Source organism: Phacochoerus africanus, chromosome X (assembly GCF_016906955.1).
Source record: "Phacochoerus africanus isolate WHEZ1 chromosome X, ROS_Pafr_v1, whole genome shotgun sequence".
NCBI lineage: Eukaryota > Metazoa > Chordata > Mammalia > Artiodactyla > Suidae > Phacochoerus > Phacochoerus africanus.
The window spans coordinates 88,153,004-88,297,182 of record NC_062560.1 but is presented as its reverse complement, the minus strand read 5'-3'; the positions used below and the strand labels follow the sequence as shown (position 1 = coordinate 88,297,182).

At 40.9% G+C, this 144,179-nt stretch overlaps 5 protein-coding genes across 7 annotated transcripts; 3 read left to right on the top strand and 2 right to left on the bottom strand.

Annotated features, from left to right (window-relative positions):
* Positions 1–12,308: 12,308 nt before the first annotated feature.
* TCEAL5 (transcription elongation factor A like 5) lies at positions 12,309–12,842 on the top strand. The gene is given in 4 exon segments (XM_053743479.1): positions 12,309–12,671; positions 12,673–12,734; positions 12,736–12,811; positions 12,813–12,842. Coding segments are annotated over 4 exon segments (531 nt in total).
* Positions 12,843–25,299: 12,457 nt separating this feature from the next.
* On the top strand, positions 25,300–27,514 carry TCEAL8 (transcription elongation factor A like 8). Its single transcript, XM_047764595.1, has 3 exons — positions 25,300–25,415; positions 25,812–25,885; positions 26,491–27,514. The coding sequence occupies exon 3, from the start codon at positions 26,531–26,533 to the stop codon at positions 26,882–26,884; it is 354 nt and encodes a 117-aa protein (XP_047620551.1). The 5' UTR covers positions 25,300–25,415; positions 25,812–25,885; positions 26,491–26,530; the 3' UTR covers positions 26,885–27,514.
* Positions 27,515–53,453: 25,939 nt separating this feature from the next.
* BEX4 (brain expressed X-linked 4) lies at positions 53,454–134,220 on the bottom strand. Of its 3 annotated transcripts, none has more exons than XM_047764592.1 (3): positions 54,838–54,983; positions 54,388–54,497; positions 53,454–54,051 (listed from the first exon to the last, which is right to left on the bottom strand). In XM_047764592.1, the coding sequence occupies exon 3, from the start codon at positions 54,044–54,046 to the stop codon at positions 53,681–53,683; it is 366 nt and encodes a 121-aa protein (XP_047620548.1). In that variant the 5' UTR covers positions 54,047–54,051; positions 54,388–54,497; positions 54,838–54,983; the 3' UTR covers positions 53,454–53,680. The 3 variants fall into 3 exon arrangements, with proteins under 3 accessions (XP_047620548.1, XP_047620547.1, XP_047620549.1); XM_047764591.1 differs by having other exon boundaries at positions 54,388–54,465; XM_047764593.1 differs by lacking the exons at positions 54,388–54,497; positions 54,838–54,983 and adding an exon at positions 134,203–134,220.
* NXF3 (nuclear RNA export factor 3) lies at positions 85,613–91,739 on the top strand. The gene is made up of 18 exons (XM_047764234.1): positions 85,613–85,755; positions 85,976–86,129; positions 86,749–86,832; positions 86,940–87,044; positions 87,169–87,249; positions 87,356–87,425; positions 87,581–87,669; positions 87,789–87,896; positions 88,059–88,168; positions 89,066–89,102; positions 89,464–89,532; positions 89,616–89,671; positions 89,811–89,918; positions 90,049–90,107; positions 90,221–90,336; positions 90,426–90,468; positions 91,007–91,079; positions 91,613–91,739. The coding sequence occupies exons 1-18, from the start codon at positions 85,613–85,615 to the stop codon at positions 91,737–91,739; spliced, it is 1,632 nt and encodes a 543-aa protein (XP_047620190.1).
* LOC125118302 (protein BEX1-like) lies at positions 133,219–134,770 on the bottom strand. Its single transcript, XM_047764594.1, has 3 exons — positions 134,635–134,770; positions 134,203–134,290; positions 133,219–133,850 (listed from the first exon to the last, which is right to left on the bottom strand). The coding sequence occupies exon 3, from the start codon at positions 133,843–133,845 to the stop codon at positions 133,462–133,464; it is 384 nt and encodes a 127-aa protein (XP_047620550.1). The 5' UTR covers positions 133,846–133,850; positions 134,203–134,290; positions 134,635–134,770; the 3' UTR covers positions 133,219–133,461.
* Between the last annotated feature and the right edge of the window lie 9,409 nt (positions 134,771–144,179).

Genomic DNA, 144,179 nt, shown 5'->3' with positions numbered 1-144,179 from the left:
CACTCATACCAAGAGAGGAGACGGGAAAAGCCAGGTGTGGATTAGTTCCACCTTCCACTTCTTTGAATGATTCTTTGACGCCAGGTGTCAGCTCCCCACTAGATCCTGTTGAACTGAGATGAAACCTAGTGGTGACTATCCTCATCTTGCACAGCCTTTTTAAAGTTAAGTCTTGTTGCTGTTAGGTAGGAGTAGAGGCTCAGCTTGCCGCTGGACCTATCTGACTCTACTGTGAAGAGGTAGTCAGAACACTGCCTCGCATCCTCCAGGTGGAGATGGATGAGCTCCCTTTTGGTCCTGCCAACAGTATCTGGGCTGGAGAATCAGGAAGCCAACCAGCTTCTTTCAAATGGTCGTGAGTGGAATGAAGTGAAAGGTCAGCTCCCTCTTGCCCCACCCTGTGAATGGTGGGATTTGGAAAGAGTTTTCCCTTTGGCGTTCTTCTAGTATATGGTAGTTGTTGCAAAAGAAAATGTTTTCTCTTCTCTTAGATAACCATTTTCTCAGTCCTTGGTGGGGGGAACAGATTTTCTTGGAGCTTTTCTTGTCCATGACTGTTGGATGCTCCTGAGTGGGGGCTTCTGCAGTGCCCAGTCCAGGCTATATAGGAGACAATAAGGATATTCACACACCTATATTCATAGCAGCATTACTTACAATATGCAAAAAGATGGAGGAGAAGGTATACAAATGGTCAACAGTTATATGAAAAGATGTTCAACATGATTAGTTATTTGGGAAATGTAAATCAAAAGTACAATGAGGTATCCCCTTATGCCTGTTAAAATAGTTATCATAAAAACGATAAGAGATAGAAAAATGTCGGAGTGGATGTGGGGAAAAGGGAAGCTTTGCACACTTGTTGGCGGGATTGTAAATTGGTATAGTCAGTATGGAAAATAGTATGGAGATTCTGCAAAAAATTAAAAATGGGACTATCATATGATCCAGCAACTCCACTTGTGGGAATACATCCAAAAGAAATGAAAACACTAGCTCAAAGAGATATCTGCATCTCCATGTTCATAACAGCATTATTTACCATAGACATGGAAACTACATAAGTGTCCACTGATGGATGAGTGGATAAAAAGTTGCAATATATATGTGAATATTATTCATCCATAAAAAAATGAGGGAATCCTACCATTTTTGACAACTTGGATGGACCTTGAATGCAGTATGTTAAGTGAAATAAATCAGAAGTATGAAGACAAATATTGCATAAATTCACTTATACTTGGATTCTAAAAAAAACCAAAAAAACCCCAAACCACTCTTCCCCACACCCGCCCACAAACAAACCCCACCAAACTCATAGAAAAAGAGATCAGATTTGTGGTTACCAGAGATGGGAGGAGAATTGGAAGAAGGTGGTTAAAAAGTACAAAGTTGGAGTTCCCATCATGGCTCAGTGGTTAAGGAACCTGACTGGTATCCATGAGGACACGGGTTCAATCCCTGGCCTTGCTCAGTGGGTTAAGGATCCAGCATTGCCATGAGCTGTGGTGTAGGTTGCAGATGTGGATCAGATGGGATCCAGCATTGCTGTGGCTGTGATGTAAGCTGGCAATTACAGCTCCCATCTGACCCTTAGCCTGGGAACCTCCATATGCCGCCAGTGCGGCCCTAAAAAGACCAAAAAAAAAAAAAAGGTACAAACTTGCAATTATAAAATAAAAAGTTAGGAGATGTAATGTACAGCATGTGACCATACTTAACACTCTGGTAATGATATATAGGAAAATTGTTAAGACAGTAGATCCTTACAGTTCTCATTACAAGGAAATTTTTTTTTCTCTTTCTCTTTCTTTTTTTAATTTAATTTTATCTTTATTTGTTTATTTTTTCCTTTTTAGGGCCTCACCCCAGCATATGGACATTCCCAGACTAGGGGTCGAATTGGAGCTATAACTGCCGGCCTATGCCACAGCCACAGCAACTCAGGATCCGATCTAATCCACGTCTGCAACCTACACCACAGCTCACAGCAATACCGGATCCTTAACCCACTGAACAAGGCCAGGGAGCGAATCCATACTAGTCGGGTTCATTACCACTGAGCCACAACAGGAACTCCACCTCCCTTTTTATTGTATCTAAATGAGATGATGGATGTTAACTAAACCTACTGTGGTTATCATTTCACAATGCATATAAACCAAGCCATCATGCTGTATATCTTAAACTTGTACAGTGATCAATTATGTTACATAATTTACATTATGTGTATATATACACTAATCTGTATTACATACAGTAACCAGTTAGGACTAGTACATCAATTATTTCTCAATAAGACTGGAAAAAAAGTGGAAACAACCCAAGTGCCCAACTGACAGAGAAATGGATAAATACAATGTAGTATATACATAAATGAAACATTATTCAGCCTTAAAAGGGAATGAATTTCTGACACATGTGGCAATATAGATGAATCTTGAAAACATTATGCAAAGTGAAGTAACACAGACAAAAAACCCCAAATATTATATGATTTTATTTATACAAAATACCTAGAATAGTCAAACTCCTAAGGACAGAAAGTAGAATGGTGTTTGCTGGGAACTGCAGAAAATGGGGACTAGGACTTATTGTTTAATGTGTACAGATGTTCAGTTTGGGAGAATGAAGAAAGCTCTGGAGATGGGTGATGATGGTTTCACAGCAATGTGAATGTACTTAAGGCCACTGAAATGGATACATTATTTATTTATTTATTTTTGTCTTTTTGCTATTTCTTGGGCCGCTCCTGTGACATAGGGAGGTTCCCAGGCTAGGGGTCGAATTGGAGCTGTAGCCACCGGCCTACGCCAGAGCCACAGCAATGCCAGATCTGAGCCACGTCTGCGACCTACACCACAGCTCAGGGCAACGTCGGATCCTTAACCCACTGAGCAAGGCCAGGGATCGAACCTGCAACCTCATGGTTCCTAGTCAGATTAATTAACCACTGAGCCACAACAGGAACTCCTGAAACGGATATTTTAAATACCAGCTAAAAGGGTAGTTTTATGTTATGATTTACTACAATTAAAAAAAATCTGCAAGTCAAACTCCCAGACCCAACACTGCCTTCAAATTCTACAAGCATCTCAGCCTCCTTACAATATCAAAAAGCCACAAAAACATGAATGACATCAACCCTAGTGGATATCTACTTGGAAAGGATACCCCAATCTCACATTCCAAATGACATAGCCCCAACCCGGAAGCTCACCACTGGAGATGATGTTGCTTCAGATGATATTGTCCCCATCCAAGACCTCACTAATAGAAATGCCTTTGCGGGAGTTCCATTGTGGTGCAGTGGTAACGAACCCAACTAGTATCTATGAGTCCCTCTCAATGGGTTAGGGATCCTGCATTGCCGTGAGCTCTGGTGTAATGGCTATGGTGCCGGCCAGTGGCTACAGCTCTTATTCAACCCCTAGCCTGGGAACTTCAGTATTCTGTGGGTGTGGCCCTAAAAAGGCAAAGAAAAAGAAAAAGAAAAGAAAAGAAATAATTTTGTTTCCTACATAGGGGAAAACTTCACACCAGCCACTAAGACCAGAGTCCCAGCAATACCCATGTGCTACCTTTCCTAAGACTGACAAATTGGACACAATACATTTATTTTCTTCCTTTGAATTCAGCGATTTTTATGACATGTCCTGAATTATCATTTACTTAGACCATGATCCTGTTATATGTGCTCTCTGCCAAAAGGTATACACCTCTATAGTCCTATGCCTAAAGGGAAATCTTATAGATGTTATATCTATTAACACCATTCTAAAAATTAAGGCAACTACCTCCTAGACCACCTTCAACCACCTGGGAAGAGGACTTCCCACTCTGCAACACCTTATCCTCCTCTCCCACTCCAACTTTCCACCATTACCTCTTGTCTTAATGTTTCTGACCATGAACACAACCACACCTTCTCCTTGGCTATAAATACCACTAACTTCTTTTTCTGTATAGTTTACTAAATTATCAGTTCATACCCTCAAACAACATAACTACTGGGCTTGTCAATGAGATATTTTTGTCATAAAATATATAATTCATACTTATAATTATTTACAAGTCTACCACAAATATTGTTAGAGACCTTGAAAATTTAAGATCTATTTTCTTGGCTAATGCCACATAAGTGAGGAATTTGTTTATGGTTGGCCTCCTTATGCTTCTGTTTATTTTCTTCCTTTTAATTCACACAATAAAGTGGTCAACAAATGCCCACTTTCTGCAATTTTTCTCTACTATTTGGGCCACTCAAATATCCCAGATAATCTAGCTTAAAACAAATGTCAAGACATCAAGGGGTCGATTGTAATATTTTTGGAAAAATGCCTTTTATCCATTTGAGTGATAGTATGTTGTGCTCTGCCATCAAAAGATGGGCAAAGGACGTGAACAGATATTTCTCTAAAGATATATAAATACCCAATAAGCACATAAAAAGATGCTCAATATCATTAGTCATTAGGAAAATTCAAGTCAAATAAACTTCTCACCCACAAGGATTACAAAAATTAAAAACAGAAATTAACAACCTATTTGCAGATGACCTGATACTATACCTAGAAAATCCTAGGGGAGTTCCCATCGTGGCACAGTGGTTAACGAATCTGACTAGTAACCATGAGGTTGCAGGTCGATCCCTGGCCTTGCTCAGTGGGTTAAGGATCTGGCGTTGCTGTGAGCTGTGGTGTAGGTTGCAGACGCAGCTCGGATCCCAAGTTGCTGTGGCTCTGGTGTAGTCCAGTGGCTACAGCTCCGATTCGACCCCTAGCCTGGGAACCTCCATATGCCATGGGGGCAGCCCTAGAAAAGACAAAAGAAAAAAAAAATCCTAAAGACACTACCAGAAAACTGTTAGAGCTTATCAATGAATTTGACAACGTCACAGGAAACAAAATTAATACACAGAAATTTACTGCATTTCTATATACTAACAATTAAAGATCAGAAAGAGAAATCAGAGAGACAATCCCATTTACCATCATATCAAAAAGAATAAAATACTTAGGAATAAACCTACCTAAAGAGGAGAAAGATCTGTACTCTGAAAACTATAAGATGCTGATGAAAGAATTCAAAGATGACACAAAGAGATGGAAAGACATATCATGCTCTTGGATTGGAAGAATCAATATCATCAAAATGACTATACTACCCAAGGCGATCTACAGATTCAATGCAATCCCTATCAGATTACCGAGGACATTTTTCACAGAACTCGAACAAAATATTTTAAAGTTTGTTTGGAAGAACAAAAGACCCAGAATAGCCAAAGCCATCCTGAGAAAGAAAAATGGAGCTGGAGAAATCAGGCTCCCTGACTTCAGACTATACTACAAAGCAACAATCATCAAAACCACATGGTACTGTCACAAAGACAGAAATATAAATCAGTGGAACAGGATAGAAAGCCCATAAATAATCCCAAACACTTACAGCCAACTAATAAATGACAAAGAAGGTGAGAATATATGATGGAGAAAAGACAGCCCCTTCAATAAATGGTGCTGGGAAAACTGGACTGCCACATGTAAAAGAATGAAATTAGATCACTTCCTAACACCATACACAAAAATAAACTCCAAATGGATTAAAGGCCTAAATATAAGACCAGATACTATAAAAATTTTAGAGGAAAACATATGCCAAACACTCTCTGACATAAACCATAGCAATATCTTCTCAGATTCACCTCCTAGAGTAATGACAATAAAAACAAAAATAAACAAATGGGACTTAAAAGTTTCTGCACAACAAAGGAAAACCTAAATGAAATGAAAAGACAACACACAGAATGGTAGAAAATATTTGCAAATGAATCAACTGCCAAGAGATTAATCTCCAAAATTTATAAACACCTTCTGCAGCTCAATACCAAAAAAACAAACAACCCCATTAAAAAATGGGCAGAAGATCTAAACAGACAGTTCTCCAAAGAAGACATACAGATGGCCAAATAACACATGAAAAGATGTTCAACATCACTCATTAGTAGAGAGATGCAAATCAAAACCACTCTGAGGTATCACCTTACACCAGCCAGAATGGCCATCATCCAAAAATCTACAAACAATAAATGCTGGAGAGGGTGTGGAGAAAAGGAAACCCTCATACACTGTTGGTGGGAAAGTAATTTGGTGCAATGAGTGTGGAAAACAGTATGGAGATTCCTCAGAAAACTAAAAATAGAATTACCATTTGATCCAGCAATCCCACTACTGGGTATCTATCCAGAGAAAACCATGACTTGAAAAGACACATGTACTCCAATGTTCACTGCAGCACTATATACAATAGCCAAGTCATGGAAACAACCTAAATGTCCATTGACAGAGGAGTGGCTAAAGAAGACGTGGTACCTGTACATGATGGCATATTACTCAGCCATTAAAAGGGACAAAATAAGGGCATTTTTAGCAACATGGATGGACCTAGAAATTATCATGCCAAGTGAAGTCAATCAGTGAGACACAAACATCAAATGCTATCACTTACATGTGGAATCTTAAAAAAGGACAAAATGAACTCCTTTGCAGAACAGATACTGCTGACTCACAGACTTTGAAAAACTTATGGTTTCCAAATGAGACAGATTGGGGGCTGGGAGGACGCGTTGGGGGTTTGGGATGGAAATGCTATAAAATTGGGTTGTGATGATCATTGTACAACTATAAATGTAATTGAGTAATTAAAAATGCTGTAAAAATGAAATAAAGGAAGCTGCCCTCACAATAAGAAAAAGAAGGGAAAAAAAAAAAGGGATCTGGCATTGCCACAGCTGCAACATGGATTTGATCTCTGGTTTGGGAACTTCCATATGCCATGGGTGTGGCTGAAAAAGGAAAAAAAAATTCCTAAAAAAAAAAGGAATAGATCCTATCCTAGGCAAATGTACACACCGAGTAAAAATGTACAAATCCTAACCCCCCCAACACACATGAACATCATTTTGAACATAATTCCAGGGGTTTCTTTAGTTAAGAATGCCTGAACCTCCCTGGCCATCTTGGTGGCTGCTCTTGGTTGGGAGCATCCTCATTGTGAAAAGTGGAAAGTATGTTCTGGGGTACAAGCAGACTCTGAAAATGATCAGACAAGGCAAGGAAAAACCGGTCATCCTCGCCAACAACTGCCCAGTCTTGAAGAAATCTGAAACAGAATATCATGCCGTGTTGGCCAAAACTGGTGTCCGTCACTACAGTGGCGTTACATTGATTTGAGCACAGTGAGTGGAAAATACCACAGAGTGTGTGCGCTGGCTATCATTGATCCAGATGATTCTGCTATCATTAGAAGCATGCCAGAACAGACTGGTGAAAAGTAAATCATGCACAATTTTTCTTTAATAAAACCAGGCAGAGCTGGTTTAAAAAAATAAAAAAGGGAGCAGGTCCCCAGAGCTCTCGAAGAGACTGCTCCCCAGGCTGTCGTCCATAGGAAGGTTCCCAAATACAACTTGCATTTTTCTTTAGTCAACAATCTATATATTCTTTGCCATTTTTTTTCTTGTATTTCAAATCACTTCAGGGATAATTTCCCTTCTTCCAGAAGTACGTTCTTTAAAAATTCCTTTGCTGAGGGTCTCTTTAAGGTAAACTTTGTTGCTGTTTGTCTGAAAATATGTATCTTTATTTTGCCTTTTTTTTTTTTTTTTTTTAGGGCCACACTTAAGGCATATGGAAGTTCCCAAGCTAGGGCTCAAATCAGAGCTGTAGCTGCCAGCCTACACCACAGATCCAAGCTGGGTCTCCAACCTACACCACAGCTCATGGCAGTGCTGGATCCTTAACCCACTGAGCAAGACCAGGGATCGAACCCACGTCCTCATGGATACTAGTCAGGTTCATTACTGCTGAGCCATGACAGGAACTTCCAGTAGCCCTTTTAGATAAAATAACAATCCCATACTCTGTAGATTAACTGTACAGAGAAATCAAACCATGTCTTCCTTTGTCGAAGAGCCCTCCAGATTTTTTCACTTAGCTGGCTCCACTCAGTTTGTTGAATCGCTTGAAAAACATTACATTTAGTTGCTTTTGTGAGATTCTCTAGTGTCCTGGTAGAATAAATAAATCCTTGTCAAGGATTTCTCCAGTGAATTTTCTTCAAAATATCTAAGTTAGGGCACATCTAAGACCATATTCTGACTTTCACAGGCCCTGAGTACTTTTTCCTTTGTGAACCCCTTCCACCAACAAAACAATGTTTTAAATTGTCTTTTATAGAAAACATAAATAAAAAGGATGCTTGAACCCAAAGAGTAAATGCTTCCCTTTTAACATAGCTCAGCTGCTATTTGTCTCTTCCTTCCTGTCTCATTACCAACTAAGCTTCTTCCCCTTCTCCTCTTTGTCATTTCTCTACCTCATAGATTGTGCTTCTTCATGATGTCAACCTGCTCATATATCAGGGTTTCTGAGATTCCTAGGGTACAGATCTTTTCATAAGTGCACATACTCTACTAGCTTCCAAACACATGCAACCTTGCATATCATTTCAGGTGTTTTCCACAGATTTCCTCAGTTAAAGACACCTGGTCCAGGTCAATCAGTATGGTCAGCCTGTCACAGTTCCTTAGACACTGGTTTCAGCCTGGCTGAGAATGCACCAGTGTGGGTAGGCACTTGCAGGCAGCAACCCTGCAGGGTGGCTAGGCTCCTCCTAGGTGCCCTGGAGGGAAAGATAAGAGAGTTAAAAGACCCCAGCAGGCTGCATCTTCTCAGTTAGGTGGTGGGCAACAGAAAGGGTCGAGGGAGTTTCCACCTGGGCACTGGGAATAAGGGCAGAGAGCAGGCAGGTCTGGAGCCCCACCCCTGGCAATTGCTTCTCCAGGCTTTATGGAAGCTCATGGCCCCAGGGATCTAGAAGGCATTTGTTTTGGTCTCCCATTGTCAGAAACAGCATTCCCATCTCTGCTGGAGTTGAGAAACCTCTGTGGGAATTTAGGGGATAGAGGGAAGGAGCCATAAAGCCTTTACTGAAGTTACCACCTTGGTTACATCTCCATGTGTATTTTTGGAGCAAGCAGCAGTCAGATGCCTGAATGCAAAGGATGAAAGGTTCTGGAAGGTGAGACGGAGTCAGGACAGCATATTTCTCCCCCTCTTGATAGGGAAGGGAAGATCAAACCATGCCGCCCCCCCCCCCCCACCCGTCATATCCTCAGCTGCCTTTGCCCACAGCTAAACCTCTGAATGACAATAGCCAGGGGCCAAATTTTCAAGACTGATATTTTTATTAGCCATGAGATTTCAGCAAGTGTACTAAGCATTCAGCACTCAGCGACTGTCTGGGAACATTAAATACATGTATTTTGAATCGAACATGACAGAACCAGCTATTTAGGAAAACTTAAAGTCTTTTGTATGTTGCCAATCCAATCCATTTTCTATGCTGTAAAAATTAATATTAGGAACTTCATTTGCTCTCAGAATTTGGGGATCTTGGTTTCTCCCTCTATCTTCAACATGTTCTTTTTCCCAGATGAAAAGAGCTTTATTTAACTTTTTGTGTATAGGACTAGCCTGTGCTGAGGGGAACACAATAAACACAACTGAAAAAAAAATATTTAGAAGAAAATGAAATCCCTATTTCAACTACCTGCTTCCCTCCCCACCAGTCCACTCTGTACTTATTATGTGAAGGACTGGAAGACAGGAGTGAGCAGCAGTGACCAGGTGGAGAAATAGATGGAGGGGGGTAGGTGCTTTGAGATCAAAGGAGAGAAAGAAAAAAACAATCCTCAGACATGTACCAATGGGGCCAGTAGCCCTGGGAGAAGATGCAGCCCCTGATAAGGCAGAAGAACAAATACATACCATTGGGCGACCTGGGCCACTTTTGACCTCTGGGATTAGCCAAGACCAAAATGAATGACAGGGCCTCAAGTGGTGAGGGGAGGGGTCAGAAGGGGGGGCGAGGCTGAAAGGGGCTAATGAAGGGAAGGCGTGGGCTGGTTCCTGATGCATTTTCTGCTGGTGGGAGGAGAACTAGGGACCCAAGGCCACTGGTGACGTTTCCTTCACTGGATCAGGAGCTGACCGCATGCAGAGGTCCTTCTCCTCGAGGTATGAGCCCTTATTTCCTTGGAGAAAGATAGATTTCAGACTGAGGGGACCAAGGGGGCTGAAAACTGCCCTATAGCAGGTCGCAGGTTAGTTACCAGCCTGAGCTGGGAAGGGGACACCTGAGGTAGGGGTGGTAACAGACAGAGGCTACCTGGGATCTGGTCTGCTTTCCAGATCCCACTCTCCTCCCAACCCCCATTCATTTTGGTGCTGAAGATTGTGGGAGTTTGTGGGGAGATGTCCGGGTACCATCTATCTCTTATTTCCCTGGGTAAGTACTGGCTTGGGGCAGCAAGAAATGTGAGAAGGGGTTATGCTCCTGAGATGGCCAGAAAGCCACTGCTGTCTGCTGACCGCTGGGGTGGGGGTGGCAGAGGGCAAAGACCAGAGCAGGTCCGAGACTGGATTCTATCTACCCCTTCCCTGATATCCATCTTTTTGGTACAAGAAATGGAGGGCTTTGTGGGAGGAGATGGAGAAGGGCCAGGGGTTGAGAATGGGGATGAGTTGGGATCTCATAGGAAGCAGGTTATCAGCAATGTCTGATCAAAGCCTGTGAGCCCAGGATGAAGAGGGCAGAGACCCCTTCGAAAAGGGGCCAGGTCTGTGTTTCTCTATCTCTTCTCCACCTTAGGTCCATTTTGGAGCTGGAAATGGTTGGAAGAGGGGATGAGGGGAGGGAGAGAGGTGCTACAGAGAAAGGGGACAACAAGAGGTTCAGTCTGGAGACCAGCTTCCTATAGCAGAGGGGCAGCTTATGACATAGGGAGAGTCGAGAGGAGGTGACATGGACCAAACTTTTTACTGTGTTTGGAAATAATTTCTCTTGCATGGTGGGAAAATGTGGTCTTTCTACGCATGTGGAGAGGGAGGAGGTGGCCAAAATGCTCTGGACATTTCTGCCCTGTTTCTTGACTCTACCGCCTGCTCCTTGACTCTGTGATCACCATTTTCAGAATAAGTGGTGGGCACGTTGCTATCTGGGTGTCCTAGGGAGGGGGATTGAAAGGCAGAGACCTGAGCACAGCTGGATCGGCCTTCTGAACATCACTGTCCCGAACCTTACAAGAAAAAGTGAGATAGAAATGTGGACGGAGGATCTGGAAGTGTAGAAACATGCTGGAAATAAGCCTTCTCTGCCATTGGAGAAAAATGCAGGTTGTTAGGGAGACACTGTAGAGGGGGATCAGAGCAGCAAGGGCAAGAGAATGGTGCGAGTTAGGAAAGTTTTGACAACTAGAATCTAAGAAGATGCGGTGTCCCTTCCAGCTGCCAGTCATTCACTTCTCAATCCCCTACTCACCCTCTGTCTCCTGTCTCTCTACAGGTCTTTGGGTCCGTGCTTATAGGCACCAACTCAGACAAGAAAAGGACCTGCATTGTCAGTGAAGGTCAGTGGGAGAGGGCAGGACCCCTGGGAGTAGGAGTGACTTAAGCCTGAACAGAAGCTGGGAAGGTCGCTCCCTGCCACCCCTCCTCCAAGCCTCCCTGTTCCTATCTCAGAATATATGGCCTCTGTCAGGACCCCAAAGGAACAGGAAGTTTTATGGCTGGTGAGGACAGAGGGGAGACACAAGGAAATGAGAAAAGGGAGGCATGAAATCTGGGAAGCCCCTTGAAGATATCAGAGCATCCCCGACATCTGAGAACCGGCCATTGTTCTGTTGTGTCTGCAGTTCTATAAGTCTTACCATTGTATACAAAGGGGAAAAGAAACTGGCCAGGATTCTTGAGGGTCAGTCTAAGTTAGGAATATCCAGTTAAAATTGTTATGGGGGGAGGGATGGGATGGGCTTTGGGATGGAAATGCTGTAAAATTGGGTTGTGATGATTGTTGTACAACTATAAATATAATAAAATTCATTGAATTAAAAACCCCCCTCCCAAAGAAAAAAAAAAAGACACTGGCAGCCTGAATTCAGAAAAAAAAAATGTTATGGGTATGGCCAAGGACAAAGCAAAGTTTAGGGACAAACCTCTTTAGGGACACTTGTCAGCACAGCCCACTTAAACATAGGAAGAAGCACCCATGAAAGTGTCTGCAAGGTTAGCTCATGTAACCCAGAGTGAAGTGGGAAGGAAAGGAGAAAATGTATGGGCGGGAGTGCACCCAGAAGTTGGAAAATCCTAAATCATAGAGGCGAGTACCTGTATTTTGCCACCCACATCCTCAGTCTCCTTTGTCTCCATTTTGTCTCCTAGGACAAGCAAAGGAGGGCAAATCTCAACATGGAGAAGGTCTACAGAGAAAATGAGGGAAAGCCAGAAAATGAAAGCAACCTAGACAAGGTGGGAAGGTCAGAAGATGTGGTGGATACAGAAGATGAAGGAAATTCAGATGAGGAAGAAAAGCCAGAACATGAGCAAAAGCTCCAGAGTGAGGGGCACTCAGAAGATGAGGGGAAACCAGAAGACGAGGGGAAGCAAGAGAAGCAGGGCAAGTCCGCAGATGAGGGAAAACCACCTGGCGAGGGCACGATGGAGTCCCAGGCAAAGCCAGAGAGGGAGCCACGGGCTGCCGAAAAGCGCCCTGCTGAAGATTACGTACCCCGGAAAGCCAAAAGGAAAACAGACAGGGGGACGGAGGATTCCCCCCAAGGACAATGAGGAGAACTTACAGGAAAGGCATTTGGGTGGTGAGCAGGTGATGAGAGAAGGTGGAAGAGCTAAGGAAAAGACAGAAAATGGGTGGTTTTCATAGGATGCAAAGAGGTGTACAGGATCCATTCACCCCAAGGGGGCAACGGAGTGTCAGGGGAATGAGGGGCGGAGGTAGGAGCCAAAGGGGCTTACATGATATCCCCTATCTTTAATGCCTTTGGCCTTCAATTCTGATTCTTTGATGAGAATGTCACTGACCCTGCTTTCCCTGGCAGGCATTTGCCAGGCTGTGTGCTTTAACTGTAAGCTGATACTTTGCTTTAGGTGTCACTTGTTACCAGCAGCCTTTCGGTCCAACTACAGTGCTGTCTGTGTTTCAGTAGGGGTTTTTCACCCGTGTGCATGAAAGAGATGTCCATGGTACACTGTAAGATAACAATAAAGAAAAAAATAGTTTTCAGAACCGAATATATAGTGTCAGCCCGTTTTTGAAAAAAAAAAAAAAATTACATACCTGTGTAGGGAAAACTGAAACTGAGTAGACCAAAGGGGAAATACTGTGTTTCTGTCATCAGTGAATTGGGGCTAGAACTTGCCTTCCAGGGCTGCGGTGAAGATCCGATGAGACCCTGAGTGTGTGAGCTGTGTTGGGCTGGCTTCTGCCCTCTCTCCTGCAGGAGCAGGACCAGAGCCCCATCAAATGGGAGAGGGATGTGGGAGGTCTCGCATGTGTCCATAAATAAGTCCAGACAGCTGAGAGGTAGGGGCCATTCTCCCCTGGGAAATGCCAGGACTCTTGGGCACCATGCCTCTTCTAATGGGTCCTGTACTCTCCTAAGGGCCTCTCTGCTACTCAGGAGCCAGAGTCCTCAAAGTAACAAAGCCCCTTTGATTTTCCCAGAGTTCCTAGTCAGTTCCACCCCCATTACATTCCCTTTTAAACTATGGAGAAGGTCCCTCTTCTCATGTTGTTTTATTAATCCTGACATGAACTGTGAAAAAAAATGCCTTGGACAATCCTAATTAATGCATTTTTCAGAACTTATAATTAGCCCACTAGACTTGCCGTTTTCAAAGCAAAGAATTTATCTTAATCTGTTTTGGTACCCACAACACATAATAGAAGCTTTGAAAAAATCAATACAGAGAGTTCCCCTTGTGGCTAAGCGGAAATGAAACTGATTAGTATCCATGAGGATTCGGATTTGGTCCCTTGCCTTGCTCAGTGGGTTAAGGATCTGGTGTTGTGGTGAGCTGTGGTGTAGGTCGCAAATGCAGCTTGGGTCTGGCACTGTTGTGGGGGTGGCATAGTCTGGCAGCTGTGGCTCGGATTCCACCCCTAGCCTGGGAACTTCCATATGCCACAAGCGCGGCCCTAAAAAAAAAAATTAATGATTGAGTCGGAAAGCCTCAGTTCTTTGCCCAGTTTTGTCCTTGATTGAATACATAGGCTTGAGCATGTATTTTCATTCTTTAGCAGTTGAAACTTGCCACTCCAAAAGAAATACAGCAAGAGAGGGATTATACCACCATCCACTCTAAATGATTTTATCCAGTGTATCAGAATCTCTTATGACTTGTCCTCAAAATGTCTCTGTGTAGTAGGTGTCTTTTGTTTTTAGGTCATTTTTATGGATACGTGTATCAAATTTAAAAATCTGATAGTGTAAAAGGGTTTATTATTAAAAATTGCAATCAGCTTCATCCTTCCACATTCCCACTCTCCAGAGGCAATTAACATAAACATTTTTGGTTTCTTCTGGCACTTACCTCCACATTTCTGAAGAATATGTTTACTCTGCTGTTTCTTTTTTTAATACCATTATTGAAATGTAATTCACATATCACAAAACTCAGCCTCTTTACATAAAAATTCACCATTAAATTAAATTAATTAACTAATTTTACTTTTTAGGGCCACACCCAAGGTATATGGAAGTTCCCAGGCAAGGGGTCAAATGGGAGCTGCAGCTGCTGACCTATGCTGAAGCCATAGCAATTCATGATCTGAGTCTTATCTTTGACCTACACCAAAGCTCAGGGCAACACTGGATCCTTAACCCACTGAGTGAGGCCAGGGATCAAACTGCACGCTCATAGGTACTAGTCGGATTCGATATTGCCGTGCCACAATGGGAACTCCCCAGAATTCACCATTTTAGAAAGAATTTTTTTTTTTTTTGGCCTTTTCTCTAGAGCTGCTCTTGCAGCATATGGAGGTTCCCAGGCTAGGGGTCTAATCGGAGCTGTAGCCGCCAGCCCACACCACAGCCACAGCAACGTGGGATCCAAGCCACGTCTGCAACCTACACCACAGCTCACGGCAACGCTGGATCCTCAACCCACTGAGCAAGGGCAGGGATCGAACCTGCAACCCCATGGTTCCCAGTCAGATTTGTTAACCACTGAGCCACGACAGGAATTCCAGAATTCACCATTTTAAAGTACATAACTCAGGAGTTTCTGTTGTGGCTCAGTGGCTTAAGATCCTGACATGGTGTCCATGACGATATGGGTTGGAATCCTGGCCTCGCTCAGTGGGTTAAGGATTAAGCATTGCCACAAGCTTCAGCATAGTCTCAGATGCAGCTCGGGTTGGGTGTTGCCCTGGATGTGGCGTAGGCTAGCAGCTGCAGCTCCAATTTGACCCTTAGCCTGGGAACTTTCATATGCTGCAGGTGCACTCATAAAAAGAAAATAAATAAAGTGCACAATTCAGCAGTTTTAAATATACTAACAGAGTTCTGAAACCATCACCATCATTTAGTTATAGGACATTTCCATCACCTTAAAAAGAAACCTCATACCCATTAGCACATAATGGTGTTCAGATTCCCCCTCTCCCTGGCACCTGGCAAAACTGATCTGATCTGCTTTCTGTCTCTATAGATTTGCCCATTCTAAATGTTTCATAGAAATGGAATCATACAGTACATGGCCTCTGGCATCTGGTTTCATTCATGTAGCATGTTTTCTTTTTTTCTTTCTTTTTTTTTTTTTGTCTTTTTGCTATTTCTTTGGGCCACTCCCGTGGCATATTGAGGTTCCCAGGCTAGGAGTCCAATCGGAGCTGTAGCCACTGGCCTACGCCAGAGCCACAGCAACACAAGATCCGAGCCGCGTCTGCAACCTACACCACAGCTCACGGCAATGCCGGATCGTCAACCCACTGAGCAAGGGCAGGGACTGAACCTGCAACCTCATGGTTCCTAGTCGGATTCGTTAACCACTGCGCCACGACGGGAACTCCGCATGTAGCATGTTTTCAAAGTTTATCCACATTGTAGCATATATCAGTACAGAAATTTGCATACTTTTTTTCACCTTTTAAAATAAACCCTTTTGGGAGTTCTCATCATGGCTCAGCAGAAACGAATCTGACTAGCATCCATGAGGACACCAGTTTGATCTCTGGCCTTGCTCAGTGGGTTAAGGATCCAGCATTGCTGTGAGCTGCTGTGTAGGTCACAGATGCAGCTCGGATCCTGTGTTACTGTGGCTGTGGTATAGGACAACAGCTACAGCTCCAATTCGACTCCTAGCCTGGGAAACTCCATATATCTCGGGTGCGGCCCTAAAAAAAAAAAAAGACACACACACAAAAAGATAGGGAAACTGCAAAGTCGAATCGGAGCTGTAGCCACCGGCCTACGCCAGAGCCACAGCAGCGCGGGATGCTACACCACAGCAATCAACCAGGCAAGTGTGTTCAGGGAAGGAGACAGTAAAGGGAGGTCTGCCAAAACCACTGTCATCCCAGAATGACTTACTGTGGGCATGCAGGATACTGTGCCCTTAGAATCAACATAGAGGCTCCACACAGAAGGGGGGAAAGAGACATGACTGAAACTATTCAGCCAGTCACTAAACAAACAGGCAAATAACAACCATAATAAGCCCCAGAGGGAGAGGATCAGTACTCAAAGTTGCTGAAATTTATTATCTAAAAAAATTGTAAGACATGCAGAGAAACAAGAAAATATGACCCATATGTGAGGAACAAAGTAGGCAGTAGAAAATGCTTGTGAGAGTGACCAGATGTAGAATTTAACAAATATTTCAATTGCCCAATATAAATATGCTCAGAGAAGAAAAAAAATACTATGATTAAAGAGGTAAAGGCAGATATGATGACAATATTACAGCATATAGAAAAACAATCAATAAAAGATATTATAAAAAGAAACAAAGGGAGGAGTTCCCATCGTGGCTCAGTGGTTAGCAACCCAACTAGCATCCATGAGGATGCGGGTTCAATCCCTGGCCTTGCTCAGTGGGTTAAGGATCCAGAGTTGCCCTGAGAGCTGTGGTGTAGGTTGTAGACGCAGCTCAGATCCCACGTTGCTATAGCTGTGGTGTAGGCTGGCAGCTGTAGCTCTGATTGGACCCCTAGCCTGGGAACCTCCATATGCCACGGGTGTGGCACTAAAAAGACAAAAAATGACCAAAAAAAGAAAAAGAAAAAGAAAAAAAAACAAGTGGAAACTCTGAAAAGCACAAAGACTGAAATGAAAAATTCACTAGAGGAGCTCATTTGAGTCAGCAGGAGAAAAAAAATGGTGAACTCTAAGATTCATAGATTTTATACAATCTGAAAAAGAGAGAGAAAAAATACTGAAGAAAAATGAATAGAGTTTCAGAGGAATGTGGGATACTATTAATTGCACCAACATATACATAATGAGAACATCAAAAGGTGAGAAAAGGGAGAGAAAGGGGCAGAAAAAAATTCAAAGAAATAATGTATGGAAACCTCCCAATTTTGATGACATTCATCTGCATATCCAGGAAGTCAATGGATCTCAAATAGCATAAAAGTAAGAGACTGACAGATGCAACACTGTAAAAATGCTGAAAGCCTAAAACAAAGAGAAAATGTTGAAAGCAGCAAGAAAAAATTGCCTCCTAACTTACAAGAGAACCCAGTAAGACCAGTAGCTAATTTATCATCAAAAAAATAGATACCAAAAGGAAGTAGGATTATATATTCAAACTGGTCAAAGATACGAAGTGTCGACCAAGAATCCTGTATTCATCAAAGCTACCTTTCAGAAATGAAGGCAAAATAAAGACATTCCCAGATTTTTAAAAAATGAGAGAATCTTTCACCAGTAGACCCACCTTACAAGATTTACTTACTAAAAGAAGTTCTCAAAGTTCCTATTGTAGTGCGGTGGAAACAAATCTGGACTAGGAATCATGAGGTTGTGGGTTTGATCCCTGGCCTTGCTCAGTGGGTTAAGGATCCAGCGTTGCTGTGATCTGTGGTGTAGGCCAGCGGCTACAGTTCCCATTGGACCCGTATCCTGGGACGCTCCATATGCTGCGGGTGCAACCCTAGAAAGACAAAAAGACAAAAATAAATAAATAAATAAATAAATAAATAAATAAATAAATAAAAGAAGTTCTCTAGTTCTGAAAGCAAATGACCATAGATAATAATAAGAATCCACAGGGAAGAAAACAAAAACACACATACATGTGATTATGTAATTATAAAACACAGTTCAAATGCATATTTATTCCCCTTCCGTCTCTTAACTGATTTTAAAAAGCAACTGGTTAAAACAATACATTTATAATGTATTATTGGGCCTATAACAGAGAAAAAAAATACATTTGCCAATACAAAAACAAAGGAGATAGGTGGAAGCAAAGCTGCTTTGGGCTAGGGAAATAAATCCAGTGAATAACTATACTCCTCTGGAAGGAATGAAAAAAACCAGAAGTGATGTCTAAGAAGGGTAACAGTAACTTCTATAAATATATACTTGCTATCTTTCATCTTTCGTTAAAGACAAAGTTATATAAAGTAATAATGATAAGAATGGATGGGTTTATAACATTTTTGTTGTAACATGTTTGACAGTACTACCACAGAAAGTGGATAAATGGAATAGAACTATATAGGAATGATGTTTCTATATCTCCTGGAATTAAGTTAGTATAAATCTGAAGCAGATCCTCATAAGTTAACATATATATGCCAAGTCCTAGGGCAACCACAAAGGAAATAACTCTAAAATTTATAGTGAAAAAGTCATTAAAGAAATTCAAATCCGGAGTTCCCATTGTGTCTTAGCAGAAATGAACCTGACTAGTATACATGAGGACGCAGATTCGATCCCTGGCCTCGCTCAGTGGGTTAAGGATCTGGCATTGCAGTGAGCTGTGGTGTAGTTTGCAGCTGCGGCTCGGATCTGGCGTTGCCATGGCTGTGGCATAGGGCAGAAGCTGCAGATCCAATTTGACCCCTAACCTAGGAACTCCACATGCCTCAGGACTAAAAAGACAAAAAAAAAAAAAAAGAAAGAAAGAAATTAAAATCCTTCATTAGAATATATTTGATTAATGTAAGAAAAAAGGAGAAAAAGAAGAGGGGAACAAAAACTACATGGGATATATGACAGACAAAAAATAAGTTGGCAGAAATAAATTCAATCATATTAACAATATTATATGTGATCAGATGTAACAATTCAGAGATTGTCACATTAGATTTTTTTAAAAGACTCAACTATATGCTGTTTACAGGAGGCATGCTTTAGGTTTAAAAATATAAAGGATGAAAACAAAAGTATGAATAAAAGGAAAGAAAATATGTTTCGCAAAAAAAAAAGGATGAAAACATATTGTGAAAACAATAACCGTAAGAAAGCTGGAATAGCAATAATATTATCAGACAAAATAGAATTTAAAATAAAAAGGTTACTTGAGGATCTCCTGCTGCAGTGCAGTGGGTTAAGGATCCAATGTTGCGATAGCTGTGACCTAGGATGAAGCTGTGGCTTGGATTCGATCCCTGGCCCAGGAACTTCCATATGCCACAGGTGAAGCACAAAAAAACAAACAACAACAACAAAAAAAAATGGAGAAACGAAGCAGACATCACCTTAAGGAAATGATCAAAGTTAACATCACCAGTGATCAGTCATGTTGATATCAAGTAACCCTGACATTGAGATGAAAAGGGCACTTTGATGTCACATAACCCTGACATTGGGATGAAAAGGGCACTTCACCTCCACAGTGTTCTTCTCCAAATCAATAACCCCAATGTAATTCTAAGAAAACATAAGACAAACTCAAACTGTGGAACATTTTACAAAATACCTCACTCTTTAAATGTGTCAAAGTTATGAAAAACAAGGAAAGACTGAGAAACTGTCATAAAGAGACATGTTTACTAAATGCAACATTGTATCCTGGATTGAATCCTCGAACAGGAAAAGGACAATAGTGAAAAACCTGGAGAAATCTGAATAAAGTCTGTAATTTAGTTAATAGCATGGCACAAATGTTAATTTCTTTGTTTTTATAAATATACCAAAATTATTCGGCAAAGCTGGGTGTAGGGTATACAGTAAACACTTTGTATTATCTTTAAAACACTGCTTTAGAGCTAAAATTATTTCCAAAAAAAGTTTAAAAAGATAAACCAGACTTGAGTTTCAAGAATCCAAAATAAAACTCTCTTAATGAATGAAAGTGACTGCAGAGTCGAGGAAACAAACTGAAATGCTGTTAATTCATTACTCAGTGAATTGAAGGGAAAATTTGACAGACCACAGTTGACAGAAATTACTGGAAAAAATAAAATTATTCCATGTTTATTCCAGAAAATTAGGATTATTTAGTAAACTACTCACATGCATATTTGTGTATGCATTGTGCGTATCTGTGTAGAGCAGTATTTTCTAAATACTGTCCTGCCACTTTTTTCACTCAAAAATATAACTTGATATCACCATATGTGAATTACTTTATTCCTTTTTATAGCTGTACCATTTTCCTAGTATGGATAATTTATTTAACCATTCCCATATTAAGTGAAAATTTAATTTTTTTCCACCAACTTGAACTTTCAACATTGGAGTGGTTACAAAATTGAACCAGATAAGGTTTTTGTCCTTATGGCACTTACAGATAAGTAAAGAATACAAAGTAGAAAGTCAACAAAACAGGATGAAAGTGTTAGGATGGGTAAATAGAGTGTCTCAAGGATAACAAAGCGCAGGCCACTAAAGTGGAATCAAGAGGTCAGCAAAGATTTTCCATTATAAATTTAATCTTTAAAAGCGCCCAGCCAACAGCAACAGCACTCTCTCTCCAACAGCTGAAGTGTGCCTGCCTGCAACCCAGCAAGATCCTCTACATAAATGTAAACTTCAAGGCTTAAGCAAAGCAATTCCAAGAATCTAGCTGGGGTGCATCTTGAACATTTTGACACGTATTAAAAGTCTAAGCAGACCAACTCTACGATTCCTATTACTGGGGTCAACATAGACACCATGGAGAAAATGGCAGTGGTTATGACACAGCATTTCAGGTGCACAGCAATTCGTAGGCATCATGGTCTCGATATAAGCAGAATAACTAGAGACTCTGCCACAGCAATCCACAATGTGTGTGGCATTTAGCTCTGAGTTCAGGAAGTGGGTAGAATTATCTGGAAGAGATGAGAAGTTGGGCTTGAAGTTAAGTTCATTTGCTTGGACGTGGCCAATGGCTATTCTGAAGAGTTTGTGGAACTTTTGAAACTCGTCCATGCCAAATTTCCAAATGTCAGGGAGTATAGTGACAGGAGGGATGGTAGAAGAGTTTATTTTCTGAAGCAGAAACATACAATCTAAGTGGAAATCAGCCTGGGCTCTGTGTGTACCACTCACATCAGAACATGAGTGGACTACCCTCAGTTGAGCAAAGGTGAAATGTGTTGGGTCTGCTTGCATTCTAGACAGGAAGGTCATCTCAGATACCAGCCCCTTGAGCCCTGGCTATGCAGCCAAACCTTTGGACCTGGAGCAGATTTTGACATGCTGAGAGGAATGTTTATGAGCCACAGATAGCATGCTAGAGAAGTGTGGGAGATCAAGCCTGAGCTCTTCTATGGAATGAGCTTTGAAACAGCAATAAGAAATCCGTAGGAGGAGTTGCTGAATACAGAGTCTCAGAACATAAGGCAATGGAAATGACTCCTAAAGGGAACATAGAAAACAATATTCTGGATATCATAGTCTTGTATAAGGGTTCTTTTCTCTTCCCCTCACACCACCTGAAAGACTTTGGACTTTGGAGCTACCCCTAGCCGTCTTGGTGCACAAAAACAGAACACTGATAGGGTCAGAGACTCAGGGTGTCTACTTTCCAGAATTCATGTCTTCATTGTTTAAATTAATTTGTGCCCCCTTTTCATACTTTTTTTCAGCTGCCTTGACACAGCTTTTACTTTTTTTGGTTAGTTTTTGTTTTTCTTTTTTGCTTGTTTTGTTACGGCATTCGGAAATTCCCAGGCCAGGGATTGAACCTGTGCCAGAGCAGCGACCCGAACCACAGCAGTGACAGTGCCAGATTCTTCTTTAACCCTCAGTGCCACTGGGGAACTCCGTCATTCCTTTCTAAAAATAGTTTTTAACCAGTGAGCTGACTGATTTCTCTCTCATGACTATTTAGGAAAACAGGGCAATATCTTCTGACACTAGCTCCATAAAAATGGTGTTAGGGTTGCTCTGACTTCCTATAAGCAGAATAAGCAGAGAAGGGGACAATGAAACTTCTGCTGCAACATTTGTATAAGCAGAAAGAAGGTTCATCTAGGAGCCAATTGGCAGACAGCTCCTTCTTACTCTCTGAGATTTCTGGGAGACACACTATTTAAAATCACAAGAGCCACGCAAGCAGCAGGAGACCTGGAGCCTGACCCTCACACCCCCTCTGCAAGCCACATCTGATCATCTGCCTGATTAGATAACCCACACCCACCACACACACACACACACACACATACACAGGAAAGGGGAAAGGAACAAGGCAAAGTTTGCAAAGGGCAACACGAGGGGTGCAGACCCTGTGTGCAGTGTCTTTGACGGGGGAGGTAGAGACCGCTTCCAGCTGGGGTGGCTTCAGAGGCTGGATGATGAAGGCTAGATTCCTATGAAAGAACAGGATAAGGATCTAGAAGGAAGAGGAGTGCAATCTGAAAGAAGAAAACGGCATGTTAGGACAAAGAGAGAGAAGGCAGGCTGGGGCACAGTGAATGACAGTTCCATTTGGATGGGACAGAGAAGTAGATGACAAGTGTGGCTCAATTCTGATCAACACTGAATGTCAGGATAAGGAAAGTAGGATTTACTTCGAGGATGGGGTTGCCATCCAGGGCTGAGTAGAAGAATGGCAAGTTGAAAATAAGGAAGAGTGAAGTTTAATTTGATGATAATGCACAAGAAAAATTGAAGAGGGAGAGGGAGGCACAAAGGTAGATCAGAGAAGGGGTTACCATAATAGTCCGGTTTGAAGCAATTAGAGCTTTAACCCGTACGCAGATGTTCATAGCAACTGTTTTCATTATTACTCAAAACTAGGAACAACACAAATGTTCTGCTGAAGGTACATGGACACATAAACTGGAACATCTGTATAATGGAATACTACTTAACAAAAAGAAAAGAATGAGCTACTGATGCATAAAACAGCCTAAATGATGAATCTCCAGTGCATTATGCTAAGTGAATGAAGCCTGTCTCTAAATGTGACATATTGTAGATTTCATTTTATAGCATTCTGAAAAAAACAAAATAATAGGAGTTGGGAATATATCAGAGGTTGCCAGAGTTCTGCGGAGAGGGTAAGGTATGACTGTAAAGGGGTAGCCTGACAGAGATCCTGGGGAGTGATTGAACTGCATCTTTTTTTTTCCTTTTTTTTGTCATTTTCTGGGCTGCTCCCGTGGCATATGGAGGTTCCCAGGCTAGGGGTTTAATCGGAGCTGTAGCTGCCAGCCTACGCCAGAGCCACAGCAACGCGGGATCCGAGCCGCGTCTGCAACCTACACCACAGCTCACGGCAATGCCGGATTGTTAACCCACTGAGCAAGGGCAGGGATTGAACCTGAAACCTCATGGTTCCTAGTCGGATTCGTTAACCACTGCGCCACGACGGGAACTCCCTGAACTGCGTCTTGATTGCTGTGGTAGATCCACAAATCTATACATTTCTCTCATAGAACTGTACACCCCAAAAAAGGTCGATTTCACTATATGATAATTAAAAAAAAATCAGAGTTGTCCCCTGTTAAATACAACATCTGAAAGAATGGAAATATTTTGTGGTAGTTACAAGTCACATCTTTGTAATTTAGTAGCTATATGTTAAAAACTCTTCCTCCAATAATAAAAATTGTATCCCTCAACCAAGGAATAAATTCTTCATGCTTAAATTATAAAACATTAAGCCAGCAAAAGTATCTATTTTTTCCAACCCTTCCTCCTCTACAATGGGCTCTGTTGTTAGCTACTGCATCCCTCATCCCACCGTGAGCATCCTAGATAAGAGACCCCCTCTCTGCCTCCTTCCCCTGACTCTCCAGCAGGCTTCATTGGCCAGATTGCCATTCCAGGCACCAACATACTTCCAAGTAACAGTGGGTTCTGAGTTGCTGGGATATCAGTTTCCTCTTTTAACTAATATTTTTACAGCAATGATGTTCTCTCTGCTCTCTGATCATCACAATTATGCACGTTGATAATTCTCTTTTTTTTAATGGAACAAAGTAAATGATACCAGACTATCTCGAGAGGCATGCGTGAACGACAACTCCACCTGCTAATAAGCCTCACACCAAATGATGAGATACAGGGAATTCTCTCCTTTCCGTGTATTTCAAGAGTGTTTCTTTCCAGTGTTCTTTTTTTTTGGGGGGGGGGAGTTCTAAAATAAAGTTGACTCCACGTAGGGGATGCTCTTCTACAGACTCATCTGATTAGCAAGGCACTGGATTCTACAGGGGACGGGGAAAGAGGAAGTCTGCCTGAACCCTCCATTTAAATCTTAAGAGGAAGCCATGCAGCAGTTGTCAGGAAAAGGTAAGACACCTAACCCCTGATAACTTAAGTTCAGTCAGACAGAGAAAAAATTGTGGATTGCTTACTAATATAAAATTGCTAACAGGAAACTGGGCCTCTTTCCACAGATAAATTGGAGATCAGTTTTTTAAAGGTGCTGCTTTAATAAGATTTAAAACACCTTTTCTAACACATCGATATGTTGTGAAAACTGCCTTTTCATTTGCAGCCATTACAAAACTTTTCCAGAATCTTATAAATTGATAGAATTAATTTGTCCTTCATATTGTGTCAAATCTTGCTTATGTGTCATCTTTTTAAATCTAATTTAAAAAAGTATGCTGATTGTTAAATACATAAACAAAACAGAAAGCTATTTAAGAGAACCAGTTAAAAAAAAAAATTCCACGCCTCACTCGGAGATTCTTTTCCAGATGCCCTCCCGCCCCCATCTACCACCTCTGCCCATTTCAAAGCTAGACAGGACTCCAAGGGAAATGGTGGATTGTAGGGCCTTGGGGGATGGGGAGGGGGGCGAACTGGAAGCAGGAGAAAGAGATGATTTCCCAAAGAAGCAGAAATGGTCGATTCACCCCCAGGGGCTGATCCTCTCGGGTAACCTGAGAAAGACAAATAGAAACTGCTGGGAGAAGGTACCAGTTTTATTGTCTCTGATTGGCAAATACGAAAAAAGATTGACAGTATCAAGTGGAGGGAATGCAAGGGGCGGGCTGCAGTGTTAAATGGGAGGGGTAACCGAGGACTAGAGCTCATTGATGACGCGACCCTCACGTGACCAAGAGTCGACGTGTGCAGAAGTCCTTATAGTCCAGGGCCTGTTTCCCTGTAGCTGCTCCCTATTGCCGGAGGAGAGGAGTACCCCGGATCCTTTCAGGTCGGTATAAAGGTGGGCGCTGCCTTCGGGACCCTGGGGTCTAGCAGAGAGCGGAAACCAAGCGTGGCCGGTACTGCTTTCCCAACACTACGGTTCCGCCAAACTCCCATTTTTGTGCAGGGAATTTGGGGCTGTTTGGGGGGGGGGTGGAGAGGGAGAAGGGTAGCCAACTGAGGGTCCCGCGAGAGAGACATAGAAACAATTTGGAAATAACTTGTCTCCTACTCCGTACTTGCAGGACACCGGTGGGCACCGGGGAGGGAGGGCGGGGTTGCCTCAAAAAGAGGGAGAGGATGAGGACGTGGGGAAACTTTAGACGAACGAGGCCTAGAATCTTGAAAGGGACCCGTGATTCAGGTACTGACCTGCTCACCGAGCACTCCTGTCGCTCTGCAGGACTCTTGGTCTTTTGGGAGCGACCCAAATCGAGTGAGGGAAGAGGGAGGAAACACCCCCCCGGATCCCTGCAGGTCAGTGTAAAGGTGCAATTGCCTTAGGTCCCTGGGGGTGGGGGTGGGAGGTTGTGTGTGCGGATGACACCAAAGCCCATCCCCGGGGTCGCTGCAGCCTCTCCCCCTCCGGCTGAAGCGCCAGAGGCCTGCGCCGAGCCTGCAGCGGAAATGGGGCGGGGGCGGGGGCGGGGGGGGGGGGCTGGGGAGACGTGGAAGGGGGAGGGGAAACCAGAGACTGGAGCAGCCGGTCTCAGGTGAGAGGCAGGAGGTTGGGATGGCTTGAGAAAGCCCAAAAGGGCGGGAGTGTTGGAGACCGGGGGCGAGGGAGGGGTTAATTGCTTCCGCGCTGCTCCCGTTTCGGTGCTAGGAGAGGCCTGTGGCAGGGCCTGCTGGGAAATGGTGGGCTGGAGCGGGAGGAGAGAAGATGGAGCTGGAGAGGGAGGGGGAGGAAGGGGCGGAGCCAGGGGAGTTCTGAGCCTCAGGATCTGTGTAGCCTTCTCTACTTGGAAAACTTTGACAGTTTAGGGGTCTGAACCAGAAAAGGCCAGTCTCTCTGGAAACCCAGAGTCTGGCTGCCGGTCTGTTTGCCTGGCATCTAGTCGTTTTGTTTCCTTGTTTTCCAGGATTAATTTATTCAAAAAGGAGAATAGAAAAATACTCAATATGCAAAAGTCTTGTGAAGAAAATGAAGGAAAATCACAGAACATGCCAAAGGCCGAGGAAGACCGCCCTTTGGAAGATGTACCACAGGAGGCAGAAAGAAATCCTCAACCTTCTGAAGAAGGTGTAAGCCGGGAAGCTGAAGGAAACCTTGGCACAGGGCTGACTCAGCCTAGCCAGGGATATAAAGAGGACACTCCAGTTAGGCATTTGGACCCTGAAGAAATGATAAGAGGAGTAGATGAGTTGGAAAGGCTTAGGGAAGAGATAAGAAGAGTAAGAAACAAGTTCGTGATGATGCATTGGAAGCAAAGACATTCACGCAGCCGCCCTTATCCTGTGTGCTTTAGGCCTTGAATTTTTTTTTTTTTGGTCCGATATTAAAATCTGGCCCCTGCTTTCTTTCTGTTAGCGTTTTCTGATGTATCTTTGACTTTCTTTTTATTCCTAATCATCTAGTGGAGTTTCGTTTTAGGTAGTTTCCCTGTTACCGGCAACTGGATTTTGTATTTTGACACATTTTCCAGGTCTGTTTTCCAATTGGGAAGTTTCACACATGTGCATGAAAATATTTTCATTCCATATTGTAAAGAAAAACATAACAGGTTACAGAGCAGCATATTTAGTATCAGCTCACATATGTAGGGGAAATTCTCAAATTTGTGTGTGTGTGTGTGTGTGTGTTCTAGCGCGTGCGTGTGTGTGTGTGGGTGTGTATACATACATGCATATATTGAGAATTTGTGCTTATTTCTTGTGTGGTGTGAGTTTTCTTTTTGCTTATACGTATTTTTTAATGAACACGTCACTCAAAAAGAATTAAAGTTTTTTTTATATAATTAAGAGTCAATCATGTAATTGGCAACCAGCTTATAAGGGCAATGGGGGCACCTAAACTGATAGAGAACTATTAACAAAAAATGTAAACCTCAAGTTTACCTCTGGATCTCTTAGCCAGGGGAATAAAACTGGCAATTATTACCGATACACTTGCTTAAGACTCCATCTTTTCATGTTGAAAACGTTTGCCTAACAGGGCTGCTGTGGGGAAGAAGTGAGGTGACTGTGCTTGGTGCACCCTTGTTCCCACCTATGCATACAGAACCCCAACCCACTACAGAACATCAGCTAGTTGAGGGAGGGCCCTGGCATGACCAGTGCTCAGGAACAAGTCCAATAGGCTGGGGAGGGTAGTGGTGCTTCCCTGCCAGGCCTCTGCTGTTGAGCCCCACTGCTGGCGTTCCTGGGTCCTGCCATGCCTGCTGGGCACTGCTGCCTTTTCTGCTGTGTCCTTTGCTTTCTGCTGGCTCCCACTGCTGCTGGTGCGCTGGAGTCCTTGTGTGTCAAGACTCCACTGACTTTCCTGGAGTCCCCAGCAGGCTGAATCCCCGCTCTTCTAAAGCTTCTTTCTCTGCTTTATAATGACGTGTAACACAAATGGAGACTGTCCCAGGATTGCTTGGGCAACAATGTCTAGCAGGGCTCTTGGTTGAATAGCCCCTTCCATTTTCAATCACAGGACATCTCCATAGGAGCCAGACATGCCAAGTCCATTTGGGAAGTTGGACCAGGGTACAAGTTTGAGTGAAAAACATGCTATAGCTGGAGTTGCCCTAGATCTGACTGAGATCTCTTCTTTTTTCCTTCTCTTGTGAGATTATCTGTGCCTGAAGGCTCCTGGCAAGCCTGCCCTGCTGGTTCAGAAGACTCAGAATATGCATAAATTGCACAGTGTAATTCAGGAAGCAGATATAAGGGAACAGTTCACTTTACCCCCATCCCATACCCAGATGATAGGTTAAAAAAAAAAAAAAACACTTGAAAATGTAAAAACTTTAAATTACTTTGAGAGTGTCAATACTCTTATTTAAGTCGATTGGCTACTATGTAAATGTGAGGAATTCTATTTTCCCTGCAGAACAAAGACTATCTTTTCCTCCCCATATCCCCACATGTTTTTGTGTCACTGACACATCATGTTTCAGTATTTACTTGATTTCTTGATTGATTATTACTGAGGAGCCAGTAGGTTTGTCCAGATTCTGCTATGGACGCAATAATCTCCCACAAGTCTTTTTATTTTTCTGGTATTATGACAAGCAGTTTCAGAAAAAAACGGTTTCAGTGTTCCTGTCGTGGCTCCGTGGAAACAAATCTCACTAGCATCCCCTCATGAGGACGCAGGTTCGATCCCTGGCCTCAGTGGGTTAAAGATCTGGCATTGCCATGAGCTGTGGTGTAGGTTGCAGACGTGGATCAGATCTGGGATTGCTGTGGCTGTGGTGTAGGCCAGTGGCTACAGCTCCAATTCGACCCCTAGTCTGAACCTCCATATGCTGGAGCTGCGGCCCTAAAAAGATTAAAAAAGAAAGAAAGAAAGAGTTTCTTGGAATGGATTGCACTACAAATGTTTTATCAAAGTATAGCATAACCACCTGCATCAGAATCCCTGGGGAGCATCTTTAAAATACTGATTTCTGAGTTGGCTGAAATAGCTCAGTTGGGAGAGCGTTAGATCAAAGATCTAAAAATACTGATTTCTGGGCCCCACCTAAGACGGCCTGGAGTTGGGCTGTTAGAAGTACCTGTTAACAAACTCCTCCAGGTAATTATGCTACACATCGAAGCATGAGGACAACTGGTGTATACAGTATAGTTTCATTATTACAAATATGAACATAAGTAATTAAAAGGAGATACTGGTGAATATTAACTGAAATTCAGAAAGTAGAAACCTACAACAGAATTTATTTTTTTAAGTGTGAACTTTTAAAGGCAACATTGATGGATTTATACATAAAATAGTCAAGAGTCCTTTTAACAAGATAAAAAGTCAAAGAAGGGAATTAATATGAGATGCATTTTTTATTTTATTGAAGTATAGTTGATTTGCAAAGTTGTGTTAGCTTCAGGTGTACAGCAAAGTGATTCAGTTTTATATATATATATATATATATATTCATTCTCATATTCTTTTCAATTATGGTTTATCACAGGATATCGAGTTTAGTTCCCTGTGCTATACAGTAAGACCTTGTTTATCCAGTCTACATTATATGTTTGTAAGATGCATTTTTTTCTTCACTGAACACCATGTTTGGCCATGTGATCACTCCTTCCAATATGAGTAAAGTATATTCAGGTTCTCTTTTTGCGATCAGCTCACAAAACAGTGAGCCAGTCCCATGCTCTTTGGTTTTGTTTTTATTTTTTCACTGTGTGATGCCATTTGGAGAGAATCTTCCTGTCACCAGACCATTCTTCCAAGTTTATGGTAGCCTAACGGATGCGGATCAGGCTGCATTCCTGCAGGAGTAAGATGAAGGTCCAGGGACTCACTGTGCCATTTTTACAAGATGGGATGAATACAGCTTCCTGGGTGCTCTCAGGGGTGCTGCTGGGGCAGGATGGAGAAGGGCTCCCCCAAGCCAAACTCCTCTCCAGGGTGGTCTGACTTTGGTTCCTCTGCTCCAGTCTACAGTAGGCACCAGACGCTTCCAGGCTGATGGCTGGGCTGTCCTGCACATACATACCTGGGGGACAGCCACTGTCCCATTGCAGCTCAGAGCACTAGACTTCCTTTCCTCCTTTTTTCCTTCACTAGGGGATTTGATGGGAACTTTTTTTTTTAAGTTCAAAACTTCAACATTTCAAATACAAAACTTCAAATACAAGACTTCAAAATGTCACTTACTGAAAACATTGGTTGTGATTGTCTGTCTTTGGCCAAGCAGTTGTCTGAACTGGATCGGACCAGGTAACTTAGAGGTAAAGCAGAAAAGGCTGACCCTTCTCTCAGAGTCCAGTGAAGTAGTTCCCAAAACAATTGGAGTGAAATAGAGATACATCTCAGACAAGACCTCCTTCATGCCTCTCCCACCCACCTTGCTTAGATTCCCAGAAGGGCCTCTCTAGTGTCTGGGCCTGTTTGGGTGATTCTGCGGTGACTTTAGCTTTGTGTGTGTTTCTGATGTCTGCATCAGCCCAGGCTCAGAGGTGTAGGAGAGGCCAGATAGAGGAATCTTGCAAAGATATGTGGACCTTCAGCTCAGGAGGAAAGTAGAGTCACCTCCTGTTTGAATGACCCCATGTACCCGCAGTCCTAGTTCACAATTTGGGGGCCAGGGCAGTCAAGCTATGAATTGGTATGAAGATGCTTTTGCAGGCATTGGTGGTGGAGGAAGCTATATCATTATGATCCTTGCTCTTTAGGTCTGTCATCTGAGAAATCATTTCCACTTTTTCTGGTTGGGCAACAAAGTAAAGATGAAATTCAAATTCTTGGGTTTAAGAAGGGAAAGTGGTTAAGTATATGACTTAGAGCCAGGTAAACTTAGGTTCCAATCTGGGTTCTTCCTTTTACAGCGTGTCACCTTGCATAAATCCTTTCTCAGAGAATAGGCCCATGGGGTCCATGGACATAAAACTCTTGGATTAAAATTAAAAGTTCCTCTGTACTGCCATTATTGCTGTTACATCACAATCATCATCATCATCACCATCATGATCAAGCGATAGTATTGAGTGAATTCCTGTTGGTTACAAATTTCATACTGTGAAGAAGGTTTGTAGCGATCGGTAACCAAGCCTTGGAAATCCATCATCTGAAAGGGTGGACCCAGTAGAATCAGAAAGCACTGGCTAGAATTGGATTCTCTGCTTATAAGTGTGAGGCCAGATTAGTTTGTTCATCTGCAAAATGAGTATAACCCATTTTTGTGGGAAGATAGTTGTGGGAAGTAAATGCAGAAAACTACGGCATTCCTGGCATATAATAGACCTTCAAAAAATGTTAGATCTTTGATCATCATTATTATAAGTGTTGTCATTGTCATTGTCATCATCATTTGACGTCAGGTGATGTTGAGATAGTACTCAAATAGGAACCCATTAAACCTGTGCTTCCTTGACTCCGCACCACCTTTTTTCTAAAGGAAGTCTATGCTTTTTCCTTTCATTCAAACTTTTCTCTTGCCTAAAAGAAACAAATAGTACATAAACTAAATTGATAACTGTCATTCATTTGAAATTACAAAAGAAATAATTGAATTTTATATACATCATTTTTGGACTCTGGTGCCATTTCTGTATTGTAGGATGAGAAAAAAATCTCCTTCTACATTTCCATTTTGTTTAATTATTTGCCAGAAAACTTGGAGTCATTGGTCATGAATTAAAAAAATATAATCTAGAAATATATATTGACATGGAAAGCTGTTCCTTACATACTATTTCATGAAAAAGCCAGCTGTGACACACACACACACACACACACACACACACATACACACACACACTGGTTAAGGATAAATATCAAAATATTTGAAGTGAATATTTCCAGATGGTGTTATTATGGAAATTTATAACTTCATCTTTATTCTTCTCTGTACTTCCAATTTTAACTTTTTTCAATGAACATGTATAGTTTTACAATTAGAAAAAAAACTCATAAAGGTGAAGATAGTATAATTCGGTTTCTTCTTTCTCTTTAGGTGAGATAGGGGCTGTTGGCTCTTGCAGTTCCTCATTTGCTTTCTGTTCCCTCTTAATTCTGAGGAGAACCTGGTATAAGAGTCAAACCTCCATGTGTCCTGGCTGAGAAGCTTCCCCTCTCAATGCTACCTCCTTGACACTCTTCCTTGTCAGCTAAATTTATGCTGTATTTCTGTCTTTGGTCACAAGGTGGCATTTCACAATTACTTTCTAAATATTCTCTCATGAAGTAAACCTTAATTTTTCAAAAATAAAATAGCAACAAACATAACTTTCAAAAAATATTATGAAAATGTTCCCTATTTCTGCTTTTAAAAATGCACAGGTATAGAAAAAGGATATACCCTTTGTTGAATTTGCTACAGACTCCCAAATTTACATTTCATTTATTTATTCATTCAGTAAATATTTAGTGAATGCCTAATATCAGCAGGTAGTTGAATATGGAATCCCAGGAGAAAAGTCTAAATTGAATGAATTGATTTTTCCTAACACACAGTAGGCATACAAACACTTTGATATAAGCTTTCCTATTTCTCTTGGGTAAATACTCAGGAGTAAAGTTGCTGGGGTATAGAAATGGTGACTGTTTGATTTTATGTGAAATTACCAGTTTTCCAAATTGGATGTATCATTTTGCACTCATATCAGCAATGTATGAGAATTTCAGTTGCTCCACATTCTCACCAAAATGTCAATGCCGTGAAAGAAGGTTAGAGAAGTGTTCTAGATTAAATGACATAGCAACTAAATTTTTGTTTGAATAAGGACTTTAATTTAGATAATAGTATTGTATCAATGCTAAATTTCCTGAATGTAATCATTGCATTGTGGTTGTTTAGGAGAGTGTTCTTGTTAGGAGACAAAATGCTGAAGTATCATGATGTCCGTGATTAACTTAAAATAGTTCAGCATTGAAAAAAAGAGAAAAATACATATAGCAAGGGGGAGAAAGCAACTGGCAAAATATGAATAGGCGAATCCATTCTAGATGAAGGGATTGAGAGTATATGGGCATTCACTCTATTTTTCTGGAACAATTTTGTGGGTTTGAATTTTTTCAAAATAAAAAGTTGATGGTAGTGGTGGCGGGGGGAAAAGCAGAGATAACTGGTCAGTCCTCCAGAAGAAAAAGTGACTGACTGAGAACCTAGAATCAAGATTAACAAATTTGGTTACGTCAAGCATGAGGCGTGTTGACTAAAGAAAAACACGCAGCCTAAAAGTTGCAAGTTATCTTTTATTCGAGGACCTTACTGAAGACTATAACCTCAGAGACACCCTTCCAGATAGCTCTGAGGAACCATTCAGAAGAAATAAGGGAGAAGCCAGGATTTATAGGAATTTCTGCTGGAAAAAAAAAAAGAAAAAACCCATGTAGTTGAAAATCAAAAGATTACTGCTAAACACACACACACACACACACACACACCCCAAAACAAAAAACCCACCGGACATCTCAACTTAATGATTTTAGTACTTTCCTCTGTATGGGAAAATGCAAGAATCTGGGCTCATTGAAACGATGCCTTAGATATGCATCTTAGTTATCTAGGGCGAGTACTGCATTCCACCCCACCCCTCATCCTGAATTCCCCTAGGGGCACACTGTTAGGGGGTGGCTGCAGATGGTTTGCTGAAGGCAACATTCTTGTTTACTGAAAAGGCAGGTGACATTCTTTGTCTACAAGTGACAGGTAATACAAACAACTTTAGAGGAAAACAAAGATAGAGACAGCAGGCTGAACTCTGCTTCTGCAATAGTGCAAGAAATCGCTCCATAGGCCAGCTTGATGAGACGGACCACCACATGTCACCAAGACTTTGTGTGAGAGTTAAAATAGCAATATCTATACACCATGGAAGAAAGTTAAGGAATTGAGCAGATTTAAATATCCAATTAAAGTGCACTAGGAGCAACCTTAGGGAGTTAAGACAAAAAGAAGAATGCAGTTTAATAAGAAAAACCTATAGGGATCCCGTCGTGGCTCAGTGGTTAGCAAATCTGACTAGCATCCATGAGAATGCAAGTTTGATCCCTGGCTTGCTCAGTGGGTTAAAGATCTGTTGTTGCCATGAGCTTTGGTGTAGGTCGCAGATGTGGCTCGGATCTGGGGTTGCTCTGGCTGTGGCATCGGCCAGCAGCTACAGCTCCAATTCAACCCCTAGTCTAGGAACTTCCATATGCCACATGTGTGGCCCTAAAAGGCAAAAAAGAAAAAGAAAAAGAAAAACCTATAGTGTTGTATCAGATCTTGATGTGGAAAAACTGTGAGCTGCTTTGCCAGCAATAAAAAGTATTTGTATTTATTATTATTATTATTTGTATTTTTTAGGGCCACCCCCGAGGCATACAGAAGTTCCCAGGCTGGGGTCAAATTAGACCTACGCCACAGCCACAGCAACAACAGATCCAAGCAGTCTGCAACCTACACCACAGCACACGGCAATGCTGGATGCCCAACCCACTGAGCAAGGCCAGGGATCGAACCCACATCCTCCTGGATCATAGTTGAGTTCGTTAACCGCTGAGCCATGAAGGGAACGCCAATAAAAAGTATTTTTAAAAGTATCAAAAAACAGGAGTTCCCGTCGGTTGCAGACGCGGCTCGGATCCCGCGTTGCTATGGCTCTGGCGTAGGCCGGTGGCTACAGCTCCGATTTGACCCCTAGCCTGGGAATCTCCATATGCCGCGGGAGCGGCCCAAGAAATGGCTAAAAGACAAAATAAATAAATAAAAATAAAAATAAAAGTATCAAATAACAAAAGTCATAGAGAAAGTTCCTTTGTGGCCCAACGGGTTAAGCATCCAGCATTACCCCAGCTGTGGCACAGATGGCTATTGCAGCACTGGTTCGATCCCTGGCCTGGGAAATTCCACATGTGGAGGGTTTGGCCAAAAAAAAAGTCACAGGGATCAATGTTGACTTTTCCTCATTCAATCACCCATCCAGTGCAGGATGAAAGCAGAGATCAGCAACCCCCAGAGTAAGTGATCAGAGAGTAAGTGGAAGGAAACAAGAAAGTTGGGAATGGAGTAACAGGTGTGAAGATAGAGCAAGGATGGGAGTAGCACAAAAGAATACAAAACCAGAGTGATGTATTCTGTATTCACAAGGGCCAGAGGTGAAACTGGATTCAGACTGGAAATATACCAGAGCCATAGTAAAGTGGTCTCTCAGGACATTATGTTGCCCTCCCCCCAAGAGCCACATTTTACTCTTATCATCTAAGCATTACACAAGTGGGGTTCATCTCCAATAACAGCTAGAAGCTGATATGAGAACACATGAAGGTCTTCTCTACATGTCAGGTTCTTCTTGTCTTTGAGAATTCTGCGAAAGCAGAATGAGGATTTCCCAAAGATATGCTGTCCTCATAGGGCTGTTTTAAAGATAATTCAATGTGCCATCTTCCTATACGGAATTCTGGAATCATCCTTTTATGGGATGGGGCAATTCTTCAGGTGGGGACTGTGAAATAAAATTCATGTTTTATGGCAGGACAAGAAAAATTTAGACATAAAATTCTTCTCTGCCCTTTTGCCTTTTGGCTTCCTCTCTCCTCTCTACTGTGCGTTGTGTATTTGCATTATGCATTGATCACATGTCCCCATCAGCAAAATACCTGCTCAACCATAAAGAGCAAGATTCTCCTAGCACCAACAAGACAACTCCTTAAAAGATAACATTCCTTCCTAACCTCATAAGGGGCCATCACAACCCGTGACCACCCACATTGTACGCTTTGATCTGGATTGTGTAAACTGTCAACAGTATGTCATAACTGTCAACAGTATGTCATTTAACACACAGCCCTCTGCCTCAAAAATGTATATCATTGTGCTTTGACCTCTAACGGGCTGAACAGTTCTCGAAGCTTTCTGAGAGGCTGATTCCAGTTTATAACCCTCAATTTGGCTTGAGTAAAAGTTTCCTTTTTTTTTTCCCTTAGATTGACTGGTTATATTTTTGTCAATAGGAGAATGGCGAGGAGGCTGTTGTAGCAGGTTTTTTGGGGCTTTTTTAAAATAGCCACACCTGCTGCATATGGAATTTTCCAGGCTAGGGGTCGAATTGGAGCCGCATCTGTGACCTACATCACAGCCACAGCAACTCTGGAGCCTTAACCCACTGAGAGATGCCAGGGATCAAAACGGCATCCTCATGGAGACTATGTCGGGTTCTTGATCCAGTGAGCCACAATGGGAACTCCTGTTGCCATAGTTTAAAAGGAGGTATAAACAGCAACCGTTGGTGACCTGGATGTGGACACTAAAAGAAAATCTAGCCTGGGGAACTGGTTGAATCTTGGTTTCAATAAATTAGATATAGACCCCCAGAGATATAGACCCCAGAGATTTTGGGTGTGGAGAGAGAAGAATTGAGAAAACACTTGGTTCACGGTAAGGGCATTTAGGTGGAAAAAGCCAAAAATAAGTTGGATAAAATGATGTGGAGCTCAAAAGAGATATAGGCTAGAGACACGGATTTGGGAGTCAATGCTTATAAGAAAGTGAAAATCATAAGATTATTTGAACATTGTGCTAGGCTGAGCAATGCTCCTAAAAGATATCTCGGTGGCAAAACCCTGAAACAGGTGAATTTTACCTTATATGGTAAAAGGGACTTTGCCGCCTTGATTAAGTTAAAGATCTTGTGATGGGAAGATTACCCTGGATTATTCAGGTAGCCCTTAAAATTGCAAGGACAATTGCAAGTGTCCTTATAAAGGGAGGCACAGGGAGAGTTGACTTCTGATGAAGAAAAGGCAACACGACACTGTAAAAAGGCAATGTGATGCGGTGAAGGAAAGGCAAAGCAGAGTGATGTAACTGCAAGCTGAGGACTGCTGGAAGCCAACAAAAGCTGGAAGAGGAAAGGAATGGATTCCTGGCTGGAGCCTTCAGAAGGAATCTGTTCTGCCAACACCTTTACTTTAGTCCTGTAAAAATCAGTTTGAAGTTCTGGCCTCTAGAACTTTAAAAGAATAGGTTTCGGTCATTTTAAGCCACCAAGTTTGTGGTAATTTGTTACAGCAACAATAGGAAATTAATAGAAACATTTTTTTTGGCCACCCTGTGGCATATGGAGTTCCTGGGTCAGGGATCAGATCTGAGCTGCAGCTGCGACCTAAGCGGCAGCTGTGGCAACGATGGATCCTATTGTGCCAGGCCTGAGATCAAATCCTGGTCCCAGCACTCCCAAGACACTGCTGATCCCATTGTGCCAAAGTGGGAACTCCTAATAAAAACATTTTGAGGAAGTTCACGTCCTGGCGCAGCAGAAATGAATCTGACTAGGAACCATGAGGTTGCAGGTTCGATCCTGGGCCTCACTCAATGGGTTAAGGATCTGGTGTTGCCATGAGCTATGGTGTAGGTCACAGACGTGGCTCGGATCTGGGGTTGCTGTGGCTGTGGCATAGGCCGGCGGCTACAGCTTCAATTAGACCCCTAGCCTGGTAACCTCCACATGCCACAGGTGCAGCCCTAAAAAGACAAAAACAAACAAACAAAAGAAAAACATTTTGAGAATGAAAAAAAGGCCTATGAAAGAAATGTAAGGGCTACCAATACTTCAAGGGTGTTACAATATAGCTTACTGCCTATGACCACAAGAGGTTATGTCAAAAAGGTCTGGATTCAAGTTAAGCTCTACATGTAATAGCTGTGTGACTTTGGGCAAGTTTGTTTTTGTTTTTGTATTTTTGCCTTTTTAGGGCTACACCCATGGCATATGGAGGTTCCTAGGCTAGGGGTTGAATCAAAGCTGTAGTTGCCAGCTTATGCCATAGCCCCAGCAGCAGCAACAGATCTGAGCAGTGTCTGCAACCTACACGACAAGTCACGACAATGCTGGATCCTTAACCCACTGAGAGAGGCTAGGGATTGAGCCTGCATCCTCGTGGATACTAGTCAGATTCATTTCCACTGAGCCACGACAGGAATTCCCTGGGCAAGTTTTTTAAACAGTATGCGTAAGATTTTCTTTCTTTTCTTTTTTTTTTTTTTTTGTCTTTTTGCTTTTTCCAGGGCCACTCCCATGGCATATGGAGGTTCCCAGGCTAGGGGTCCAAGTGGAGCTGCAGCTGCCAGCCTACGCCAGAGCCACAGCAACGGGGGATCCGAGCTGCATCTGTGAACTACACCACAGCTCACAGCAACGCCGGATCCTTAACCCACTGAGCAAGGCCAGGGATCGAACCCGCAACCTCATGGTTCCTAGTCAGATTCGTCAACCACTGCGCCACGACGGGAACTCCCTATGTTTTTCTACATGTGAAATTGGGACAATAATAACACAGCAAACCTCAAAGGACTTTTGGGAGGATTAGAGGCAAGTATTCAATTAATGTACCTGGTACATAGCAAGTACTTCATAGATGCTAGTTTTGGAGATCCACATGTGTAAGCATGATTTACAGCTATTATTATATAGTTAATAAATATTTTAAATGTGGAGATGAACCAACACTGAATGTTATTTTTTAGAGGAGTTGTATTAGATTTTTCAGCTCAATTTAGCAATGTGAGACTCTATAAGTCTTGGTGCCAAGGCCTGCACCATTAGTAAAGAATGTATCCATCTGGACTACTGTATCTGTATATGTGTATTGCATAGGTACATACATTTGGGAACAAACGTAAAAATTCAGCTTATTCAGGATATGAAACAGCGGAAAAATCTTTTTCTGCTTTAATAGCTACTTAATACTATGACAATAACACTACATTCTCTACTAAGGTCTTCTCTTTCCTGATCCCCTTAAAACTTTCAGGAATCATTTACATGGAAGGGAATTATGGTTACAGTGTTACTGAGAAGTTACCTCTTTGTAAGAGCATAAACTTGAACAGTTTTTCAAATCCCTTGCTTCTTTCTAAAGTTTCTAAAGTAAGGAGTTCACTGGTGGTCTAGGGGTTAGGTCTTGGTGCTTTCATCAGTGTGGTCTGGTGTTTGATCCCTGGTCTGGGAACTGAGATCCCATATCAAGCCCCTGCATGCTGTGGCAAAAAAAAAAAAAAAAAAAAAAAAAAAAAAAAAAAAAAAAAAAAAAAAGAAAGAAAGAAAAGAATAAAAAGGTTAAAATTTCTAAAGTAAAACTTAAAACAACCAACATCCAAGAAATGGGAAATGATTAACGCTAAAACTGAATCTGGAGCTAGTGGAATGTTAACAATGCTTTTTTTGGCTTAGCTCAGGTCATGTGCAAGTTCCCTGGCCAGGGATTGAACCCCAGCCACAGCAGTGACCCAAGCTGCTGCAGTGACAATACTGAATCCTTAACCTGCACCACAAGAGAACTCCAACAATCTTTAAAAAAAAAATAGTCCCTCAAACCACTTTTCTCCTCCCAAATAAAAATAGCTCTATTGTATTTAAAAAGAAACCGTGCAGAGAAATATTGAGAATTAGTAAAAATCACACTTTGGAACGCTGCTACCTTGTGTGACAAAAGCAAAGTACTTGGTGGGCATGGGTGGCTGGGGGAAAATGTAGGCGGAGGGAGGGAAGTGGCAGGAGAGGTAGGTAATTAGGAAGCAGAGGAGAGAACATCAGAAAAAGGCCAAGGCCTGGCAGGAGTAGGAATGGGGAGTAGATGGTGACTTTCATTAGTTACCAGAGAAGACCAAATGCCACTTGTTGCTGCTCAGATTAGCAAGGACCAGAATGAATGACAGGGCAGTGCAAGATGGGACTCCCTGCCCAAAGGGGTGGGAGGAGAGGGGAGGTCTTTGTGAGTGTGTTTGTGGCACGAGTGTGGTAGGGGTTCCTGCTGCACAGCCTGCCAGGTGAGAAGTGTGTGGGGTCCCCTGGAGCCAGTTGGAAGCAGGGTGGGGGAGGGGTTGGCAAGCTCATCTTGACTATGACTGGGAGCAAAGGTGTGAATAAATCCCTCTAGTCCAGGTCTCTTTCTCTGCAGCACTCATCCCCCTTTTCCATTGAGATGAGCTGGTCAAGAGGGGAAGGGGGATGAGCACATGTCCCAGAACAAAGCAGGTCTGTGAGAGTGACTAAACCAGGAATTCTGTATCCATAGTGGTTATGAGGGGGTGTGCCTGGAAGCGAAGGAGGGTAAAGACTGAAGCCAGTCTGGGCCTGTTTGATGGACATCTCTTTAACCTTTTGGAACAGAAATGGAATGAGATGTATTGGGAGCTTGGGGTTAATAGATGCAGACTATTGCCTTTGGAATGGATTAGCAATGAGATCCTGCTGTATAGCACTGGGAACTATGTCTAGTCACTTACAATGGAGCATGATAATGTGAGAAAAAGAATGTACATATGTATGTATAACTGGGTCACCATACTGTACAGTAGAAAATTGACAGAACACTGTAAACCAGCTATAATGGAAAAAAATTAAAATCATTATATAAAAAATAATTTAATAATAAAAAAATGGTTAGCCTTGGGATGGAGGAAAGGGCTGGAGAAAAAGGCTTGGGGGAGGGGACATAGAGACTTGGGAATAGTTTGGAGATAATATGTTGCTTTTATACTTTGTCTACATGGAAAGGGTGGATAAACCCATTGATGAGCCTTGAAATGAAGAGAGAGGAGGTAAAACAAATGGTTGTGTAGGAGACACACAGTGCATAAACAGAGACTAAGAAATCATTAAAATGACTTTCCTCTTCCAATATGGTGGGTATTTCATGGCTGGGGATGGGAGAGAGGCAGGGTGGGAAGGAGGAGTGTTGAGACCGAGGAGATGGGGCAGACCAATATTGAAAGAGATCCTTGTCTAGTGTACTGGTCTGTCCACCAAGCACTTCCATACCAGGCTCTCTCCTCTGCCTGCAGGAGACACACCAAATGTCCATTAGGTGTGTCTCAGACCAAGAAGGGAAAAAGGAGGAGGAAAATCGGTGGGGATTTGGACAGGTAGGTGTAACATGGTGCTCCGGACTGGGACCCCTGGTGGTGGTAATGGTAGTGGGGCGAAGGAGTGGATATGGCCCAGGCCAGAATAAAACTAGGACTTCACACTGCCCCTATTTGCACCTCATTCAGTAAAGGAAGAGACTCATAGAAAGGACTAAAGGGGAAATTGTTAAGAGAGCCTGAGGGAATCTGTAGGTACCCTTTGGATATGGGAGAAGGGCAAGAACCTGAAGAGAGTAGAGGAGTGAATTAGATGATGAGAGAGCCTTTTGCAACCCTTTCCTTGATTCAAGAAAGCGGTTGGAGAGTTCCCTGGTAAGCCTAGTAGGTTAAGGATCCAGCACTGTTACTGCCATGGCTTGGGTTCCACCCATGGCCCAGGGAACTTCTGCATGCCACAGGTGCAGCCAGAAAAAAAAAAAAGATGGGTGGTGGAATGAACAGCACAATGGAAAGATGAAGTCTGGAAGAGACAAAAAAGATTAAGAAATAAATTTAGAGTAATGTATTGGAAGCAAAGATAGTGCAGGAAGCAGCCTTATGCCACTTCATGCTTTTTGCCTTGAATTCTTTTTTTTTCCTATATAATTAGAGCCTGACCTTTATTTTTGGTTGCATTCTCTAGTTATAACCATGCTCGTTTTATTTTTAACCTTGATGGTAATTGTTTTAGATGTTCTTGTTATTACCACTATCTCGGATTTTGTCTTGTGATTCTACGTGAAAATCTGCATTTCAGTAGGTGATTTTTTTCCAATTTGCACAGAAGAAAAGTCATTATATATTTTACTGTGAATAAAGCTGGTTGAAAATCTATCTTTATCTATGCATATATCTGATATCTCAATTCAAAATAAGTATATTTATACATTACATATGTACATAGAGGAAAGTTGGGAAAAATGTACACAAGAATCTTAATAATAATGGTTCCTCTCTAAGGGCCAGATTCATGGGAATTTAAAATTTTTCTTTTGTGTTTTTTGTATATCTGTACTTTCTCATTTTTCCAAGATAATATGTTTTACCTGTGTTATAAAATTTAAAAAAAATTTAAAAAGAATAAAATGAAAATTATCAAAATAACAAGTCACTTGACTTTATAAAGGCAGAAGGGGACACTCAACAAATACTTGAAAAAACTTTTCAAAAGGAGGATAAATTTTAAGTAACACTTTAATCTCATAGCTAGATATAGTAATGAGGCAATTATTGCAGATATATTAATTTCATAATCAGTCCTTCAAGTGCTATATGGGAAAAATGTCTCACAAGACTACTGAGTACAGCAAATAAAGTAACAAATATGAAATGAGTATGAGTGGCTGTGTTTGGCCACCTCCTTCACCCAACCCATATGCAGAATCTCAGTTCTCTTCAGATTTCCTTCAGTTATTATTAGGGATAGTATCCAAGGTATATGACACCCATGCTAAGGCACAAGACCAGAAGTTAGTAGGTAGTGGAGCCAGATTCCTCATGTCAGAGAAAGACTTTGAAAAGAAGAAAGGATTTATTGTCAGAGATATCAATATGAACTCGTGTGTGTGTGTGTGTGTGTGTGTGTGTGTGTGTGTGTGTGTGTATACACAGAGTAGTATAGATACATGTATTTACTAGTCCTGTCCACTGAGAGGGCCTAGACACAATGCTGCCCCATTAACAATGAACACACATAGGGTCCAGATCTTGGTCTCTAAATACCATTTTCTTTCTTTTTCTCTTTCTTTCTCTTTCTTTCTTTCTTTCTTTCTTCCTTCCTTCCTTCCTTCCTTCCTTCCTTCTTTCCTTCCTTCCTTCCTTCCTTCCTTCCTTCCTTCCTTCCTTCCTTCCTTCCTTCCTTCTTTCCTTCCTCCCTCCCTCCCTCTCTCTCTCTTTCTCTCCCTCTTTCTTTTTGTATTTTAGGGCTGCACCCAAGGCATATGGAAACTCCCAGGCTAGGGGTCGAATTGGAGCTACATCTGCTGGCTTATGCCACAGCCACAGCAACACTGAATCTGAGCCACTGATCTATACCACAGCTCACAGCAATGCCAGATTCCCTACCCACTAAGCAAGGCCAGGGATCTAACCTGCATCCTCATGGATACTAGCCAGATTCGTTTCCGCTGCACCATGATGAGAACCTCAGAATACCATTTTCTAATAAAAGGAACTATGACTCCTTGAAGAAATAGTTGTTCCTAGGGGTCAGGGCAGGGAAAGCACAAGATGGACCTGGAACATCTTATAGTACTAGAAAGTAAAGATGTGCTTTAAAAAGAATATGCAAATGTTCTTAGTCTTCTATTGCTGAATACCAAATAACCACCAAGGTAGTGACTTAAAACAGAGGTCCAGGTGGGCTAAACTTGGTTCCTTGCTTAAGGTCTCAAAAAGCTGAAATCAGGGTGTCAAAACAAGCTTGAGCTCTTAACCTGGAGGTTCTGAGAAAGAACCCACTTCCAAGCTCATTTAGGTTGTAGGCCGAATTCAGTTCATATAGTTGCAGGACTGAGGTCCCTGTTTCCTTTCTGGCTGTTGGCTGAGATTTGTTTTCAGCTTCTAGAGACTCCTTACATTCCTTGGCTCCTGGCCACCTCCATTTATAAATCCAGCAATGATGAATTTAATATCTTCCATTTTGAATGCCCCTGACTTCCTCTTCTTTCTTTTATGCCTTCCATTTCTGCCACCAGCTGGATAAAGCTCTATGCTTTAACAGTTCACGTGAGTTTATTCAGCAGATCGGGATAATCCAAGATAATCTCCCAGTCTTAAAGTCAATTGATTTAGTGTTAAATCACATCTGAAAAAGATCCCCTTATTGCAGTACCAAGACTAATGTTTTATTGAATAACCTAAGGACAAGAATCTTGAGGGGGATGTCTTTAAAATTTTGCCTAACACAATGGGCATGTCAAAGGGACATAAGTCAACACTAAAGAGCTTCTAAAGGCCAAAACTGAATCAATTTGAGAAAAATAAGATATTATTTGATTATATCCCAAAGAGAAAAACATCCATACTGATACAAATTAATGATTAAATAAATAAGAAAGAACTTACTTGAAAAATAATTCCAAGTAATAAATGTAGAAAATATAAGGGACATAGAGAATCATCATTAGAACATCAAAGTAGTAATTTGCTGCAGGTAAGATCAACTGATGAATACTCTTTTTTGAACTTGCACCTCCACAGCAACCTGAGCCACTGCAGTCAGATTCTTAACTCCCTGAGTCACAGCATAAATTCCCTAAACTTAATGGGTAAAATTTTAAGGAGAAACAAGATATTTATATAGCTTCAAAGTGCCTCATCTCCAAGTTTTAATTAATAATTATGGCTGTTTTGTTAAAAAGCACATACCCACAAATTCTGATACTTCTTCCTTTTTTTTGTTTTTTGTCTTTTTGCTATTTCTTGGGCCGCTCCCGCGGCATATGGAGGTTCCCAGGCTAGGGGTCGAATCGGAGCTGTAGCCACTGGCCTACGCCAGGGCCACAGCAACACAGGATCCGAGCCGCATCTGCAACCTACACCACAGCTCATGGCAACGCCGGATCGTTAACCCACTGAGCAAGGGCAGGGACCGAACCCGCAACCTCATGGTTCCTAGTCGGATTCGTTAACAACTGCGCCACGACGGGAACTCCAAATTCTGATACTTCTTTTTCCAAGAGGTGCAGCTTAATTCCTCTTCTATTGACTATGAGCTGGACTAAGTGACTCACTTCTAAGAAATGGAGTATGGAAATGAAGAAATAAAATCTTACAGAGAAGAAGCTTGGCAGACATCACTTTAGCTAAGGGGTCAAATTAACATCACCACTAGTAAGTTATATTGATAAAAGGGCAAATCAACTCTGATTTTCTTCCCCCAATCTCATAGTTGTCTCAGTAATCATGAGAAAACATCAGACAAGCTCAAATTGAGGGATATCCTACTAAATAGCTACTAAGTACTCTTAAAAAGTATCAAGGTTATGAAAAAAAAAAAAGAATAAACAGCTGTCAGAGAATGTAGGAGAATAAAGAGACATGATAACTAAATACAGTTGGTATCCTGGGCTGAACCTTGGAAGGAAAAAAAGGGTTTTGGGGAAAACTTGCTGACTTTTGTATAAAGTGTTTAGCTTAGTTAATAGTAGAACTGATGTTAATTTCTTAATTTTAACAGGTAAAATATGTTAATACTATGGAAATATGGATAAAATACATAAGAATTCTCTTTACTATCTTCACAACACTTCTGCAAATGTAAAATTGTTCCAAAGTAAAAAGTTAAAAAAGATTACTAGTTTACTTAATTCTTGTGGGATTTCAAAAAGAAAGGAAGACAAAAAAACCTTGTAGTCTATTTGAAAAATTTAATCAGAGGTCTCCTCTAATTTTTGATTTGCTGTGGGCTACAGCCACACTTTGTTGTATTGTGCTTTGCTTTATAGCATTTTTTACAAATAGAAGACATGTGGCAACCTTGCATTGAGCAAGTCTATAGGTGACATTTTTTCCAACTACATCTGCTCACTTTGTGTGTCTGTGTTACATTCTGGTAATTCTTGCAATATTTCAAACTTTGTTGTTATTATATTTGTTATGGTGATCCATGATTGATGATCTTTGGTATTACTATTATCATTTTGGCATTTTTTAACAATGAGGTATTTTTGACCTTAAGGGGTGTGTGTGTGTGTGTGTGTGTGTGTATTTTGTCTTTTTTAGGGCCGCACTTGCAGTGGCATATGGAAGTTCCCAGGCTAAGGGTCGAATCAGAGCTGCAGCTGTTGGCCTACACCACAGCCACAGAAACGTGGGATCCAAGACACGTCTGCAACCTATGCCACAGCTCACAGTAATGCTGGATCCTTAACCCACCGAGTGAGTCCAGGGATCGAACCCGCATCCTCATGGATACCAGTCGGGTTCGTTACCACTGAGCCACAATGGGAACTTCCAAGGTATGTATATATTTTTAGATATAATGCTACCACACGGTTAATAGACTACAGTATAGTATAAAACATTTACATGTACTGGGAAACAAAAAATTTGTGTGACTTGCTTTATTGTGGTATTCACTTTATTGTTGGTCTGGGACTGAACTCATAATATCTCTGAGATATATAATGGTCATTCATGTACAGATTTTGTGAACATATGTTGTCAGTTCTCTTGAGTATATACCTACAAGTTGAATTGCTAGATCTAGGTAGCTCTGTGCATAACTTTTGAAAGGACCGCCAAATTCTTTTCCATGGCAACTGCATGATTATATTTTTTCCACCAGCCATGTGCGAAAGTTACAATTCTTCACATTTTTGCCAACACTTGCTACTTTTTTTCCCCCAGATGTAAGCAAGGCTGCATTCCTTAAGGAAACTCCAAAGAATACATTTCCTTATCCTTTCCAGCCTCTGGAGGCTGCCCACATTCCTTGGCTCAAAGCCCCCTTCCTCTGTCTTTAAAGCCAACACCACAGAACTGAGTCTCACTCAGGCTACCACTTCTCTTGTACTACTGTTAGTTTTTTTTTTTTGGATGATAGCCTTGCTAATGGGTGTCAAGTGCCCCAGTGGCTCTGTACTTGTCTAACCTTTCTGTAGAAATTGGTCTTCCTGACTTACTTACTCCTGGACCAGACTCTGCCACTCACTGGGAAATATTTGCCCTAATGGTCAGAAGCCATTCATATTTTACTCGTTCTTCACCTATGTCCATACATATGACCATGTCCTGTTGCCTTCCGAATGCAGTTTTTGGGCCCTGGCATCCTTTTCAGATCTCCTTGTTAGAATCTGAATAGGTTATTTACATGAAGCTATACTTGACTAATTGTGATGAGTGTGGGAAACTTTCAAAATGAAAAAGAGAGAGAAGACAACCTATGTGAAAGACTCATAGAGTTTTCAGCGTCTTTCAGTTCATAGTGATTCTTATTTTTGTGCTTTTCCTTACAAGAAACACTATTTGCAGATGATGTGAATGTTTAAGTAGACAGCTGCAGGAAATCTACAGTCAGCTTCTAGAACTAATAAAAAAACTTAGCAATGTCATAGGATACGAAGTTAACATAGAAAAATCAATTGTATTCTTATATGGTAGCAGCAAACAACTGGGAAATTAAATTTTTAAAATTCCATTTAAAGCAGCAACAAAAACATAAAAGGCCTAGGAGTAAATCTAACAAAATTTGTCCAAGACTCCCACAATGACAACTACAAAACATTACTGAGACAATTTAATAAGATCTGAATAAAAGGAAGTTTATGCCATGTTCGTGTGTTTAAAGACTGTTAATATAGCTATTAGCATCAAATTGACCTATAAAATCAAAACAATCCCAGTAAAAATTCCCACAGGATTAAAAAAGCAGATAACTGTATGATTCTAGAATTTACATGAAAATTCAAAGGATCTAGAATATCTGAGGTAATTTTAATAGAGAAGAACAAAGTTTCAAAACTTTCCCTACCTAATTTCAAGACTTACAATAAGGCTACAGTAATCAAGACAGTTTGATATTAGTGAAAAGATAGACATGTAGGTCAATGGAATGGAATAGTGAGTACAAAAATAGACCTACACATACATGAGCACTTGATTTTTGACAAAGGTACAAAGGCTATACAATGAAGAAAGGAAATTCTTTTCAAAAGAAGATACATGAATGGCTAATGAGTACATGAAAATCTGCTGTACCTCATTAGTCACCAGAGGGAAAAAAATTACAAGCACAAAAATTACAACACACACTTTAGAATGGTTAAAATTTTAAAATATTGGCAAAAAAAAAATCTTGACCATACTAAGTATTGATGATAATAAGGAGAAATTGGAACTCCAACACTCTCCTGTTGGACATGTAAAATGGTGACACCTCTTTGGAAAACAGTTTGGCAATTTCTTCCTGTTTTCTTTCTTCCTTTTTTTTAATGACTGCATCTGTGGCATATGGAAGTTCTCAGGCCAGGATTGAATCTGAGCCTAAGCTGCAGCTGCAGCAATGCCAGATCCTTTAACCCACTACACAGGGCTAGGGATGGATCGAACCTGCACCTCCTCAGTAACCCAAACTGCTGCAGTAGCTTTCTTAATCCACTGCACCACAGTGGGAACTCTCAGTTTGGCAGTTTCTTTTCTTTCTTTCTTTTTTTTCTTTTACCAGTTTCTTAAAACGAAACTTACAGCTTCCGCACAACATAGCCTCCTTTCCATCTCTAGATATTTATCCAAGAAAAATGAGAACATATGTCTGCTTAAAAATATGTATATGTATGTTCATTTCAGCTTCGCTTGTAATAGCCAAAATTTGGAAAGTAGTTAAATGTCCATCAGTGAATGAATGGATGAACAATCTCCATATTATGTAATACGTCTCACCAGTATAGAAGAATATGCTATTATTCCATGCAAAATCATTGCATTTAATGAATGAAGCCAGGCAAAAATAAAAGCATTTGCTCTATGATTCATCTTATTTTTAATTTTAATTATTTATTATTTATTTTTATTAAATAATTATTTAATTATTTATTTATTATTAAATATTTATTTATTTATTTATTTATTTTTTGCTTTTTAGGGCTGCACCCATGGCATATGGAGGTTCCTAGGCTAGGGGTTGAATGGCAGCTGTAGCTGCTGGTCTACACCACAGCCACAGCAACACCAGATCCAAGCCACGTCTGTGACCTACACCACAGCTCATGGCAATGCCCAATCCTTAACCCACTGAGCAAGGCCAGGAATCGAACCTGTGTCCTCATGATTACTAGTTCGGTTCATTAACCACTGAGCCACCATGGGAACTCCTGATTCATCTTATTTTTAAAAATATTGGAGTTCCCGTCATGGCGCAATGGTTAACGAATCCGACTAGGAACCATGAGGTTGCGGGTTCGGTCCCTGCCCTTGCTCAGTGGGTTAACGATCCGGCGTTGCCGTGAGCTGTGGTGTAGGTCGCAGACACGGCTCGGATCCCGCATTGCTGTGGCTCTGGCTTAGGCTGGTGGCTATAGCTCCGATTCGACCCCTAGCCTGGGAACCTCCATGTGCTGTGGGAGCGGCCCAAAGAACTAGCAAAAAGACAAAAAAAAAAAAAATAATAAATAAATAAATAAATAAATAAATAAAATAAAAATACTATAAAATGAAAACTATTGTGAAAGAATACAGATCAAAGGTTGCATGGGGTTGAGGGTGGAAGAAGGGATGGATTACAAACGGAATGAAAGAGATTTGGGGAGATGATGGAAGTGTTTGCTATTTTGATTGTGATCATGGGTTCATAGACCTAAATACATGTAAAACAGATCGAGCTGAATACTTTTGGTACTTTTAAAACTTTAATAAAGCTAAAGTAATTACTCACATGTAGACACTAGCTGAAGAGGCTGAAAGTGAAAACCTGTTTTTGCTGTTTTATTCTCCTGGTACTAGGCATTTGGTTTTGCTTTTTTCATTGTAAGTTCATTTTTTTTCCTTGCTGGCCCCTTTAAATATTCTCTCAGTGAAACTTGCATTTTCTGTAATTTGAAGACAATAGCATATGCTGCTGAAAGTCTGACCTTCCACAGAGATCTTTTTCTCCTTGTTTACTGGACTTCTGTCCCAGTCCTTGCTTCAAAATCTGTAAAAACATATATATTTCCCTCAAGACACTAACATTTTATACATGACTGATAGGGATGAATGAATTCATCCCTTTTGTTGTTCCTGGTTGACTCACTTTTCTTTTGCTTTCATAAAAGATTCAGTTTATTTCCTTGCAGACTTCTTTGGCACATTCCCACTGACATCTCTGCATCATCATCTTAAAAAGTTAGATTTATTGTACACCAAGATCAGGAAAAATTGACTCTCCTATGGGATGTACAAATTTTTTACACTTTTTTTGGCTGCACCTGTTGCATGTAGAAGTTCCTTGACCAAGGATCAAACCCTCACCACAGCATCAACCCAGGAGTGTAGTGACAATGCAGGATCCTTAACCCACGGCACCACAAAAGAAATCTGGGATGTTCAAATTAATGGAAGTTTTCATGCGGTAACTCAGTTCTCCTTCAATCACCTTCTGACTTGGCCTCCTGATTTCTACTTTTTTCCTGAAAGTTCTGGTCTCATTCCTTCACCCTTACAGAAACATCCAGGAAAAGGCACTTCCTTCATTTCAACTTCACTCATGTTCTGATCATGGTCCTGGAATGTTACTGCTTCTTGGAAGTTTTGTACTCATCCCTTATCATCAGTGAGACTCCCAGAAACAGGTTTTAATTTGATTCTCTTTCCACGATCACACTGTGACCTTGTTCCTTGAACTTTACCACTTCCAGAAAGTTTTGACTTCATCATCCCACTCCCTCAGAAACACCAAGGAGAGGAGTTTTGGTTGTTAAAAAAACATCTTCTAAAGCCCAATATTGATCCTTACTTCTTCTGGAAAGTCTGTTCTCATCCCCCACCATCCCCAAAACACTCTGGTGAGGAGGCTTCCTTGTTTTCCTTCTACCTGTCAGGTCATGATCTCATCCCCAGATTTTTTTTTGGGGGGGGGGGTCTTTTTAGGGCCGCACCTGAGACATATGGAAGTTTCCAGGCTAGGGGTCAAATCAGAGCTGCAGTTGCTGGCCTACACCACAGCCACAGCAATGCAGGATCCAAGGCTCATCTTTGACCTACACCACAGCTCAATGGCAATGCCGGATCCTTAGCCCACTGAGTGAGGCCAGGGATCAAACCTGCGTCCTCATGGATACTAGTCAGGTTCGTTCCCGCTGAGCCACAATGGGGACTCCTTCATCTCCAGATTTTTTTAAAAATGGAGGCTGTCTGGGGAAATCTAGGATTGGTGTAGAACGCACAGTATCAATTTTCAGAGGGAACAAAAGACCGTTCATGAACATCATGGAACCATCTAGCCTTTATGAAGCGCCTATGAGTTCACCACCATGTGTTTTCAGATCAGACTTCCCACCATTCCCTTCCTCTAGGCAGAAAATGAAAGATCATTCCATTCCCCAAATATTAAGGGGCACAGAGTTCGCCTTAAACATGTTTCTCAATTGAACATGCAGGTACTCTGATGACTAAAGTGTAAACATCAAATCGACAGTGATTGCTTGTAAATTGTATATGTCTGTCCATACATACGACTGGCAACCTGCATACACTGAGAAAACCTCCAAATCATGCCTCGTGAAGTCACTGTGGTGAGGAGACAAACACCCTGAACTGGGAACTGTGGTCAAAGCTCTACCACTCACTGGTCGTGACCTTGGGAAAATCACTTTCCTACTTAGTTTCCTCATCTGTGAAATGAAGTTTGGACTTAAGAAGTGACTTCAACTTTGAACCCTGTGACCTACAGTTAGAAAATACATCTTATAAAAATGACAATATTTCTTGCATGTGAAGCTTAAACAAGTTTCTCAAAATAATTCTTCACACTACACATGGGTGATGAACTCCAATGTTTTTTGTTCTATTCTTTTTTTTAAAAAAAATTGCTTGTTGTGATACACAAAACTGATTTCAAGAGCTGTAATAGGTGGCAATTCTCACTTATAAGAACACTGGATTAAAGGATCTGTAAGACTTCTGCTCTATCCTAAAATTAAAGTGTCTACATTGGAAATACAGAAAAGCAAAATATAGAAATTCCTGTTGTGGCTCAGTGCGTTAAGGACCTGATGTCGTCTCTGAGGATGCAAGTTCAATACCCAGCCTCACTCAGTGGATTAAGGATCTGGCATTGCCATGAGCTTCGACCTAGGTCGCAGATGTGGCTTGGATCCTGTTGCCATGGCTGTGGCATAGGCTGCAGTTGCAGTTCTGATTCCACCCCTGTCCTGGGAACTTCCACATGCTGCAGGTACAGCTATAAAAAGGAAAAAAGAAAAGAAAAGCAAAACATAGAAAAATAGCCTCAGTCTTGTTGAGTCTTTGACCTTCCTTGTGTGGAAAGTAACATAAAATCTTTTCTATCAAAGGAAATCTTGGTTACTCCATTTTGCTCCGGTTTCCGGTGAAACGCCTTCCTGTGACCCTCTCCTCTTTCCCTTTTCTCCCAGTAACGATTTGTTTCAAATCAGCCAACCAAGAAGAATGTGTGCCCTGACCTGACCAATGGGAAGGGGACAGGTACATCACCTGTGCTAGGGATAAATAGGGAGGGTCTTTTCTTCTTTGCGTGTTTAGAGTACCCATGCCCTTCTGCAGAAGTAAAGAGCCTTTACAGATCTCCCCGTGTTCATGTGTGTCATTTTCTGACACTGACGATCTGAGCCATTTCCCCAACACTTACCTTGCTATCAGTTTTCAAAGTCAAATATTCTCCAGTCTCCAGACGACAAAGCCTATAGGAAATGCCCCATGGAGTTCCTGTCGTGGCGCAGTGGTTAACGAATCCGACTAGGAAACATGAGGTTGTGGGTTCAGTCCCTGCCCTTGCTCAGTGGGTTGTTAACGATCCGGCGTTGCTGTGAGCTGTGGTGTAGGTTGCAGACGCGGCTCGGATCCCGCGTTACTGTGGCTCTGGCGTAGGCCGATGGCTGCAGCTCCGATTCAACCCCTAGCATGGGAACCTCCATATGCCATGGGAGCGGCCCAAGAACTAGCAAAAAGACAAAAAAAAAAAATACCCCAGGTCAGAACCCCCTCCCAAGATGTACAGCAGAGGGTAACCTCGGTACTTTGCATCTCTAATCTCTAGTACCTTCATCTGCCACTGTCTCTACCACTCCTATAATCAGTCTATTTTAAGGTCTCCTACATTTCTTTTTTTAATGCTTTTGCCCACTGAATTCAAGAAGTATTCATCCTATGTTATTCTACTTCCTTTTAGGTTTAATATGACATGGTACACACTTACGGACAGGGAATATACATACACTCAATGATATAAACACCTATGTACCAATATCTAATATAAATATACGCAACAGTGGCCTCAGACTGTGGTACACACTAGAATTACCTTGAAAGCTTACTACTAAATGAAGACTCTACATTCCCACTCCATGGGTCTGGAGAATAGGAGCCAGAGGATCTACATTCTCAAAAAGCCCCCCACCAAGGTATTTTTATGCAGATGGTGGCTTCACACTCCTTGGAAAATAGGACACGCATTCTTTTTAAAAAAAATTTTATTTTTTGAGGGCCCCCAGTTGCAGCACATGGAAGTTCCCAGGCTAGGGGTAGAATCAGAGCTACAGCTGCTGGCCTATGCCACAGCTGCAGCAACACAGGCTCTGAGCCACATCTTCTACCTACACCACAGTTCATGGAAATGCAGGATCCTTAACCCACTGAGTGAGGCCAGGGATTGAACCTGCATCCTCATGGATCCTCATCAGGTTTGTAACTGCTGAGCCACAATGGGAACTCCAGGACATGCATTCTTAAAATGATACCAGATACTGAATTATGAATACCATACTTCCTGATTGGCAGAAAACAGATAGTCAAAGACAACTGAGATTTTTCAGTCCAGGGAACTAGAAGAGGAAAGGTAACATTAGGAAAAAAAAAAAAAGACTCGTGTGGAAGAGGAAGACTGCTTTTTAAACTGCTTTATTAATTTCACATTATGAAAAGAATATTTCTTCTTATAATTGGATGAAACTGCCCTGCTGAGAGAAAATTTTGCTCCAAGACACAACAATATTCGATTAGAAACTAGTAAGTGGAAACACTAAAAAGTTTACAGAAAAAGTAAATCACAAAACTACAAGCATGTAGAGCAGAGGCTACACATTATTAACCTCAGGGAAAACCTTACGATTCAAGGTATAAGGCAAAAGTCATAATGATTGTCAGGTTCAGGAGTTTGGTAGCGCACATGATGCCTCATTTGCTGCTCCCTAGTCCTTCTCCTTACTTCCATCATCTGCCCTACGTACTTTTCTACATCATCTCCCACTTCATTGCGATCAACATGCTTGTTGGTTATGGCCCATCGAAAATTAGGGACAAGTCGCCTAACCCGCCCCAGCCTGCCATTTCCTCCAGGCTTCTGGGCTCCGCCCTTTCCCAAATCGCGCGACTCCTCTCCATTCTGCAAAGGTGCCTGGTCCCCTCCTTCGTTTTCCTGTTGGGCATTTTCCATGCTGAGATTTTTTACTGCTTGCTGCTCCTCTTTGGACGCCATTGCTCCTAGGACACAAAAGGCGAGAGAAGGGACTATTTTCTTGGTGGACCGATCAGCACCGAGGACAGAGGCCCTACTACGCACCTCTCGAGATTCCCCTCCCCACAAGTCAAAGGCTTTTCAAATTTTCCTTCTCCCACCTGAGAGGCTCCCTAGGCCCTCTAGGGGGCCCCCAGTCCGGGCTCCCCCCCTCCCTCCCCCCAACCCACCATTTTCCCTGCCCATCCATGCCCAGGCCTCTGCAGGCACCAAAATGGAGGACGAGCTGGGGGGGGGGGGCTCGTTTGGGGTCTCAGGGCTTTCCAACCCTCCCCCCGACCCTCACTGTCCCCCACACCGACCTGGGCCTATCCTTGCAGTCTCCTGCTCCTCCCGATTGTCACCACGAGTGCACCGCCGCGACACCTAAACCCGCAGACCTGCAGAGGCCGGGGTGGGGGCAGAGGGGCTGCTGCAGCCGGGAGTCGGCCCCGCCCCCCCCCCGCTTTCCCCGCCCCCACCCCCGCACAGACCACCATTTTCCACACCAAGAAGAACGGGAGCGGGGCGGGGATGTCGGAAAAACTTGCGGGGGTGCGAGAAGCAGGTGTCTGGTCTGCGAGGAGTAGTCGCCTCGCGGTCATTAGGCCCGCCGCAGGGAAGGCCGACCTTTCTAGGGGCCAAATGTCCGGCTGCGAGGGACGTGGGGTTTGCGGTCTCCGCTTTGGGGCAGCTGGACCCCCGGGGAGGGGTCTGCAGGCCTCGTCCGCTAGCCCACGCCACCTCTGGGGAGCTCTCTCCGAGTCCCTTACCTGCTTTCCCTGCACTGCCAACGCTTGGGAGCCGCCCCCAGCCCGCACTCCCTCAGGCCAGACGGGAGCAGGGACCGAGAATGGAGTGAGCGACAGCCGCGTCTGACGCTGAGGAGAGGCGCGCGCAAGTGGGAACCGGCCGGTCACGTGGTGCCTTCATCACGGTGGGCGGCCACGCCCCCAACACGCCCCCCGCCCGGGTCACAGCGCGGACCTGGGCCCTGGCGCAGTCCGTTCTTTGTGTGTTTCTGGGCCTATCTCTGCCTGCTACCGAAGGGCAGTATCTTTACAGGGGGCCTTTGGCCATTCCTATTTCTTTTCTGGGTACTTGCCTTTCCCCTCCTCTGCTTCCAGGATGCATCCCTCCACCTGCCAGAATTCAGGCGCAACGTTCCAAGGGGTGCAAAACCCCTCGGTACTGAATGCAATATTCTAAAAAAAACCCCAAATTAATGCAAGAATACCTATGATCGGCAAGGTGCCCCACCCACCCCACTCCCAAACTGTTGTCCTCCTTGCTACCAGTGCTCATCTGCTTTCTCGTTTTTTTCCGTACAGAAATGTATGGGTGGGGGCAGGAAATGTGTCAAGATGGAATTGTTTCTACTTCTCAACACCTTTCTGTTTTGTTCCTTTTTTAGTTAAAAATTCCTTCTCTTTATGGTTTTAACTTTTATTATGGAAAATTTCAAACATATGCAAAAACGGAACAGTGTAATGAAAGGCAGTGTATTCCTCTCGCAGTATAAGAGAGAACAGCTCCTGGCCAATCTTACTTCATCTATTTCCTTACCCACTTCCTGCCTTTAGAGATTATTTTTTAAATAAACCCCAGGCATAATCACTTTGCGCATAAGTATTTCAAAGGCACATCTACAAGGACTCTCATTTTTAATGTATAACCACAATACCATTATCACATCTAACAATTAATCATTACCTAATATCATTTTATGTCCAAATTCCCAATTCTGTTACAGCTTTTTAAACAGTTTGGACCAGGATCCAAATAAAACGTGATACCTAATGCTGCCTTTGGCTTTGACAATTTGTCAACTATAATTTGTCCTGGTGAGTATGTCCTGCTTGAAGTTTGTTCAGCTTCTTGGATGTGTGTATTTGTGAGTTTTCTTAAATTAAAAAATTTTTACCCATCCATTTTCCCAATAGGGTTACTTATTTCTCTCTTTTCACTTTTTATTTCTGCTCCTCCGGTTGGATAATTTCAATAAAGTTCCCTGATTCTTTCTTCTGCGTGTTTACATCTGATGTTGAAACTGTCTACAGATTTTTTCATTCAGCTACTGTACTTTTCAGCTCCAGAATTTTTACTGGATCTTTTTTTTTTTTTATAATTTCTTCTTGTTTATTGATAGCAAAACATCACTCTCTTGCTTTATTTTTAGTTCTTCTTTCTTTAGCTCTTTGAGCATATTAAAGGCAGTTGATTAAAAGTTTTTGCCTAATAAATCCAGTCTCTGGGCTTCCTCAGGGACAGTCTCTATTAATTTCTTTTTCCTGTGAACAAGCCATACTTTATTTGTATGGGTCTTTAATTTTTTGTCGTTGAAAGTGGACATTTTGAATATTATGTGGCACCTCTGGGAATCATATTCTTCCCTCTCCCCAGGATTTGTTGTTGCTGGCTGTTGTGGCTTGTGGTTTGATTGTTTGTCTAGTGGTTTTTCTAAACTATTTTTGTAAAGTCCGTATTCTTTATCATGTGTGTCCACTGAAATCTGTGTTGCCTAAGCTTAGTGGTCAGCTGGTGTTTTGATGGTTTCTTCCTTTATTTTTTTTGGCCATGTCCACAGCATATGGAAGTTCCCTGGGCCAGTAATCAAACCTGTGACACAGCAGTGACTTAAACTGCTGCAATCCCATCCTGGGCTATGTGAGGCCTTCTTAATCCCCCTGTATATTAGGGAACTTTTAAAAGCCCATATTCCCGCATGTATCTCCTTTCACAGCCTCTTCTTCTCAGGCTTTTCATTATGTTTATTGTTTATTCTGAATGTTGTCCTTTGCCCCAAGCTGCTGTGGCTAATATCTGGGCCTTTAAATGCTTTTGGCAAAAACCACTCCACTCCTTGGGAAGGCTCTGAATCAGGCAAAACAAAGAGAAACTTTTGTATCAATGCTTGAGGACGATCTGCCAGATGGGTGGGGACCTGTAGCCCGGATTCCTTGGGAATAAAGTCCAAAATACGGGAGTTCCCGTCGTGGCGCAGTGGTTAACGAACCTGACTAGGAACCATAAGGTTGAGGGTTCAATTCCTGGCCTTGATCAGTGGGTTAAGGATCCGACGTTGCTGTGAGCTGTGGTGTAGGTTGCAGACGCGGCTCGGATCCAGCCGCGTAGGCTCTGGCGTAGGCTGGTGGCTACAGCTCTGATTCGACCCCTAGCCTGGGAACCTCCATATGCCGCGGCAGCGGCCCAAAGAAAATGGCAAAAAGCCAAAAAAAAAAATAAATAAATACAGTCCATAATACTCCTAATGATACTAGCAACCTTTACCAGCTGATCTGGGGTGTTGGGGATGGTGGGTTGGCAATTTAAAATACCACAGCACTCTCTTACTGCAATGCAGGAGGTTCTCTCAACAGGTTTTCCCCCAGTTGTTGTAGGTGTGTGTGTGTTTTTTTTTTTTTAAATTAGATTCCAGAGTTCTACACAAGTTTATTCTGACAGTTTTTGGCATGGAGGCTTTGGATTCCTTACTCTGTCATCTTTGGAGTTGTATTCTCTCTATATGTTTTAAAATTCTCTACGATGTAATGTCATCATAAAATTATTTTTCAAAAGTATCCTAAGAGAGCAGTACAATGTTATGCTTGCTTTCTTACAGGAATTTTAAAGTACTTGGTGAGTTGTAATGTTTGCTATTCTGTCACAAATAATATTTGATATATTTGACTTGATTAACAAAATGCTTTCTGGAATATAGCTGCGGGGATTTCATATTTCTAAATATGTTTAAGAGCTATGTACAAGGTTAAAAATGATAGATGAATATCGAAAGGTAAGTTTTATTACCATTGTGAGTAGTAAGTATTTAGGTACTGATTGGGAGCTTCTCAATTACAATCATTTCTATTCAAAAGAAATTTTCTTAAGTATAAAAGGTTACTGGCCAACTTTTTTTCCCTTTTACTCCATGCTCTACCATGTCTGTTGAAAGGAACATTCCTTCTCTCATGTCTCTCAAAAATAATCAGGAGAAAAATGAGGGGAAAAATAACTACACATGACAAAAGATCCAAAATGATCATAAGACATCATTATGGAATAGAATTAGTCATGGCAAAATTTTAAAAAACCCATTTGTGTTTCAGTAACCTCTCCCAATCACATGCAAACCAGCACATTTTACAAATACCCTTGCTCTGAGAGCCAGATTCTGGAGTTATCCATAAATTACCAACCCCCAAATGAAAGGATTTGCATATTAAAACTCAGAGCTCTACTACTTGAATGTACCACATAGACTTTAGGAATGAAGATTCATGTTATTAATGGCCAGATGACTTTGCATAAGCTTCAATCTCATTTTTCAGCCATTATTGCAGAAGAGAGACCGAAATGCAACTTTCTGATTCAGAATTTGGTATGTTTTTCATTATGCAAGGATGCTTTTCAGTTCACTTCTCCATATCAAGAATGCCTGGGATGAAGTTATAATATATCCTTCAACACTCTTCCCTCTTCCCTAATAGGGAAGGCATGGCCAGGAAAACTAAGAACCCAAACTAAAGTCCACAACTCTGCCACTATCTTGTGTACCTACACAAGTCATTTAACTTCTCTCCAGTACAGTTTATTAGATGAAAACAAAATTGACTAAATTTAAGAGTTTTGGAAAGGATTGTATGAGATGATATGCATAAAGATACTTGCAAATTATAAGCACTGTTCAAGTATGTTACTATCATCTTTCTGAAAAAAAAATTACAGACAATAAGGTGGGTCTGTCAACTAGGAGCCATAAGAGTTGATTTCTTGGACAAGAATGACAAGATGGGATATAATAATGGATTCCATGAACTGAGAAGCATGGAAGTATTTACTAGTAAAGAAATATTATTAATTCAATCCCCGGCCCAGGAGCTTCCTCCCACAGGGGTGGCTGAAAAAAAAAAAATGAAGAGGAATAGTGATGAACAGGATAATTGCCCAAGTGCTTAAGGGGCTTACATCCTAGTGGGTTGTATTCAGAGGGAAGCAGGCCATTGCAAAAAAGAGGGATAAGTCTAGGGAAGTGGGAGGGCTTCTAGTGTGGGTAGAACCCATTAACAGCTATTCCACAGAATTATATTTGGGGCTATCAGACCCAAGGCTGAGCTTACCCTAAAGAGGTTCATCCCAGGTGTATCATTTTGCGAAGAGCACAGTTGAACTGAGGGACAAATAGCTGGGCCATTAATTCTGCTCTCTGTCATGCACTCACTGAAGACTCTTGAAGTTCATATGTTGGGAATTCCTTGGTGCCCATTTTTGGCCACCTTTCCCTTTCCTGCCATGTTCTCTTCTTAGGCAGCCATCTCATCTATACTTATATTTTCAATTGCCATCTATCTATTTATGGCATTCCCTCTCTAATGCAGTCTCTGATATAAATATATTTATGCATTTTTTTAGGGCTGCACCAGTCAGTAGCATATGGAAGTTCCTGGGCTAGGGGTCGAAGTGGAGCTGCAGTTGTAGACCTATGCCACAGCCACAACCATGCCAGATCCAAGCTCCATCTGTTACCTACACTGCAGCTTGTGGCAACACCAGATCCTTAATCCACTGAGCAAGGCCAGGGATCAACCCTGCATCCTCATGGATACTAGTTGGATTTGTAACCTGCTGCACCACAATGGGAACTCCCTTGCTGCATTCTTAATATTCTCACTTGGGTATACAAAGGTATTGAGAAATCAGGATGACCCATCGTGTTCCCTCCAGAAAGGATCCATTATGTGTTGCTTATCCCAGTTAATATCACTGCCTATCACACAGATAATCAGGTGAAACATCTGAGAATCACATTAAGACCTCTCTCTTATACCCACTACCCAACTCTTAAATCTTTCATGAGTTCACCTGTTTATTCATTCATGCATATATTCATTCATCCAGTAGAAATAGGAACATTGCTGGCTCAAGGGAAAATGGGGATAATCACACAATCAGAGTCCTGTAGTGGGTGTTCCATTGCAGTGAGAAGGGCTTATTTTTGGAAGATTTGTCACAGCAGGGAAAGTAGGGAGCATAGGTGCTGAAGTACAATATGTAAATTGGTAGGTTTGATGCTAGAAGCATATAGACATTCTCTTTTGTGATAGCATCTACTTTTCCAGAGAAGCAAGAAGCCAACAGAACAGTTGAGAATACTGAGGTGTAAGAGAGGGTTGAAGGTTTGTGCAGAAAATAGAAATTGTGCCACAGTGGCCACAGACATTGAGAAAGTATATTGACTATGGAAATGTGGTAAGATTACCAGTTGGGCCTGAGTACTGCTCGATATCCTACAATAGCTTCCCTTCTGCTTTGTCTGTCACAACTGTCCACTTTTCCCACCAGGCTCCAGCCACACTGGTTCTTTTTATGCAACGATTCATGCTCACTTCATTTCAGAGTGTGCTGTTCCTGAGGCTAATACCAAAAGACCACACACACACACACACACACACAGAGCTTGTTGTTATCATCCAGGTCTCTGCTGAAAAGTCACTTCCATAGTGTGGCCTTCTCTAATGATAAAGCAGGACACAGCTCCAGGAATCTTCCTGCATGGTGAAGTCTAAGTAACTGATGGTCATTGAAATTGTGAAACCGGATGGCCCTGGACATCTGCCTCTCTCCATAAATGTTACTTTCCATCCCACTTCTCTGTTTCATTCTCTCCATGGCATTCTTCACCCACTGAAATTACATTGGTTATTTTTTATTTTATATGTATCCGAAAGAGATCAGCCTCGTAAGGGGAGGGGACACGCCTCTTTTGTTGCCTAGCAACCAACCTGCTAGGGAAAGCGCTAAGCACGCAGGAAACAAGCGCTGCATGTCTCAATTGTTATCTACCAGATTCATCAAAACAGAAACATAGTTAAAGTTGAGTGGCAAAAAAAAAATTGACAGTGGAATCAGAGATCACAGTGTGCAAAAGATTTAAAGAAATCTCGGACATTGTCTATCTAGCAGTTCTCAAACTATATAGTAAACATCCGAATCTACCAAAGAAATTGTTCAAAATATCGATTCCTGAGTTGCAAACCCCAGGGAAAGGATTCAGCAAGTCTGGGGTAAGTTCTCAGAAGCTGTAATTTTAACATGATCCCAGATGATTCTGATAAAAGTAGACTGTGCTTTATGCTTAAATCAACAGATATCTTTTAAAACGCAGTTATCCTCATTCTCTGACATAAACAGTAGCAATATTTTCTTAGGTCAGTCTCCCAAAACAAAAGAAATAAAAGCAAAAATAACAAATGGGATCTAATAAAATTTAGAAACTTTTGCACAGCAAAGGAAACCATAAACAAAATGAAAAGACAACCTATGGGCTGGGAAAAAATATTTTCACATGATGCAACTGACAAGGGCTTAATTTCCAAAATATATAGACAACTCATACAACTCAATATCAAAACAACAAACAACACAATAAAAAACAGGCAGAAGACCTAAATAGACATTTCTCCAAAGAAGATATACAGATGGCCAATAAGCACATAAAAAGATGCTCAGCATCACTAATTATTAGAGAGATGCAAATCAAAACTACTATAAGTTATTACCTCACATAGATCAGAATGGCCATCATCAAAAAGTCTACAAGTAATACATGCTTGAGAGGGTGTGGAGAAAAGAACCCTCCTACACTCTTGGTGGAGAATGTAAATTGGTGCAGCCACTATGGACTATATTATGAAGGGTCTTCAAAAAACTGAAAATAAAACTACCATATGATCCAGCAATCCCACTCCTGGACATATCTGGAGCATTTTAAACTATTTTTTAAGGATTGCTGTTTTATGGTTTCTATTCTTAGAAGTCTCCCAAAGAACAAGGAGAAAAATATCTTTGATTTTTAAATAGAATAAACTCTATTCTATCTTGCACACAACACATGGGACAATTGAGCCCTTTTGTGAAATTAACATACAGGATGTTGATCTTATTTTTTCTACATCTTGAGATATTTTACTATTCATCCTCCTAAGAAGTATTTTATTATTAGATAATTATTTCCAGCTATAATAAAAAGACTAAAAAAAGAAGAGAGAAAATGTAAGAATGATGGAATAGTTCACATTAAGGATAATGCAAAACTAAAACAAGTAATCAATATTACATTACCATTTAGGGTTTTGTTTGTTTGTTTGTTTTTACCATGCTTGTGACTTGCAGAAGTTCCCAGGCAAGGGCTCAAACCCACACCACAGCAGTGACCTGAACCACAGCAGTGACAATGCCAGATCCTTGGCCACTAGGTCACTTAACATTTAGCTTTTTAATGCATTGTCTAAATGTTACACTATCTTTCAGGAAAGTAGAAAAGAAATCAACAGACTACATCTTTGCATTTATTTAATACAGCTTTCACTGAACACAGGTGAGAACTCTTTTTTTCATTTTCTTTCCATATAGAAGCAAATTGAGAGAGGAATCAATTTTATAATTATTAGATCAGAAGATGAAAGTATAGTGACAGCAATACTCTAGATGTCATTGTTGATAGTGGAACTGATATTTCAAACTATGAGTCTTCAAGTGATAATATCTTTGATGAATTGTCTCAAACTCAAAAATCAATCAGTGAACAGTATATTTCTAAGGACCAAAGTGATAAATGGTATTCTCAATCAGTTTGACACTACTTGTCATGTAGTATGTTATGACAAGAGCTAGAAACATACCATTTAGCTCAAAAGATATAAGACAATTTTCTGTCATCTTTTATGATATTTTATATTTAACATATCTCCAATATTTAATATTTAATCAGTAATTTTCTAAGTAGACAAATGCTTAAATCAGGAAATTAGAAGGAAATAGATCATGTATAAGTGGGAATAAGTCATTGGACTGGTCATTCTAATTGGTTTTCATCAATCTAAAAATGAAAATGTTTTGCAATTATAGAGCAAAGAAGGTGACTGGACTACCTTCAACAAAAATTAGAGGCTGTCCAAGTTTTGAAAAGTTTTCTTTTAATGATATAAGTACAAGATGAACCAGAAGTAATGATAAACTAGAACTTATTAGGAATTTAAGTGAGGAAGAAGTGAAGAACCAGTATCTATAAGATGGATATATTCCAGATTCAGGAATGACATTCAAAAAATGATACCTATTTTGTGCATACATACCATCAATGCCAGGAAAGTTAGGAATAAAATTTAGCTTTGATATGTTTAAATTCTTGTTCAGTTTTCTGGATTAATTCCCTTTTGTGAAGCTTTTATTTTTACCTTTGTAAATTATTTGTAAAGTGACTTAAGATACAAAACATCAAATGGGTATTTTGTACCCAAAAGTTGATGATCATTTCATCCTGGTATTCTGAGGGTTAACATACCTGAGTGGCAAGGAGAAGTCAGTATTAAAAAAAATTTTTTTTTTTAGGGCCACACCTGCAGCATATAGCAGTTCCCACACCTGCAGCATATAGCAGTTCCCAGGCTAGTGGTCGAATTGGAGCTGCAGCTTGCTGCCCTATGCCACAGACACAGTGAGGCCAGATATGAGCTGCATCTGCAACCTACACCACAGCTCATGGCCATGCCAGATCCTTAACCCACTGAGTGAGACCAAGGATCGAACCCAAATCCTCATGGATACTAGTCAGGTTCTTAATCTGCTGAGCCACAACAGGAACTCCCTAGACCTCAATATTTTTATCTTGTTTAAGCAGTGAGGCTGGTGGAAGACAGTGCCCTCTCCAAAGTGCCTTTATGATGGGAACCCCTGACTCTCATTTCAATGTTCTATTTAGCTAAGTCAGTATCACACTGTGTGCTTCTTTATCAGCTACTGTGCCTAAAGATCAAAGTTCACAAACTTTTCTGATGTTAATCTAGAAGTCAAAACAAGACAACTGGAGAGCTTGTGAAATAGAGCAGTAGGGGGAGATTGTCTTTCCCTATCCTAGACCCAACTGGAGATCTTTCAATTAAATAGAAATTATGTAATGACATTCTTTCTCCAGGACTCCATCAGGTAGCCAATTCTATCATAACAACTTGGCACAGAAACTCATGTAGGCATGCAATGAAGTCGTGTGCATATCCCTTTATGCTGTTACATTTTCAAGTATTCTCTCTGGTAGTCAAGATTTTCAGTTCATGTTCAGGACAACTCTTTTAAGAATGGAAGAGTCAAGATGGGAAGTGAATCAGCATCTCTTGAAGTGCCCCATTTGCCCAATACCAGTGCTTCAAAAATAAGGAAGGCTGGGAGTTAGGACAGGTAAATATCATTTCCAGGCCCCACAGTTAGTAAAAGGCTATTCTTGCAGGCTGTCCACTTTTTTCATTAGAGCACTTAGCATACTAATCATACATGTTTTAATTTCCCAGCATGACAATTCCAACATCCCTGCCATATCTAAGTCTACTTTTGATGCTTCCTTGGTCTTTTAAAACTGTGTTTTTGTATTTCGGATTATGCCTTGCAGTTTTTTTGTTGAAAGCTAGACATTCTTATCTGGATAAAAGGAACTGTGGTAAATAAGCCTTTAGTGTGAAGTTTTATGTTTTCCTGGCTAGGTTTATGCTGTGTTTGCTGTTTTCTGTTCCTGTTATTTTCAGAGGCTAAAATTTCCATAGGTGTCTTTGTTCTTATATCCTCTGATGTGTTTCGGTTTCCCTAGAGACTTCCTCTTAAATAAAGTCTAAGGCATGCAGTTCTTTCAGTTGTATTCCCCTATAATTATAAAAGAGCCCTATTGATGTAGTGGTAAAATGTGGGGTGAGTGTAAGCATTCTGTAGTCCTATGATCTGGTTGCAGTCTTTTAGTGAGCTTATGACTTTGGGCTGTGAACTTCACAAGTGCTTCTCAATTTTTTTTTCCTCTTAGATGAGATTGAAAGACCAGAGGTGGCTGGAGTTCGGTATTTTTCTTACCTCACATGAAAGGCTAGAGGGGGCAGAAGTTAGGTATTTTCTTGCCTGCATGTCAAATACTAAAGGGGGCTGGAGTAGGTTATTTCCTTTCCTTCAAGTCGGTTAGGCTCTAGCAAAACCACAATCAGGTAAACTCTAGTAAAAGTTTCCCTTGAGGGTAGGATTTCTTAAGAAGAGAATGCTTTGGGTGTATTGCAAAGTCGCTATTTTCCCCTCCTCCTGCCAGAAGCAGGAGGGGATTTTCCTCTAGTCTTCCCTGAGATAACCTGGTAGGGCTACTGGAAGTAAAACTCATGAAAGTTCAGGGGCCCTCCCTAAGACTGGGAACTCCTAGAGGTTTTCAAATGTGCCCACTCTGAGCTTCCAGCAATTTTTCAATAACAGTTCATATTTTCCCACACCAGTACTGGTTCTGGCAGTTTTTCACTTCTGGGTTCTGCTCTAGCGAGCTCTGACCCTCTCTATCTGCTTGTCTGCCTGCCTCTCTAAATTTGGGGGGTAGCAGTTTGCCTGGTGACCTCAATTGTCTAATCAGTTTAAGAAGAGTTGATGATTTTCAGCTTGTTCAGCTCTTGTTGTGAGGACTGAACTGACAACTTCTAAGGATCTTATATGCTGGACAGGAACTCCAAGAATATACATTTTTGTTTTATGCCAATAATTACCAAAAGACAATATCTTGGCTCTTCTTAGGGTTTTAGAACAGATACATACAAATGCAGCTTCAGCAGCAGCATGCCATATTATAGTGCCTGAATACTGGGCCAATCAAAGTATGTAGGTGAGGAGGTACCACAATAAGAAGCAATGTGCAAACATTTTTCAGTTGTGATGTCAGTCAAATGCTATTAAATCAGGTCTCTGCTTCATCCATCAAGAAGGCATTTAAAAGTTGTGGGGACATGATCCATGATACAAGAACCCCGTACAGTATATAAAGTAGACTGGTCCAAGAATCATTTTTTTTTTTTTTTTTTTTAGGGCCACACTCATGGCATATGTAATTTCCCAGGCTAGGGGTCAAAGCAAAGCTTGTAGCTGCCGGCTTACACCACAGCCACAGCCACAGCAACGCCAGATCCAAGCCACATCTGCGACCTACACAACAGCAATGCTGGACCCTTAACCCACTGAGCTAGGCCAAGGATACAACCCATGTCCTCATGGATTCTAGCAGGTTGGTTAGTGCTGAGCCACAACGGGATCTCCAAGTGTTCTGTGTGATTGTTACACAAGCCATTCAAAGCAAATCTGAGGTGTCTTTTCCATAATGGCTTCTAAATAAAGGGAGTCATAGAGAAGGTCATCAGCTGGATATTTTCGTAAGTTCTATGTCCTTGGCTCAAGTGAGCTCTACTAAAGTTCGGAGAGCAGAAGTACACTCTTCATGGCCACATAGCTTGGTAAGAGGCATTAAAGGGATTCTAACCCTGATTTTTCCCACTCTACACTAGCACACTGACTCCCATGTAGACAGTCACCTTCCATGGTTCAGGGTCAGGTTTACGTAAACTTATTTGATGTGAAAACCATGCTAGAATCTCACAGTTGTAAAAGACAAGTCCACTAAGTAGGCAGTTGTATGGGCAAGGTTAGGGTTGAACAGAGAGATGTGACATGGGAATATTAATGCATGTTGCCAGTGCCTGGTACAAAGAGATTGCTCATAAATACGTAGTGAAAGGATAATGAAACACCTGTTTTAGAATGATCAGTCTCTGACAGTGGTCATACATCTTTCCAACCTTTTCCTAATCATAAATGAGATAGATGCTCATTTCATACCAGTTTTAGAACCTGTTTTGTAAACTTTTTTTTTTTTAAGTCTGTTGCTTTGACAATGCAAAATATGGACTTTGGAGTTCTCGTTGTGGCTCAGCGGTAGTGAACCCAACTAGTACCCGTGAGGATGTGGGTTTGATCCCTAACCCCGGTCAGGATCCTGCGTTGCCATGAGTTGTGTGCAGTGCAGTTCACAGAGGCTTGGATCTGGGCTTTGCTGTGGCTGTGGTGTCCGCTGGTTGTTGCAGCTCCAATTCAACCCCTAGCCTGGGAACTTACATATGCATACGAGTGCAGCCCTAAAAAGAGAAAAATAAAATAAAATAAGGACTTTGGGTGATAATGGGTGTGTTGTTATAGGTTTATTGACTGTAACAAATGTAGCAGTCTGAGGCAGGATATTGAGGGATATTGATAGTTGGGGAATACTGTGTGTGTGGGAACTCTCTGTATTTTCTGCTCAGCTTTGTCTTGAGCCTAAAACTGCTCTACAAAATACAGTCTATTTAAACAAACGAAAGTGTTTGCTTTGATGTTCTTTCCTTGCTGAAAATGTATTATGTGCTTGGGAAGAATTTAGAAAGTAGAGGTTTTTCCCACCTGGTGACAAGAACTGGAATTGAAACTTGAACCTCACAGTTGAGGATAACAGATTAGGAGGGGATTAGAGAGGACCAGGGGTTCCCTTAAACCCACCTGACGGACCTTTCTAGATGTGAAATGTGGCACAAGACCCTCTGCTTCCACTTCTATTACCTATGCAGTCTCTGAGCCTCATGATCCTGTCAGGTCAGTAAAATGTGGGATGATTTTAATATAGTTTCTGATTTGCTTCCACCCCATCACATTTCATGGATATATTTTCAGAAAGGTAAATTGCTCTATAGAAAAATTTTGCAAGTAAATTTAAGACCAGATTCACGCCTCCTGTTTTTTTTGCTTTTTGTTTGTTTGTTTTTGGCTGCACATGTGGCATGTGGAAGTTTCCAGGCGAGAGAGTGAACCTGTGCCACAACAGTGACCATGCTGGATCCTTAACTTGCTGAGTCATGAGGGAACTCCATGCCTCCCATTTTTAAATGTTATTTTTATTATTATTACATAAGTAGTAAATCTTGGTTGTAAGGTTAATTCGAACAGCATGGAAATATATATATATTTCACCACAGTCCTGGAGATATACATCACTGTAGTTTTGTGTATGTATAATTTTACGTATATTATACATTATATGAAGAGCTTTTTAGAAAGACCTTTTGTAGGAGAACATGCTCTACACCCAGCCACCTAAAAATACTGAATTCAGTGTTTGCACATTGTCCTGACGATGCAGAAGAGTCAGAAAAACTGAAGGCCAAGTGTTCCTCATCTTCATCTGAACTTTTAGGCCTTGATCCCTCTATTTTCTTTACTAGTCCTTCCCTTTTCATCATTAATATGAACTGGGGTATGCTTCTCCTTCCAATAAATAGACAAATTTACCAAAAAACCCTTTCCTACAAATTAATATCCCTAAATTACACCCTGCCCCCCTTTCATTTTCACAAATAACGAACCTCTCGGGGAGTGTGTGGGGGGAACCTATATTCACTATCTCTCCTTTCCAACCTCCCCAGCATCTCTCAATCCACCTCTGTCTATTGTCTCTCTGTTCAGCTGAATCTGTTCTCAACAAGGTCACCAATGGCATCATTGTTATAAAACCCAAAAAAACCCAAAGGAGTTTCTTTCAGCCCTTATCTATATATATGAGCCAATGTTTCTGATGAAAACAGTCATCCTTGGTTTGGTTGTTGCTAAAAAAAATCACAAACTTACAGAAAAGTTGCAGGTATAAAACAAAGAATTCCCTGTCCTGCCCCCTTCATTGGACCACATTGCCAACACGATGCCCCATAGCTCCCAAATACTTTAGAGTGTATGTCTTACAGACAAGAACATTCTCCTATATAATCAGAAAACAATCATTAAAATCAGGAAATTATCATTAATAACATTTATCACAAGCTATTTCTCAGACCCTGTTCAAGTTTTGCCAGTTATCTTAATAATGTTCTTCATAGGAGAAGGATCCGGGACAGAATCTTGTACTCTCATGCCTTTTTAGTTTTCCTCAGTCTGGAAAATTTCCTCAGTTTTGACTTTCATGACCTTGTCATTTAAAAAAAAATCTTTTTTTTTTGCTTTTTTTTTTTTTTTAGGGCTGCACCCATAGCATATGGAGGTTCCCAGGCTAGGGGTTGAATTGGAGCTACAGCTGCTGGCCTACACCACAGCCACAGCCACAGCAACACCAGATCTGAGCTGCGTCTGCGACCTGCACCACAGCTCATGGCAATGACGGATCCTTAACCCAGTGAGAAAGGCCAGGGATCAAACCTGTGACCTCATGGTTGCTTGTTGGATTCATTTCTGCTGGCTATTTCCAAATCTTTCTGTTACTTTACTCTCACCCAAGGGAACCCCATATATTGCTGCAAGAGGTTATTAAAGCTATCCCATGGAGCTCAGTTCCAGGCTGTTTCTCCATGTGCCGCCTGAATGACTGAAGAGAAGCTCACACACCTCACCAAGACCAAGCAGCCTCAGAAAGGGCAATGAGCTGGTGACTGTTGATCAGAGTCTTTTTGGGAGGAATACATGAAGGAGCTCCCCATAATGCAGCAGGCCCACAGAGTTTCCTGGATTTACAGCTGCAAGAACCTGGGTCATAGACCTCTGGGTTTAGTTGGCCTCCTCCACAAGGGTGATGCAGTTGGAAATGGCCCCCAAGGCACTATTAAGCTGGTAGCAAATTTAGGGGCCAATAAGAATGGGAAGTTAAGTCTCCTCTGGCCCCCAGGTGTCTCCTCTCTATGCCCTTGGGGAGGAGACTTCCTGTTAGGACACCATCTTGTTTGTGTGCCCCTGACAGAGTAGTTTGGAGCCTGCTCTCACCCTCCTCAGCAGCCCTCCTTGATCTTCTCCAACCTGCTGGCTGCACACCACAGAGTTTCACCTCAAGTGCACCCTGTGAAGACATTGGCGACAAGTCACTGCCTGCATGCCACATCATTGGTGAATTGTTCAGCACTGGTCTTCAGCCTTGGGATCCCACAGGGCAGGAGGGATTCTGAACCACCTCTCCAACCCTAACCAACAGGACATCCAGCCAAGTGCCCTTAATCTTGGGTGGCAAGGGCCCAGGGTGAGTGTTTTCCAATCTCCTAAGGACATGGGCCCAATGAGCTCTGACACAACCATCCTGGATTCACAAGGAAAACTTTTCCTTCTATGGCTACAGTCATGACTGAGGTGAAATCTTCTCCTTAAGTGTATTAATCATGTTTTCTATTAACTGTATTTTATGATAATTTGACACCATCGGAGTCTTGGGGATCTGGTGAGGGATTGTCTCTCCAAGAGTGAACTAATTCCTAGAGATAGCAATTTGCTTATGAAGACAGCTTTGATATGCAAACTGAACAGTCCAGAGCCCATACCACCAACCACCTCCTTGATCAAACTCTTACAAACCAAGCTAATATTCCTCCTGCCCTACACCACCCCAAAGCTGGGTACTGGACAACTAGGGACTACATTTATGTCCCAGAACCCACCGAACTTATTCAAATTATCTAACATCAGGTTTACTCAGAATACCTATCTTGTCTCTCCTATTCCTCTCCATGAAACCGGAATAGAAACTTTGACCCATAGCTTTCCCCTCATGCTTCCTTGCCTCCTGACCAACCTAAATGCTTCTTCATGTGGTGCTTCATGTAGTGGCATGCCCCATCCTCTTGGGAACTTTGTGTAATTAACTCTTCTTTCAAGGAAGTTATCTCAATGTCTGTCATCTTACCGTATCTGATTAAAGCAAATCGCAGGCATATTTTGAGACACCTAGTTGAGGGGAAAGATCAGAGTCAAGTGCTCCTCTGATGTGCAGAGTTTGGGATATAGAGAGGGTCACCTGATTGGGAGTGGGTGGGTTGGAAATTAACATTCTCAGAATTTATGTGAAGGTAGGAGAGTATTGGGCAGCACCTTGCAGGCCTGGGAGGCCTGTACTTGCCCAGCTTTAAGATCAAAGAAAGAGCCCAGAGTCAGCAACAGAGACAGCAATGGTTTAATGGATTAGGGGAACTTACGTGCCTGAAGAAAAGTCCTGGAGCAACCCTCCACTGTGTGAGGTGGACAGCAGGCAGGACATGGCAGCAGTCTTCACTCCTGGGGGCAGGGGGAGGTTACCAGTTATAGGGGGAATTGATGTCAGGTTGGCTTATTGGTTACCTAGGAAACCAGCAGAGAGTCAGTCAGGCTCCTCGCTGTCCCTTGGATAAGCTAACATGGTGGAGATGCTCTGATCTAAATTTAGAACAATCACCAGCTAAGGGGAGGCAAGTATGTTGGAAGGTGAGTCATGTGAGTAGGGTGCAGGTGAAGCAGGTGCTGCTTGGGCAGGGGATGTGCAGAGAGCAAGAGAACAGCCAGTTTGAGCAGCCTGACCACACAGAGAGGGGCAAAGAACACAGCATTACCCTTAAATCTTCACACCAACCATCCAAGGTCAACTGTATTACACTCATGAGGAGATCCTATTGTGGCTCATTGGGTTAAGAACACAACTTGGTGTCCGTAGGTGTGACCCTAAAAAGAAAAAAATTAAAAAAATAAAAAAGAAAAAATATTACACTCATGAAAGTTTCATAAGGCCTCTTTTATGGTTCAGGTTATGACTTATTCTGAAATGTTCCATGTGTAGTTGTTATGTGCATTGTTCCATGTCAGTTAAGTAAATTGGTTACTAATATTGTTCAAATCTAATCCATCTAGCTGATTTTTTTGGCCTGCCTATTTAATCAATCACTCAATGAGGTGTGTTAAAATTTCCCATTGTGATGTGGATTTGTCCATTTCTCCATTTATTTTTGCCAGTTTTGGCTTCTAATATTTTGAACCCAATTCCAATCTGTGGGATTTTTTTCCCCCCACATACCCAAACAATTCTTCTACACTAGCTGGGTGTCCTACAATTTAACCCTGACATTATCTACCCAAGGAGGATAGCAGATTCCACACGTTCAGGGCTCAATCCCACAAGACTGCCTTCCACTTTAAATACCAATTGCAAGTCCAGGTTGATACCTGTGCTTCTGACTGGCTATAAAACAGAGGTTCCCACTACCCCCTCCTTGGGTTTGATTAATTTGCTAGAGTGGCTCACAGAACTCAGGAAACACATTTACTCACTGGATTACTGGTTTATTGCAAAGGATACTAAAGGATATGAATCAACAGCCCGATGAACAGATGCATAGGACGAGGTCCTGAACAAAGTGGCTTCTATCCCTGTGGAGTTTGGGGCACAACTTGAAAAAAAAATACACGTAAAAATAAATATTTTTATGTAGCTGTGATTATGATAAAAATTCACCTATAGTGAATCTGGAGAACATACATCAGTCTATTGATAGCAGACAACTTTGGGTCAGGAGAAGGAGTCAGACAGGAGGGAGAGTCAGGGTAATTTCATTTTATACATGTACAGTTCTATATTATTTGAAATTCTATAAAGAGGGAAAGTTATTAAGATAAAAATTTGAAAATACAGGAGTTCCTGTTGTGACGCGGTGGTTAGTGAATCCAACTAGGAACCTTGAGGTTGCGGGTTCGATCCCTGGCCTTGATCAGTGGGTTAACGATCCGGCGTTACCATGAACTGTGGTGTAGGTCACAGACGTGGCTCGGATCCCGTATTGCTGTGTCTCTGACGTAGGCTGGTGGCTACAGCTCCTATTTGACCCCTAGCCTGGGAACCTCCATATGCCGAGGGAAGTGGCCCTAGAAAAGGCAAAAAGACACACACACACAAAAAATGAAAATACAAAATACTCTTACTAATAAAGTAGTTATGGTTTTGTTATTTTGGAAATATATTCAAAGAATACTGATTCACAGAAAAGAAGCTGATTACAATTTTGACAATGGATCTGTATACGAAAATGTGTATCAGTGTGGGTTTTTCTGGCTGAAACTTGTTAATATTTGTATGCTTCTGTGTCTCAAGTACTATCAACTTATACATTTGTAGCCTCTGGAGCCTTGTTATTTGGGTTCAAAATCCTTGATGTGTCCTTTTTTAGGTGTGCAAGCCTAGGCAAAGCACTTAACCTCTTAGTTTCTTATTTATTTCATTTTTAAAGTAGGGATGAAAAATGTCACATTGTAAGATTTATGAATAAATGCTGCCTGGGCCAAAACAAATGTTACCTGATTTTAATATTGCTATATGTTTACAGGCCACTAGTATTTTTGCAAGCATAATCATATACTGGATTTACAATATAATATTAATTTTATGTGTACAACACAGTGATCAACATACTTATCGATTATACTCCATTTAAAGTTATTACTGAAATAATGGCTGTTTCCCTGTGCCATATATCCTTGTTGGTTATATATTTTATATGTAGTAGTTTGTATCTCTTAATCCCCTATACCTATCTTGCCTGTCCCCTCATCTTTCTCCCCACTGGTAACCACCAGTTTGCTCTCTATGTCTGTGAGTCTGCTTCTGCTTTGTCATATTCATTCGTTTGTTTTATTATTTTATTTTTGCTTTTTAGGGCCACACCCATGGCATATGGAGGTGCCGAGTCTAGGGGTCACATTGGAGCTGTAGCTGCTGGCCTACACCACAGCCATAGCACCAACAGATCCGAGCGATGTCTGCAATCTATACCACAGCTCATGGCAACACTGGATCCTTAACCTATTGAGCAGGACAAGGGATCAAACCTGTGTCCTCATGGATACTAGTTGGGTTCATTACCACTGAGCCATAATGGGAAATCCCATTTGTTTTATTTTTTAGATTCCACATATAAGTGATAACATAGAATATTTGTCTTTGTCTGACTTATTTCACTAAGTATAACACCCCCTTGAGCCATCCACATTGTTGCAAATGGCAAAATATCATTCTTTAAAAAGAGTATTTATTTATTTATTCATTTCTGTTGAGGTATCGTTGACGCACAATATTACATAAGTTTCAGCTGGCCAATGTAGTGATTCACAATTTGTAAAGGTTTTACTCCATTTATAGTTATTATAAAAATAGTGGCTATATTCCTCGTGCTATACAATATATCCTTGGAGCTTATTTAATTTATACATAGTAGCTTGTGCCTCCTAATCCCCTACTCCTATCTTCTCCCTTCTCCCCTCTCCCAACTGGTAACCACTAGCTTATTCTCTATATTTGTGAGTCTGTTTCTTTTTTGTTATAGTCACTAGTTCATTTTATAGTTTATATTCCTCATATAAGCGATATCATACAGTATTTGTCTTTCTGTCTGACTTATTTTGATAGCATAATATGCTCCTAGTCCATCTATGTTGTTGCAAATGGCAAAATTTCATTCTTTTTTATGGCCAGATAATATTCTGTTATGTATATCTGATCTTCAGAAATCATTTATCTGTTCATTGACATTTAGATTGCTTTCATGTCTTGGCTATTGTAAATAATGCTACTATGAGTATTGGGGTGCATATATCTTTTCAAATAAGTGCTTTTGTTTTCTTTAGAGATAGACCCAGTAGTGGAATTGCTGGATCATATGGGAGTTCTATTTTTAGTTTTTTTTTGAGAAATCACAATGTTGTTTTCCATAGTGGCTAAACCAATTTACATTCCCACCAACAGTGTGCAAGGGTTCCCTTTTATTTTTCCTCCTTCTTTTCTTTCTTTCTTCCTTCCTTCCTCCCTCCCTCTCTCTCTTTCTTTCTTTCTTTCCTTCTTTTTCTTTCTGTTGCTTTTTAGGGTGGTGCCCACAGCATATGGATATTCCCAGGCTAGAGGTGAAAATGGAGTTACAGCTGCCAGCCTACGCCACAGCCACAGCAAGATGGGAATCTGAGCCATGTCTGTGACCTATACCACAGTTCACACCAACACCTGATCCCCAACTCACTGAGTGAGGCCAGGGATCGAACCCGCATCCTCATGGATATTAGTCAGATTCATTTCCACTGTGCCACAGTGGGAACTCCAAGAACTCCTTTTGTTTACTTCCATACCAACATTTATTTGTCAACTTTTTGTTAGTAGCCATTCTGACAAGTGTGAGGTGATATCTCACTGTAGTTTTGATTTGCATCTCTCTGATGATTAGCAATGTTGAGCATCTTTTCATATGCCTGTATTTCTTCTTTGGAAACATACCTATTCACATATGTCTTTGTAATTTTTTGATATTGAGTTTTATGAGTTGTTTATATATTTTGGATATTAGCCCCTTAAAAGTCATTTCATTTGCAAATAGTTTCTCTATTCATTGAGTTGTCTTTTTGTCAAACTGGGTTTTGATGCATCACCAAATTAATCAGATTCAATAGTTCAAAGTACCCATAAGTATGTATTAAACCATCTTTATTCTGACCTCAATTACTACAGTTTGTGTTACCTATTAGCAAACATGTCGTAACGCAGTTTTTTTTTTTTTTTTTTTCCATTTTGGCTGCCTGCAGCATATAGAGTTTCCAGGCCAGGGATCAGACCTGAGCTGCAGTTATGACCTATGCCTGGAATCCCTTTTTTTTTTCTTTGTTTTTTAGGGCCACTCCTGTGGCATATGTAACTTCCCAGGCTAGGGGTTGAATCAGAGCTGCAACTGCTGGCCTATGCAACATCTGGGTGGAATGGTTTAAGACAGTGGAAATAAAAACAAAACTTGTCTCAAATCACCGCAGTAAATTGAAACTATCTTTTAAATTGTTTTCACTGTATCTGTAGATTGCCTTGGGTAGTACAATCATTTTGATAATATTGATTCTTCCAATCCAAGAGCATGGTATATCTTTCCATGTTTGTGTCATCTTTGATTTCTTTCAACAGTATCTTATAGTTTTCAGAATATAGGCTTTTTGTTTCTTTAGTTAGGCTTATCCCCACATACTTTATTCTTATTGATGTGATGGTAAATGGAATGGTTTCTTTAATTTTTCTTTCTTATCTTTCATTGTTAATATATAGAAATGCAGTTGATTTCCATGTATTAATTTTGTATCCTGCAACTTTGCCAAATTCATTGATAAGTTCTAAAAGTTTGCTGGTAGTGTCTTTAGGATATTCCAGGTATAGTATCATGTCACCTGCAAATAGTGATAGTTTTACTCCTTTCCCAATTTGGATTCCTTTTATTTCTTTTTCTTCTCTGATTACTGTTGCTAGGACCATCTAAAGATTCAGTGCAATCCCTATCAAATTACAAAGACAAATCTTCACAGAAATTTAACAGAATATTTTAAAATTTGTATAGAAACACAAAAGGCCCTAAATAGCCACAGTAGTATTGAAAAAGAAAAACCAAAATGGAAGAATCAGGCTCCCTAACTTCAGACAATACTACAAAGCTACAGTTATCAGAAAAATACAGTACTGGCACAGAAACAGAAATATAGATCAATGGAACAGAATAGAAGCTCAGAAATAAACTCAAGCTATCTATGACAAGGAGGCAAGAACACACCGTGGAAGAAAGATAATCTCTTCAATAAGTGGTGCTGAGAAAATTGGACAGCTACATGTAAAAGAATGAAATTAGAACACTCTCTAACACCATACACAAAAATTCATTCAAAATGGATTAAAGACCTAAATATAATATCAGATAGTATAAAACTCCTAAAGGAAAACATGAGCAGAACGCTCTTTGACATAAATCACAGCTACATCTTGTTTGATCCACCTACTAGAATAAGGTCAATAAAAACAAAAATAAACCGATGGGACCTAATTAAACTCAAAAGCTTTTGCACAGCAAAGGAAACCATTAAAAAGATGAAAAGCAACTCACAGAAAGGGAGAAAAATCTTTGCAAACAATGCAACAGACAAGGGCCTAATCTCCAAAACAAAATATATAAACAACACATACAACTCAACAACAACAACAAAAAATCCCTGTAAATCAACTATAATGGGAAAAATAAAAATCATAAAAAATGAAAAAAACAAAACAAAACAAAAACGAACGAACCACCCAATTGAAAAATTGGCAGAAGACCTAAATAGACATTTCTCCAAAGAACACATGTGGATAACCAAAAGGCACGTGAAAAAAAATTAAATACTTAACATAACTACTAGAGAAATGCAAATCAAAACTACAATGAGGTACCACCTTATACCTGTCAGAATGGCCATCATTAACAAGTCAACAAATAACAAATGCTGTAGAGGGTGTGGTGAAAAGGGTAGTCTCCTTCACTGTTGGTGGAAATGTAAATTGGTACAACCACTGTGGAAAACAGTATGGAAGTACCTGAGGAAACTAAATGTAATACTGCCATATGATCCAACAAGCCCACTCCTAGGCATATATCTGGACAAAATATTCATTCAAAAAGATACATGTACTCCTAAGCTTATTGAAGCACTATTTCCATAGCCAAGACATGGAAAAAACCTAAATATTCATCAACAGATGAGTGGATTGAGAAGATGTGGTATATGTGTACACACACACACACACACACACACACACACACACACACAGGAATATTACTCAGCCATAAAAAGGATAAAATAATGCCATTTGCAGCAATATGGATGGAACTAGAGATTCTCATACTAAGTGAAATAAGTTAGAAAGAGAAAGACAAATATGGTATGATATCACTTATATGTGGAATCTAAAATATAGCACAAATGATCCTATCTACAAAACAGAAACAGATCATGGACATGGAGAGCAGACGTGTGGTTGCCAGGGAAGAGTGGGGAGGGAGTGGGATGGAAGGGGAGTTTGGGATTAGTGAATGTAAACTGTAACAGTTGTAATGGATAGGCAATGAGGTCCTATTGTACAGCACAGGGACTGTATGTGATTGGGTCACTTTGCTATACAACGTTGTAAATCAACTATACTTAATAAAAATGAATTGTTTCCAGTTGTCAGGAAGGAAAACCAGAAAGTTAACTATGTATGTCAGTGTTTTGTAGTGTTGCTGTTGTTTGCGATTCCCTTCCTCTTTGAATGCATTCTCCACATTATCTAAACTGAGTTTGAATTCTTGTTAGGGTCATAAACAAAGCCTATAAAATTATATCCAATAAATAAGGCAAGGCGTGATGAATCAGTAGGAAGATAAAGGCTTTGGGTTCAGAAGACGTGGGTGCCAGCCTGGGCTCGGCTAATGAATAGGAGCATGACATGCAGCGTGTGACGCTTAGATCCCACAGTGTGACGCTTAGGTCCCCAGCCTCAGGTTCCCCCATTCAGGGGGTGAGGATTATCTCCCTCAGGGGGTCCTTGTCAGGATTCATTGAAATCACAAGACAGGGAAGGTCACGCAAGTGCTTTATTCTAAGCCAAGCCTGAAATCTGAGACTCAGTTTCCTCCTCAGTAAAGAAATGAATCACAATGTGGACCTTGCAGTTATGTCAAAGGGGCTACATGTTATACGTACATTAAAAGATAAGTCAGTGTCATATTAATGGAAATAATTAATCAGATGATAAAAATAATGATATCTAATCTGTGGTTAACAGAAGCTATTGCTTCCTTTTTTTTTTTTTTTTTTTACTATTTTCTAAATTCGTTTAAATATCTTGAAATATACTGAAGAGTATTCGACAAAGCAAAATTGTTTGAAAACTTCCAAACCTGCAATTCTACCTCTGGAAGATTCCTTTGGTCTTTGCCATGCAAAACCGTGTCTACTGAAAATCACAGACTGTCGTTATTGTACCGACACGGGCTCTTTTAGAGGAGAGAGCATCAACCCACAGGCTCCACAGCTTCTCTGAAGTACACACTCTGACTGTTATCTGGGGAACAACCCTGCAGTTGTGTTGCTGAACTGACCTATGTCCCAGCATCCTCCTCAAAAGTGGAAGAGAGAATCTGAGGCAGATCTTCAGATAAGATATGTGAAAACGCAGTGTCTTAACATTCACTTGATCTCAGAGAGACAGCAGTGAGTGATGGCCTGAAGTGAGATCTTAATTCTCTGGTGAGGACGCAAACCTGGATGAAAGCCAGGAATCCTAGCCACTAGACCAGCTAGAGGCTAAAGGCAGAATTGCCCTGATTCTTGCCCCTGCTTAAAGCAAGAATGTTTCAAGGACCGTAAAAACAGGTACAAAGGTACAAAAACCAGGTACTCTTTATTATTAGAGACACATCACATCCTGTGGGAAAGCACACAGAGAAGCAGTGTATTTATTTAAGACAGAAGCAAAGCATTAATACACACCCAAAGGAGGAGTGGGAGTGTGGGTGTCCTCCAGAGTGAGGAGCCAGCCAGAGAGGTGATTTAGGTCATTTATATAGGACAGTTCTTCCAGGTCTTTGTTTTCCTTCGGCCAATTCTTTTGTTTTATTTCTCACACCCAGCGGGGTCCAGGGCCCTCCCCAATACGCATGCCCATCTTTTGGTCACGATGGATTCCAGAGCAAGGCGTTATGGGACGGTTATCAAGACTTCTTATGGCCTGGCACGCCCCTCCCTTTTTGACCCCAGGAGTCTTTCTGCCCACGTGTAGTTGGGGAGGTCTCCTCGACCCCTCGGAGTGACCGACATGGTCGTCTTATCATTTTTTCACTCCAGCAGAGCTCAGCTCATGCCATGAACTTTCTCCGTGAAGTGTCAAAGAGAAGCAAGGCCCAATTTCCTCAGCCTCACAAGTCCCAGCTCTTCTCACCCCAGGAGCTACCTCCTACCTCACACTGTGTGATGCTAAAGCCCATGGAAAGTTTGAGCTCACAGTCCTGGGTTCCCTTTCACAGGAAAAGTGTATCTGGAGATGGTAATGGTGGTGGAGTGACTAGACGCCTAGTGGTAAGCAAAGCAGAAGGGTATGTCTGAGGCTTCTCCCGTGAAGTGAGGTTTAGGCTGTGACCTGCAACTAAGGAGGCTTTAGCCCCTAGAAGAGGAGAGGGTGGTGCCTAGCCAGATGTAACAGGAAGTGAATACCTGGTTCACCCTTTGGAAAATCCAGAGTGGAAATCCCTCGCCCAGCGGTTTGTCGTGCTGGGAGAAACTTTGTGAAACTGAACAGGGCAATTGCAGGATGTCGCTGAATCCCTTCTGCCCTCCTTGCTCCCACCTCAGGCCTGTAATAAGCACCAGCCCTCTAAGAGGAGTTTGATGTTATGCCTATGCCTTCTATCTGTGAAGCCACAGGGAAGAAGAAAATCGTTAGGGAAAGCCATTTGAGCATGAGTTTGTTTGACATGTTCTTTCACCACTCGCAATGCCAAGTAACTTGCGACAGATTTTTCTCTCCTTTTCACTGGAGAAAATCCGGAAACTGGAGGGCTCTGCCACCTGGCGCACATGTCTGGAACGGCAGCTTGGATGTCACTTAGCAGGAAGCCTTGGAAGGATGGAGGGAGCAATGACTCATTCCGAGTGAAATTTCTGGAAGATTTTGTGACAAGTGAAGCAGTAAGGATGAGTCCAGAGCCCATGTGCATGAAATCCAGAGGCAAGAACTTTTCTTCGGCCCCTCCCTTGCAACCGTGACAGGAAACCTCTTTATGTGTGATTGAGAGACAAGGGTGATGTGAAAAATATACGGATTTACATATAAACACAGTTAAGACGCATGCATAGTTATTTTTGTAGTGAAATTCCCAACCAGGTACATACTACCATGTGATAAAAATTTTGCATAAGTTATTTTTCTGATTTCAACTGTATCTATCAAAAACTAATAAGTGTAGCAATGTGTATTTATTAGGGAACGTATTTTTCTATTTATCATCTTGTTACATAGCAAGATGTACAGGCTTGGTAATGTAGTTTATATTCCCCAGATACATTTCTCTGTGTACAATACCATAGAAACATGTCTACGTGTTATATTCTTCCAAATTTTGCTCTCTGTGCACATATACCTACATGCATATATAACTTTTTTTCTGGTAATTTCAATTATTCATTTTTAAAATGTTTCTCTGGCCACTGGTTTCAAGTCTGTTATTTCTCCCCCTCAATATATATAACTGTTTTTGTACTTGTTAAAACTTTATATGTTGGTAATGCATAGTTCTTATTTGTACTTGTTAAAACTTTATATGTTGGTAATGCATAGTTCTTACTTGAATTATCTCAAGAGGTGTTGAACGGGATTCTTTTACTAATACAGTATTTATATAATATTAAACTCTTGTCTATAAAATGTTTTTTCCTATTATTCACATCCTTTTATATGTGACATTTTTGCTGAGATAAACGGTTTTTTTTTTTTTTCCAATTTCCCTTTAGTTTTTCTAATAAGGTTGTAAACAGAGTTGAAAGATCTTCTTGGGTCACACATCTAGTTTTGAATTCCTCTGGTGTCAATGCTGTGCTGATAGGATACTCAAACAACTCTCTCCCCAATGTCTTAGTCTTGAAGTTGATGGTGTAGATGAAAACCACTCCCATGGAGGTCCCGTTGTAGCTCAGTGGGTTAAAAATCCAACTAATATCCATGAGTATGCAGATTCAATCCCTGGCCTCTCTCGGTGGGTTAAGGATCTGGCATTGGTGCAAACTGTGGCTAAGGTAGCAGATGTGGCTCGGATATAGTGTTGCTGTGACTGTGGTGCAGGCCTCAGCTGTAGCTCCAATTAGACCTCTAGCCTGGGAAGAGCCACTCCCTTAAGCTTAGAGACCTGGATATATGGCCACAGGGATTGAAATGTCCGGAGGGATTTGTGTCAGGCTCAGGTCAAAACAGGGGAAACTAAACTCCATGAAGGGAGGGAAATGATCATTTTTGGAATTTTTTTTTAGGCCAGAGGCACTTTCTGTGATATTTTCTATAAGCAAAAATGTTCAAATATTTTCCCCATTATTTTCAAATGTAGACTTGAGTCTAAAAGCTTTTTTTTTTCCATTGTCCCCTGAAGCCTTCAAGGCTTTCAGCCTAGAATTCCCAGTGGCTAATAGTTGATGCAACCCTATATATCACTCATTTTTTTCTATCATAGCTGTATTGTTTTTAAATTTAAAAAGTCTATGAAAGCTAAAGTATCTCTGTAATGTCAAAAAATTAAAAAGCTTGAAAGCTGGGAGCCAATATTTCAAACAGTATTACAGATTTTTTGCTAATGTGAAAGAACAAAAAGGACTCTTGTTAATCAGTGAAGGGACAAAAGATAACCACAAATAATTCACCTAAAAAGCCAAATGCTTCTCCAGTAAACATCGAGAAATATGACAAACCACATTAACTGAGGAATTGAAAATCTGGTGCTGTCATAAGTGAAAAATTAATTTACAGAAAAATGTGATTGCAAATTTTTAAAAGAAAGTATCAATAACAACACAAATATACAAATATTTTAAGTATACACATTACCTAAAGAGAAATATACTTGAAAAATGTGCACCAATTCTTTTACATTGGATATCTTGGGTATCTGTGAGTCACAGTAAGGAGATCATATCAATGGAAGGTGCAGGAAAATTTCATATTTTAAGTGTACATTTTTAATGTTTAATGTTTTGTATTAGGCTATCTTGTTGAGAGAAACACTTGAAAATATCTAATAAGCAACTTGCAAAAAAGAGTTCACATATATTTACTATGTTATCATAAAGTTCACATAATACTGTTTTATAAAATATTTTAAAATTAGACTTTGACTTCACAGTTTATTTGTTTTGTTTGTACTTTCCTTTTTCTTTTTTCTTTAATTTTTTCAGCATGTGGTCTGAGCAACAGCTGCAACACACACACACACATTTTATAAGAAAAAGATATGATTTTTTCCCTTCTACTATGTTACAGTGATCAAACTCTGCTTGTTGTCTCCTTTATATGTTCTCAGTCTGTTTCTTGAGTTTTAGAATTTTGGGGGGGTATTATCTTTCTAAGATGAATTGGTGTTACTTACAGAACTTTGACTGCTTTCAGAACATTCTGTTACTTTGCAATAACTTAACAAGAATTTAGTAAATTTATACATAGAGAGATCATCCCCATTCCATGAAGGACAATTCTAGTGTCTGTCTATCCAGCTAGGATCTGAAAGACCCTAGACAGGCTTCAGCACCTCATTAAGCCCCAGAAAACTTGAAAGGTTAGTGATACTGTTATCAGACTCGCCTTATGAGGAATACATGAAAGAACAGACACAATGTAGCAATTACAGAGCCTGACCTATGGGCTGGCCCGCAGAGTTCCCTGGGTTTGCAGAATGAAGGAACACAATGTAATGGAGCTGATGGAGAGTCTGGCATAAAGAGTTCCTGTGTCTGTAGCCACAGGCACCAAGGTCCCCTAAGTCACCTGACTCTAGTTGGCCTCCTCTGCAGGGATAGTTTAGTTGGGAAAAGAGTTTCCTGGGTGTTAGGCTGGTAGCAAATTCAGGGGGCAGTAATTACAGGAAGTTAAGTCTCCTCTGGCCCCCAGGGCTCTCCTCTCTATGCCCTTGGGGGGGAGGGGACTTCCTGTTAGGACGCCATCTTGTTTGTGTGGTCCTGACAGAGTTGTTTGGGGCTAGCACTCTCCTTCCTCAGCAGCCCACCTTGATATTTTTCAAACTTCCCGCTCCAGACCCCAAGGATTCTCTTCAGGCACAGCCTGTGGGGACAGTGGGGACAGGTCACTGCCTTCATGGGTGAGTTGGTCAGTGTGAGAGTTTGTCCTCAGAGCCCCACAGGGCAGGAGGGGTCCTGGGCTCCCTCCCCCACCCCAACCCACAGGAGACCCACCCAGCCTAACCCTCCCCTTTAGGGAAGAGATGGAGAGGGCCCAGGCTGACTATTTTACACTCGCTTGAGGAAATAGGCCAAGTGGGCTCTGATTAACCCATCCTGATTCCACAAGTAAAACCTCCCCTCCTAAGGAAGTGGTCATGGCTGAGGTGAAATTTTTCCCTGCTTAAAGAAAAAGCTTGAGTCATATAATCTTCTTGGATGTAGGGTTAGGAGAGTGGGGAGGGTCACCTAGATGGGGGGGTAGGGTTCGTGTAAAGTAATATTCTTGGGATTTATACTGGAGGTGGGGGAGGGGCGGAAAACCCACCATTACCATTGAATCTTACATTAAGGACAAACTGCATTAGTCCATAGATGCTTCCTGAGGCTTGCTTTCTTCCCTAGCATATGATCTCTTCTGGAATGTTTGAAGAGTACTTGTTATGCGCATTGTTCTATGTCAACTGAGTACATTTGTTAATTTATTTTAGTCACATTTTAAAATCTTCTCCCTCTAGCTGAGTTTTTGTCTGCCATTTTATGTGTCAACTAGTGAGCTGTGCTAAAATTTCACGCTGTGACTGTGGGTGTGTCTATTTTCTCTTTGTCTGTCAGCCTTTCCTTTGTATATTTTGGGCCTCTTTTAAACATGCATGCCTGAAATTTAGAATTGTGCACGACTATCGTCTATTGTATTGAACCTGCTATCATACGGGAATCTCATTCTTTCTCTAGTAATGTTGTTTTTCTTGAAAGTGTACCTTTTGTTTTAGTAATATGGCTATACCAGCTTTCTGTAGGTTAATGTGGAAAAGGTATACATTTTGCAATTTGATTATTTTCCAGTTTTCTAGATGATTAAATTCTGTATGTGGCTCTTTGAAGGAGCATCTGATGGGCAGTTTCTCATTCGGTCTGTTCCTATCTGTTTTTCTATTTGGAAGATTTAGTCTGAAACTTTTAATGTAAAAATAGATAGAATTTCATTTATAGGCACATCCATTTTTGCCTCTTGTTAGGTTCCCTTTCCTCTCCTTTCCTTTAAAATGATTCATATTGTGCAACTATTAAATTGTTACTTCATGCATCTCTCTACTTTAACATTCCTTTGCCATTCCTGTGGTGTTGACCATTCAGCTTACAATGTCCATTTTTGCTATTTGACGGCCTAATGTTAATTAGCCCTTTAAAACTCCTCAGACAATGAATGTATTTTGCAAGAGTTTGATTCCAAATACCCCCTCCAAATTTATTGTCATGCATTTTCATTCGATATATATTTAAATCCCCAGAACAATTACAATCCTTGTGTTATACAGTCAATATTTATTTAAAATTGCCTACGTATTCACAAATGTCATTAGTATTTCTGCACTCGACCTGGAACAATACTTCTGCCCAAAGAAGAAACTGTCATATTTCTCTTAATTGGAGTCTTCTAGACACAAATTCTCCTAGTTTTTGCTAGATGATGATGAAATGAATGCCCTTTTTTTAGGTATGTTTTTCCTTAAAGCATAGTTTTTCTCCTATTAATGTTGTTATACTGACTTGATAGTTTGTCGCTTTTGGAAGCTTCTCAACCAAGATCTTTTCAGATAGCATTTCTTCACACTTCCCTGTGCTTTCTTGGACTCACATTAACCACGTGCTGGTATGTTCACTGCACCTCCTTTAATTCTCTTCCCCTTGCTCTTGATATTCTCCATTATATGTCTCTCCAGGCACCATTCTGGACCTTTTAATCAGACTTATCTTTAATTTCTCTGATACTTTCATCAGACAGAGAAATCAACTTTGACCGTTGAACAATCAGAGTAGGGTAGATTTGAGGGTAGATTTTATTGTCTCCCTAGAGCAGAGCAGAGATGTGAGAGTTAGAGATGAAAAGCCATTTATCCCAGGTCACTTAGCCTGAAGAGGGCAGAGCAGGGACTAAAACCCTAGATCCAAACCCATTCTTCTGTGCTTATTTCCCTCTTGGCTGTGATGCTCCACACCTCTCATCTCCCTTGAAGCGAAACCACAGTGAAGTCTCCCAGACTTTTAAGCAATGTGATAACATTTCTATTTAGATTATAAAAATCAGTGATAGTTCCTCATCACTGATGTTTACCCAGGGCTTTCTCTGATACTGGGACCATTGATGTGTTATTCTCAATTTCAGAGCACACTGACCAAATGAACCCTATACAAAGAAGAGCAAGATGCTGGGGTATTTACCAAAGGAGATACAACTATTGGTCTGAACAGGTCACTTCTCAGGAGCAGAAAGATGGAAACTCAGTAGGAAGTGATGCTCACGTGGACACTCGAGTAAGATAGTAAGTGACCAGTCGGCATGGCAGACATGTAACAACCAGCGGAAAACAAAACTTTGTAGCTCATTACGTCTCATTCTTCTCTCCATTGTGGCAGAGTGAGGAATGATAGCATCAGCTTAGTGGTTGAGCACAACTTCATTGTCGCTCTGGTATCACTGGGGAAAATGTGTAGACTTTCTGAGCATATGTGGACTACTTTCTTCTCTCTACTTCCCCACAGCACTCCCTATGGCATTCCACCCTATCATCGGAGAGGCAATTTTCAGATGCAAGACCTAACCCATGTTAACATGGACACAGACAAAAAGCCTCCAGAGAGAAAAGTGGAGAGAATCAGGCAGGATGAGACTTTGGGGAGCTGGTTCAAGATCACAGTGAGTCTCTTGGCCTTAGGATCTAATTTGTAGAAGAAGATGACAGAGGGACCTCTGTTGGACTCATGTAGAGATGCTACAAAGTTTTCTGGGTCAGAGGAGTTGTTGATCTGTCTTGTTATTCCTAGGAGGTAACACCATAGACCATGTAAGAGCAGGTTGAGAGAAGCAGTTTAAAGGGAACAGATAGACTGCGGGTCGCATGGGAGAGGTTGTCTGAAAGCAAAGGAGGAAACTCCTGCCAAGGAGAGGGGGCGGCTTCACACCAGAAGGCTCGGTTAGGCTCAAGCTGAGAGAGGGAGGAGGAGGATGAGTCAGGGGTCCTTGTCAGAGGGGCAGGCCAGGTCTGCCTCAGGTAAGATCTCGGAGACCTTTATAAAAGGAAGTACATGGTAAACATCTTAAGTTGTTTGTTTCGAGAAAAGTCTGTGAATGGAGAGAGAGGTGATTTAGGGAATCCATGTCTGGTACAAAAGTTAGCAATGACAGACAGTGTCCTATATTAAACAATTATCTGAAGCCTGACAAAAGGTTGTAAAGGAGGGTATGGCTGGGTCTTATCTGAACCTTGGATTCCATTATGCCAATTTTCTGTCCCATTTTTTCCTTTGGCTTCTAGATTCCATTTGGCATAAAGTATGAGGAGAAGTGGCTGCTGAGTTTGATTCAGAAGCACTGCGGTGTCCCATTCACCCCAGTCGAAGTAAGAGAGGACATTGAGGCAGATGAGAGGGAACGGGGTGGAGGGAATGCCCAGATGAGAAATGGCTCTCGTCTCATATTCTGTGTCTCTCGCCCCTCTCCCTCCAGTTTCACTATGAGAAAATGCAGGCCCAGTTCTTTGTGGAGAATGCCAACATTGCCTTCGCGCTGAGGAATGTCAGTGGCAAGATTTACAATGAGGCTAAGGAAAGGGTGTGTGTCAAGGGCATGGACAGGGCCAGCTGGGGGCAAGAGGGCAGGCCAGGGGCATGGTCTTGCTTGATCCCAAGGCTCAGATTTCCTGCTGCTCACCTGGCCCCTCTTGGGATCTGTCCAGATATCGGTCTTTGTGGACCCCTGTGATGCACCCCACTCTGTGCAGAAGGAGCTGAGGTCAGCAAAGGTGGAGCAGATGAAGGTAAGGCAGAGCCAACACAGGCTGTGCACTCAGAGCCAGACCCATCTCTTGCCCCCCTTCACCACCTCAGCCTCAGAGACACTGAACTCCATCTCTAACTGTGCAGCTGACCTTGAACAGACAAAATGAGGGCTCCCAGAAATCTCTTCACATCCAGAGACTCCGTTTGGACCCTGGTATGGCTGCAGCAGTAATTCTAGGGCAGGGGAGGGCAGAAGGTTCTGCCCGGCAAGGACACTCAGGGATGGTAACTTGGGGAGGGGTTGGTGCTGGAGCTCTACTGGCCAGGACCTTCTCAGCCTTCTGTTTCCCTCCTCTCATCTTCCTGGAGGCTTGATGATCTCTGGCATGGGAACAGCACAGAATCCTGGAAATGCCGAGACCGCCTGCCTGCAGCTCTATGGAGAGAATGTGCCCAAGGTGAGGAGTTAGGCTCAGTGTGGGGACTGGGGTGAGGGTGGGGAAGATTAGGCAGAAGCGGCAGATGGGTGTTGGATATCCCCTGTTGGGGTCCTCACTCAACTCTTTCTTCATCACAGCTTTTGTCCTTGGACCTGAGCAACAAGAAACCTTACCAGCTGGTTGGCCTGCCCAACACTGTGGAGCATGCTTCCCACATCAAGAACTTGAACCTCTCCAACACTGAGGTGAGGGGTGGTACCCAGAGCCTTCTCTGAAGGGAAGGTGGAGGGCTCATGAGGTGGGGACAAAGGAAGGGAAGTGGATTTGTTGGAGAAGGAGGGACTGGGGGTATAGAGATATCCTGGCTGTCTTTCTCTGGTCCACGTGGTTCTTCCCTATAATTACAGGTGAAGTCTGCAGGGGAGATGGACAAGGTCCAGCAGCTGGAGCCAGATGAGATGTGTGCAGACAGAAACCCCCTGTGCAATACCTCCCCTGATGAGGCAACCAGCATAAGGTCAGAGGTCCCCTCTGTTGGCTCCTGGGAGTCTGAGTTACTTGTGACAGTGGCTGTTTGCAAGAGGCACCTGACCTGGTTCTCTGGGAGGACCACAGGCCCCATGCGCTCCTCTGACAGAGGTGACAAAGGTTCAGTCAGATCCCCGTGAGGCCCCACGTCAGCATGTGCATATTTTCCATTCCTACCTCAGGTGCCTGGGCCATTCCAGGGCAGGTGAAGGAGGGGGCTGCAGCAGGAGAGATTTCTTTCCTCTTTCTTCTGTCTTCTTCCCTCACCCACCCCCACCACCATGGGAGAGCTTCTTCCCCTTCTCTTTGCTTAGCTTTCTGTCCCAGGCTTGTCTCTATGCCCCTGCGTCTCTCTCATCTCTTCCCCTCCCTTCCCTCCCTTTCTGTCTTCATCCCCTCCATTTCCCTCCCTGCCTCCTGAGCCCTGGCTCACTCAGCTCCCTGCCCAAGCATCCTGGGCCATCCCCGGGGGTGTCCTGGTCCTGGCGGAATCCTGGACCCCCAGTGAGGTGGCCGAGCCCCGGGCTCCCACCCCCTTCCCTCTTCTCTCCACAGCCTTTGGTGGGGACCTGGAGGGAGGAAGGGGGGAAGGAAGGCCTGGAGCATGGGATTGACATGCTGCTTCTCGTGGCCCTGGAGAAGGGAGTCAGGGCAGTCTCGGGGGGATCCCCCAGGAGGAAGGAGAAGGAGGATGGAGGGAGGGAGGAAGGCAGGGAACTCTCCCTCCGGAGAGTCCATGGGGAGAGGTGCCCAAGGCCCTGGAAGCTGGGACCCCGGAGTGTGGGTGGGGCACACTGGGCTGTGTCTAATGTCAGTGTCATGGTCACACCAGCAAGGTGACCTGTGCAGTTTCACAGGCTTTTCTATTTTGTCTTGATGTTGGCAGCTCCATCCTGGAATTGTTCCCCAAGTTGCTATGCTTGGTAATGTATTCCTTGACCACTGACTCCTCTGACTGACAATGGCAGTGCCCCCAAGCTGCTCTGACCCCCTTTAGGTCTTGCCCAAGTTACCTTTTTGGACCTGACCCTTAATGGTCATGGTGGGAGGGGGATGGGACCATCTTGGAGGGAACCGGACTGCAGTTCTGGATCGTCCTTGAGCACAGGCTCCACAGGCTTTGGGGGCCCACGGTGCTGATCCCAAGTGCAGTCCTGCCCATGGAATTTCCAGGGCCCGTTGGCGCCTGACCTCTGACCCCCTCCCTCTCCCGGGCCCACCTGTTCCCTGATCATCCAGCCCCACCTCCTGGTCTGCACTGCTGACTTCCTCTTCCCTCCCCAGGAAGGCCAGGAGACACCCCCAGCAACTCACCGTGGTGCTGAAGCCCGCCAGTGCCTACCGAGGTGCAAGGTGAGGGTGGAGGATCTCGCAGGGTTTTAGGCGGTGCATGAGGAGGGTGTTGGCCCTGGTCCTGAGGACTGTTTTCATCCCAGGGGAGCTTCTTTGGATCCAATGAGCTGAAGAGTCTAGTCCTGCAATTCCTGCAGCAGTGAGTTTCCGTGGGAATCTGAGGAAGGGGAGGGCCAGCACATGCGAGCTGCCCACGTGCTGGACTGCCCCCGGGAGGTTTCAGTTCTCCTCTGAGGTCCAGACCACATGGACACACCATCGTCCTTTCTCGTGCCCAGTTATTACTTGATCCATGACTATGGCAACCGACAGCGTCTCCTGGGTGCTTATCACGACGAGGCCTGCTTCTCCCTGACCATTCCCTTCAACCCCCAGGACCCAGACCCGTGAGTATCCCAGCTCACACTCTGCTCCCGGGCTGGCAGGCCATGGGGCTCCCCAGCAGATACAGGTCTGCTCCTGCAAACCCCCACCTCGGCTGGACCCCCCCACATCCTATTCCTTTTTTCCTCCTAGAAGCAGCTTGTGTGAGTACCTCGAGGAAAACAGGAACATGAAGAAGCTCAAGGACCCTGGTGAGTGGGTGATGGGAAAACTGAGCTGGAAAGGGGACCATGAAGGGGTCAGTCCTTTGACTCAGGGCATGTGGGGCAGCCATGACTTTTGCTTGCTTCCCCTCCCCCTACAGACCTGAGGGTCCTGCTGCTGAACCACACAAAGGTTGATATTGTGACCTCCCTGTGTGTGTTTCCCAAAACTGAGCATGACCTCAGCTCCTTTGTGGTGGACACATGGTTCCAGACGGTGAGTGTGGGCTTCCTCTCTCGGGCAGGACTGGGAAGCCACCGTGGGTTTTTAGGTGGTGACTGAGCACCTGGGCTCTTCCTTTTCAGGAAACGATGATCTGCTTCTCCGTCAACGGGGTGTTCAAGGAAGGTGGGTGTGTGTAGCCCCTTCCCCAGAGGCCCCAGTGAGCCTTCCTTCTGGCGTGGCTCCCTCTCAGAACTCCCCCAGCTCCCCGACCCCTGCCTTACCTTCCCACCCCCTTTGGGTTCTCCTGCCCTCACTCTTCCCACAGACAATGCAGGTGTGACCTGCAGTCATGCCCTCTGCTCCATACACCCTGGGTGTTGGGGACCCAGGTCGTGGGCTTTGATGGCTCTCATCCCAGATCTTTTCTCTGGGAACTTGGATCATTGCTTAACCCCCCAGTGTCCTCCTTTGCAAAATGGGGTGATAAATCTGCCTCTTAGGCGGCTGTGGAACATGCATCCCATGGACTTTCAGACTGGTGGCCGTGGGGCCCCATCACTGGAGCAGTCTGCTCCTAGAGTTGCCCTCCCCTTCCCAACACCCTGCCCGTTCATGAACAAGTGTCCCCTCGCCTGAGTGTCATGTCATACCCTGATGAGGACTCTGTGGGTGTGTGTAAAGCACGTGGGGCTCTAAGGGGTCCTGTTGTTGGTCGTTGCAGTGGAAGGTCGTTATCAGGGCTGTGTTCGTGCCTTCACCCGAACCTTCATTGCTACCCCTGCCACCTCTTCTAGGTGAGTGCCGTGTCGTGGATGGGAACACCCATCCCAGCCTGGGCTCAGGGGTGGGACTGTGGAGTCGCAGACCTTAGGTTTTCTCCATATTGTGGAAATCCCAGCCCGTAGCTCCGAGGAGCAGTCTAGCCTAGTGGTGAAGAAGAGCCTGGGCTCTGGAATCAGAACAAGTGTTCTCTCCTTGACCCAACACTTGCTGTGTGACCTTGGTCAAGTCACATGCCCTCTCTGTAGCTCAGTGACTTCCTTTGAAAATGGGAATCAGACTGTGCACTCTCTGGGCTATTGTAAAGGGTAAATGCAGAATCATTCCTGGGTTGGGGATAAACCTATAAATTTAGTGAGGTTGGTAGACAGTCTCTCCAAATGTGGACCCTGTGGGAGTGCAGAAGTTCCAGTCAAGGAATCTTGAGGGCAGACACAGGAAGGCTATGGACAGGATCTGGTTCCTGAGTGGCAGTTGGTGCAGAGTCAGAATTTGGGGGGTGGGGCGTTCCATCCATGAGTTATCTAAGGATCCATGTTTTCTCCAGTCTGTGCATTGTGAATGACGAGCTGTTCGTGAGTGACTCCAGCCGGAGTGAGACCGAATCTGTACTCTTCATCCCAATGCCTGCCTGCTCTGCCAGCTCCTTGCCTTCTCGTTCCTCAGAACAGTAGGAAATGGTGCGCTCTTTCTCCATCACATCTGGGATGAACTTCCAAAAGTGAATGGATGAACCACCATCTCAGAAGTAATGATGAAGATCATAGTTCATATACATGTGCACATACATTCTTTACCTTGGAAAAGCATTCCTTGTGTTCAATTTCATGGGTAGATGAATCAAAATAGATTTGGCAATGCATCTGTGTGTATGTGTGTTTTTCTAAGTTTCCTCTAGTCCAGTCACTCCCCCTCACTAGTGTAGCTTTTTCTTCAGTTAAGACACTGGCTAAATTCCAATCTCAAGACTCAATAAACCAGAAAATGATAGTTATAGACAGTTTGTTACCAGGTGGCAGAGATTTTCCAAAAACTCTGATAGAAGCCATTAAACCCAAATCCCAACCTCTGTCCCTCCCTCCCTCTTGCTGAGTGCCCTGATCTAACACTTTCAGAGCACATCCTGTATCTGACTTCCTGGTGGTGTCCATCTTCACTTCTCTTTTCAAGGCAAAGGAGTACATTTTGAGAAGAATAACAGATGTCTTGGAATGGTTTGTTTACTATGAATCCAGTTCTGTTTAGAAAATTCATCTATGTATCAAAGCAGTTCCATCTGCTATCGACTACAAATCTGCATAGTGTTCATTGACGTTGCTCTTCCCTCATCAGTGTAGGTCGACATGTCCACGCTGTAGAGGGGTCCCTCCCAGGGAGCAAGGTGTTCACCCTCTATCACCTCACCCATGTACAGGCTGCCCAGGGCTTCTCACACACCCTAGCATCCACCCATCTATCTGTCCCTACGTGTTTGACTACTTTCCATACCTCATATAAATGGAATCACATTACTCACGTAATTTGTTGTTTTGTGATTGTCTTATATCACTTAACATTTATGTCTTCAATGTTCATCTGTGTTGTAACATGGCATGATTTCTTTCTTTTTAAAAGCTAAATAATATTCTATGTATGTATATATCATACTTTCTTCATTTTTTTGACGGATAATTGGGTTGCTTCCACTTCCTGTGTATTATAAATAACCCTCAATGAACACAGGTGTGACAATATCTCTTCAGGATCCTGATTTCATTTCATTTGGACATATAAACAGAAATGAGATTGATGGGTCATATGGTCATTCTATTTTTAATTTTTAGAGAATTCTCCATACTGTTTTTGAAAGCAGCTATATAGTTTTTCCATTCCCATCCACAGTGCACAAGGGTTCTAATTTCTCTCGATGTTCAACTACACTTATTATTTTCTATTTTTTATAGTAACCTTCATTATGGGTGTGAGGTGATATCTCACTGTGATTTTAATTTGCATTTCCCTGATGATTAGTAATGTTGAACATCTTTTCATATGCTTATTGTCATTTGCAATTTTTGGAGAAATGTCTGTTCAAGTTGTTTGCACATTTTTAATTGGGTTGTTTGTTTCCTTGTTGAACTATGAGAATTCTTCATATGTTCTGGATATTAAACCCTCATCAGATAGATGATTTGTAACTATTTTCTTTCATTATGTGAATTGTTTTTTAACACTATTTTTTCCTTTGATGCTCAAAAGTTTTAAAACTTGATATAGTCCCATTCGTCTATCTTGGATTTTTTGCCTGTGCTTTTGGTGTCACATCCAATAGATCATTGTCAAATCCAAAGTCATACAGCTTTTCCTCTATGTCATCTTCCAGGAGCTTTACAGGTTTAGGTCATATGTTTCAGTCTTTGATGAATTTTCAGTTGTTTTTTTGAAAAAATATTTATTTAACATGAAAATTAGAAGAGTTCACATAAAAATTTCATTTTCCAGATGTTCTTTAAAATCCAACAGTTAATCTGCTTTACAACATGGTAAAAATTAGTGAGGGGGTTTAAATTTTTAAAAAAGCAGTTCATGCTATGACACAGTGGGTTAAGAGTCTGATTGCAGTGGCTTGGATCATGGCAGAGGTAGGGGTTCTATCCCTGGCCCAGCGAAGTGAGTTAAGGATCCAGCATTGCCGCAGCTATGGCATAGGTTGCCTGGGAACCTCTCCATGCCGTGGATACAGCCATAAAATTTTTCAAAAAATTAGTGGGGTTTTAGTAGCAATTACGTCATTTGTATAGATATCTACAAAGAAGCAGACGCAGCTTGGATCCCATGTTGCTATGGCTGTGGTGTAGGATGACAGATACAGCTCAGATTTGACCCCTAGCCTGGGAAAGTCCATGTGCTGCAAGTGTGGCCCTCAAAAGCAAAAAGCAAAAAAAAAATTATTAAGCATATTGGCCTGTAGTTTTCTTTTCTTGTAGCATCTTTCTCTGGTTTTGAGAATGAGATTGGAATTGTTTCCTCCCTTTAGTTTTTGGGAAGCGATTGAAGGGTACTGGTATGAATTCTTCTTTAAATGTTGAGTAGATTTCTCCAATAAAGCCATTCAATCCTGGGCTTTTCTTTTTGTGGAGAGATTTGCTTATTGCTTTAATCTTGTTACTATTTATAAATCTGTTCGAAGTAAAAAAAAAAATGTGTTCCTGCTTGGTAGGTTGTATGTTTCTGGGAATTTGTCCATTTTTTCTAGTTTATCCAATTTTTTGGCATATAATTGTTAGTTGTATTCTCTTATAATCCCTTCCATTTCTGGGGCATCAGTTGTAAAGTCCATCCTTTATTTCTTATTTGAGTCTTCTCTGTTTCTTTTTTCTTTTCTTTCTTTCGTTTTGTTTTTGTTTTTGTTTTTGTTTTTGTTTTGCTTTTTAGGGCTGAACCTGCAGCATATGGATGTTCCCAGGCTAGGGGTCAAATTGGAGCTCTAGCTGCTGGGCTACGCCACAGACAAAGCAACGCCAGATCCGAGTCACCTCTGCAACCTACAACACAGCTCATGGCAATGCTGGATCCTTAACCCACTGAGTGAAGCCAGAGACTGAACCTGCAACCTCATGGTTCCTAGTAGGATTTGTTTCCACTGAGCCACCACAGGAACTCCTCTCTCTATTTCTCAGTTTTTTTTCACACTATGATAGTTAATTTTATTTGTTCAAGGACTCTTTTTAAAAATTTAAAAAAAATTTTTATTTCCCCAATATGATTTTTTTTCTACTGCACAGCATGGTGACCCAGTTACACATATATGTATACATTCTTTTTTCTCCCATTATCATGCTCCATCATAAGTGACTAGACGTGGTTCCCAGTGCTACACAGTAGGATCTCATTGCTAATCCATTCCAACAGCAATTGTTTGCATCTATTAACCCCAAGCTCCCAATCCAACCCACTCCCTCCCTCTCCCCCTTGGCAAACACAAGTCTATTCTCCAAGTCCATGCTTTTCTTTTTTGTGGAAAGGTTCATTTGTGCCCTATATTAGATTCCAGATATAAGTGATATCATATGGTATTTGTCTTTCTCTTTTTGACTTACTTCACTCAGGATGAGAGTCTCTAGTTCCATCCATGTTGCTGCAAATGGCATCATTTTGTTCTTTTATATGGCTGAGTAGTATTCCATTGTATATATATATATCACATCTTTCTAATCTAATCATCTGTCAATGGACATTTGGATTGTTTCCATGTCTTGGCTATTGTGAATAGTGCTGCAATGAACATGCGGGTGCATGTGTATTTTTAAAGGAAAGTTTTGTCTGGATGTATGCCCAAGAGTGGGATTGCTGGGCCATATGGTAGTTCTATGTACAGATTTCTAAGGTATCTCCATACTGATCTCCATAGTCGTTGTACCAGCTTACATTCCCACCAACAGTGCCGGAGGGTTTCCTTTTCTCCACACCCCCTCCAGTGTTTGTTATTTGTGGACTTATTAAGGATGGCCATTCTGACTGGTGTGAGGTGGTACCTCACAGTAGTTTGATTTGCATTTCTCTAATAATCAGGGATGTTGAGCATTTTTTCATGTGCTTGTTGGCCATCTGTATATCCTTAGTTAATCTACATAAGCATTTGTCAGTTTTGTGGGTCTTTTCAAAACACCAACTCTTAATTTCATCTTTTTCCTATAGTGTTTCTATTCCCTCCACTTTCGTTTACATATTTCTTTTATCCAGTTATCATTTCTTCAAATTTAAGATCTGAGCTCCCGTCCAAAAGGGAACCATGTATGTTGCCCAAACACTCAGAAATGGTTGGGCAACTCTGTACTATTGCAGACATATGGGCTCAACATACTTTGCTTAAATGTGTATTTAGTTATCATCCACACTGCCTGACTGGTTCAACTGTACTTCTGTGGACTATCAGCATAAGATTTCCCCTAGCATGCAATAGTTTTTTCAACTATGTTACATGGAGATATTCCTTCATACACAGTTGGTTCTATGTCTTTGGATCCTTATTGAAGAGCATCAGTGACTTACCATGTGAGCCCACAATGCCCCTTTCTTTTGTCTTTAGATTGATCTGTCTGCCAACCTAATAAAGGTAAAGATTAGCAAAGATGCAGGGAATGAGTCCTGCACTGAGCTGAGTCCTTTGACTTTGGAGTAGAATTATTTCATGCCCAGGGATTGGTTATGACAAAATAAAATTGGTAGTGATATAACAATTTATAACATCTGGAAAGTGTGGCCTTTCAAAAGAGATATTTTATGGGGAAATAGAGAATTGAACTCAAAGTACCAATGTGTCCAAGGAAGTGATGTTTGGATCCTATTTAGAACATAAGGAAACTGTGTGCCCTTATCTTTAGATATATATCATTCATTTAATGGTTCATACGTGCATGGGTAATATGTGCCCCAAACATTGGTAACTTCCTGTATGCCTAATTCTTTTCATTGGCATAAAGTCAAAAAAGTCCCTCTACCATACACCATTTATAGTAGTATTGTATTGGTCAGGGTTCTCCAGAGAAACAGAATCAGTAGGATGAAGATATAGGAGTTCCTGTTGTGGCTCAGTGGTAACAAACCCGACTAAAATCCATGAGGATTCGGGTTCTATCCCTGGCCTTGCTCAGTGTGTTAAAGATTCACAGCGTGAGCTGTGGTATAGGTCACAGATGTGGCTTGGATCCCGCGTTGCTGTGGCTGTAGCATAGGCCGGCAGTTACAGCTCCAATTGGACCCCTAGCCTGGGAACCTCCATATGCCTCAGGTGTGGCCCTAAAATGACCAAAAAAAAAAGAGATAGATATATAGATAGACATGTGGGTAGATAGAATACAGATACAGATATAGATATATAGATATATATTTCTTACTATCTCGAACCGTGTAAACACACACACACACACACACACATGCGCGACACATTAAGTTAACCCTCACACTTCATTATTTCTTCTTAAGAAAATAATTGAGAATCACATCAGGTAGTGTTACATTTTGTTTTAACCATCAAACAAAATTTAGAGATCTCAAGAGAAGGAAAAACTATTGTATTTACCTATATTTTTATTTTTTATTTTTATGTATTTTTATTACTCCATGAATTTATTACATTTATAGTTGTATAATGATATAGTATTTCCATCCCAAACCCCCAGCATCCCCCCCACCCCCAACCTCTCTCCTTTGGAAACCGTAAATTTTTCAAAGTCTGCGAGTCAGTATCTGTTCTGTAAAGAGGTTCATTGTGTCCTTTTTTCAGATTCCACATGTAAGTGATAGCATTTGATGTTGGTATCTCATTGTCTGACTTCACCCAGCATGATAATTATTTAGTATTTACCTATATTTATATTCTTTCCATTTTTCTTTCTTCCTTACTAATGTTTTGAGCATCCTTCTCTTACCAATTCCTCTTTGAGAACGTCTTTTAACTATTCTTTTAGGGTGTATATGCTGATGACAAATAATTTTAGTTTTCCTTCATCATAGAATGTCTTTATAACTCCCTTCATTCCCAAAGGACAATCTAGCCAGATATAACATTGGAGGTTGACACTTCTTTTCTTTCAGCTCTTGAAAAAATATGCCATTTTCTTCTGTATCCCATGGATCCTTATGAGAAATTTTATGTCACTTGTGTTGCTTTTAAGATGTCATTTCTCCATCCCCGCATTGAAGACTTTGTGTGTGTGTTTGATTGTATGAAGTTTGATCATAACATGTTTTCATGGATTTCTTTGGGATTATCCTTTTGAGGTCTTACCAGACATTTGTACTTGTAGGTTTATGTCTTGACAAAAGTGAAGTCAACCATATTTCCTTCAAATACTTTTTATTGCTTGTACTCTTTCTCTTCCATTCCTAGATACCAATGACATGAATGTTACATCTATTGCTATGGTATCACTGCTTTCTGATGCTTTGTTCTTTTTTTTTCAGTCTATTTTCTCTGTTGTTCCAGCTGGGTAATTTTTCTGTTCTATCTTCATGTTTGCTGATTATTTTTCTCCCTGTACTTCATTCTGCTGTTGCAGTCATCTATTGAGGGTTTGCCTCGGTTATTGCATATATCAGCTCTAAAATGTCTGTGTGTTCTTCTGTATATCTTCTATTTACTTGTTGAAACTTTCTATTTTTTCATTGTTTTCAAACATTTGTATTTACTCATTGGGATATTTCTATGATTTAAAATCTATGACAGGGATTTCTTGCGGTGGCTCAGCAGGTTATGAACCTGACTAGTATCCATGAAGATGCAGGTTCAATCCCTAGCCTCATTCAGTGGGTTAAGGATCTGGTGTTGCTATGATCTGGTGTAGGTCACGGACATGGCTTGGATCCCACATTCCTGTGACTGTGGTGTAGGCCTACAGCTGCAGCTCTGACTTGACCCCAAGCCTGGGAACTTCCGTATGCCATGGGTGAGGCTCTAAAAAGAAATAAAATAAAACCTATGTCAGATAATTCCAATATCTGTGTCATCCTGATGATGTCATCTATTGATTATATTTTCTCAGTCAAGATTTTGGATAGAAGAGTTTTTAGATACAAGAGAGATTTTTGTCTGCATCTGGGATATTTTGGATATGATGTTATCAACTCTGAATCTTAATTAAATCATCTATTTTGCATGTATGTGTAACTGGGTCCCCATGCTGTACAGTGGGAAAAAAATTGTGTTGCGGAAATAACAATAAAAAAATCATCCATTTTAGAGAGGCTTCAGTGACACCATGCCAGTAAGGGATGAAACTCAGACATAGTGTAGTAGCAAGGTGGAGATTAAAGTCGGGGGTTCACCACTCAGGAGGTGTGGAGTGGGAAGGGAGGGGGTGCCTCATAAGTGCTCGGTAGGGGTGGTATTTCAGGCTCCCCACCAGTCTTCTGCCTACACTACCCAAGCTGGGAGAGGGTTCAGACCTCCTTGCTGTTCCTCTGTGGCCTCAACTGATACAATGCCAAGGGGAGGAAGGTGTGCTCATTAGTGCCAGGTGGGGATAAAAGTCCATGTTCCCCACTCAACCTCTAACCTGGGGGATGGGGTAGGCATGGGGGGGAGGGGTATTATTCCCTGTTACTACTGCTTGGTGGAAGGAGGATTTCACTCCCCACCGGGCCTCCACAGACACCACCCAGGTAGGAGTGGGAAGGCATTTCCTTACTGCCCTCCTTGTGGCTTCTGTTAACACCATGGAGGGGAGGAGGCCTCTTTCTCATTGGCTCATCATGAAAGTTCCACTGTCCCACTTGGCTTCTGGTGACACCAGCCCAGAGAGGGGAAGGGAGCCTTCTCTTCTACAAAGAGGAGGAGAAGGGAGCCTCATTATGACTGGGAGTGGGTGGAAGTCAGGCTCCCTGCGTGGTCTCCACTGACTGCCTTGTGTGTATGGGCAGGGGTGTCTTCATTTCCACCGGCTGGGGATAATAAAATTCCCTTTCCCCAGGTGGTCTGCTCTGATACTATTGAGAGAGTTGGAAGGAAGGGTACTTGCTTACAATCAAGCGAGAATGGAATCATCCTCCCCACTCAGCCTTTGCTGCCATGGAGAGGGTACAACTGCGTTTCATTGCATGGTGCTTGTCTGAGGTAGGACAGTTGTTGTCTAAAAGGTTTCTGTTAGTGTTAACTCTTCCCCTGCCTCTATACTGATAAACTTATTTATAAAAGGAATAGCAACACTTTGTTAGAGACATTAGTTTTAAACATTCTTTCCCAGTGTCTTTTCAATTGGCTGCCATGTATTTTGATGTGCAAAGTTGTTATTATTAACTTTACCTGGTCAAGTCTATCGATCTTTTCTTCCTTGATGTCTTGGATTTTGAATTATAGTTAGGAAAGTTACCTCTACTTCCAGATTATAAGAGGGGCTCACCGATGTTTTCTTCTAATACTTGTGTGGATTCTTTTTTCTTTTACATTTAAATCTCAACCACATGTCAGTTCTCCTGATGTAAGATGGATAAATGGATCTCTTTATCTTTGAAACCACATGGTATCCAAATACTAGTTCTTAAATCATCTATCATATCCCTACTCATTGAAAATGCTACCTTAATCTTGTTCAAGCTCTATGAATAAACTGGACCTGTATCAGTATTCTTTTCTCTTCTATTAGTCTTTCTGTTGATTCATGGGACAATACCACACTATTATATTGTACATTTTTATATGTTTTAGTATCTGGTAGGACTAGCTGCTACCTTCTCCCATCACACTTTTTTCAGAGTTTGTTAGACTACTGTTGCTGTTTTTTTCTGCTAAATAAATCTGATAATCAACTATATCATCTAATATAGCTGTCTAAATTCATCATAAATGCTTATGATATTTAACTAGGTGAACATTTAATTAATAATTAACCTGGGAAAATTTGGCATCTTTATGCTACTGACTCTCCTTCCCTGAGAATATCATATCTTTTTCTATGTGTGCAAATCTAGTGGTGTGTTCTAGGTATGTTTTAAACATTGCTTAGGTTTAATTACTATCCAGTCATTTTGTTTTCTTTTATTATGTCTTGTAATTTTAAAGTAATCGTACATGAGAATGTATTGATTTTGGATGTTAATAGTGTAACCTGCTACTTTTCTAAATTCTCTTTTACTTTGTGATTTTTTTTCCATTTTTATTTTGGGGTTTCCAATGTGTAACCACATTATCTTTAAACATATTTTACCACCTCCCTTTGCTTTGAATTTCTTGCTTTTTAACTTGCTTTCTCAACTATCCCCCACAAAATGTCAAACATGAGAGAAGATAAGTTGGCATCTTGTCTTGTCCTTGTCTCTAGCGGGAGGGCCACCAGTATTTCCTCATTAAGTAGGATGCTTTGGGGCTGGAGAGTGTGTATATATTGTCATGCTAAGAAAGTGCCAGCCAATTCCTATTTTCTTCACTTTTTGAAAACACGAATGGACATTTATTGCTATCAAATACCTTTTCTTAATCTATGGAGGTGATGATGTAATTATTTTTCTATTAATACAATAGATTATATAAATGGATTTCCTGATACTGAAGCATTGTGTGTTTGTTCATCTTATAAAACATCTTATATACAGATATAAGTGAGTAGAACTTTAGTCCTCTAGCTAGATGGGTAATCCTATAGTAGTGAGTTACACTTCATAAGCCTGATCTTGATCACCTATGAAGTGAATATATTAATACTTGCCTCCTGGGGCTGTTATGAAGAAAAAATGAGTAAGCCTATAGAAAGTGTCTAAGAAATGTATATATTGGCCCCCTTCCCACAAAAGACATCACTTTAGCATGAATAGGTCATAGATATCAGTTGGATTTGAAGTATCAGTAAGTGAAATGTATACATATTTATCTACTGGATAAGCTTTGGTGCAACTTCTTTATAGGATGAGACACCTGAGGATGGTGAGGAAAAGGAAACAATCATATTCCCATTACTTTTTTAGAACAATAAGAGGATTTGTTATATCATTTAATAAGAAATCTTGTGAAAACACAGTTCCAGGATTGGTTAATCTATCTGTTTGACAGTGTTACTAAAAATTTGGTAGGGGTTTATATTTACTGCTGACAGTGTTCCACAGAGCTCAACATTGTTATGTGAGCTAAACCTACACTTTCTCATTTTCATCCTCATCACAACCTATGAGGAGGAGCTATTGTCGCCCAACTTCAGCCATCTCTGGGGTGTAGAGAGGACAGGGCTAGCCAGTCACAGGACTAAGATATGATCAGAGGCTGTGTGGCAGCTGAGCCCCACACCTATCCTGTGTACACTAGTGCCTCTCATCTGATAAGACCCTCAACCTCACTGTTCATCAGGGCACAACAAATAAAACAAACTGAGGTACCATGTTTCTTTTGCCAGTTTATGCAGAGATTTAAAATATTGGTAATATGCATTGTGGTCTAGAATCAGGGGAAATACATTCTAAGCTATGGAGGGGGCTCTCCCAACATCTTTTGTCCCTTCCTGTGCCTCTGGGAGGTTCCCCCATTCTAAAGTAGGGTAGCTTTTCTGTGGGTGAGGCTGAAAGTATTCATATTTTTCCTGCCAGGTTATTTTATTCTTGTGTGTTAATAGCTATCTCAGGCAGATTAACTTATCTCCTGTTTGGGTGGGCTGTGGATGGTCTGGTAGGCTTGGCTGGCCCCTGGTCTGGTGGGTTACCAGGTCTTGCCTTGTGCAGAGGCTGCCAGTTGCTGCTTGGTCAGGCCAAGTAATGAGGCAGCTGGCTGCAGAATCTTGGGGGATTCTTGGACTAGTGCTAGATCACTGACAAGCAGAGTCCAGGTCCAGGAGATCCTATGGCTGGTGTCTGCCCACTGTTGGGTGAAGCCAGGTCCTGGGGCTAGTGCCAGCCCATTGGAGAGCAGAGATGAGTGCTGGGGCCTGGCTGCAGAGCCAGGGGTCCCAGGGCTAGTGATAGCATGCTGGTGGGTGGGCTGTTTCTGCAGGTTGTGGGACTGCAGTTTTCCTGGGACTGGTGCCTGCCCACTGGTGGGTAGACCTGGGTCCTAGAGTGTCTAGCTGGAGGGCCCTGGGAGCCCCAGATCTAGGGCCTGTGCACTGTTCTATGGGGCCTGATCCTGGGCCCTCTTCTGGGATGGGATGTGTCCAGGGGTGGCTGGGGGCTCTTAATGTAGCCTCTCTGCTGGAGATGAGGCTCTGTCCCTTCCCAGTTAGTTGCTTGGCCAGAGGCATCCCAGTCTTGGTGCCTGGGCTAGTTGGCATGGGTAGGGTTGGGTCCTGAGGCTAATATGCCAAAGAAAGTATTCCAAAATGGCACTTTCCAGCACCAGTGTCCACATGCTTGAATGAACTCCTAAAATGGCTGCTGCCAGTGTCTATATCCCCAAGGATGAACTCCAATTGCCCCTTGTCTCTCTGGGAGACTCTCCAAGAAAAGCAGGTGGGTCTGGCTCAGGCTCCTTTCAAGTTATTTCTTCTACCCTGGGTTTCAGATCATGCAAGATTGTGTGTGCACCCTTTAAGAGTAGAGTCTATTTCCCACAGCCCTTTGACTCTCCCAAAAGTAAACTCTGCTGGCCTTCAAAGGCAAATATTCTAGGGGCTTGTATTTGGGGTACAAGACTTAGTCTGGGGATCCCAATGTGAGCCTTAGACCCTTCACTCCTTGGGGAGAACCCTTTCAATTGTAATTATTATCCTGTTTGTGGGTCACACACCCATGGGTATGGGTCTTGAGTGTACTGTGTCTCCACCCCTCCTACCTGTCCCGTGGTTCCTTCTTTATATCTTTAGTTGTAGAGATCATTTTTGATAGGTTCCAATCCTTTTCATCAATACGTATTCTCTAAATAGTTGTACTTTTGATGTGCCCATGAAAGGATAAGCTCAGTGTCTTTCTACTCTGCCATCTTGTCTGATCTCCTGTGAGATATTTTTTATGTTGAATAGAACACCATAGTCCAGCTGTGATCACTAGACCATTTTATGATGGAGAATCATTGAGTGGAGGGCAAGATAAACCTGAGAGACTGTATGTATTCTCAGTGATACAGACAGAGTGGTGGACTAGAGAGAGACATGTGTAGATGGAACCAGTGAGGACAACCACACCAGTTAAAAAGACAAAAAGATCCTAGATAGTTTTTCTGATCTGAGTTGAATGTGTGGTGAGCAAACTTGGGCATCACTGTGCTAAAAGGTAATGGAATCAGGGTTCAAATCCAGATCTGCCTCACTCCTCTGCACACAAAGTTAACAAGAGAGATTTGGAATGATCTCTTTTACAAATGTGGCCAGACCAGGGGAAGGGATTGAACTTGTCCTGGGGGCCATATTGTGTGAGGAAGTGAGACAACAGGCTGATCCTAGACTGCTGCAACCAGTTAAGGCTGAGAACCATGTCAGACAAAGTGAGGTGTGGCTGCTTATGCTCCTATAGGGCACTATCACAGACCTGGGATTTCTACAGGGTTCAGCTTTTCATGTGTGATGTTTCAACCATTTTCTTCTCTTGTTCAGTTTACTCAGTATACTCTATAATGTGTATATTGTACTTTCACCAGTAGAAAGTTAGTTTCCCTTACCTTCCTACCTCTGCCCTGTAGATTAAGATCCTGTGTGCACGCCTTCTGCCAGATCAGTTCTTTTCCAGCTCCTGAAAATGGATTGTCTTGCTTGGAGAACAAGGATCGCCAGACTCCTTATTCAAAGAATGAGGATTCACTTCTCATTGTGTTCTTGTTGGCGTTTGATGAAGTCACACGGCATGAAGGTCACATAAGTGCTTTGGCCTCAGACGTGTCTGGGATGTGAGGCTCAGTTTCCTCATCTGTAAAGAAGTAAACATTGCCACTGTTGTGGCACAGTGGAAATGACTAGTATCCATGAAGATGCGGGTTCAATCCCTGGCCTTGCTCAGGGAGTTAAGGATTCAGTGTTGTGGCATAGGTCACCAGGCTTGGATCCCACATTGCTGTGGCTGTGGTGAAGGCTGGCAGCTGCAGCTCTGATTTGACTCCTAGCCTGGGAACTTCCAATGCTGCAGGTATGGATCTAAAAAGAAAAAAAAAAAAGAAAAGGAAGGAAACACCACGTGAACCTTGCAGTTATGTCAAAGAGATTAAATATTTTTATGCAGACTAAAAGATAAGTCAGTGTCATATTATGCACATAGTTAAGCAGAATACAATTTTTTTATTATTTTCTAAACTCATTATAAATATTGCAAAATATAGTTAAGAGTATCTCACAAAGCAAATTGTTTTAAAACTTTCAAACCTTCAATTCCACCTTTAAAATTTCGTATGGACTTTGCCACAGAAAACCATGTCTGGTTTTGTCTCTTGTTAGCATTTTCGGCTTAAAGTCTATTTTGTCTAAGTATAGCTGCCTCTGCTTTCTTTTGGTTTCCACTGCATGGAGTGTTTTTTTTTCCCCCAATCCCATCACTTTGAGCAATGTGTTTGTCCTCAAGTCTGAAGTGAGTCTCTTGTTGGCAGCATGTAGTTGGGTCTTGCTTTTTTATCCATCTAGCCGCTCTGTGCCTTTTGATTGGTAAATGCAATACATTTGTTTACATTTAGAGTAATTATTGATTTGTAAGAATTTACTAAAGCTATCTTCTTAATTGCTTTCTGGCTGTTCTGTAATTCCTTTGTTTCTTTATTCCTCTGTTTCTGCCTACCTTTTTGGTGATTTTCAGCAGTGGTATGCTCTGTTTCTTCTTTCTTTATCTTTTCTGAATCTATTCTAAGTTTTTTCTTTGTGGTTACCATAAGGCTTTCATAAAATGTCTTATAGATAAACAGTCCATTTTAAGCTGATAGCAACTAAACTTTTATTGCATACAAAAGTTCAACAATTTTATTCCCCCTTTTATATTTTTGATGTCACAGTTCAACAACAAATATGTCACCTTTTTATTGTGTATTTGTTAATAAATTATAGTACTTAGTTATTTTTAATACTCTTTTCTTTTGCCCTTATACTATAGTTAATTGGTTAATATCACATGCTGTTACAGAATTAGAGTTTTCTAAATATGACTATATATTTATTTTTACTAACGTGTTGTATACTTTCATATAATTTTATGTTACTGATTAGCATCTTTCTTTTCTTCACAGCTTGAAGAACTTCTTTCAACATTTGTTGTGAGTCAGGTCTAGGAGTGATGAACTCCCTCAGCTTCCATTTGTCTCTGAAGTTTTTTTTGTTTGTTCTGTTTTGTTTTGTTTTTTCTTTTGTCTTTATAGGGCCGCACCAGCATATAGAGGTTCCCAGGCTAGGGGTCTAATCGTAGCTGTTGCTGCTGGCCTCCACCAGAGCCACACCAATGCCAGATCTGAGCTGTGTTTGTGACCTACACTACAGCTCACGGCAACACTGGATCCTTGACCCACTGATTGAGGCCAGGGATCGGACCTGCAACCTCATGGTTCCTAGTTGGATTCGTTTCCACTGTGCCACAACAGGAACTCCTGTCTCTGAAGTCTTAATTTCTCCTTTATATCTGAAGGATAACTTTGCTGAATAGAGTATTATTGGCTGGACTTTTTTTTCTTCTTTTTACACTTTGAATGTGTCATTCCATTCTCTTCAGACCTGTAGGTCTTCTGCAGAGAAATGTTCTGATAGCTTAACGGGGGTTCCTTTGTAGGTTACAATCTTTTTCTCTCTGGTTGCTTTTAGGATTCTCTATCTTTGATTTTTGACAAATTTTATTCAATGTGTCTTGGAAAAAGTCTTTTTGCCTTGAGGTAAGAGAGTGATTTATTAGCTTCATGAACTTGGATGTCTGAGTTTCTCCCCAGGTTTGGGAAGTTCTAACCTACTATTTTTTTTTTGTCTTTTTGTCTTTTTGTTGTTGTTGTTGCTATTTCTTGGGCCGCTCCCGCGGCATATGGAGGTTCCCAGGCTAGGGGTCGAATCGGAGCTTTAGCCACCGGCCTACGCCAGAGCCACAGCAACGCGGGATCCGAGCCGCGTCTGCAACCTACATCACAGTTCACGGCAATGCCGGATCGTTAACCCACTGAGCAAGGGCAGGGACTGAACCCGCAACCTCATGGTTCCTAGTCGGATTCATTAACCACTGCGCCACGACGGGAACTCCCTACTATTTTTTAAAATAAACTCTCTGCCCCCTCTCCCTCTCTTTTTCTTAGGGAATCCCAATTATTTTAATATTTTACGTTTGATGTGGTCCCACAGATCATATAGGCTTTCTTGCTCTTTTTAATTCTTCTTTCTTTGTTCTCCTCTAATTCTGTTATTTCAAATTTCCTATCCTTCAGATCACTTATTATACCTTCCATTTGTTCTACCCTGCTGTAGATACACTCTATTGCATTTTTCATTTCATTCTTTGAATTCTCCAGCTCCAGTATTTCTGTTTGTTTCTTTTTTATGATTTCTATTCCCCCGCCTTTTTTTTTTTTTGCTTTTTTTAGGGCCTCACCCGTGGCATATGGAATTTCCCAGGCTAGGGGTCAAATCAGAGCTACAGTTGCTGGCTTACATCACAGCCACAGCAATGTGGGATCTGAGCCACATCTGTGACCTACACCACAGCTCACGGCAAAGCCTGATCCTTAACCCACTGAGTGAGGCCAGGGATTGAACTGACATCCTCATGGATGCTAGTCTGATTCGTTTCTGCTGAGCCACAATGGGAACTCCCTCTGTTCCTTTATTAAATTTCTCATGTTGTTTATGTATTGTTTTCCAGATTTTGTTAAGTTGTCTTTCTGTGTTTTTCTTTGAGTTTCCTCAAAATTGCTGTTTTGAATTCTTGGTCAGCTAAATCACAAAATTCTGTATCATTGAGTTTGGTTGTTGGAAGATTAATTGCTATCTTTTGGTGATGACATGTTTCTTTGATTCTTCATGTTCCTTGGGGTTTTGTCTTACTGCTTTCACATTTGAAGTAGCAGTCACTTCCTACAAAATTTATTAGCTGTCTTCAAGTGGGGGATATTTTTTGTTGGTTCTGCTTATATCTAGTTTTCTCAAATATTGTTTGGATACATCTGCTCTACACTTCTTGCTCCCTCTTGTAGCAGAATTCTTAACCTATGTGTCTTAGGTTTTCACAACTTGCCAGGCATCTCTCTTTTGTTTTCCAGAAGGTGGCACTATAGCTTAATTATGTGTGTTTTTCCCCTGCCTGAAACCTTAGTCTGTTTTTCTGAAAGCACGGTCTACTCTCACCTCTGCTCTCAGGGGTGTACACAGGGAAACATCTTCATAATTGGAGAGGTGTGAGTTTAGCACTGTGGGTGTTATGAGTACACTGCAGGCACAGCAGAGAGAATACTCCAGTGAAGTTCTCTCAGAAACTTGTGGGCTAACTTCTTGCTAAAGTCCTGTGTGCAGTCAGCAAGTACAATGTCCCTTTAATGCCCTTGGTTATTCTAATCTGCCTCTTTCCCAATATACTCCCTCCCCTCCAGTCTTTGAGGTCCTGTTTCAGTACTCTGGGTGCCGCTGGAGAGAAACAAATATCTCTAGCAGCATATCACAAAGCTGGTGTAGCCAGATACTCACTCATTGCTCTCCTTATACCCTGCGAGAGAGGTCACCACCAGCTAGGTTGCCCCCATATAATTTTGCCTTAGGGGATGGGCAACACTGGTAAAGTTCCTCTTACCCTTTTGAATGCATCCGAACTCAAGGAAAAATATGACAATTTTTCAGAATTGTAAATAGCTTCTAAGCAGAGTGTTCCTTATTCAAGAAACTATTGTTCACTAGGCTAGTAAACTCTTGTGTGGTAGATAAGAATTGTTCTAAAACTGAAACTTTTATTACTGTTATTTTCATGGTCATTAAAGTTTTTGTTGCATTTATTTCAATTTGAAACATTTTCCATATTATAACACAAGTTGCAAACAATGGTGTTTGTGAAAATCAATGTTTTAAAATATGTAACAATTTCTGTAACATATCCAGTTCAAAGCTTGGTAAGATTTTGCTGAGAAACAATTCTATTCCTCCTCTGTGAAAGCCAGTTTATCTTGATAATGTCAGGAAGAATTATTGAAAATCTTTCTTCCAACTGAGTCAGAAACAAAAGTGAGTATGATCACTTTCCTAAATTTTAAATACAATGCAAAAGATTGTTTTATTTACATCATGCAGAATCACACATAAATTACATGCATATATGGAAGCATTTCACTCCTTTCACTGGCTGCATAGCATTCCACTCTATTGATGTACCAAAAGTTGTTTAATGACAAGTGTGGTTGATGCCTCACAAGAAGACCCCTTCCCCCCAAATGCCAATGTCATTCCTGTTGGAAAATACTGAGAGTTTTGGATTCTTAAGAAAGTTTCACCATTATCAAATCACTCCCATGAAGCTCAATGAATGTTATTTGCCCTCCAGAGAGATTGTGAAATTTAGCTATTATAATACCTGTTTGCCTACACTTTCACCAACATTATTTTAAAATGCAATATGACAAACATGTGCAGTAAACTTCAGAGAATTATTTTACAAACACCAAAGCACCCATTATTGCAGATCTGCTACCTACAGATATTTAGCATTCTCTTCTTATAGTCCTCACACGAACTGCATCAGAGCAACATACTAGCTAAGTGACATGCTGTGGATGAACAGCAAATGAAGAGGTTCCTTCCAATAGTGGGATTGGGGATTGTCAGTGAAACTTCAAGAAGGAGATGCCATTTGAGCTGAGAAAGGATAATTAGTCCAGGAAAGGTCTCTGGAGGGTATTCCAGATTTGATCCATGGTACAAGAGAATGTTCAAAAGTATACTTGGGGAGTTCCTGTTGTGACACAGCAGAAACGAATCCTACTAGTATCCATGAGGATGCTGGTTCCATCCCTGGCCTCGCTCAGTGGGTCAGGGATCTGGCATTGTGGTGAGCTGTGATGTAGGTCGCAGACATGGCTCTGATCCCATGTTGGTGTGGCTGTGGTGTAGGCCGGCAGCTATAGCTCCATTTTGACCCCTAGCCTGGGAACTTCCATATGCTGTGGGTGCAGCCCTAAAAAAAACTTGGTAACTATGATGGACTATCCAATGTTGCTTCAGTGTAAGAATCTTGGACAGATGAGGTGAAAACTGATGAAGGGATAGGACCAGCCAAGACTGAATGCCTGGAACACTGTGACCAGGGGATCAGGGGGTAGATGCCAATCCTGGAAAGCAACAGAATCTCTGTGTTTTTCTTTGCTTGTTGTTTGCTTAATTAATTTTGGTGTTGGACATAAATGAGGGGAGCAAATGTTAAAGTCTGAGCTGGAATACTTCAAGGTAACTTCTAAACCTATCACTAAGCCTTGACAGTCTATGTCTGTAGTTTTTATCTTGAGATGATTAAGTGTCTCTTAAAAACTCAGGATCCTAATGTGAGTGGATCTATAAGTTTTACCTAAAGTCTCCAACATATGTATCTTAAAGAAGATGCACACCATCAGCACTAAGAAGTTTCCACTTTCTCTGTAAAGTACAAATCCTCAAGCAAACCCTTGATCTCTCAGAAATGTGGGGCTACCAGGGCTGTATATGGCCTGAGTTCAACGGCATTGGTTTTCATGAATACCACCATGTAACTCCTACCCCAATGCAGATATAGAACATTACCCTCCCCCAGAGAACTCCTTTGTGCCTTCCTCCCAGCCATTACTACCACTGCCCTTATGCAGAGTTCACTACTATTCAAATTGCTAAGTCATGGATTGGTTTTGCCTGGTTTTGATATTTGCAAAAAAAAAAATCATACAGTCTGAACTGCTTTGTGTCTGGCTTCTTGACATCTGTTAGACTTATTCAAGTTATCACATTTTGCAATAGTTTGTTCATTTTTGTTGCTCTACAATATTCCATTCTTTGATTTTACTAAACTTAATCTATCCATTCTTATTGACAGGCATTTGGTTGTTTTCAGCATTGGGTTATTATGAACGATGCTGCTATGAACATTTTGTATGTATATTTTTGGTGCATATACAAATTAATTGTTATTAAGTGTTATTTGTTTGCCTATGGGTGCAATAAAAGCTATCAGGCTAACCTGAAGGCTATTAGGTATGTGCAAGTTCAGCCTTAGTAGATACTGCCTAACAGTTTTTCAAAGTGTCTGTACCAATTCATACCCCACCAATAGTGTAGAGAGTTCCCTAACCCTAACCCTAACTCCACAGTTTTGTCAATAATATCATTAGTTAGTTTACTTTCAGCCATTCAAGAGATCTTGGCATTATATTTTAATTTGGATTTTCCCAGTGAATAATGATATTAAGCAACATTTTATATGCTAAGTAGTCATTTGGATAAAGTAATATCTTTTTCTCACAGCATATGCAATATGACTGTATTTGGCTAAAGCATATATATTAAATTTATGTATGCATGCATTTATATCCATTTATATAAAGAATATGGACCTATTAATAGTAGCAATATTGAGCATTTGTTCTGTGCCAGGCACACTTCTAAAGTTCCTCACTTACATGAACTCATTTAATCCTGATAAAACTTTATAGCTGACATTTTTCAAGCCAAGGAAGAATTCTAAGTGCAGTGATATTAATGTCACACTTATTTGTTATACTGGTTGTCAGTGGACAATGGGATCCCCAATTGTATGCATTTTCTTTTTTATGCTTTATTGAAATATTGAACATTACCAGCACCTCAGAGGACTTCTTCCACATATAAAGGGGTGAATATGGTATCCTCCCAGTAGTCACTAAACAAATTATGTGTGTTAATCCCTTGCACTCTGAACCTTTGTATATATTTCATTGGTCTTAAAATTGTTATCTGATATAAGTGAAGAGACAAATGGTCCTAGGTCATTTGTTAGAGTATTTAGAAAAGAGCAAAGTTATATTATAATACCCACAGTATAATTTTATTTAATTTTTTATTGTATGTGAAATATATATATATATATTTTTTTTCTCAGTATCTCTGACCTTCAAAATCTGGCTCCCTTATCATATGACAAAGTCCACTCAAAATGCAGACATCCTTCCAGTCTAAAGGTGAAGTGGATATCAAACAAGCATTATTTTGGTCTCCAAAAAAGTCTTCTGCTTCCTATAGAAGACTTTACAGGGGGAAAATATTGCACAATGTTAAAAGTGGTTGCCAGCAGATGATGAGTCTGTGGGTTGCTTACGCTTCCACATGTCCACAACTTTAGCAAATTGTTAATGGCCAGCAAAGGAACAGAAATGAGGCAGGCTGGGAAGTGAGGTAATAACGTTAATTAGGAAATTGTTCAGATGACAGATGAGCTGGGGTAGATTGAAAATAAGCATGCCAGCAAGAATGTACCTTGTATCTATAATTATATGGTTAAGAAGATGGACTTTACTAGAGGGAAGAATGTTCCCAGAACATTTTTTTGTGCTGCTTTAATAGATACTTGGCTTAACATCTTTACACTTCATGCTCTAGTTTTTGCTTTCTTTTTGTTAGTAGATTTCTATGGAGAGGGATAAATTTAGAGCATTGAGTGGGCATATTTGTGTGTATTCATTTTAATTAAACAAAAGAGATTGAACAATGTGCATATTGTGACATCTTTTTAAAAAGGATAATAACCACATAACATACTAAAATATGCATACACAAATACAAAAATTACATTGGAATTGTAACAATAGTTGTCATTTGAAGAGTAGGATACCTAAGAATTTCACTTTCCATCCTCTGTGTTTGTATACATATTTTTTTAACAAATGAGCATATTCCTTTTTTCATTTTTTTATTTTGATAAAGTACATAGAATATAAAATTTACTATACTCACCATTTTAAAGTGTATCGTTCAGTTGTATTAAATACATTCATAGGCATTCCTGTTGTGGCTCAGTGGGTTGAGAACCTGGCTAATATCCATGAGGATGCAGGTTTGATCCCTGGCCTCACTCAGTGGGTTAAGTATCTGGCATTGCCATGAGCTGTGGTGTAGGTCACAGACACGGCTTGGATCTTGGCATTGCTGTGGTTGTGGTGTAGGCTGGCAGCTACGGCTCTGATTCTACCCCTTGCCTGGGAACTTGCATATGCTTTAGGTGCGGCCCTAAAAAGAAAAAAGAAAAAGAAATACATTCATAATGTTGCACAACCATCACCACCATCCATCCACCCATCCATTTCCAAAATTCTTTTCATCTTATATAACTGAAACCCTATATCCATTAAGCAATAATTCCCCATTTCCCTTCCCCCAGCTCCCAGCAACCAGCATTCTACTTGCTGTCTACTCTAAATATCTCATAGACTTGAACTCATACATTATTTGTCTTTTTGTGACTGGCTTATTTCACGTAGCATAATGTCCTCAAGGTTCATTGATGCTGTAGCATATGACAGAATTTCAGCTCTTTTTCTGCCTGAATAATATCCCATTGTATGTATAAACCACATTTTGTTTATTCATTCATCTGTCAATGGACACTTGGATTGCCCTCATATTTTACCTTTTGTGACTAATAATGCTCTCTATGAACATGGGTGTACAACTATTTCTTCAAGACCCTGTTTTCAATGTTTTGGGATAAATATCCAGATTTGGATTATATGATAATTCTACTTTTTAATTTTTGTGGAATCACCATACTGTTTTCTACAGTGGCAGTACCATTTTACATTCCCTTCTACAGTGCACAAGAGTTCCGATTTCTCCACATTCTTACCAACCCTTATTTTTTTCTGTTGTTTTTCTGATATTACTATCCTAATGAGTGTGAGGCATATCTTGTAGTTTTCATTTGCATTTCCCTAAATAATTAGTGATGTTGAACATCTTTTCATGTACTTGGCCATTTGTATATTTTTTAGGGAAATGTCTATTCATGTCCTTTGCTCATTTTTTAATCAGGTTGTTTTTTATTGTTGTTTTTAGGCTATTAATCTCTTATTATATATATATGATTTGCAAGTACTTTCTCTAATTCTGTGATTTGCCTCTGTGGGTTTACTCTCTGATAGTGTCTTTTGTACAAATTTCTAAATTTTTCGTGAAGTCCAATTTTTCTATTTTTTCCTTTTGTTATCTGTGTTTTTGGTGCCATAGATAAGAAACCATTGCCAAATCCAATGCTCTAAAGCTTTTGTTTTCTTTTAAGTATTTTATTGTTTTAGATCTTACATTTAGGTCTTTGATCCATTTTGAGTTAACCTTTGCATATGTTTTTAGATAAGGGTCCAACTTCATTCTCTTACATGTGGATATCTAGTTTTCCTAGCACTATGTGTTGAAGAGACTTTTCTTTTTCTATTGAATGGTCTTAGCATGCTTATCAAAAATCATTTGACTAGATATATTAGAGTTTCCTTCTGGGACCTCTATTCTTTTCCTTTTGTCTATATGTCTGTCTTTATGCCAGTAACACAGTGTTTTATTACTGTAGCTTTGTAGTAAATTTTGAAATCAAGAAGGCTGAGTCATCCAAATTTATTATTTTATTTCAAGGTTGTTTGGGCAAGGTTGTATGGTCCCTTGAGATTCTATATAAATTTAAAGATAGATTTTTCTATACTTGTGAAAAAATCATTGGGATTTTCGATAGGGGTTGCATTCAATATATAGATGATTTTGGATAGTATTGAACAATATTATGTCTTTTAATCCATAAACATGGTGTGTTTTCACTTGTTTATGTCTTTCATTTCTTTCAGCAATGTTTTGTAGTTTTTATTGTTCAGGTCTTTAGCATCCTTGGTTAATTCCTAATTATCTCATTCTTTTGATACTATAATAAATGAAATCATTCTCATAATTTCCTTTTCAGATTCTTCATTGTTCAAGTGTATAAATACAATTGATTTTTACATATTTATTTTGTATTCTGCTAATTTACTGGATTCATTTATTAGTTCTAACTTTTTTTGTAGAATCATTAAGGTTTCTACATATAAGAGCATATCATCTACAAACAGAAATAATTTAATTTCTTCCTTTAGAATACGGATGCCTTTATTCTGGCCTAATTGATTTAGCTAGGAATTCCAGTGCAATGTTAAATAGATATGGTGAAAATAGACATCCTTGCTTTGTTCCTTATCTTAGAGGGAAAGCTTTCAGTCTTTCAGCACTGAGTGTGATACTGACCATAAGTTTTTCATATATGGCTTTTATTATGTTGAGGTTGTTTCCTTCTATTCCTAGTTTATTGGGTGTTTTTATCATGAAAGAGTGCTGAATTTTATCAAATGCCTTTTCTGCATCAGTTGAAATGGTTGATTTTTTCTTTCATTGTGTTAATTAGGTATATTATTACATTGATCAATTTTTGTATGTTGAACAGTACTTGAATTCCTGGATCTATATGACCTGGATCGAACTCCCTCAATTTGTGTTTTTCTGAGAAAGTCTTCATCTCTTCCTCACTTTTGAAAGATAATTGTATTGGATACAGAATTCTAGACTAGCACATTTTTATTTTCAACACTTTTAAATAATTTGCTTCACTGTCTTCTTGCCTGCATGGTTTTTGGAGAGAAGTATAATGTAATTCTTATCCTTGCACCTCTATAGAATTTTTCTTCCATTCTTTGATTTCTTTCAATATTTTCCCTTTGTCTTTGGTATCCTTAAATGTATCTTTATGTACATTTTTGGTATTTATACTGCTTGGTGTTCCTGGGCTTTCTTGATCTGTGGTTTAGTGTCTGTCATTAATTTTGGAAAATTCTCATCCATTATTACTTCAACTATTTCTTCCATTCCTTTCCTTCTTTTAATTCTGGTATTCCTATTACATATATGCTGCACATTTTGGTGATTGTCCCATAGTTCTTGGATATTCTATTTTCTTCTTTTCGTTTTCATTTCAGTTTGGGAAGTTTTTATTGACATATATTTAATCTCATTGTTTCTTCAGCCATGCTCAGTTTACTGAGGAGCCTATGAAAGACATTCTTCATTTCTCATACAATAGGGGTTTTTTTAGCATTTACTTTTGAGTTGTTCCATCTCCATGCTTACATCAACTACTCATTCTTGCATGTTGTTTACTTTTTCGGTTAGAACCCTCACCATAAATTCTTGGTCTGATAATTCCAAAATCTCTATCATATCTGAGTCTTGTTTTAATACTTGTTCTCTCTCTCTCTGGATTATATTTTTGTTTATTTGTCTTTGACCATGCTCATGGCATGCTGAAGTTCCTGGGCCAGGGATGGAACCTATGCTACAGCTGTAACCAGAGCTACAGCAGTGACAATGCCAGATCCTTAAACCACTGAGCCACAAGGGAACTCCCAAACTACGTTTTTATATCTTTTGATATGCCTTATAATTTTTTGTTACAAGCCAAAAGTAATGTACTGGGGAAAAAGAATTGAGGTACATAGGCTTTTAGTCTGAAGATTGTTTATCTGACTAGAAGTTACACTGTATTCACTGTTTGTTATTGCTGTAGGTGTCAGAGGCTAAAATTTCCTCTGGTGTCCTTGTTTTTGTCTTCCCTGTTGACTTTGGATTTTCCTAGAGACTTCTTTTTAAGTAAGTTCTGATATGTGCAATGTGAAGTTTTCTCCATTGTATTACTATTATTATATAGGAACCTTATTGATGTGATGGTAAAATGTGGGAGGGAAGGGAAGTGTTCTACTATCCTATGATTAAGTTTTAGTCTTTTAGTGTGCTTGAACCATGGACTGTGACCTTCAAAGTGCTTCTCAGCTCTCCATCCACAATTAGCTAAGTTGGGAAGGCTAGAGGAGGATATTTCCCTTCCCCCACATGAAAAACTAGAGAGAACTAAAGTTGGATATTTTCCTTCCCCCAGTTTGATCTGTTTCTTTTGAGGGCAGATCTTTTAAAGAAAAACAAATGTTTTGGGCATATTTCAAAATGGATACTTTTTCCCTTCTCTTGCTGGAAGCATTTTACCCTGATCTTCACTGTGAGGAACTGGTAGGGCTCTTTGAGGTGAAACTCAAGAAAATGAGGAGGTCCCCATAGACTGGGTCCACCTAGAGTTTTTAACTCTTTTTTCTTCTTTTTAGGGCTGCACCCGCAGCATTTGGAAGTTCCCAGGCTAAGGATTGAAATCGGGGCTGCAGCTGCTGGCCTACACCATGGCCACAGCCATACCAGATCCTTAACCTACTGAGGGAGACCAGGGATCAAACCCACATCCTCATGGGTACTAGTCAGGTTCTTAACTCGCTGAGACACAACAGGAACTCCTAGAGTTTCTAATTCTTAAGCTTGTCCAAAATGAGCCCCTAGCAATTAATCAATTAGTTTGTTTTCCTATCATGGTGTTAGCTCCAGCAGTGGTCTGCTCCCAAATTTCTACTCCATGTAATTCTTTATATACACTTATTTATCACTCCAATTTGTGTGAACAGTAGTTTGACCTGTGCCCTCAGTTCTCTGATGGTCTAAGAATTATTGGTTTTAAATTTGTCAGCTTTTTATTGTTTTGAGAATGGATGTGATGATTTCCAAGCTCCTAACATGCTAAACTGGAAACCAAAAATTGAAAAGTATAATATTAATAAGGAAAGACAAAAGCAAGACTGACAATCTGCTTTTTTTGTTACGTAAGATTTTGACACAGCATACATCAAATGAACCTACTTATGTTAGAAATATATACAGAGATGAAAAAAGACTGGGAGGTTAGACTTTAAGAGTTTTCATTGGCAGATATTTCCTAAAACAACTCATTCATTCATTTATTCACTGTATATTTATGCAGTGGATCAAATACTGGTGGATCAAATCAATACCCCAATATTAGATCTTCCTGCACCTAAGTTCCATCTTTTTGAGACACCCAGGAAAGACTTGATTTTTTGTTCCAATACCTGATTTTTGTTTTGTTCTAAACAGTAATTTTCAAACTTTATTCCGAACTCTGGAAGATTCTGCGACCCTCCCTTTCTCTCAATCGCCCTGCTGATGTGTTAAGGGTCACACCACTGCTGTGGTTGTCGTCTCCTGGAGAGGAAAGGAAAGGAAAAGTGGCATTATGAAGTGGAGGCAACCCTGAAATTTCTTTTAGGGTCTTTCTGCCTCTAATGCCTCACAGATATTCCTTTCCAATGCTATAATTCACCCAGGGTAAGTTGTTTCTTCCTTCATCATTCAGTACAGCCACTGATTCTTCTTTTAGTCTCTCAACTGGATAAAGCAAGTACTATTATGACCTATGAAAGAACATTTGGGAATTTACCAGAAAAGGGGAGTAAAGATACATCATATAGAAGTCTTTATACCCTTGATGGGCTAGTTGCCAAAAATAGTTGTGAAAGGAGAGGAAAACATGAAAGAGCATGGGAGGAGATAGAGCTTAAACAGGAACACAAAAGCCTATGGCTGTGAAGCATGGACTCTGAAGAATTCACTGGGGAGAGACACTCATGACAAAAATCAGTAGTCCTTCCTTTAGGGGGAAGGTCTTACAGTCAGCAACTCAGTCAGATTCCTGAGAGTAAGACATATTCCTCAGGCTACTTTCTCATTCTCTTTTCTTAACTATTCACCTGCCTTGCCTTTCGTTAGTTCAAACAGTATGTTGTACCTTATGAGGTTGCTGATATATACCTGCAATTTAATAAGGTTTAACATACTATCTCCTGAGACTTACCATGTGTTGAGCACTGGGCTAGATTCTGGATATGCCTTGATGAGTAATATAGACCTGGTCTCCCTGAGCATTAAATGTACACTGTAGTGGGGGAGAGAAGCATTAAGCAAACATGTAATCCCAAATATGATAAAGAAAGAGAACGAGATTTTGCAAGGTGTGACACGAAGGGCTAGATCAGGGAATGAGAGTAGGCAAGATATTTGAGTCCTAAATGGGAAATGAGTTATCTGGGGTCTGTGTAGGGATGGTGGTGGAGGGGCTGAGTGTGGTTAACCTTTCATGAGTCATAGCATGTGCACAGGCTCTAGGGCAGAAAAGTCCTTGGCCCAGTTAGAATCAAAGGAAGCCAGTGTAGCTGGAGCTTATCAGTGGAGGGGGAGAGTGGCCCAGCTGAGTTGGGGAGGTGGCCAGGAACCAAGTCTTGTAGGTCCTGAAGGCCATGGTGAAGATTTGTTTTGTTTCATTTTGTTTTAAAGTATTTAAATGCAATGGGGGCATTTAAGGGATACAATTGAGGAGTTGTGCATGTTCTAATTCATCTTTAACATACTCCTTGGATTGCAATGTACAGGCTGGATTGGAGAAAGGCAAGAGGAGAAACAGACCTGTTCACTGATCATTTAGGGGTCTAAGGTCTGTGAAAGACACAAAAAGTTATAAAACACAATCCAAAATATTATAGGGGAATCAGAACGAGAGGTGCCTGGGCAGGTCCACTATTGCATATAATAACAACTGGTGAAAAAGAAACTAAAAATATATGGGGTTCTGTCCACTTAATAGGAGTAAAAGAAGGGAATTACTCCTAGAGCCAGGGAAGCTGTCATGAGGAAGAGGGATCTAGGTTGAGCCTTGAAATGTGGGTATGTTTGGAACATTTTTCCAGGAGAGGAAATTTTTCATGGCAGAGGTCATGCATGAGCCTGCCAAGTGAGCAAGCAATGCCCAGTGGAAGTTCCTGCAAACCCCAATAAGATTAAAAGCTGAGAAAACCAAAGCACTTGCTTTTCACAGATGTTGTTAAACAACTGTCAAGGCCAACTTTCTACTTCTGGAGGAAGAAATATGCCCAACACATCTGGCACTAGTCCACAGAGCACAGCAAGATTCTGAGAAGGGAGGTCTTATGTACGGGACAAAGCAGAAACTCAGAGAAGAATTTATCTTCTTGGAATTCTCTCCACTGGCTTCTGTTTCTCACTGACTGGTATCTTGAGTAACTGTGGGCACAAACCCACATGCCTTCTACCTAGCCCTTGTGAATGGTTTTACTGGACCTGATACCTTGGAGAAATTGCCTTGTTTTGGTTTTTAATCCCAGAACTCCAGGGATCCCTCAGATTTCTTTTTTTTTTTTCTGTCTTTTTGCTATTTCTTGGGCCGCTCCCGCGGCATATGGAGTTTCCCAGGCTAGGGATAGAATCGGAGCTTTAGCCACCGGCCTATGCCAGAGCCACAGCAACGCTGGATCCGAGCCGCGTCTGCAACCTACACCACAGCTCACGGCAACGCCGGATCATTAACCCACTGAGCAAGGGCAGGGATTGAACCTGCATCCTCATGGTTCCTAGTCGGATTCGTTAACCACTGCGCCACGACAGGAACTCCTCAGATTTCTCTTGGTTGGGGAGCTTTTGCAAAGTCACATTCATGATTCTTTCTCTCTCTCTTTCCTTTCTTCCCTTTCCCCTCCCCCTCTCTTTTTCCTCTCCCTGAGTATTGGCATTTTCTGGAGCACTTTGGTTTTTTATGCTCTCTTTTCTTTCCAAAGTGTATTCAGTGTGTTGTCTGGCTGTTTGATCTCCCACTCAGGACCTCTTGAATTTTGGAAATGTTCTGGGCCATTCTTATTATGGGGGCATCCAGTGTAGTATCTACTTGCTCAACATTAATTTCCCACCTCCTTCCTAACAGAACTCCAAACATCCAGATGTCCATCCCAAGTCACCTCACTGATAGTTTCTGGGAACAAGTCCTTATTATTCTGAACCCATCAGGACCTGGAATATCCCTGAGGACTGTTACTGGTAGAGGGTGGCCAACAGTCTTAAAAAGGCCCAGTCAGATTGAAGGGAAGACCTTTTATTCCATGGTTAGAGGAGAGGTTTTTCCCTTTTCTCCTGAGGAATAGACACAGACAAGAATGTACCCTCAATTACCATAAGCAGCCATCTTATTGCATCAGGGGTTACCAACAGCCTCAGGAAGAAGCTAACACATGGCATGTCAGAAGTTAACAGAGAGGGAAGAGGAACCTGGGTCTTGATGACATTCTTTAGTCCTGAAGCCTATCCTACCTACTTCTGCTCTTCTGGCTAAGTGACATCATAAACTTCCTTAATATTTAAGCCAGTTTTAGTCGATTGTTATTTACATATAGCTAAAATTCCCCATCCAGTGTAATTGATGTAACAATATTTCTTAGAGGATTTTTTATTTTATTCTGTTCAGAACTACTCCATTGTTTCTAATGACTGTATAGCTTTCCAAAGTTTTATTGCACCTTAATGTATTTATTATCTCCTTTTATAAGTATTAAGGCTATATCCAGGGTTTTTTTGTATTTCAAAAATGCTGAAATAAACATCCTGTTATTGCATATAGTTACATATTTGCACATTGGATGTTTTCACAGTTCAGATGCAGAACATTTGATGACTTTTCACCTGGGATATAGTCCTAAGCATAGAATTTCTGAGACAATGGCTATAGAATTATTCTAAGGTTTTTGATACGTACTCTCAAACTAACTTTCAGAAAAGTTTTACCAGTTCTCATTCTCACCAGCACTGTATGAAAACACCCATTTTTCTGAACCTTAACTTTTAGGTATAAATCGCTAGGAATGGTATAGTCTCAGAAGTCAGACTGTTCAAGTTTCAGCTCCACAACTTAATAGTGACATGGCTTTGGGTATGTGGTTCATTATCTTTAACTACAAAATGGACCTAACAATGGTATCTACATGCAACTTATGTGGTTAGGGAAATTAAGGCATGTAAAGCACTTAGATTATAAGAGGTCAATAAATGTTGGTAGTTATTATTATTATTTACCAACTTGTGACTTGAAAATATTTTATTATCCTCATTTGCATTTCCTTGATTACTGATGAAACTGATCATTCTTTTTTTCCCACATGTCTATTACTCAGCTGTAAAATGGCTTGCCTTTTCCTTTTTCTGGGTCCATTTTGATATCTGTATTGCCCTTTCCTTGATTATTTGAACCAATTCACTATATAGTTATGATATTAACCCTTTGTCTTTCCTATATGATATTTTTCCAGTATTTCATTTTGCTTTTAAAATTATACTTATGCCACATAAAATTTTATTTTTAATGTAACAAAGGTTATTTTCTGCATAATTTCTGCCTTGGTTATATGTTGAGAAATGCCTTTAGCATGCTTAGGTTAAATGATCATCTGTATTTTCTCCAAGTTCTGTTATTATTATATGCAATTTGTTAATGAATGTAGGCAAAATCTTTGTTTCAAATAATTCTTAAGATTAGTGGAAAGGATTATCTTAAAATGTTAAGTGAAAGAGGAACATACAAAATAGTTTATGCTGTATTATCCAATTCTTATAGAACAAGATTTCATTGTGAATGTTTTGTGCAGAAAAAAGACTAAAAGAAAAGGAACTGAAATATTTAAAAACATTTAGCTGGATTGAGATGATTTTTAAAATTTTCTTCTTTATGTTCCTTTGCGTTTTCCAAAATGAGCATGTATAATTTGTTATCAGAAATTTTAGGGGATTAAGATGGTGGAATAGAAGACTGGAGCTCAACTTCTCTCCTAAAAACAACAAAATTTACAACCAAATGCTGAGCAATCTTCACCCAAATGGACTGGAAACTTTCAAAAAGATATCCTACTCCAGAAGACAAAGAGGAGGCCACAGCAAGCAGTAGGAAGGGTGATTACATGATATAAGCAACCCCATACCTCCTGGGTGGGAAGCCCCAAAGACTGAAAAGTAACTGGTTCACAGAGACTCACCTACAGGAGTGAGAGTTCTGAGTCCCACATCAAACCCCCACACATGGGATCTGGCACTGGGAGAAAGAGCCCCCAGAGCATCTGGCATTGAAGGCCAGTGGGGCTTGTGTGGAGCTCCACAGGATTGTTCATCAGTAAGCCTCTCTATGGAGGTGGCCATTTTTGGGAAAATCTGGCCCCACCCATCAGTAAACAGGCTGCATAAAGACCCTTAGGCACACAGGTACCTCTAATCTCACCGAGAGACAAAGACCCACCCACCAGAGGGATTAGAATCAGCTCCACCTATCAGTAGGCAGCATCAGTCCCCTCCATCAGGAAGCCTACAGCAAGCCCCCACACCAACTTCAGCCACAAGGGGGGCAGACACCAGAAGTAAGAGGGGCTAAAACTCTAGTATCTGTAAAAAAGGTCACCACACCAAAGACCTATAAAAATGAAAAGACAGAGAACTATAACTCAGATGAGGGAGAAAGGAAAAAACCCCAGAAAAACAGCTAAGTGATCAGGAGATTCTCAGCCTCCAAGAAAAAGACTTTAGACTGTTGAGGCTAAAGATGATGCAAGACATTGGACATAAACTGGAGGCAAAGATGGATAACTTACAGGAAACACTGAGCAAAGACATACAAGATATAAAACTGAAACAAGAAGAGATGCAAAATGCAATAACTGAAATAAAAAATTCATTAGAGGCAGCCCACAGCAGAATACAAGAGGCAGAAGAACAAATAGGCGAGGTGGAGGACAGATTAGTGGAAATCACAGATATGGAACAGAAAAGAGAAAAAAGATTGAAAACAAATGAAGAGAGTCTCAGAGAACTCTGGGACAATGTGAAACACACCAACATCCGTATTATAGGGGTGCCAGAAGGAGAAGAGAGAGAGAAGGGGACAGAAAACATATTCAAAGAGATAATAGCCAAAAACTTCCCTAATATGGGAAAGGAAACACTCACTCAAATCCAGGAAGCACAACGAGTACCATATAAAATAAACCCAAGGAGGAATATACTGAGACACATATTAATCAAACTGACCAAAATTAAAGACAAAGAGAAAATCTTGAAAGCAGCTAGGGAAAAGAAATAAATAACATACAAGGGAACACCGATAAGGTTATCAGCAGATTTCTCAGCTAAAACTCTGCAGGCCAGAAGGGAGTGAATTGTTATACCTAACGTGATGAAAGGAAAAAACCTCCCACAAAGATTACTTTACCCATCAAGGCTCTCATTCAGATTTGAAGGAGAAATCAAAAGCTTCACAGATAAGCAAAAGCTGAGAGAATTTAGCAACACTAAACCAGATTTACAACAAATACTAAAGGAACTTCTCTAGGCAGAAAAGAAAAGGCCACAACCACACATAAAAATACTGCAAATGACAAGGCTCTCCAGTAAAGGTATATATACAATAAAGACACAAAATCATCCACACACAATTATACCACCAAAATCAGGAATCACGAGAAGAGGTGGGTACAAAAGCAGGTCACTGGAGATGCACTTGCAAGTAAGAGAACAACAACTTAAAACAATCTCATATACACATAGACTCTTATATTAAAACTTCAGAATACCTGCAAACCAAAAAAATCTACAATTGATGCACAAACAAATAGGAAAAATCAACTCAAATACAACACTAAAGATAGTCATCAAATCAAAGGAGGAGAGAACAAGAGAAGAAGGGAAGAAAAAAGAGCTACAAAAACAAATCCAAAGCAATGAATAAAATGGCAATAAGAACATACATATCAATAATTACCTTAAATGTTCATGGACTAAACGCCCCAACCAAAAGACATAGACTGGCTGAATGGATACAAAAACAAGACCCACATATATGCTGTCTTCAAGAGACCCACTTCACTTCTAGGGACACATACAAATCGAAAGTGAGAGGATGGAAGGAAATATCCCATGCAAATGGGGATCAAAAGAAAGCTGGAGTAGCAATACTCATATCAGACAAAAGAGACTTTAAAATGAAGGATATTTTAAGGGACAAAGAAGGTCACTACATAATGATCAAAGGATCAATCCAAGAAGAAGATGTAACAATTTTAAATATCTATGCACCCAACCTAGGTTCACCACAATATATAAGGCAACTGCTAACAACCTTAAAAGGACAAATCAACAATAACACAATAACGGTGGGGGACTTTAATACCCCACTTACAGCAATGGACAGATCATCCAGACAGAAAATCAATAAGGAAACACAGGTCCTGAATGATGCATTAGACCAGATGGACTTAAAAGATATTTATAGGACAGTCCATCCAAAAGCAACAGAATACACATTCTTCTCAAGTGCACATGGAACATTCTCTAAGATTCATCACATCCTGGGCTACCAATCCAACCTTGGTAACTTTAAGAAAATTGAAATCATATCAAGCATCTTTTCTTGATATGATTTCAATTTTCTGGAAATCAACAACAAGAAAAAATCTGCAAAAAACACAAACACGTGGAGACTAAAAAACATGCTATGAAACAACCAATGGGTCACTGAAGAAATCGAATAGGAAATTAAAAAATACCTAGAAACAAATGACAACAAAGAGACAGCACTCCAAAACCTATGGGATGCAGCAAAAGCCATTCTAAGAGGAAAGTTTAGAGCAATACAAGCCCACCTCAGGGAGCAAGAAAAAGCTCAAATAAACAAGCTAACTTTACATCTAAAGCAGCTAGAGAGAGAAGAACAGACAAGACCTAAAGTTCATAGAAGGAGGGAAATCATAAAGATCAGAGCAGAAATCAATGAAATAGAAGCAAAGAAAACCATAGAAAAGATCAATGAAAAGAAAAGCTGGTTCTTTGAAAAGATCAACAAACTCGTTGAACCCCTAGCCAGACTTATCAAGCAAGAAAGAGAGAGGACTCAAATCAATAAAATTAGAAATGAAAAAGAAGAAGTAACAACGGACATCACAGAAATACAAAGGATCATAGGAGACTACTATATGCAACTATATACCAATAAAATGGAAAACCTAGACGAAATGGACAAATTCTTAGAAAAGTACAATCTTCCAAGACTACACCAAGATGAAATAGAAAAGATGAATGGACCGATCACAAGAACTGAAATTGAAACCATGATTTAAAAACTTCCAACAAACAAAAGTCCAGGACCAGATGGCTTCACAGGCGAATTCTATCAAACATTTAGAGAAGAGATAACACCTACCCTTCTGAAACTATTTCAAGAAATTGCAGAGGAAGGGATACTCCCAAACTCATTCTATGAGGCCACCATCACCCTGATACCAATACCAGACAAAGATACCACAACAAAAGAAAACTACAGGCCAATTTCACCAATGAACATCGATGCAAAAATCCTCAACAAAATATTAGCAAACCACATCCAACAATACATTAAAAGGATTGTACATCATGATCAAGTGGGATTTATCCCAGGGATGCAAGGGTTCTTCAATATCCGCAAATCCATCAGTGTGATACACCGCATTAACAAACTGAAGAATAAAAACCATATGATCCTCTCAATAGATGCAGAAAAAGCCTTTGACAAAATCCAACACCCGTTTCTGAGGCAAACCCTTCAGAAAGTGGGCACAGCGGGAACCTACCTCAACATGACAAAGGCCATATATGACAAACCCACAGCGAACATCATTCTCAATGGTGAAAACCTCAAAGAATTCTTGCTGAGATCAGGAACAAGACAAGGATGTCCGCTCTCACCACTACTCTTCAACATAGTTCTGGAAGTCCTAGCCACAGCAGTCAGAGAGGTAAAAGGAATAAAAGGAATCCAAAGTGGAAAGGAAGAAGTAAAACTATCACTATTTGCAGATGACATGGTACTATACCTAGAGACCTATACCTATATCCTAAAGACTCTACCAGAAAACTGTTAGAGCTCATCCATGAATTTGGCAAAGTTGCAGGATACAAAATCAATACACAGAAATTGATGGAATTTCTATACACTAACAATGAAAGATCAGAAAGAGAAATTAGGGAAGCAATCCCATTTACCATCACATCCAAAAGAATAAAATACCTAGGAGTAATCCTACCTAAAGAGACAAAAGACCTGTACTCTGAAAACTATAAGACGCTGATGAAAGAAATCAAAGATGACACAAATAGATGGAAAGATATACCATGCTCTTGGATTGGAAGAGTTAATATTATCAAAATGACAATACTCCCCAAGGCAATCTAGAGATTCAATGCAATCCCTATCAAATTACCAAGGACATTTTCCACAGAACTCGTAACAAAATATTTTAAAGTTTGTTTGGAAGCACAAAAGACCCAGAATAGCCAAAAACATCCTGAAAAAGAAAGATGGAGCTAGAGGAATCAGGCTCCCAGACTTCAGACTACACTACAAAGCAACAATCCTGAAAACCATATGGTACTGGCACAAAGACAGACATATAGATCAGTGGCACAGGATAGAAAGCCCAGAATTAAACCCATGCACCTACAGCCAACTAATCTATGACAAAGGAGGCAAGAATATACAATGGAGAAAGGACAGCCTGTTCAATGAGTGGTGCTGGGAAACCTGGACAGCCACAGGGAAAAGAATGAAATTAGAATACTCTCTAACACCATACACAAAAATCAACTCAAAATGGATTAAAGACCTAGATTTAAGATCAGATACTGTAAAACTCTTAGAGGAAAACATAGGCCAAACACTCTCTGACATAAACAACAGCAACATCTTCTCAGATCCACCTCTTAGAGTAATGACAGTAAAAACAAAAATAAACAAATGGGACCTAATCAAACATAAATGTTTCTGCACAGCAAAGGAAACCCTAAACGAAACAAAAAGACAACCCACAGAATGGGAGAACATCTTTACAAGTGAATCTACTGACAAGGGATTAATATCCAAAATTTATAAACACCTCCTGCAGCTCCATACCAAAAAAACAAACAACCCCATCAAAAAATGGGCAGAAGAACTAAACAGACAGTTCTCCAAAGAAGACATATGAATGGTCAAAAAACTCATGAAAAGATGTTCAACATCACTCATTAGTAGAGAAATGCAAATCAAAACCACTCTGAGGTACCACCTTACATCAGCCAGATTGGCCATCATCCAAAAGTCTACAAACAATAAGTGCTGGAGTGGGTGTGGAGAAAAAGGAACCCTAGTACACTGTTGGTGTGATTGTACATTGGTGCAGCCACTGTGGAAAACAGAATGGAGATTCCTCAGAAAACTACACATAGAACTATCATTTGATCCAGCAATCCCACTCCTGGGCATCTATCCAGAGAAAACCATGACTCGCAAAGACACATGTACTTTGATGTTCATTGCAGCACAATTTTCAATAGCCAAGACATGGAAACAACCTAAATGTCCATGGACAGAGGAGTGGATCAAGAAGAGGTGGTACATATACACAGTGGAATATTACTCACCATTAAAAGGGATGAAATACCAGCATTTTTAGCAACATGGATGGACCTAGAAATTATCATGCTAAGTGAAGTCAGCCATGCCATGAGACACCAACATCAAATTCTTTCACTGACATGTGGAATCTGAGAAAAGAACAGAATGAACTTCTTTGCAGAACAGATACTGACTCACAGACTCTGAAAAACTTACGGTTTCCAAAGGAGACAGTTTTGGGGGTGGGGGGATGTGCTGGGGTTGTGAGATGAAAATCTGATAAAATTGGATTGTGATGATCATTGTACAAATATAAATGTAATAAATTCATTGAGTAATAATAAAAAAATGAAGTACATCTTTTTAAAAAGTTGAAGCCACTAAGCTCCCTCCAGTCAATCGGTACAACATGAGAATGCAGGCCCAGAGTTGACAAACTTACCAATTCTTTGCTTTGCTTTGCTTTGCTTTTTAGGGCCACAGCCTCGGCATATGGAATTTCCCAGGCTAGGGGTTTGAATTGTAGTTACAGCTGCTGGCCTCTGCCGCAGCCACAGCAACACAAGATCTGAACCGGGTCTTCAACTTACATCACAGCTCAAGGCAATGCCAGGTCTCCAACCCACTTATGGAGCCCAGAGATCAAACCCGTATCCTCATGGATAGTAGTTGGATTCATTTCCGCTGCACCACAAAGGGAACTCCCCAGATTTACTGATTCTTCATGGAAGCCTAAAATCAGGATTTTCCTGGGCATTTTCTCAATTATTAAATATCAATAATGATTCAAAAATTGAATAGCACCTTACATGACAAACAGGTTTTTTTGTTTGTTTGTTTGTTTGTTTTTTACCAAATGTAATCCTTTTTATGCCAAATTTTGACTACCAGGATTAGTACGTACTTTTAAAAATACACCAATTTCATTAACTTTGAAACATTAGGCTACTCATTTCTAGTGACCTAAAACTTTTTTTTTCATTTTCTATGTTATAATATTAACATTTACTGAGAATTTAGTATGTGACCGGCATCTTGCTAAACACCTTCCATATCTTACAGACAAGAGAAATGAAGCTAAGGGAGGTTGTTTAAGGTCACAAAACTTGTAATTGACAGTGCCACTATTTGAACTAAGGTCCGCCTAACTCCAAAGTCTGTGCTTTTACAAATACTCCTTTAAATTGTCCAAGAGTATCCATGCCTAGGAAATCTACCAACCTCTCTCTCTCTCTTTCTTTCTCTGTCTTTCTGTAGTAGCCTATCTTTCTCTGTCTCTCTCTGTCTCTCTCTCCCCCCCCACACACAATCCTCTAGTTCATTTTACTCACAAGAATACTGCATACACTTGAGCCTCTGTCTCTTTTTCTTTTATCTTTCTCTCCTTTATGTTCATCCTACATCTCCTTTCCAAAAGATATTCCCTTTTCTCATTCTTATCTTTCATTTTCATTGCATAGTATTTTCCCTGTTTTTACCACCTTGATAAAGGAGGCTCTGAACCAATGGTGTGCCGAAGCTAGCTCGTACTGGCTCAAGACAGCTAATTTTGCATATCTCTTCTCAACTCTGCATTAAGTGGTATCATATTGGTAGCTGAAAATCAGCTGTAGTAGGAGTATCTACACAGTGGAAATTAGGCTAACGTTATAATAGTTTACTGGAAACCCACTTGTTTAATGTTTAGTTTATCAGCACACCACTGGCTTTGGCGCTCTTTACCATCTGACTTTTTCTGTCCTCGGATCACTTTAGGTATTAGGTATCTATCTGCCCGTTTACTTTTTCCTTTGGTTTTCTAAATACTGTTATTTTCTTGAACTCAAACTTTTACATTAACTATTTTAGCTTATTACTTTGATTCATAGTGTGTGTGGTGAATTTTACTTTGACATTCAGAAGACAACTTTATTTCCAGTCATGCATGAACTGAAATCACTTTTTACTCTTCTTAAAGAGATCTATTTTTAGTATCTTGAGTATGCGTTAGTTCATATCATTGCTGAATACATTTTCCTCACCATGCCTTCTGATTATTATGGTCAGAACCCACTCCAGCTCATTTGCCCTGTTTTTTGTATGTTTCCTTATCTCTTATGCCATATTTATGCCATCTATTTCATAATTTTCTTCCTTAAAATCTTCTAAAATGTTCTGTTGGACTTCTACCCATTTTAACTTCAAATTGCTTAAAGGAATTCCAAGAACCTACTTCACATAGGTATATTATTATTTTCCTTCATGAAGCAGTTCCATGGCCCTCCTTCCATTGGACAATTCCCAAACAATGCTAACTGAAGTAGTAGATCTTCCCAATCTTTTCAATATCACATTCACAGATAATTTCTTGTGTTATTCACAGAAATGGAAAGCCATGTTCATCATCTGTCAGATTTATCTTTTTTTTTTGTCGTCTTTTTGCTATTTCTTGGGCCGCTCCCTCGGCATATGGAGGTTCCCAGGCTAGGGGTCCAATCGGAGCTATAGCCACCGGCCTACGCCAGAGCCACAGCAACGCGGGATCCGAGCCGCGTCTGCAACCTACACCACAGCTCACGGCAACGCCAGATCCTTAACCCACTGAGCAAGGGCAGGGACCGAACCTTCAACCTCATGGTTGCCAGTCGGATTCGTTAACCACTGCGCCACGACGGGAACTCCCAGATTTATCTATTTATAACTCTCAGAGGGCATCCTCATTTTCAAGATTTGAGGTCTTGGTGACCCACAAATTATATCCCCCATGTACTTATATTAGTCCTCCAAATTTTTTGTTTCTTGAAAAAAAAAATTCTTGGAAACATACTCCTTATTCACTCAAACTAGATGATAAAATGGTTTCATAAACATGCTTGTTCATCCTGTTATCTCAGTCCCATGCTCCCTCTAACTGTAACACAGTAAGAGAAATTTTTCTTGCAATTATTCGCTCAACCACAAGAGTTATTGGTAATCTGATGCTTTCTGCCTGCATCTTTCCAACTTTGTAAGCCTGACAGCCACTCTTTCTATCCAATGCTTTTCTTTCTAGAGTTAAACAGACTATTTGGCAAATTTGGTTAAATAGAATTGTTTTCCAAGACTACTGCGAAGCAGGTGTCAGAAGCTCAAATGACTATTTTGGATTATGAAGTTATCTTTGTGATGCCCCTTCCTGACCCTCACTCTACCCTGTATTTTAACAGACCAGTTTATCTCTTAACATCTGCTAGATTTTTCAGTCTGTGACTTCATGTCTGTGTTGGATGTGAGACTCTTTTTCAAACCCACACTCCTGTTAGCTTCCCAATAGAAAAGTTTACATTAGGTTTTTTCCTGTCATTTGCTACCTAACAAAGCCACTAGTGTTGCTCAGGAACCCAATATAGTCTTTGTTAGTTTATATAGATGGGATTAAAAAATATGAGACCATTGTAATCTAAACCATGACTAGATGTTAAATAATCGTTTCCCACATTTATTTGTGATTATGATATCATGGTTATGTTTTAAAAGCATCATTATCTTTTAGAGATATATACTGTATCAGCTACCTATGTTTTGTTTCTTTGTGGGGTGTTTTTGCAGGGTTTTTTTTTTTTTTTGGCTGTCCCCATGGCTTTGGAAGCTCCCAGGCCAGGGATTGAATCCCAGCCACAGCTGCGACCTATACCACAGCTGCAGCAACACCGGATCCTTAACCCACTGTGCCTCAGCAGAAACCTGACCTGCTGCAGAGACAACCCTAGACCTTTAACCCACTGCGTCTTAGCAGGAACTCCTGCTACCTGCTGTTGTGTAACAAATTACCCCAAAACTTAGCAATTTAAAACCACACACATTTATTATCCCAGAAATTCTGTGAATCAGAAGTCTGAGTGTTCCTTGTCTGTTTTCTGCCTCGGGGTCTTTTACAAATTTGCAATCGATAAGTTAGCCAGGGCCAGGGTCTTATTTGACAGCTTGAGTAGGGAAGGATCTGCTTCCAAACTCATTTATGTTTTTTGTCAGGATTCACTTCCTTGAGGGCTATAAGACTGAGGGTTTTAGTTCCTCACTGCCTGTTGGCTGTAAGACACTCTCAGTTCTTTGCCATATGGGCCTCTCCAACATGGCAGTTTCTTTCATAAAAGCCAGCAAGGAGGCACAGGATGAAGACAGAGTCTCCTAGAAAGACAGAAGTCATAATCTTCTGTAACACAATCACAGAAGTGACATCACACCACTTTTTGTTGTGTTCTATTGATTAGAAGTGAGTTTTAGTTATTTTGCCTGCATTCAGGAAGAGACAACTAAACCAGGATATGAATACTGTATCCATGAGTAATTTGAAATCTACATATCTTTCTGTCAATGAGAATTTTCAAAGTGACTCTATTGCATTTATAAGCTCACTGAAGTGTTCTTTGGATCTGGATCTATTATTGGCTTTTACTTCTTTATTTTTTAATGTTTATTAGAGTATAATTGATTTACAGTATTTTATCAATTTCTACTGTACAGCATAGTGACCCAGTCATATATATATGTGTGTGAGTATGTGTGTGTGTGTGTGTGTGTGTGTGTACTTTTTCTCATACTGTCTTCCATCATGTTCTACCCCAATAAATTGGATATAGTTCCCTGTGCTGTATGGTAGGACCTCATCCATATTCCTTTAAAAAGTATAGTTGAGTACAAAGAAAAGTCACCCACTATCCCACAAGAGCTAACCACTGTTAACTTTTTACCATACATACTTTCAATTGTAATTTTTATGTAGTCAATTTAAAAGTCTTTTACATTTTCTAATCTTTTGCATTTTAATGCTTCTCTCCACTGATTTCAGTTATCTTTATGTTCTCCTGATTATTACAGTCCCTATTTAAGAATTGAGATCATAATCTATGCATATATACCGGTAGGTTTTTAGACATTAATGTACAACAGAATCACCAGGAAAGTTGGCTAAAAAATGAAAGTTCTGGCGCGCCATTCAGATTTCAGTGGGACCTTTTCAAGGAAGTTCTCAGGGTAATTCTCAGGTATCAGGTGACTGATCAGCATACATTTAGAAATACTAGGACATTATTAAATGAATACAGTGTTCCTTTAGGAATTGCAAGTAATCTCATCTAGAGAATTGAAATTACATATCCAAGGTTATTTTATTTAGGGACTGAACTGAGACGAGAACTCAAAAGCCCCTGACTCAATCGTTATTAATTGTATTTTGTAAAGTGCCTACCTTTTGTGAGGCAGGAAATTGCAGTCCTGAGGATGAGGATACGGGACTGGTGAGATCTATCTTTGGAGACTCTGCTAAATATTTGAAGGGAAAACCTGACCAGAGGTGGGGGGGGGTCTTGCTTAATAAGTAGAGGTGGGGGCAAAAATAGGTAAACACAGCTCACACACTCCTGACCCTATTTCACAATCATGTGAAGCAAATATAGCCCCTAATTTATAAAGAATTCCTGGGTTTATTCATCTGGCTAAAAGATCCAAATTTTGTGACCAAATATTAAGTGACCCTCTGCTCTCATAAAGCCATTAAAAATAGTTTGCATGTTTTCTCAACCTGCAGAAATTATAAAAGAAAAGAAATGAGTCCCTGTATTAATCCTCTGGTACTTTTAATTTTAGCATTTTTCTCTTCGTGTATTAGATATATATTAGAGATAAAAAGAATACATACAGAGATTGCTTTTTAAAACTGCTTTATTAACTTCACAATATATAATAAGCATCTTGCCATGCAATAGGTAAAATTCTGCTAACAAAATCTTACAGACTGGGTCAAAAACACATTTAACTAGAAGTTGATAGTATGAGGTCCACCAGAAATGACAGACATCAAAAAGTTTACAACAAAGGTACATCATGAATATTTAAGTTTAGGAAGTAGGTGTGTCTCCTTATTAACTTCAGGGAAAACATCAGGATTTAAGGCATAAGGCAAAACTCATCGTGATGGTCATGGTGAGGGGGGTCAGTGCTAACTGCCCGAAGACTATGACTCAACTGCTTTTCCCTCAGCTTTTCCATCAGCAGCCTCACCTCCTCCCCAATCCTTTCCATATTCTCTTCTCTCATCCTTGCCTGTGGCTCTTCAAGCCTCTGAGTCATGTCCCATCTATACTGCAGGATAGGCTGCCTCACACGGAACCGCCTACGATTTCCTCTAGGTACGCAATTATCACCAGCTTCCACAGGGAGGGCCAAAGGCTCTCCTTTAACACCTTGCTCCTTTTCACCCTTTTTTTCATTTCCCTCGTTGGCATTTTCCATGCTGAAATTTTTTAGCACTTGTTCCTCTTTGGACGCCATTGCTCCTAGGAGACAGGAGATAAGAGAAAGGACTGCTTTTTTGGTGGACAGATCAGCACCGAGGACAGAGGCCTTGCTAGTCATCTTTTAGAGGTCTGGATGTCAAGTGCTATTTTTTAAATTTCATTTCCCTCCTGAAAGGCTTTGCGCGCCCTCTAGGGGGCCCCAAATTCGAGCCCTCCCCCCCCTTCCCTCTCACTTTTTTCCCCTCCCTCCTCCCAAGCCCACCATTTTCCCTACAGATCCATCCTCCAGGCCTCTTCAGACACCAAAATGGAGGACGGGGTGGGGGGGCGGGAGTAGGGAGGGGGTATGACTGGGCTCTGCACCCTCAGCCTCACTGCCCCCTGCACCCACCTGGGCCTATCCTTGCTGTCTCCTCCTCCTGATTCTCGGTGCAAGCGCGTCGCAGCAACACTTGACAGACTCGCGGACCTGCAGAAGGCTGGGATAGAGGAACAAAGTACTGCTGACAAGCGCTGGGCGCCGACGTACCGCTCCCCTCCTCCCCGGCTGCCCCCGCCCTCAGCCACCCTCCTCCCCCCCCACCCCTGGTTCACCTGCAGGAACTGGGGATGATTTTCCATCGCTCTTAGCTGCTCTGCTGCCCTCCCAGAAACCCTGTGGCCCCTGCACCCCAACCCCAGGAGGGCCTCTATTTCTGTTCTCAAGAAAGCAAGGGTGTGGAGAGAGCTGGCCGGGACTCGCCACGCTGATCCCCCGCGCGGGTCTCTGGAGTCGGCGGTCCGCTGTTGCCCACCGTCAGCAAGCGGGCCCCGGGGCTCTTACCTGCTCGGCTTTCCCCGGGCCCGATGCCAGCCCGCCGTGCGCAGGGCAGCGGGGAGCTGGTACCCAGACAGGAGTGACGACTGCTCCGAAGGCTGCGTCGCTCTGCAGCTCCCGGTCACGTGACGGCCCAGCGTCACCGCCGAACCAGCCCTCCCTCACTAACCCCCCCCCCCCACCAAACCCGGGCTGGCGGGGAGTTCAACAGGACCCTCCCCTCCACCTCCGCAGGCATGATCTCCCCCACCACCCAGCTGTGCTCGAGGCCCCGTCATTCATTTCTCTCCTGTCCAATCTGAGGGCCCACAGGTGGCATCACAGCCCTGCGGTTGGAGTTTGCCCTTCTCTTGTTACCAGGGAGGGTCTGCATCTTCCTTCCCACCACTCCAGGGCCTTGTCAATCACTGGCCTTTTCTGCTCTTTTCTACTGTTCTCCCTAGCTGTATATTTGCTTCCTAGTAATTTCTCTCTTTTTGCAGTTTAAAAATCAGTATGCTTCAAAAAACTGAAAATTAAGAATTTTCATTTTTAAAAGACATGTTTCAAGTTGGGGAAGGAAAAAAACCCTGTCATTGTTTATGTTCTCTTCCACCACGCAGAAAAAAATATTTTCTCTGGGCTCCACACAACTTCATTTTTAGAACATTCTAGCTTGTTTCAAATTTTTGTGGAATGAAAAAAAAGGTGGGGAGAGCCTCCTGAACACAGTAGGTATTTTGAAAAGGATCTGTGAGGCGTTCCAATTGTGGCTTTGCCGGTTAAGAATCCGACTAGGATCCATGAGGATGTGTGTTCTGTCCCTGGCCTAACTCGGTGGTTTAAGGATGCAGCCAAGCTGCCCTCTAGGTTGCAGATGCTGCTTGGATACAGTGTTGCCATGGCGGTAGGGTAGGTGGAGAGCTGCAATTCCCATTTGACCCCCAGCCTGGGAACTTCCACATGTGGTAGATGCGGCACTAAAAAGAAAAAAGAAAAGAAAAAAAAGAAAGAAAATGGTCAGTGAAGTAAATCTTCAGGAATAAGTCTGATTGTCTAATCTGGGACATTTTATGTAAATAATCTACATTTTTTTCCCCTTCTGGGACAAATTTCAAGTTTTCTTAATAAACATTTATATTTTATTCTATTCTAATAAAGTTCATTAAATAAAACATTTGCTTGGCAACTGAAGTCGTCTGCTGAAATTTAACCACTATTATTAAAGATGGTTTTGAAGATCTAAGCAAAGGGACGACCTGTGATGCTGAGGTAGGTTGAGGGATGCAGAGATAGTCATATCACCCCTGCCTTGTCAAGAGGGGGAAGGGGGCTGGTCTTCCTGCTACCACATTCCAGATCCTCTCATTTCCTACTCAGTCTCCTGACTGCTGCTTACTTCAAAAATATAGATGGACAGGGAGTTCCCGTTGTGGCTTAGTAGGTTATGAAACTGAGTAGTATCCATGATGATGCGGGTTTCCTCCCTGGCCTCACTCAATGGGTTAAGGGTCTGGCTTTGCCATGAGCTGTGGGTCTCAGACTTGGCTTGGATCTGGTGTGCATTGGCTATGGTGTAGGCCAGCAGCTGTAGCTCCAATTCGAACCCTAGCCTGGGAACCTCCATATGCTGTGGGTTCAGCCTTAAAGAGAAAAAAATAGATAGATAGATAGATAGATAGATGAGACAGATGGACAGATGACCAAGGTCTTGACCTGAATAAATTCCATTGATTCCTTTCCTTGATTTCTTCCCCAAATTCCTACCTAGTGACTTACCTCCCAGATGGATAAGGAATTTGTTCTCCTACTAGAAACTGGATGGGGCTCCTCTAAACCTCTGTGGTGGGGGATTCCAAGAACTGTAGAGAAGTAATTGAGTAATTGCAAAGAAGTAATTCAGAGCCTTCCAAGTCTGCCTGCTCTCTCTTTTACTTTTTTTTCCCACCTTATCCATGTTGAACCCTCCTTTGGACTTTCTTGCCATCTCTCAGCTGGCTTTGAAAGTGCAGAGAGCTGGGATCCTCACCCTAAACTCCTCACCTCCACCCTTGCTGCAGGGTCACTATCTGCCAGTACATATCCACTCTCACTTATGCCAGTGTCCAAGGAACATTCTCTGCTGACAACTTTCGATTTAGGTATTCAAACACAGAAGTCTGTGGAACACCTTAAATGTTATACGGAATTATCTGTATGAGGGTGGTAGTGGTAATATATTCATTTTTTTGTTAATATATTCACCTTTTTTTGATAGAGAGGCTATCATCCCTGGCAGATTCTCAAAAGAAGGTATGATTCTTTGCCCCTCAAAAAGTTAAAATTCTCTCTATATGCTGTCTCACTGACTGCAGTCATTTATTCTCACCTTAGACCTGCTTTTTTCCCTTTGTTTTCAGCCTTAGCATCCACCCAATGGCCAACCCAGAATTTGGCCATCATCCTTGAATCTTTCTTTACGGTCTCTCATATTCAGTTAATAACCAAATCTGGCTAAGACTCCATGTATGTGTTTTAAAAATACTATCATGAGAGTTCCCGTCATAGCGCAGCAGAAACAAATCCAACTGGGAACCATGAGGTTGTGGGTTTGATCCCTGACCTCGCTCAGTAGGTTAAGGATCCGGCATTGCTGTGAGCTGTGGTGTAGGTTGCAGACATGGCTCAGATGTGGCATCATTGTGGCTGTGGCATAGGCTGGCAACTGTAGCTCTGATTAGACCCCTAGCCTGGGAGCCTCCATATGCCATGGGAGTGGCCCTAAAAAGAAAAAAAAATACCATGAATCTGTAATCCACATACCATAAGATTTGCCCATTTAAAATATACAATTCAACGATTTTTATTATTGTCACTGGTATGTACAACCATTACCATGTCAATTGTAGCACATTTTCATCACCTCAAAAATGAACTTGTACTCTTTAACTATCACTCTCCTATCCTCCCATCTTCTCCAGGCCAAAACAACTGAACATGCTTTCTATCTCTATATATTTCTTCATACTTGACTTTTCATATAAGTGAAACCATGTAATATGTATTCCTTGAGGGCCGGCTCCTTCATTTAGCACGTTTTCAAAGTTCATGGCAACAATATGATTAATCATTTGAGGAACTGCCAAATTGTTTTCCAAGGTGGTTAACCATTTCACATTCCTACCAACACTATGTTAGAATTCTGAATTTGCTACATCCTCACCATTTGTCATTATCTGAAATTTTGATTCCACTCACATTAGTGGGCATGAATTGTCGACTGATAAAAAGTTCACAATGTGAGTGCTGTGAGTTCAATTTTACTTGGGGACTTACTAAGGATTGTGGCCCAGGAGAGAGCCTCTCAGATAGCTTTGAGGAACTGCTCTGAAGAGGTAGTGGGGGAGTGAAGAGGTAGTGATTTTGGAGAAGAGGGTACATGCAACCAAGCACACATCTCAGTAAAAGTTGCCTCTAGTCATAGGAAGATTGCTGCTATGTCTCCATTAATGATTTAAGTTCTTTTCTAGATATGAGAAGATGCAAGAAATTGGGTTCATAAAAATTTTCTCCTGAAAATACTTAATTATCTGAAGGCCTGTTTTGCCAGTTTTCCCAGAGCACAGAATGCTGCATTCCTGATCTCTGCCCTGAACTCCTTTTGGGACATGTTAAAGGTCAATGACTGCAGAGGCTAAGTGACTTCATTCTTATAGAAAGAGATGGAGAGTGACTTTTTTGTTGTTGTTGTTAGTGCTGCCTACCTCGCCTCCACGGTCTTGACCACGGTTTAGGAGACATTTCATGACCATTTTGTCCCACAGAGCTAGGAGTATTCATTGTTAGTCAAGCCAGGATTTCATTGATAGTCCACTCACTGTGCTATTACTAGACTAGGCCCTATTAACAGTAGCTAAAATCTCTAGACCGCCTGTCTTACTAGTCTTCTATGGTCCAGGAAATGACTCCCTCTCATTGATTCTTCTCATATCTAGAGTTATACTATTACAGTCATTGACCTTATAAAATGATATATTTGGTCAACCATTTCAAGTCATCTAGTCATCATTTTATCAGAGGCATAGTCACACATTTGGTAATGCAAGAAAAACTATCTTGTAAAATAGGCAGAATATAAGTAATATAGCTAGAAGCATTAACAAAGTCATAAGTAAGAATTTAAGCCAATAATTTTTACTAGGTGCATCCCAGTATATTCCCAGAATATCTGACTTAGTGATCCTTATCTTTAAGGGAAATGATATATTGGGATTGTTCATAAGCCATGTAGCTCAATTTCCTAGTGTTAGGCTGATTATCTTTAGTATGGTTTAATTTTTTCCAACACAAGGAAGGCCATTGAACTTAAATGACTGTGGTCTGGTGTTAACCATATAAATCAATCCCATAACATGGAGGTTATATTTTTTGACTGAAATTTATGGTCATGGTCAGAGCAAGTATGGTTGATTGCTAAATGAGGGGACTCCATCTAGTGATATCAACAAATAGTAGCCTGAACAGAACTGTAACATTTTTCTTCTAGAATAAATTTCATAAGAGCCATCCAATTAGCGCCTTGGAGAAGAGAAATCCACTGAGGTGACCTAGAAGTACTGGATATAGGTAATTGAACATAAACCCAACAATTTGATTGATTTTGGAAACTTGTATATGATTGAGCCCAAGAAAGAAATACATTTGGTTCATAAGCAAAAGCATGAGCAATTATCAAAGCAATTGGTATACAGACCTGGTCCAACATCTTGGGTCAGGTATCTACTCCAGAAGTCATCTTCTCATTCTGATCATTAGTTTCTCCTTTGCTTCAGCATTGTTTTAAGGTGAATTTGAGAGGTCAATAGCCCTCTCTATAGACAAGTCCAGTGCAGAGGCCCTTTCTGAGTGGGAACTATAAATCCAAGAGTTAATCCCCTTCAATTTCACTGACACGAACTATTTAAGAGTATCTGATAAGGGTCCTTCCATCTGGGTTGGAGAGATGTGCATAACCCCCTAGTTGTTCATAACCCCCTACTTGCAGGTTATGGGGCATACGATCTTCATCCAAAAATAGTTTACTGTGATAAACTTCAGAAACAAGTTTAGACTATATCCATTGACAGATGAATGGATAAAGATGTGGTATATATATATGAATATATTCAGCTATAAATAGAATGAAATAATGCCATGTGCAGCAACATGGATGGACCAAGAGATTATCATACTAAGTGATGTAAGCCAGACAGAGAAAGGCAAATATCATAATATTACTTATATGTGGAATCTAAAATATGATACAAGTGAACTTATTTATAAAACAGAAACAGACTCACAGACATAGAAAACGAACATAGTTACCAACAGGGAAAGGGGGGGGGAGATAAATTAGGAGTTTGGGATTAACATATACACACTAGTATATAAAATAGGTAAATAACGAGGACCTACTGTATAGCACAGGGAACTATATTCAATATCTTGTAATCAATGATAATGGAAAAGAATTTGAAAATTAATATATATATAACTGAATCACTTTGCTCTACACCTTAAACACTGTAGAGCAGTATTCAACTACACTTCAATAAAAGATTTATAAACAAAAAAGAAACAAGCTTAGAATGTCCTTTTAATAATTCAATTAAACTTTACAATAATGTAACATAGTAATGAGGAGCCATTCAGGAAGTGAGTATAGATGATCAAACAAGATTAGAATTTAATATCTGCAAAGGTATATTGCTGAAACATAAGTAAATTTTTCTCTCTAAAGTTAACCTCATTTCCAAAAAATATAGACAAATTAAGATGAACTTGTTTGCAAAGTAAGTCTGGTTTTAATAAACCTGGCCTGATTACTTACATAAGTATAACTGATCATACAGGCGCTTTAAAAATTGTCTTGCCATCATATTCTGCCTTCAGTATTTGTAGATTTGGGTGAATTCCTCTCTTATCAAGATTCCCAAAGTAACTTGACATTCTTCCACCTGTGAGGAAGTGGCCTTCTTTATTTATCCGATAAGGCTTTTGTGAACCTGGACGTTTCCAATCTCTGGAGAGATCAGGTGGAGAGAAAAGATAAAATTTTTAAATTCTGCTTACAAAAGTATAATTTATCAAAGTGCTCTGAGTCATAATTAGCTTGAGAGGAATTATTTCTTAATAGCAGGAAAACACAGATTAAAAGCCACTAACATTTTGGAGAGAAACTATAAAAATTATAACCATACTCACCAGTTCACTCAGTCTTATGTAAATAATCCTTGATCTCTTAAAAGTTTTATGAAACCATCAGAGTTTCCATTAGAATTCTTTAATTACTTATCCAGTTCAGCAGTATGATCTGAAAGTTATCAGAAATTTGTACTTGTCAAAAAGTCTTGAAGAAGAAGCATTTTTGCAAATGCATCAAAGTAAAACAATAACTGTATGAATGACAAAACAGTTAAGAAGGCATGGTTATAGAACTGATTACAATGTAATTGACAAAGAAACTTGGTTACTGTTGTGACATACAACATCTAAAAATAATAACTGCATTATGACTAGTAATATTTTACCAGGACATATTCAATTTTTAGAAATTCATATAATTTCTAGAATATCTATAATAACATTTACTCATACTATACAACATAGGAAATTTTATTACTCATTTGACAATGCTTAATTGAACATAACAAATAAATATAATTAGTTTAATATCTCTCTTTGGGATGTCCCAGGGGCCCTTTGAAACATCTCAAAGTTAGCTGGAGGTCCAAGAAACTTCACCATCATTTGATTTGGGATGTTTGTAAGAAAATATCAAAAAGACTATAAAACACCTAGTCAAACAGAATCATATGTCACTGTGAAACAATACTTAATTCACAAGCAAGGGGATAATAAAATATTTCAAAGGTGAATACAGAAAGTTGTAACAAATTACCAGTTAAATGTAAAAAAGCTTTACAATCTGTTATCAAAAGCAGATCAATATTTTAAGAAAACTTTGTCCTCTTAACAGAGAAACAAAATTCAGGTTTGCACCACTGTAGCTTTAATATTAGAACTCAAATTTATTCTAGTGTTAGTTCTGACCACACATAAAATATCATTCTAAATATTTTTTTGTTTCCCAGGAAATTTCTATATCCATGTTAATTTGTCCATTATTTTCTTTCCTATTTAGAAATATTTTGGAGTTCCCATCGTGGCGCAGCGGTTAATGAATCCGACTAGGAACCATGAGGTTGCGGGTTCGATCCCTGGCTTTGCTCAGTGGGTTAAGGATCCGGCGTTGCTGTGAGCTGTGGTGTAGGTTGCAGACGTGGCTCGGAACCCGCATTGCTGTGGCTCTGGCATAGGCTGGCAGCTACAGCTCCGATTCTACCCCTAGCCTGGGAACCTCCATATGCCGCGGGAGCAGCCCAAGAAATGCCAAAATATATATATATATATATATATATATATATATATATATATATATATATAAAGGCAAAATTACTTTCTTTCCCTTAACAAAATGCAATTTCATTCCTCATACCTTCTTTTCCTGAAAACATACATCCTACTTTCCTTGAAATCTTTCCCTTAATTGATGGTAGCTTTAACTACATATTTAAAATAGAATTCTCCACTCTTTAAAACCTTAATTTCTAGTAAAAACTAAGAAGTAAACAGTTATAAGTTGTCTTTTACATTAGTGTTCTGTACATTGGCAAACTCATGAATACCAATGATAATTTCCAAAAGCATATGCTTTCATATAGAAAATGTCTCAGCGTGACACTAAACATATTTATTAATAATCCTAAATATCTTTAGCTTCTCTGTAAAAGGAAGCCAATGTTCAGTTATTAATGTTTCTGTATCTTACTTATTGGGGAATGACCTAAATATTCAATAAACTTCCACCATTTAAGTTAACTTAGTAAAACTCTAAAGTTTCAAGTTAACCAAAATCTGGGGAGATTATTTTAAAGTAGATATTCTTTTTTTTTCTGTCTTTTGTCTTTTTAGGGCCACACCTGCGGCATATGGAGGTTTCCAGGCTAGGGGTTGAATTGAAGCTGTAACTGCCTGCCTATACCACAACTACAGCAACGTGGGATCCGAGCCACATCTGTGACCTACACCACAGCTCAGAGCAATGCCAGATCCTGAACCCACTGAGCGAGGCCAGGAATCAAACATGTGTCCTCATGGATGCTAGTTGCATTCGTTAACCACTGAGCCATGACAGGAACTCCTACAGTAGATATTCTTAAAACACAATTATTCCCAAAAAGTTTACCTAAAAGTTCTTATCTCATTTGCATTTAATTTACTAATAAAAATTTTATCATACCAAGTTATTTTTCTTGCTGACAAATTTGCTACGGGTACAAAAAATCTTATTTGACTTCTAGTATACCTACTTAGAATAGAAGTATACTTAATGTTGATGACTCCAAAGACATGTTGCTATTAAGTAACAAACTTAAACTAGCTTTAATACCAAATATTAATTTAATATTGAATTTTTCCCAGTTCATGTGAACCTGAAATTTATTTGAGTTGGTTTCTTTTATATTTCTGAGTGTTTATATAAGCACTTTGATTTACTTTAAGCCAATTTACTAGAACTCATCTACAAATTAATTTTGATAATACAACCAAAGGTAAAGACATATATTTATAATACACACATATACATATAGACAGAGACAACCAAAGATCTCACAGCTTTATTTTATTTTATTTTATTTTATTGTCTTTTTAGGGCTGCACCCAAGGCATAGGGAGGTTTCCAGCTAGGGGTCAAATAGGAGCTGTAGCCACTGGCCTATGCCACAGCCACAGCAACGTCAGATCCAAGCCATGTCTGTGACCTACACTACAGCTCACGGCAATGCTGGATCCTTAACCCACTGAGTGGGGCCAGGGATCAAACCTGTGTCCTCATGGATGCTAGTCAGATTTGTTTCTGCTGAGCCATGATGGGAACTCCTTCATTTTAAAACTTAGTCATGAATCAGGTATTACAAAACAAAACTCACTAGTTTACAGTTGGAATAATTTAAATTTAAAAAGGACACTCCCCTTTTCCCACTCAGTCTCAGGAATTAGAGATCTTCTAGATAAGATAGTGTTCCTGAGAGCCTTGATAGAACATTTACATCTCAAGGCACAGGGAGAGAAAATCACTATGGGGGAGTTCCCTGATGGTCTAGCAGGTTAAGAGTCTGGTGTTGTCATTGCTGTGATTCAGGTTGCTGCTGTGGCATGGATTTGATCCCTGGCCCAGGAACTTAAGCATACCACGGGCACGATTATAATAAAATAAAATAAAACTACCGTGATTGCTCAGATCACTGAATGGCCATTTCTTATATGTGATCTTCAGACAAGCAAGTCTTTTAATTGACTAGAGGATTTCCTATGGGACCACTGAACAGTATAGGACTCTGCCTCCACCACTCCCATAAACTTCTCAGTTGCCTAAGAAAGCTGTAACCAACTGGAAGGAGTCTTGACCTTTTTAGGAGCAAAGCTCTCATGCAATATCTTCACTTTTATTCTGACAAATTCTGTTAAAGCATCTGAATTGAGGAAAGATG

Coding starts and splice junctions, on each gene's coding strand:
- TCEAL8 (XM_047764595.1), top strand. CDS start 26,531: ATGCAAAAGTCTTGTGAAGAAAATGAAGGAAAATCACAGAACATGCCA.
- LOC125118302 (XM_047764594.1), bottom strand. CDS start 133,845: ATGGCGTCCAAAGAGGAACAAGTGCTAAAAAATTTCAGCATGGAAAAT.
- BEX4 (XM_047764593.1), bottom strand. CDS start 54,046: ATGGCGTCCAAAGAGGAGCAGCAAGCAGTAAAAAATCTCAGCATGGAA.
- NXF3 (XM_047764234.1), top strand. CDS start 85,613: ATGAACCCTATACAAAGAAGAGCAAGATGCTGGGGTATTTACCAAAGG. Junction 85,756..85,975: donor GTGGACACTCGAGTAAGATA/GTAAGTGACCAG, acceptor ACTTCCCCACAG/CACTCCCTATGGCATTCCAC. Junction 90,108..90,220: donor GAAGAAGCTCAAGGACCCTG/GTGAGTGGGTGA, acceptor CTCCCCCTACAG/ACCTGAGGGTCCTGCTGCTG.